At 39.1% G+C, this 144,179-nt stretch overlaps 1 protein-coding gene and 1 pseudogene across 1 annotated transcript; one reads left to right on the top strand and one right to left on the bottom strand.

Moving 5' to 3' along the window:
* The first annotated feature begins 28,902 nt into the window (after window positions 1-28,902).
* HNMT (histamine N-methyltransferase) lies at window positions 28,903-122,739 on the top strand. Its single transcript, XM_019973366.2, has 7 exons — window positions 28,903-28,988; window positions 81,662-81,808; window positions 91,259-91,311; window positions 107,311-107,418; window positions 108,943-109,073; window positions 114,153-114,246; window positions 121,392-122,739. Exons 2-7 carry the CDS (start codon window positions 81,672-81,674, stop codon window positions 121,745-121,747), a joined length of 879 nt encoding a protein of 292 aa, XP_019828925.1. The 5' UTR covers window positions 28,903-28,988; window positions 81,662-81,671; the 3' UTR covers window positions 121,748-122,739.
* Window positions 72,878-78,603, bottom strand: LOC139176412 (histone H3-like centromeric protein A pseudogene; annotated as a pseudogene).
* Window positions 122,740-144,179: the final 21,440 nt, after the last annotated feature.

The following is a 144,179-nucleotide window of genomic DNA, read 5'->3' as shown; positions in this document are numbered from 1 at the left end:
AATTTTCCTAATCTTTTCTTTGTGCTGCTGCTGCTGCTAAGTCACTTCAGTCGTGTCCGATTCTGTGCAACCCCATAGATGGCAGCCCGCCAGGCTACCCTGTCCCTGGGATTCTCCAGGCAAGAACACTGGAGTGGGTTGCCATTTCCTTCTCCAATGCATGAAAGTGAAAAGTGAAAGTGAAGTTGCTCAGTCGTGTCTGACTCTTAGCGACCCCACGGACTGCAGCCTACCAGGCTCCTCTGTCTATGGGATTTTCTAGGCAACAGTACTGGAGTGGAGTGCCATTGCCTTCTCCATTTCTTTGTGCTAGGTCTTCCTAAATCATAAATCCTGTGGGCACACAATAAATGTAAATTTTAATAGCTCTTTGGAGTAGTTAGTCTTCACCTTGACTAGAATGTCAGAATCATTTGGAGAATTTTTTTAAATTTCTAGGCATAGTACCCACGTATCAGCAACTCTTAAATTTCCCAGGTGGTTCCAATGAGTAGTGAAGGTTGAGAACCACTGTTTTCAATTTCCTAGTTAAGGACTGTTAACAATTGGGTATCTTTGTTTCTCAATATTCTTGATTTTACAGTCAACTCCTCAAGGTCAGACCACAATTGGATCAAGAACCACACACAAAGGGAAACTGAGAGATACCTCAATAGCTCTAGGATCAAAATAAGACAATGATTACAAGATCAATAAGCTTTGATGCTGTCTATTTCCCTTTGTTTACAATGCTTTTTTTTTTGTTCTATACAGGATCCCTATGCTGCCTTAGTGACAAAGTACCCACTACTGTTGAGAAAACTATGGGACAAATCTGCTAATATTGAAGCTTCAGTGACCCGAAAGGAGACTGTTTTCTTTGGTGGATGTTTGTATTTCTGAAAGTTATCTGAAGAGGAAAACATCTAACTCAATGAGCTGAAATGACAATGACCATAATTCAGGCTAAAGTGATTTCTTTTATCCAAGAGATATTCCCATGATGCTTTGTGTGCTGGCTCTGGGAAAGATAGTTTGCAGATTTCCAGACCCAGCATCTCATGAAAAGATATAAAGGATTGATTATATTCTTTGCAGCCAAAGATGGAGAAGCTCTATACAGTCAACAAAAACAAGGCCAGGAGCTGACTGTGGCTCAGATCATGACTCCTTATTGCCAAATTCAGACTGAAATTGAAGAAAGTAGGGAAAACCACTAGACCATTCAGGTATGACCTAAATCAAATCCCTTATGATTATACAGTGGAAATGAGAAACAGATTTAAGGGCCTAGATCTGATAGATAGAGTGCCTGATGAACTATGGACATCCCCATGGAAAAAAAAAGCAAAAAAGCAAAATGACTGTCTGGGGAGGCCTTAAAAATAGCTGTGAAAAGAAGAGAAGTGAAAAACAAAGGAGAAAAGGAAAGATATAAACATCTGAATGAAGAGTTCCAAAGAATAGCAAGGAGCGATAAGAAAGTCTTCCTCAGTGATCAATGCAAAGAAATAGAGGAAAACAACAGAATGAGAAAGACTAGAGATCTCTTCAAGAAAATGAGAGATAACCAAGGGAACATTTCATGCAAAGATGGGCTCGATAAAGGACAGAAATTGTATGGACCTAACAGAAGCAGACGATATTAAGAAGAGGTGGCAAGAATACACAGAAGAACTGTACAAAAAAGATCTTCACGACCCAGATAATCACGATGGTGTGATCACTCACCTAGAACCAGACATCATGGAATGTGAAGTCAAGTGGGCCTTAGAAAGCATCACTATAAACAAAGCTAGTGGAGGTGATGGAATTCCAGTTGAGCTATTTCAAATCCTGAAAGATGATGCTGTGAAAGTGCTGCACTCAATATGCCAGCAAATTTGGAAAACTCAGCAGTGGCCACAGGACTGGAAAAGGTCCGTTTTCATTCCAATCGCAAAGAAAGACAATGCCATAGAATGCTCAGACTACTGCACAACTGTACCATCTCACATGGTAGTAAAGTAATGCTCAAAATTCTCCAAGCCAGGCTTCAGCAGTACATGAACCGTGAACTTCCAGATGTTCAAGCTGGTTTTAGAAAAGGTAGAGGAACCAGAGATCAAATTCCCAACATCCACTGAATCATCGAAAAAGCAAGAGAGTTCCAGAAAAACATCTATTTTTGCCTTATTGACTATGCCAAAGCTTTTGACTGTGTGGATCACAATAAACTGTGGAAACTTTTTCAAGAGATGGGAATACCAGACCATCTGATCTGCCTCTTGAGAAACCTATATGCAGGTCAGGAAGCAACAGTTAGAACTGGACATGGAACAGACTGGTTCCAAATAGGAAAAGGAGTACGTCAAGACTGTATATTGTCACCCTGCTTATTTAACTTCTATGCAGTGTACATCATGAGAAACGCTGGGCTGGAAGAAGCACAAGCTGGAATCAAGATTGTCGGGAGAAATATCAATAACCTCAGATATGCAGATGACACCACCCTTATGGTAGAAAGTGAAGAGGAACTAAAAAGCCTCTTGATGAAGGTAAAAGAGGAGAATGAAAAAGTTGGCTTAAAACTCAACATTCAGAAAATGAAGATCATGGCATCTGGTCACATCACTTCATGGGAAATAGATGGGGAAACAGTGGAAACAGTGTCAGACTTTATTTTTGGGGGCTCCAAAATCACCGCAGATGGTGACTACAGCCATGAAATTAAAAGACGCTTACTCCTTGGAAGGAAAGTTATGACCAACCTGGACAGCATATTGAACAGCAGAGACATTACTTTGCCAACAAAGATTCGTCTAGTCAAGGCTATGGTTTTCCCAGTGGTCATGTATGGATGTGAGAAGTGGACTGTGAAAAAAGCTGAGTGCTGAAGAATTGATGCTTTTGAACTGTGGTGTTGGAGAAGACTCTTGAGAGTCCCTTGGACTGCAAGGAGATCCAACCAGTCCATTCTGAAGGAGATCAGCCCTGGGATTTCTTCGGAAGGAATGATGCTAAAGCTGAAACTCCAGTTCCAAGGCCCACCTCATGTGAAGAGTTGACTCATTGGAAAAGACTCTGATGCTGGGAGGGATTGGGGGCAGGAGGAGAAGGGGATGACAGAGGATGAGATGGCTGGATGGCATCACTGACTCGATGGACGTGAGTCTGAGTGAACTCCAGGAGTTGGTCATGGACAGGGAGGCCTGGGCTTGCTGTGATTCATGGGGTTGCAAAGAGTCAGACACGACTGAACGACTGAACTGAACTGAAGGGCTTGGAGCTGATTGATGATACATTAAAAACTGACAAATATAGACATGATGCAAAAGAATATGTAGCTCATGGCTGGGGACAGAATAGACATTCAACAAACATCCTTTCATTACTGTTTTCCTCCTTTCCCAATTACTAACTTTTTAGAATCCTTGAAAACATTTTACCAATTTTTCAACTATTCAAAAACTTAAAGCAATGTCTGATTCAGAGGATAAATACTGACTTTAATTTTTGGAATTAGATGTAGTTTTGTGTATGTCAGGGCTTCTCTGGTGGCTCAGACAGTAAATAATCTGCCTACAATGCAAGAGACTCAGGTTCAATCCCTGGGTCAGGAAGATCTCCTGGAGAAGGAAATGGCAACCCACTCTAGTATTCTTGCCTGAAGAATCCTATGGACAGAGGAGCCTGGTGAGCTAAAATCAATGGGGTCCCAAAGAGTCAGACACGACTGAGCAACTAACACTTTCACTTTGTATATGAGATGGGAATCTCTTCTATTTCTGAGCAACATTGATGCACATCAGTTAGAATACTTACTAAATCACCACCTGCACTACTTATGGCACTAAAATTCACTGTCTTGGTTAGTTTGAGGACTTTTCTAACCCATAAATACTAACAGCAAAGTGTGGCTTTCACATACTTGTATGTATAACTTAAAGACAATTTGCAATGTCATACTAAATAAATTGGGAGTAAAAAATTCAAAGCTCAGTAACTTTTCATACATGTCCATCATTTTGATTATCAACTGACTTTTAAAGAGTATCTGAATAGAAAAGTTACTAAGTACAATGGAATAAAAAGGGATCTTTCACAATTTGCCAAGTTATGCACCACTTATTTTTCAATAAGCATCTTGTTTTATTTTAAATAAGAATAAAGGCAAGAAGCTTCTTCATGCATGCTGTTTCTAATCACTGTTTAAAGACAGACATGAAGAGATGATTATAGAATCACTGCAAAAACGCTGTTCACCGAGGTCACTTCCTCCAGGGGTAAGGTCCAACCTTGTGGTCAATTGTGGTGGGTCAGTAGATCAAGATGGAGGTGTGGTGGGCAATTTAAGTATGAAATTAGATTTCCAGTATAATCAGTCATCTAATTGCACAGCCAAATGTATTCTGCATTTGCACATTTAATTAATTATGTCTTAATTGAAAGCATTCTACTCATAATGATTTGTTCTAATTTTCTTTTAAATCAAATTACCAAGGGAAAAATTTAGTTTGGGAATTCATTTATAGAAGAGTTTATATATGCATATATTGTAAAAATAATGAATTTTCAAAATGTTTCTTAAAAGGAAAAGTCTTTCAGTTTCTTCATAGGTGCAAAGGAAAACATTAAAGACAATCCAGATAAATAGATTTCATTTGAAGGAGCATCTAACCTTGAAGATGGAAAGAATATTCCTTTTACTGTTTTAGATGTGCCCATTATAATATTGGTCTAATTAGTCTTTTAGCTACAACTAAGATTCCTGGGTCAGTGCAAATGGCCTTGTTTATTTAGAAGGGAAATCCTCTGAAAAAGTGTCTCATTAGTCTGGGGTTTCAGGCACACACAGTCTAGTCTACAAATTAAAACAGTCATTTAAATGGCCTTTATGAAAATTGTGCCTCATAGGGCACTTCCACATGAAATGAGGTCTTTACTTCCACATCTAAGCAGTTCCAAAAAACCAGAAAAGGTTGATTTTGTATATTTAGACATGCTACAGTTGATAAATCCTAATATTCAGATATTAACAGTTGGATAGGTTCTTGCACTTACTGTGATTTTAGTTTTAAAGCCATCTATTAACAGTATTACAGAAGAAATGTCAGAAAATGCAGAAAAAAAGTGTTTCCAGTTATGTTTTTTGGCATATAATTGGAAAGAAGTCAGACTAAGCTTTTAAAATTAATTCCATATAATGTCACACAAACTACGTCCTACAGGATGCTCAAAGAGGTCAGTTTGTGATTCATTTGAGAGACATAGGTCTGAAATTACAGACTTGTACATAAAACAGTTTAGCTTAGGCATTTAATTTAGCATCCATTAAAGCTTCTCTTCCATACTGATCCTTGCCCTGAACAAGATGTCATTTCATAAACCTAATTAAACATGGTACTTACTGTGGCTTAAATGCCAAGACAGATTTAATGTATTGTCTAATTTCACAGATCAGCAGTGTTTCTCTCCCTGCATCACTTGTCCATGACAGTAACATAAGTGAACAGTCTGTGTCAGTGGATGTGCCAGAATGAAAATAATAAAAATATGGCTGTCTTGAAGGTAAGACCAGTTGGGAGTTTCTCCTTCAATGTGTCACAGAGTTGTTGGATATAATATGAAATAAATACTCAAAATACATAGATTTCAGCCTTTTTGAAATAAGGCAGAATGGCTCCTGGAAGACAGAAAGTCTCTCTCCAAATTGTTGAATTAAAATGCTTAATCAATAAATAAACTGGTGATATTTTCATCTACATCTGAGTTACTTTTCCAATGTGGTACATTTTCCTGATTAGAAGAGGCTTCCATTTTATTTGCTTAAATAGAGAGAAGTCAACACAGAACTGTTTCATTTTTGTCTCACACTGTCTCACCCCTTCTCTTCTCCATCCAGGTCTTACCCATCATAATGTTGATATGAACTATGTCAGGTAATGTTGATTGTCTAGTTAATAACCACAATCTCTTATTCGCTTAGTTTATAATAATCATATTTTGTGCACATTGCAACAAGTTTACAGAACTTGGACTCCTCTCCCAATCTGAGGGGATGAACCATGATTGGTCTAAGCCATGACTGTTGTGGTAGATTGTCTTATCGGTTCATAATTATTTGTTTCCTCTTTACATTGGTCATAGACATTGCAGAGTTTGGGCTGTACGGGGATGGAACTCATGACCTTGGCATTACTAGCACCATGCTCTAACCAACTGAGCTAACGGCCAGGTACTTGGGCTTCCCAGGTATGGGTGTCCCAGGTGGTGCTAGTCGTAAAGAATCCACCAGTCAATGCAGGAGACCTAAGAGACATAGATTTGATCCCTGAGTTAGGAAGATCCCCTGGAGAAGGGCATGACCACCCATTTCAGTTCTTGCCTGGAGAATCCCCATGGACAGAGGAGCCTGGAGGGCTGCACTCCACGGATTGTAAAGAATTGGACACGACTGAACACACATGGTCATCTAGAAGTGAGATAGCGCCTGTTCTAAGCAAAACTTTTAAGAAGCATCATGTATTTCCTTGCACTGAATTATAAAAATCGTATGTCCTAAGTAGTCTCTGTACATTAACCCAGGTCCAAGATAGAAAGACTTATGAAACACACTTAAACCTCACCCACAGTCTGATGTAGAACTGCTTCAACCAATCCATAAACTCAAAATCAAGAAATAGAAAATATGTTTCTTGACATATTAGTGTGTTCCTTTAGTTGCGTTATTGGAGCACAAACGAATATAAATGTTGATTTAATTCCTCCTTTTCTTTTGTGAAGGAATGAAAAGCAAGCATACTAAAGATAGCAGTGTAGAAAGACAGAGAAAACCCTGGGTGTTTGATAACGTTGTTGAAATGTTGCAGAAAATGTGGTATTTGCCATTTCAGAGGTCTTGTTACATAGAAAAATGGGAGGACTTGATTTCATATTGCCACTATTAAGAAATTCTCTTTTACTCTTCTATTACTTGCAAACAAATCACCAACTTCTATTACTGGCAACCAAATCACCCAAATAATATTATACATTTCTAACAATACACTAAGAAATACAGACCACATGCACACAGAAATTTTTGACTAAAGTAACATACTACATATATTGTGCTATATTTCATTTAAAAGTGCAAAATTATATTCCTATTACCATGGTACCTATACACTGTAAGACTAACATCTTTCATTTTTTTTTAAGTAGCTGCCTAGTATTTTCTATGCATGAATATTCTATACCTTTGTATTGAATTAGTAAGATAGAAGATCAACCTCAGTGAATCATCTGAAAATAAGTTTTTAAATGTATAAAAAGATTTTAAAACTTAAGAAAAAATTAAATGACATGGAAATTAAACCCATAAATCACATATCCACCTAAAGGAGTCACCAAGGGATAGAACAGGAAAAATAAGGAGAAGGAAACACTCAAAAAAATAATAGAAAAAACTTTAATAGGTATAACAATAAAGAAACACATCCTACAATAATAAAGAAACACTGAAACACTACCCACTCAGTGCTAAGTTAAATGACCCTAAAGGCAGGTATGCCTTTTGAGTACATGTATGTGCACATACCTGTGTATGTATACACATAACATTTTAAAAGTTACTTTTATCAACATATCATATATGTACATATAATGATAAAGTTTAAGCTTGATTAATTTTTACAAAGTGAGTAAAGCCATTTAACTATCTGTCAAGTCAAGAAATAACATTTAACCTGCAACTCTTACCCTATGGCATGCTTCATGTTCACTCTGTTATCAGTCCTTTTTTCTTTTCCAAAGGCAACTATTATTTTGATTTCTTACACAAAAGATTAATTTTGCCTGGATACTGAACTTTATATAAATGAAATTATCTATCTATCCATGTATGTATGTGTGTGTATATATATATTATATACATCAAGATGTGTCTATATATTATATTATATGCAATACATATATATTTTATATAATATATATATTATATTATATACATCAAGGTGTGTCTATATAATACATATAATATAATATATAGACACACCGAGGCCTTACAAATAGCTGTGAAAAGAAGAGAAGCGAAAAGCAAAGGAGAAAAGGAAACATATAAGCATCTGAATGCAGAGTTCCAAAGAATAGCAACAAGGAATAAGAAAGCCTTCCTCAGCAATCACTGAAAAGAAATAGAGGAAAACAACAGAATGGGAAAGACTAGAGATCTCTTCAAGAAAATTAGAGATACCAAGGGAACATTTCATGCAAAGATGGGCTTGATAAAGGACAGAAATGGTATGGACCTAACAGAAGCAGAAGATATTAAGAAGAGGTGGCAAGAATACACGGAAGAACTGTACACAAAAGATCTTCATGACCCAGATAATCATGATGGTGTGATCACTCACCTAGAGCCAGATATCCTGGAATGTGAAGTCAAGTGGGCCTTAGAAAGCATCACTATGAGCAAAGCTAGTGGAGGTGATGGAATTCCAGTTGAGCTATTTCAAATCCTGGAAGATGATGCTGTGAAAGTGCTGCACTCAATATGCCAGCAAATTTGGAAAACTCAGCAGTGGCCACAGGACTGGAAAAGGTCCGTTTTCATTCCAATCCCAAAGAAAGGAAATGCCAAAGAATGCTTAAACTACTGTACAATTGTACTCATCTCACAAGCTAGTAAAGTAATGCTCAAAATTCTCCAAGCCAGGCTTCAGCAATACATGAACCGTGAACTTCCAGATGTTCAAGCTGGTTTTAGAAAAGGCAGAGGAACCAGAGATCAAATTGCCAACATCCTCTGGATCATGGAAAAAGCAAGAGAGTTCCAGAAAAACATCTATTTCTGCTTTATTGACTATGCCAGAGCCTTTGACTGTGTGGATCACAATAAACTGGAAAATTCTGAAAGAGATGGGAATACCAGACCATCTGATCTGCCTCTTTAGAAATTTGTATGCAGGTCAGGAAGCAACAGTTAGAACTGGACATGGAACAACAGACTGGTGCCAAATAGGTAAAGGAGTACGTCAAGGCTGTATATTGTCACCCTGCTTATTTAACTTATATACAGAGTACATCATGAGAAACGCTGGACTGGAAGAAGCACAAGCTGGAATCAAGATTTCCGGGAGAAATATCAATAACCTCAGATATGCAGATGACATCACCCTTATGGCAGAAAGTGAAGAGGAACTCAAAAGCCTCTTGATGAAAGTGAAAGTGGAGAGTGAAAAAGTTGGCTTAAAGCTCAATATTCAGAAAACGAAGATCATGGCATTTGGTCCCATCACTTCATGGGAAATAGATGGGGAAACAGTGGAAACAGTGTCAGATTTTATTTTCCTGGGCTCCAAAATCACTGCAGATGGTGACTGCAGCCATGAAATTAAAAGACACTTACTCCTTGGAAGGAAAGTTATGACCAACCTAGATAGCATATTCAAAAGCAGAGACATTACTTTGCCAGCAAAGGTTCGTCTAGTCAAGGCTATGGTTTTTCCTGTGGTATGGATGTGAGAGTTGGACTGTGAAGAAAGCTGAGCGCCAAAGAATTGATGCTTTTGAACTGTGGTGTTGGAGATGACTCTTGAGAGTCCCTTGGACTGCAAGGAGATCCAACCAGTCCATTCTGAAGGAGATCAGCCCTGGGATTTCTTTGGAAGGAATGATGCTAAAGCTGAAACTCCAGTACTTTGGCCACCTCATGTGAAGAGTTGACTCATTGGAAAAGACTCTGATGCTGGGAGGGATTGGGGGCAGGAGGAGAAGGGGACGACAGAGGATGAGATGGCTGGATGGCATCACTGACTCGATGGACGTGAGTCTGAGTGAACTCCTGGAGTTGGTGATGGACAGGGAGGCCTGGTGTTCTATGCTTCATGAGGTAGCAAGTAGTCGGACACGACTGAATGACTAAACTGAACTGAACTGACTGATGTATACAATATTATATATATATATATATATATATATATATATATATACACACACACACACCTTGATGTGTATACACACACACACACACACACCTTGAAGATGGTTTGGCAACTCATTCCAGTATTCTTGCCTTGAGAATTTCATGGATAGAGAAGCCTAGCAGGCTATACAGTCCATGGGGTCACAAAGAGCTGGACATGACTGAAGTGACTTAGCATGCATGCATACATCTATTTTTTTCTTTCAGATATCTTCACTTAGTAGATTATTTTTGATATTCATCTATGCTATTTTACATAACAGTAGTGCATATTTATTCATTGTTCTGCAGTATTCCATGTACAAGCCAACAATTTATTGTTTTTGTTTCCAATGGCTATTTGTATTGCTTTCAGTTTTTGGTTATTATAAATATTATGCTTTAAATATTCCAATCTATTTTTATGTGAAAATATGAATGGATTTCCAGCTAAACAGCAGAAACTCTGTCTTTATCTCTGGGGAAACTGGATATCTGGATTTTCAACTCTTGGCCAAGATAACAGCAGTGAGATTTAAAATGTGCAATTTAAAGTCAATAAGCATCTTCTAGTGACCTTCAGGGTGAGGTATTTTTGTTTATTTGCTTTTGGTTTGGTTTCACTGCTGGTTTATAATTAGTCTAATTGGTCTGACAACCTACCTTGATTACACAGTCAAGGGGTTATAAAAGGCTGGCTCAATGTTTCTCCTGTGAGTTCTCCAGAAAGCAGGATTCCTAGGACAGATCTTGGTGGTTCAAGCTGGAGACAGAGTGCAATCTGTGTGAGTGAATAAGGTCAGCCCTGTAAAGCTTGCTTGCAGGATGTCTTTCAGGCCCTCTGTATATTACATCCTTTGCATTTAAATGAACATCTTATATGAGTAGGTTCTGTGGAATGTGATGGTTCCTAATGTACACATATACTGAGTTTTAGAAGATAAAGCTTAGGTTTCCAAATGTTGTGCGAGCTTATGCTCCTATCAATGTGTTAATGTTCCAATTTCTCCACATTCTTATTACTCAGTACAGTCTCTTTCTCGCTATCTCTCTCTCCCTTTTTCATTATCCAGTTGTAGCTCTTTAAAAATTTTTTAACTTAGAAATGATTTCAAACCTAGACAAAAGTGGAAAGTAAAATACAAGAAAACTTTTCTTCAACCATTTGACAACACAGTGCTGACCTGAAGCACAATACTCCTCAACATTTACTTTGGGGTATATTTCCTATAGGGTAGGGAAGCCTGGCGTGCTGCCATCCATAGGGTCACAAAGAGTTGGACACAACTTAGTAACTGAACAACAACAATATTTCCTACAAAAAAGATTTCTCCTATGCACAACGAATTATCCGCATTGGTGTATTGTCACTGCTGCTGCTGCTGCTCAGTCGCGTCAGTCGTGTCCGACTCTGTGCGACCCCATAGACAGCAGCCCACCAGGCTCCCCTGTCCCTGGGATTCTCCAGGCAGGAACACCGGAGTGGGCTGCCATTTCCTTCTCCAACGCATGAAAGTGAAAAGTGAAAGTGAAGTCACTCAGTTGTGTCCGACTCTTCGAGACCCCATGGACTGCAGCCCACCAGGCTCCTCTGTCCATGGGATTCTCCAGGCAAGAGTACTGGAGTGGGGTGCCATTGCCTAATACCCCGCTATTACCTAATCCTCAGTCCCCGGCATTCTACACTAAGCTACCCCTGTATACAAGGACTTCCCTGGTGGCTCATCGGTGAAGAATACACCTGCCAATGCAGGAGATGTGGGTTCTATCCCTGAGTTGGGAAGATCCTCTGGAGAAGGAAATGGCAACCTACTACTGCCTGGGAAATCCCATGGACAGAGGAGTCTGGTGGACCACAGTGCATGGGGTCACAGAAGAACCAACACGACTTGGTGACTAAACATTGAAGGGAAACCCCTTTACATTCACCCTTCTCGCTCTACTGTGACTCCACCATCCCTCGGCTGTCACACTCAGGCTGTGGTCTGGAGGTTGTAGTGTCATGTTATAATACTCTTTTCTTCCTTCCTGAGCTAACCTCATGTGGGTGCCTGCTCCAGCCTGTTCCAACTCTGACACTCCCCACCAAGCCACACCTCTGGTAATGCCTTTTTCATCTTGCCGGATTCTAGCATCCCTCACTGGCTTGCCTCCATTTCTCCACTGACCCCTTCTTTCTCCCCTTCCTTGGCTCCAATAGCTAACGTTAGGTATAGCCCTGCAATACAGATGCCCTCCTCACTCTGCTTGAACTCTAAAACCCCACATTGAACTTCTTCCACAGGGACACTTTTTTATTCCCCTTTTTCTTCTGAACCTCCACTCTGTGCCACTGCCCTGACTGGGGCTCTTCTCTCACTGGCCCCTTGAACAGAAAAAACAAATGCTAGAAAATACTTCTATCTGGATGGGCTCCTTCCCTGTTTGGACTGACACTGCATAGAGGGTCACCTACATGCACTGAAGCCCTTACTTAGCTCTGGCTTCAACCCACACAGGCATCCTGCATGTGTAGACACCATGCATTCCTTATTCTGTCCCACCTAATGATTTTAGGACTGAATTATACAAGAAAGGAAGAAAAAAAAAAAAAAAAAAAAGGGAAGGAAAGAGAAGGCAATGGGGAAGTGGAAGAGGAAGACAGAAAGTTCCTTTTGGTTTTACTTTACGACTTCCTCATTAGTCATTAGGTCAAGCACATACCCTGAGTTTATTGACCAGCTGGTATCCCATTCAGTGCAGTGCCTATTAAAGGTCTCTTGCCCAACTGTCAAACTTTTTTTTATTGATCTGTAGGAATTCTTTATCAGAGAAGGTGATGGCACCCCATTCCAGTACTCTTGCCTGGAAAATCCCATGGATGGGGGGAGCCTGGTGGGCTACAGTCCACGGGGTCGCTAAGAATTGGACACAACTGAGCGACTTCACTTTCACTTTTCACTTTCATGCATTGGAGAAGGAAATGGCAACCCACTCCAGTGTTCTTGCCTGGAGAATCCCAGGGACAGCGGAGCCTGGTGGGCTGCCATCTATGGGGTCGCACAGAGTCGGACACGACTGAATCGACAGCAGCAGCAGGAATTCTTTATATATTCTGGATATGAGACTTTTATAGTTACATGTATTGTATATATCTTCTTCCAATATGTGACTTGACTTTTCAGGCACCAAATTGAATATATTTTTGAATAGAAGCACTGAATTTTAATGTAGTCCAAATTATAACTTTACATTTGCTGTGTAACAGTGCTTTCCTTTGTCGTTTTTATTTTATTTGTTTTGTTTTAAAAATCTTATATCAACATCACAAGGGTATTCTCACATATTACATTCTAAAATACTATTTCCCGTTTCATATTTAGATCTAGAATTCACCTCAAATTAACTATTGCATATGAGACACCAGTCAATTTTCTTTTTTTCTCCACATACGATTATTTCACCCAACGCTACTTTTTAATAAACATACCTTCATTTTCCACTGCTTTACAATGTCGTCTTTGTTATAAGTCACATATCTATGTTTGTGTTGATTTCTTTCTGTCTCTTAATTCTGTTCCTTTGGATTGTTTATCTCTGGAGCTTTTTATGAGGGAAGGATGGATTAAAATTTAATTTTGAACTAATTTAGACTTATAGAACAATTGTGGGAAATTCCATATACCCTAAAGTTTATGTATATCCCACACTAAGCTTTCCTGAATGTTTTTTTTTTTTTTTTATTTTTTATCTTATATAACCATAGGACAATCATTAAAACTAGGAAACCAGCACTGGTAAAATATTATTGACCTTAGTCAAATTTCATGTGTTTCTCCAGACACAGAGAACAGACTTACGGACGTGGGGTGGGGGGTGGGGTGGATGGGATGAGGGAGAGGGTGAGGGAGAGAGTAAAATGGAGATTTACAGTACCATATGCAAAATAAACAGCCAATGGGAATTTGCTCTATGACTCAGGGAACTCAAAGAGGTGCTCTGTGACAATCTAGAAAGGTAGTGGGTGGGAGAGAAGTTGGGGAGGGAGGGGACATGAGTGTACTTATGGCTGATTCTTGTTGATGTATGACAGAAAACTACACAATTGTGTAATTAACCTTCGACAAAAAATAAATAAACAAAATGGAAAAAAATTCCATCTATTTTTCTAATAACATCCTTTCTACATTCCAGGATTCCACAGAGGATCCCACTTTGCAATTAGTTGTCATGTCTTCTTAGTCTCCTCTAATCTATGACCTCCTCCATTTTTCTTCATTTTTTTAGAATCTTGCCAACTTGAAGACTACTAGTTAGTTGTTTTGTAGGCTGTGCCTCAGATTTTGGTTTGTCTAATGTTTCCTCATGATTGGATTGAGGATATGAATTTTGAGCAAGAATAATCAAAAGTGATGTTCCTTTCTCAGTACATCACAGTAGGTATAAAGTGATAGTGACGGTTTGTCTTTTTACTGATGGCATTTACCTTCATCACTTCCTTGGCTAAGGATGTATCTGCTAGATTTCTCTATGTTTAAAGAGGCTATCTTCCCCATTAATATACTGAGATACTTCGATATGGTGCAAAAGTCCTTTTACCTCAAACTTTTCCCACTAATTTGTATATTAATTGGTAGATCTTATCACTAATGATTATTTTGTACAGGTTGCCTAATGGGGATTTTTCCATCTTCCTCTTTATCTCTACATATATTTAGAATTTTTCTTAAGCAAGAGCTATCTTACTACTCTCTCCATTTATGTATTTATTCAATTATTTGTATGATTAGAGACTCAAATATTTATTCTATCAATAACCTCAGATATGCAGATGACACCACCCTTATGGCAGAAAGTGAAGAGGAACTCAAAAGCCTCTTGATGAAAGTGAAAGTGGAGAGTGAAAAAGTTGGCTTAAAGCTCAACATTCAGAAAACGAAGATCATGGCATCTGGTCCCATCACTTCATGGGAAATAGATGGGGAAACAGTGGAAACAGTGTCAGACTTTATTTTCCTGGGCTCCAAAATCACTGCAGATGGTGACTGCAGCCATGAAATTAAAAGATGCTTACTCCTTGGAAGGAAAGTTATGACCAACCTAGATAGCATATTCAAAAGCAGAGACATTACTTTGCCAACAAAGGTCCGTCTAGTCAAGGCTATGGTTTTTCCTGTGGTATGGATGTGAGGGTTGGACTGTGAAGAAAGCTGAGTGCCAAAGAATTGATGCTTTTGAACTGTGGTGTTGGAGATGACTCTTGAGAGTCCCTTGGACTGCAAGGAGATCCAACCAGTCCATTCTGAAGGAGATCAGCCCTGGGAGTTCTTTGGAAGGAATGATGCTAAAGCTGAAACTCCAGTACTTTGGCCACCTCATGCGAAGAGTTGACTCATTGGAAAAGACTCTGATGCTGGGAGGGATTGGGTGCAGGAGGAGAAGGGGACGACAGAGGATGAGACAGCTGGATGGCATCACTGACTCGATGGACGTGAGTCTGAGTGAACTCTGGGAGTTGGTGATGGACAGGGAGGCCTGGCGTGCTGCAATTCATGGGGTCACAAAGAGTTGGACATGACTGAGCTACTGATCTGATCTGATGGAACAAAATCCAATAATATCGTTATTTATTGTATTGCTCAAATTGCTTGAGCTTTAGCCTTTAGGTGCCCCTTCAGGATGTCTGCTATGTTCTTTCAACAAGTGCCCATCTTTTTCTTGTATTTTTTAAATACTGTAGAGCTTCCTCATTTTCTAGGACCATGAGATGTTCTGGGCTCATCTTACGTTTTCCCTACCTGGTCCAGGAATTACCATTTTTCATATAAGCACTGATACCCTTCATTGAAAAATGGCGTTTAGATACCAAGGTCTACTGCTAGGTGTTCTACTGAAATGCCATTGCTTTTAGTCCTCTCGCTGGAAATATCTACACACATACACTTTCCAAGGCATACTGTAAGGCTAAAATGATGAAACTTTCTCTGCAGAGGAGCTGGCCATCTCCTCACACTCTCCTCCTTGAAATCCTAACAGGATTTCAGGCCCAATAAAAGATCCAACTTTTACAATGTAAATTTGGGGACCTTCTCATACTTGGAACTATAAATATATGCCTCCAAAATTAACTCAGGAAACTTTTACAAGGAGACCATCATCATGTGTAGTCCCTTCTTCCTTGAGGAGATAAGTTATTCTTGCTTCAACTTTGTTAAATAAATTATATATAACTCTGTCCAGACTATTTAGTCACTTTTTATGCTACCTTACATTCATGGAAATCTGATAATGCTTACTTAGTGACATGTTCTCTCTTTTATACTGGTTCAGAGGGATCTTTTGTTGGCAGAGCTGTTTATCTCCTTCAATCACATACATACACCTGTGTTTCTGAATCTTCGCTTTAAAGAGATGGACAATGACTCTAGAAAGTTAAACACTGGCTGAAAGGCACTAGGAAAAGAAGAATACAGAAGAAAACAGATTTATAGATTTGGCGGCAAAAATGGAGGAGTTTTTCATGTGAGGCACCAATTATTTCTAAAAAGTGGAAGATAAGTCATTTATGGAAAGTAACAATAAAACTGGAAGAAGTGAAGGTTTACAAAGTTATAATAGTTATTATACATAACGTGAAATAGAGTTTACTTTTAAAAAACAGAGTATACATGGTTGGTGAGCAGTCTTTTGAATGAGTTCACATTGATAACACAGCATAACCTATTTCTTGTTACATAACAAATCACCCCAAAGCAGGCTGTGCTCTGATGCTTGTCAGCTCTCTCCTATACACCGTGGCCCATGGTTCACTACTCTGGCTGCACCTTACATTCACCCAGGCATCTTTGAAGGAATGCCAACAGCTGGGCCCCACTGCCAGAGATTCTGCTGTATAGTAAGTCCCCTACATACGAATGAGTTCCATTCCAAGAGTGCACTCAAGTCTAATTTGTTCATAACTCCAACAAAATTAGCCTTGGTACACAACTAACACAATCAGCAATGCAGTAATAGGTTTATAATACTTTTCACACAAATAATACATAAAAAACAAACTCAAAAAAATGAAGAAAGCAGTTTTAATCTTACAGTACAGTATCTTGAAAAGTATAGTAGTGCAGTACAACAACTGGCCTACAGGGGGTGGCATTGAGTGAACAGGCAAGAAGCATCTGGGCTGGAAGAGGGAGACGAGGTAGGAGATAGAAGAACTGCAAGATTGTCAGCAATAGGAAATGGAGGACAAGCTGCAGTTTCACTCACGCCTGACCTTGATGGAACTCACATTCACATCTTTGAAATTTCACAACTTGAAGAGCTGTATGTAGGAGACTTAGTATAATTGTCCTGGAGTATGATATCAGTCTCCAGAGTTTCAACGCTCTCTAAGTGATTCTAAAGCACTCTGAAGTTTCCCCCATAACAATGCAATGTCCTCTCATTTTTGTCCAGCATGGACTATAGCTATTCATCACCTGTGAGAGTTTTTGAAAGGCAACACCCCTGCATATTATCTGGTTTGTACAATCAGGACAAAAAGTTATATGACTACACAGCTTCCAGGGTCCAGAAGCTTCTAAGGGATACATGGCAGATACAGACTTGCAGGATGAAGAAATTTATTCTTTTTTTCATTCACTCAATAGATAGTAACAGTCTGCCACATGTTAGGCCAATGAAGGAAAAAAGAAGTTACAAGACTGTATAACCAGTACAATGGTTTAGTGACCATAAGAGTATACTGTAGAAACATCTAGACAAACTTGAGAGGAGGAAGAGAAAGGGATGAGGAAGCACTGTAGGCAGTAAAGAACCCAAGGTTCTAAACTGGCTTCCTGAGTCCAGACTTCTTGAGTTGTAGAATTAGAGTATCACAGGGGATGTTAGTGATCCTAGTCTAATCACCCACTTTTACAAATTAAGAAACAGAAATCCAGCAGTCTTAGAGCTGAAGTGAGTTGTATAGGCCTCATAGCAAGTCAGTGGCAGTGCCAGGATTAAATTAGAATCTAGTTCATTGGCTACAAGCCCAGTGATACTCCTCCGATAAGTGTGGTTCTAGGATCCTGTGAGCACAGGAGAAGGTAAGGCAGCAATAGAGCTGCTGGTGGCCACTGAGGCCTGAACCTGCATCGTGTATCCCAGGCACATGGTACAGCTTTTGGAAAAGTACAGAAGGAAGAAAAGTAAATAAGATCAGAAAAGGAGGACTTTGGAACCTTGTGTCAGAGACAAATGGAGAGGTATTTGGGGGCATAGCAGGCAATGAAGACCCAGAGAAGACATCTACCATCTGAGGTCACACCTAGATAAATTCACAACAGGTCTTAAAAATAAAATCCAGTTCATACAGAGTCAAGTGAAGAGAGCATTTCTCAATTTTCTGTGTTTACAGTTGCTTAAAACCTGACCATATCAGGCAAAAACATCATCTAATGGGGCCATTCTAGAGTTTCTAGTTCTTTTTACTTACCGACCACAGAGGGCTAATACAGAGGAACTCTGTCCATTCAGTTAGTTAGCTTTGGATTCCCCAGTTTCCACATTTGTAATTATAACTCAGGAAACTTCTTTGGTTGGACAAAGATGAAGAAACATTAAAACATAAAACATTTCCCAAGTGTCCACTAGTTCACCCAGTAAGTAATTTCTTCACTACACACCAGGGGTCAGTATTGGCTTATTAATTTACATGAACTATTAATTTTTATTTTCTCAGTTTAATAACAATAAGAAACAAAATTTTAATGATCATTGTTAAGTTGGAACTTTGGTATTAAAAAAAGTCCTTTAAGCAAGCATCGTCTGGGTGGATATGCACAGATCATGAATGACTTAAGAAAAAGAAAAAAAGGACAAGACAAAGCATGCAATGAAAGTGGCTTTTGTTCTTTAGAAAAGCATTCATAACTCATTCCAGGCATAATAATTAAGAATCTTTCACATGATAGTTACCCTTATGTGTGAGAAATGTTCATAACGAATAATATTAACTTGCATGTTTAAAAGCTATTGGAAAGATAACCATAATGTCTAAACACTTAACCCTCTGGTGTTTAGGGCCCAGGGAGTAAGAATCTTATTAAACTCGACATATGTACAATTCATTCTACCCCTTGAATAATATATCAGTTTTAGATGGCAAAAGTTATAGATAATTTGGACAAATAAGACAGGGGTCCAGCAGTATACTAATGATTGTGGTACTCAAAGAATTTAAAAGATTTAATGGAGAGAAGAAAAGACAAATCTGATAGTGGTCTACAGATATATTAAAGGCTTTCTACAGGAAGTGAAGATAGATCTGTGTTATGTTGCTTCAGTCAGCAAGGGGTGGAATGATAGAGATTACAACTCCACATGAGCTAGAATTTTTTAAAAACTATAGCCGTTCCAACACTTTTGCCCAGGGTGCCATAGGAACAGTTCCGGCATGGTCTATCAGAATAAACTAGATGCTAAAATCTTTGCATTTTTAAGGTTATATGAGTATATGATTGTATATGATTGCAATGCCAAAGAGTAAACATTCTTGCAGATTCCACAAATTCTAAGCCTCCTTCCAGGCATATATATTCCTACTATTATGTGCCACCTGCTTTAAAACGTCTCCCTTAATCCTCCAGAACACAGTAAATACTCCTCCAGGACACCATACTTACTTCTAATATTTTAACCATATATTGCTTTTTGTCATCTTTTGGAACCTATTATACATTTCTTTATTATTCAGCTTTAGGTTTCTATATCTTAGGTACAAAATAGGTTCCTCTGTGTGAGTTTATCCTCTATAATACTTACTAGAATACAGTGGAGTTGGTAGAATCTCAGATAATATTTGTGGAGTGAATAGATTTCTTTATCTACGAAGTAACAAGTAAACACACCCACTTTCTCTGCCTCTCCATGTGGTTTCGAGGGTCAAATGAGATAAAGTGTCTAAAAGCACTTTGAAAAGTATAAACTGTTACACAAATGTAAGGGATTATTATTTCAGAGGGGGTTCTCTCAGTTAAAACCTTCCATGTCAGGTTGAAAATAATGGCAATGGAGGAATGGTTTTTGAAAAACTCAATCTGAAAAGGAACTTGTCCCTTCTGGGTGCAAATTATAAGACTCCTGCAAAAAACTGTTTGTGCATATTTTTTGTTTGTTTCTAAATAGCATAATGAGCTATGGTCTTTCAGGGAGAATGTTGCTCTGATAGAAGTAATTCACAATGTAGAAAATTGCCCTTGTGTACTTTCAGAAAGGAATTGCAAACAAATGAGCTATTTTGTTTTCTCAAGCAAAGGGACTTACTGGGCATGGGTGGCAGCTGTTCAAGTCCATCTGGTCAAGAATTCACTAAGATCATAATGTGAAAGTAGCTCAAATAGAGATTTGCACGACAGTCTGCAAATGTTCCTTTAGAGACAAAATTGTTTCTCAGGCCAATAATCTGCATTTTTTTTAAGTCTCTAAATATGGGTTTCTGGAATAATTCATAACAGCTTTAAGGGACAATTATGGTACACTGGGAAAGTCACCCACATTGCATGACCTACTTGTTCTCTTGGCTTGTGAGCATTTGTTTAGACTCAGCCTTGATTATATCAGAATTTTAAAAACAAATCCTTATTTTTTTTTAAGGACAACTTTTCTAGACAAAATATTGTAATCAAATAAAGGATGTGGTTAAATTTTTGAAGACCCTTATTAACTCTGAAATGATATTTTAAAACTTAAATAAGACATGTATGCTCATAAACAAGGGGGAAGGAAAATAATTAATTGAAAATTCATAAAAACTTATTAGGAAATATGCAAATGAGAAAGAGAAAAATGACAGAAGTATGGCCTATAATATAATCGATTTTATTTATATAACCCCTTCAAATATTTCTAGCACTTTAACATGCTTTTTCTTTTTTAAACATTTTATTGATGATAGTTGATTTATAATGTATTAATTTCTACCATATAGCAAGTGAATCAGTTACATATGTGTGTATTTTCATATTCTTTTCCATCATGGTTTACCATAGGATATTGAATATAGCCCCCTGTGCTATACAGTAGGACCTTTTTTGTTTTACTTTCTGGCCATGCCCCACAGCGTGTGGGAATCTTAGTTCCCTGGCCAGGGATCAAACTCATGCCCCCTGCATTGGCAAGGGAAAGCATAGAGTCTTAACCACTGGATGACTAAGGAAGTCCAAGGACCCTTTTCCTTATAAGATTATATGAAGAATGTTGTAAGGTAGAGGGTATATGTTTTACAGATGAGCAAACAGATGCAAAACGGGTTGAATTACTGATCTTGTATTTCCACAGCTGAAGTACAAACATACTCTGGGTTGTCCTTTATGTCTGGGGCCACTGCTTTAGTCCTATTTGCTACAATTCTCCAGAGTACTTGACACTGATCCCACCACCTCTGAGCCCTCTCCTTATCCCCACCGTCCTACCTTCTCTAAGCCAAAAACCTGTCTCTTTTCTTCAGAATCCTCATGAAACTTCAGGAACATAGATAGGCAGGGAGCTTATTTCCAGGCTTGTTTCAGAATTATCCTCCAGTGGACTAGGGCTGCTTTAGAACTGGGAAGAGGAGCCAAAGTGCACGGGAAAGTGGATATTAGTTCTAGAGTTTGAGTGAGAGGCACTGGGGCAATCTCATCTCTCCCTAGGATGTCCTAAAATCCCTGATATATCCATCTCAAGCTCAAATACCAATCCATCAGCCAAAGGCCATGGCCTGTCTTTGCAACTCAGATTACAGAATACCTCATAAATTCTTGGACAGGCACTCTTCACTCAGGGAATTCCAGGGATTTCTCACTTGTCTCCTCAATAAATTAGGAGGTACAGTATAGGGACATCTGGCAGGCATTTCCACTGGAAACCCAACCTCAGCCCACTAGTGCTTAGGGGTTAATGCTGACTTTTGAAAGTTATGGTAGGTTTATCATCAGGGTCTCTTACTGCCTGTTCCAATAAGCACTGCAATCAGATCAGAAAACTTTCATCCCTTCAAGATATCCAGCTCCAGCTAATCCAGAATGGTGAAATGAAATAAGCTGACGATAGATTCAGATGTTTGTGGGGAAACATAGATTTGGTAGCAAAGTGACTGAATTTGCAATTCCCCATTCTATAGTCAATAGGGTTCAAGTAGATCACCTGTGGATTGAGGGAGCAGAAGTCAGGTTCAGAGGTTATCTATTATAAAAGGCTCCTATTGACTTCTTAGGGCCAGGAGATGCATAATACTCATCTCTGGGAGGGGGAAGGTCTGGGCTTTTGAAGCAAGGGTGAATGTCTAGGTGTGACTCACAGTTCTCAGAAGGGACCCCTGGATCCAGGCCCAGTGTGTTAACAAAAACCTGGCATAGCATAGGATTTTGCTGCTGCTGCTAAGTCGCTTCAGTCGTGTCCAACTCTGTGCGACCCCACAGACAGCAGCCCACTAGGCTCCTCCTTCCCTGTGATTCTCCAGGCAAGAATAATGGAGTGGGTTGCCATTTCCTTCTCCAACGCATGCATTCATGCTAAGTTGCTTCAATCGTGCCTGACTCTATGAGACCCTGTGGACAGCAGCCCACCAGGCTCCTCTGTCCACAGTATTCTCTAAGCAAGAATACTGGAGTAGGTTGCCATTTCCTTCTCCTATCGGATTTTGAGCAATATTAATAGAATGAATGTTTATGGAGGAACAACTATCTGACCTATATCTTGGTAAGCAAGATACTTAGAATTCTTCAAACATATTTCAGTTGTTCGCCTATTTATTCTGTCATCCAGAATGAGCTCTTCAAAAAGGAAACTATGTCTTGCTCATGTCCATCTCCCAGTGGCCAATATAATTCCAGACATCCAATAAGCAATCAATGTTTTCAGAAGGAACAAACCAGGTAAATCTACTTACTCATTGTCCTATATCTCAGGTGAAGAAGGGCCAGGATTTGGAAAAAGACTCAAGCACTACATTGGATCTGGGTGAATGGATCCCATAACAGAGGTAAATGGAGACCAAAGCAGCATGTCCAATACAATAGCATGATAGCAGGCAATATTCCAGGTAAGTAAATATCAACAAAGGTTTACAAATGAAATGTTGGCCTATCCACACAGATGAGTGGCTTATGAATTACAGGAAGTATAAGCAAATTGGAATGAGGGGTATCTGTCATTACAGAGTAGGGTCCAAGCCAAAGGTCTAGGATCTAGGACTGCATTTCCCCTTCCAGAGATGGGTGATGGCAGATGACAAAAGAGGACCTTGGGAAGAGGGATAAAGCTGAAGCTTAGTCACCAAACTTAAATGTTTAGAGAACAGGGAAATAAGACAGTGTGAGACAGATCTATTTAGCAAGACTAAGATATGACATTAGAGTAGAGGCAAAGAAAGCAGGATCGAACCACAGCTTCCAGACATGTCGCCATGTACATCTCCCAGCAACGTTTCAGGGTTAGTGTGGAAAGTCAAGTGAAGTGAAGTGAAAATCTCTCAGTCTTGTCCAACTCTTTGCGATCCCATGGACTGTAGCCTGCCAGGTTCCTCTGTCCATGGAATTCTCCAGCCTAGAATACTTGAGTGTGTAGCCGTTTCTTTCTCCAGTGGATCTTCCCGACCCAGGGATCAAACTGGAGTCTCCTGCATTTCTGTGGAAAGTCGAGGCAGTAGTAAAACTGCAGAAGGGCTTTACATGGCCACAGCTCAGGTAAGATAAGAGACTAGAAACCATCCCTGAACCAACATTTGCAGTACTGGATTTGATTTGGGATGTTTGTTCTAACAAACACCAATTTAATTTCCTGACATTTTCCAGGATGTTTACAAAACCTAATTTCCTTGGAAAGGATTTTTAAACATTAATTATATTATAGAAACTTATTTCACTGTGCACACTTTAGAAAAAGGTGTATTTATAGAGTTGGAGCTTTCTCTACGAGAGAAAGCAGGAGGAAATGTCTTTACAAAGTGTCTACTCCAGCTACTCCTTACATATGTATTCTTAAAATAATTACTTGACATATTTATATGTACATCTTTAGTTTAATATCTTACCTAATTGCCCAACAAGCTAATTCAATGTTGTTGGTGATGCATTAAATGAACAAAAGATAAACTGGGTAATAGAGAATGCAGGGAGCCTAGTGGCCCATGAAATCATTGGATTTGCAAAGTGATTTTCTTCTCAGTGCTGTGCACTATCTGAGAATAAAATCTGTTGGCAAAGCACTTTAGTAGCATCCAATGGATTAGAATATACAAACATTAGGAATGCTGCACGGGGTCAAACCAATGTTCCATCCAGGCCAGACTATTACAGAAGTAACATAAGATGTTTTTGGAGATCAAAGCTTTCTGGTGCAATACCAGTTTATAATGATAGGAGTATTTAATGTATCTTCCTAAAATCCCTTTGTGAACCAACATGTAACCAATTTACCATTTTATACAAACACCTGAATTTTACTTCTATTTTCCCCCTTCATGTTGTAAGTTTCATTCCCCTTTTTCTACTTTCAGACTTCTAGACATTTATACTGTTTCCTTAAAATACAAATTCTTCCTGGTATTTCAAACTGTCCCCATCCCACTTAACTCTGCAGCAATAGTTCTCAATATAATATCTCAATATTCCAGCAGCAGAACTAGCTGGAAAATTATTATTAGAAATGCAGGTTCTCAGGCCCCACTCTGGGCCCCAGAAAATTGGGGCTGGGGTCCTGGAACCTGCATTTTATCAAGCCCTCCAGGTGATTCTGTAGTATGCTCACAGGTAAGAGCTACTGCTATACAGCAAATTTATTCATCAATGTTCTGGCAAAAACATATGCATTTACTCTTCATATGTACCTTGGTAACTTTTGATCTTTCAGTTGTCAACAAAAACATTTAAAACTTCATATATTGAAATACAAAATGAAATTGGAGGAGACAATATTGGTAGTAAACAACTATAAAGCAGTTAGAGTCATTAAGTTCAGGGAAAGCAGGCATTACACCTTAAGAACACAATTAGCATCACATTTTAAAAACATACCCACAAAATTGATAATATAGAGTGAAGATCCTTAATCACAAAGACAGGACGTTCATTATATTATAGTATATGCTATGCTATGCTATGCTAAGTCACTTCAGTCATGTCCGACTCTGTGTGACCCCAGAGACGGCAGCCCACCAGGCTCCCCCGTCCCTGAGATTCTCCAGGCAAGAACACTGGAGTGGCTTGCCATTTCCTTCTCCAATGCATGAAAGTGAAAAGTGAAAGTGAAGTCACTCAGTCGTGTCAGACTCTTCACGACCCCGTGGACTGCAGCCTACCAGGCTCCTCCGTCCATGGGATTTTCCAGGCAAGAGTACTGGAGTGGGGTGCCATTGCCTTCTCTGATTAGTATATAATATAATATAAAATATAGTATCATTATATAAAGTCACATTCATTATATCCAAATTCCTTTGATCAAAGAATAAATTATTAAATCATTTTGGAGATATTTTCATAAAAATGAAAATCATAAATGTGTTTCAAAAATAATGAAGCAAACTGAGATACATATTAAATAATTATCATTTGAATATCTGAAGTTGCCAGAAACATGTGTCCTTATTAATCTATTTGTCCTATTTGAAACATAATGTCCATTATTTTTTTTCAATAATTTTATTGTGATAAATATATACAACATAAAATTTACCATCTTAACCCTTCTTAAGTGCATAGTTCAGTAGTATTAAACATTTTCATCATGCTGTATAACCATCACCACCATATTATCTCCATACATTTTATCTCATAAAATTCAAACTCTATATTCATTAAACAATAACTCCACATCCTCCCAAACTCCATCCCCTGGCAACTGGCATTCTACTTTCTGTCTCCATGATTTTGACTACTCTAAGTAGAATCATACAGTATCTGTCTTTCTGTGAATGGATTATTTCCCTTAATATAATGTCCTGTATGTTCATCCACTGCATAGCAATTGAAGAATTTCCTTCCTTTTTAAGGCTGAATAATATTCCACTATACATATAAATATTTTGTTTATTCATTCACGCATCAATTAATACTTATTTTGCTTCCACATTTAGCTACTGTGAATCAGGCTACTATGAACACGGGTGTACAAATATGTCCCAGAGACCCTGCTTTTAATCTGGAGGGTATGCATCCAGAAATAGAATAGCGGGATCATATGGTAATTCTATTTTTAGTTATTTGAGAAACTGCCATACTGTTTTCCACAAGGGCTCTACCATTTTAGATTTCCACTCATAGTGTACAAGGGTTCCTCTTCTACATCCTTACCAATGCTTGTTGTTATCTAGTTTTTTTTATAGTTGCTGTCGTTCAATCGCCAAGTTGTGTCTAACTTGATAGTAGCCATGCTAATAGGGGTGAGGTAATATATCATTGCAGTTTTGATTTGCAGCTGCCGTCCATGGGGTCGCACAGAGTCGGACATGACTGAAGTGACTTAGCAGTAGCAGTAATTATGTACTAATTATTGAAATCAGGAAGTGTGAGTTCCAGTTTGTTTTGTTCAAAATCGTTTTGACTAAGGTCCACTAATTTTTTAAATTAATTTTAATTAATCTTTAATTAATTTCCATGTTAATTTTAGGGTCATATTTTCTAATTCTGCAGAAAAAAGTCATTAGGATTTTGAAGATGTTTACATTGAATCTGTAGATTGCTTTGGACAGTACTGGCATTTTAACAGTAATAAGTCTACTACTTGATAAACATGAGATGTATTTCCATTTATTTATGTCTTCTTTAATTTTGTTCAGCAATGTTTTATAGTTTCCAGACTAATTATTTTTTTTACTGTACAGATCCCTTAAATCATGTAGAAAACAAACAGTCCAGTTACAAACCAATGTTACAATAATAAAACTTTTTATTATAAAGTTTTTACATTATTATTATATGTGTAATATAAAGCATTATATGACAAAGCTTTTATAATCACTCATGTAGTTACCATTGCTGAAATTTTTATTTCTTGCAACTTTGCTGCTGCTGCTAAGTCACTTCAGTTGTGTCCGACTCTGTGCAACCCCATAGATGGCAGCCCATCATGCTCCCCTGTCCCTGGGATTCTCCAGGCAAGAACACTGGAGTGGGTTGCCATTTCCTTCTCCAATGCATGAAAGTGAAAGGTGAAAGTGAAGTCACTCAGTCATGTCAGACTCTTCCCGACCCCATGGACTGCAGCCCACCAGGCTCCATGGGATTTTCCAGGCAAGAGTACTGGAGTGGGGTGCCATTGCCTTCTCCCTTGCAACTTTGAGTTTCTGTCAAATGTCCTTTCATTATTTCACTTTGCAGGAGTCTTGAGCATTTCTTGCAGGGCCAGTCAAGTTAAGGAACTCCTTCAACTTTTGATTATCTGTGAGTTTCTTAATTTCTTCCTCACTTTTGAAGGACGGTTTTGCTGGAAATCTTGCTTAACAGGTTTTTGTTTCCTTTTATATTGGCCCACTGCCTTCTGGTCTCCAAAGTTTCTGATGAGAAATCTGCTGATAATCTTATTGAGAATCCCATACATGTGATGATTTGCTTCTCTCTTCCTATTTTCAAGATTTTCTCTTTATCTTGGTCTTTCAAAGGTTTGATTATAATATGTCTCCATATGAGTCTCTTTGAGTTCATTTTGTTTGGATTTCACTGATTATCTTGGATGTTTATATTCAGGTTTTTCATCAAACTTGGGAAGTTTTTAGGCATTATTTCTTCACGTATTCTGTTTTCCTTTTTTCTCTCTCTTTTCTTCTGGAGCTCCCATGATGCATACATTAGGCTCTGTTTACTTTTCTTCAATCTTCTTTCTTTATGTTTCTCAGACTAATTAATTTTCATTGTCCTAGCTTCAAACTCATTGAGTCTTTCTTTTGTATGCTCAAATCTGCCTTTGAATTCCTCTAGTCACATTTTCAGTTCAGTCATTGCGCTTTTCAGTTCGGAATTTCTTTTTGGCTTGTTTTAGATTTTCTATCTATTTCTTGATATTTCCATTTTACTCGTACACTTTGCTTGTTTGTTTTTTGTTTCTTTGTTTTTTTCTTTCTCCATATTGTCCTTTAGTTCTTAGACTGTTTTAGAGAAGTTATTTTAAAGTATTTGTCTAGTATATATGTCGTTAGATCTTTCTCAGGGACAGTTTCTGTTTATTTTTTCATTGAAAGGACCATACTTTCCTACTTCTTTGTATACCATGCAATTTTTTTGTTGTTGTTGAAAACTGACAATTTGAATCTAACAACACAGTAACTGCGGAAATCAGGTTCTCCCCCTTCCAGACTTTGTCGTTTTATGTTGTTTCTTTGTGTTTTTTTTTTTTGATTGTCTGATTGTTTGGTCTGTCTTTGTGCTGAGGGTCAGGTATGAACTTAAGGTCTTTTCTGAGCCTTTTCCTAGGCATATATGGCACTTCCTAGTTTTCCCAGGATATCAGTTCAGTTCAGTTGCTCGGTCATGTCTAACTCTTTGCAACCCCATGGACTGCAGCACGCCAGGCCTTCCTGTCCATCACCAACTCCCAGAATTTACTCAAACTCATGTCCATTGAGTCTGTGATGCCATCCAACCATCTCATCCTCTGTCATCCCCTTCTCCTCCCGCCTTTAACCTTTCCCAGCATCAGAATCTTTTCAAATGAGTCAGTTCTTCACATCAGGTGGCCAAAGTATTGGAGTTTCAGCTTCAACATCAGTCCTTCCAATGACTATTCAGGACTGATTTCCTTTAGGATTGACTGGATCTCCTTGCAGTCCAAGGGACTCTCAAGAGTCTTCTCCAACTTCCCAGGATATAGGGTTGTTTTTGAATGTCATTGTCTTTAATGTCTGTCTCCCAAAAGCAAGGAAAAGAAAATGAAGGACAGACTAAAACAGCATTAGCCCTTTAAATGCCCTGGAAGTCACTTCAACAGAGAGGGAGGGACTTGTAACAAAGGAGTAGGTGGGTAAGCAAATGCTGCTTGCCTCTTTGTATGCACTTCTGTGGTCAGAAACAGCTAGCAGTGATCAGAGCACAGATCCTCAATATTTGGAAGACAGGATCACCTTTGTCTGCCTAGTCTCCAACTAGCTGTGTTCAAGGTACTGTGCACTGTTGTCAGCCACGTGATTGTGGTGGGGATGGGTAGGTACTACTGTCCTATGTGCTGATAATTGTAATTAACTGCAATTTACCATCTGGGTAGTCCCCTAGAAGTTGTCTTCAACAGACTCCAGAGTTCCAAAATTGTTAGACAGATTCTGCCAGTACAACTGCTGTCTAGGTAGAGAGATAGATTCCTGGTGTTTCTCATTCTGCCATCTTCCTGTTTGTTAGCTTTTAAACATGCTCCAGAAGCTGATGATTTTGGATCAGATTTCACAATGACATTATCTCATGTGATCATCAAGGTGGCAATTTTTACACATAATGCTTTTATTTTTTAGACTGAAATGAAAACTTCATAATCATTGTCTTATTCTGAATTATACTCTCATTACACAAGAGAACTCTGTTTTCATGTTCAGTTGATTGTTGAAAGAGAGAATGTGTGCTGGTGTTCTAATGAGCATTTCTGGGGTCACCCTGACAAGAACAGTGTGCCAATCCCAGACCAGCTACATCACAGATTAAAATAATGGCGGAAAAAAATATCTTCCTGAGTCAATGTCCTTGCAGAACCAAGTACTCAGTCAGCAAGTGAAGAAACTGGTGCAAAACATTGTTAAATTTAGTGGGGAAAAAGAGTTGTAATTTTCTCATATTCTTTGTCACCCACTGTCTGACATGTTTTTATCCACTCAGTTGTTCTCCAGATTTCAAAAAAGATTTCTAATAATAATATAATATTCACATAATAAATGTGAATAATTCTATCATCAAATTGTTCATGTTCTTTAAATGTCTGTTCTTAATAATTATATGCTAGACTTTGAATGTGAAGATAATACCTCTGATGCAGCATTCATAATGGATATATGCCTTGAGTTATTGTGTTTTGCTAGAGGAGTAGTTTGTATCGATCCCTATCACCACAATTTAAGTTATCATGTGACCAATAGTACCACCTGCACAATGCAAGTGTGGCTTGAAACTTATACCAAATATAGGACTGATCAAACAAGCTGATGTGAGAATTCAGCAAAGGGCCTTTGGCCTCACTAACTACAGGAACTGGCAAAAGGCAGTGGTTCATCCATCACCCATTAAATAGATACTTTATTTTCAGAAAAATTCAAAGGACAAAAATAAAGACTATGTGCTACCATAAGTCTGCTGCTCTGGATACTTGAATGACAAAAGATAAAATCAACAGGCTGGGAGCTTTGCAATGGTCAGGAAGAATTAACAATGTGTTCAGGCAATAAAAGAATAGGAGAAAAGAATGTCCTGGTGACACAAGAACTTAGAATACCATGGAGCATTCTGAAGAAAACAGATGAAACTACAGGATTAGAACAAAGGGAGGTCTTTCTGAGCAAACTGGAGGTACTGGACTTGAAATCCAAGTTTAAGATTAATTCAACATTCTTCTCACACATACTTTTTAGGTATGAAAATTTTAGTAGTAGTAGTAGTGTATGTTTACAAATGTAAACAAATGTGGCTCAGCTGGTAAAGGATCTGCCTGCAATGTGGGAGACCTGGGTTCAGTCCCTGGGTTGGGAAGATCCCCTGGAGAAGGAGAAAGCTACCCACTCCAGTATCCCGGCCTGGAGAATTCCATGGACTGTACAGTTACAAAGACTACAAAGGGTTACAAAGAGTCAGACACAGCTGAGGGACTTTCACTTTCCCAAAGATGTATAATCAAGAATATCAATCCCTGAAATTAAGGTGGTTATAAACCCTGCCTCCTCTAGATACTCCTGTATCATGCTGGTGCCTCATGTGTAAATATTAACAGTTCCCCCATTAGTTCACAAAAGTGAACGGTGTCTTGGTGTGCGTGTGTGTGCGCACGTGCACGTGTGCATAAAGCTTTGGTTTTTGTTCTTTTTTGTTTCTTTGCAAAGTTGGAATGATAGTATACATGTGGTCCTAAAACTTTATTCAATGAATATGAATCTTAGAATCTCTATTTTTTAGTTATTCAAGATAATCCATTTTAACCTACTACTTACTCTCCATTAAATATAGTTATTTAATCCTCTATTAAAAACATTTGCATTGTTTCAAATTTTGCATGACTACAAATAATTTTGCCATGCATAATTTTTTGCCATAACTTCATGCACATCTTAATATTTCTGTGGGATAAATTTTTGGAAATGGTATTATTAGACTAAAAGCCTAAATTATAATTAATATTCATCCAGTACTCTTGCCTGGAAAAGCCCATGGATGGAGGAGCCTGGTGGGCTACAGTCTATGGAGTCACAAAGAGTTGGACAGGACTGAGCAACTTCACTTTCTTTTCACTTCTCAATATTCTCAAGTATTAATTTGGAATCTTCAGTTAAATAACTCACAAACTACAACTGTTTCCCTTTAATAATATTTCTATTTTAAACTTAAGAGTTTCATTCTTTAAGTCCACAAAGATTGCTAGGCTTCTTTATATATAAAACTACAATAACCTATCAAACTAAGCTGTTTCATGTACCATAAAATTCATGAATCCTTGGCTTTTATGACTCTGTGAAGTCAGTTAAATAGTCTTCCTTGTTAAACTAGGAGGAATGGTAGGAAGAAGTAGAATATTCTGGAATCAGTTTGCTGGAATCAGTGCAGTGTGGCTGCACTGTTGTGTGTGAAGCATGTGCTGGCTCTGACTCAGAGATACCCACACGGTCATCTTCCTGTTGCTCTGGTGCCTGAGTCTGTTCCAGTCCATTAAGACATGCGTAAAAGGCACACAGGCTGAAACTCCATCCCTTTGTTCCTTTATTTCAGCCTTGCTAATTTGCTTCCTTTCTTTTCCCTTTATGTATTCCTCCTTCCTTCTACTTTTATTCCACCCCCAGCTTTTTCCTAAATCATCAAATATATACCAATAAAATGACAAGTATGGGTATTGAAGAAGACACAAGTGACTAAGATGGAGCTCTTGCCCTTGAAAAGCCCACGGTTTAGTCAGGGAGACAGACACGTAAATAAAGAATTAGACAGCCTGATGAGTGCTATAATTATGTATCTAATATCATTAACAAGATAAAGAAAACTGAGCAACTAATTTAGCTAGGAGGAATCAAGACAGCCGTACAGAGGAGACAGTACTTCTGATGTGTCTGGAAGGTCACTCCTTTCAAGCATGGGAGAGGGCTATTTGGGGACATGGACAGATGGGCCCTAGGCTCAGGACTTCATCAAACACAGGCTGCAACTGGAGGGCAGGTGATGTCATTCTGCCCTCAGTCTCTAACCCACTTAACACAGACAGTAGTAATCAAGTTGTAATACAGAAGTTTTTCTTGTACCTGAGTATGTCACTGCTACCTGAGGGGGAAAATGCTCCTGAAACAATGGAATTTAAAAAAATGAAGTAAAAGAAGAGGAAGAGGATGAGATATGTGGAGACAGTAGCATGGATGCGTATACACTATGCCCCATAGTGTATTACACTATGTAAATAGACAGCCAATGGGAACTTGCTATAAAACTCAGGGAACTCAAACTGAGACTCTGTAATAACCTAGAGGGGTGGGAATGGGTGGGAGGGAGACTCAAGAGGAAGGGGATATATGTACACCTATGGTTAATTCATGTTGGTGTATGACAGAAATCAAACTGATATTGTAAACCAATCATCAATCGATTAAAAATAAATAATTTTTTAAGACAACCTTGGAAAAAAAAGAATGAAGTAATGCCACGCATAGCAACATGGATGGACCTAGAGACTGTTATATTAAGTGAAGTCGGACAGAGAAAGATGAATACCATATGGTATCATTTACATGTAGAATCTAAAATAAGACACAAATGAACTTACCTACAAAACAGAAACAGACTCACAGTCATAGAGAAGAGACTTGTGGTTGCCAAGGGGCAGAGGTGTAGGGGAGGGATGGATTGGGAGATTGGGATTAGCAGATGCAAACTATATAGAATGGATATACGTATCCATGTATAGAACAGATAAACAACAAGGTCCTGCTGTGTATCCCAGGCAACTATATCAATGTTGTCTAATAAACAATAATGGAAAAGAATATAAAAAAGAAAAAATATATAAAAGTACATATTTATGTGTATATATATATATATAACTGAATCAGTTTGCTATATAGCAGATTTTAACATAATATTGTAAACCAACTATACTTCAATAAAATAAGTTTTACAAAAAGGAACAATGCATCTAGCTTCTATTGGTTTCCTGTCTTTGTAAAAATAATCTCAGAATCTTGATTTCCTCTCTTTAGAAGTATAATGTTTAAATATATAAAATTTTTTAATCCATCATTTTTGACATTTGTAAGGATTTCTTCATAAATTAGACCAAATGCTTGCATATTCCCATTTTATACACACTGTTCTTCATTCTGGCTTATTCCCAAAGGTCAATACATGGTGAATAGATAGGTGCCAATCATGTTGCCAAGAAGGAACATGGTGAGGCTCATACAGGTAGATGTAGTAGCTACACACATCATTAGAATTGCTAAGCAAAATCACCAGACTATATCCTACCTCTAGAATGAAGCTTCTGAGACCTACCTTCCGTCTGTGTGCATGAGTGTGTGTGCATGAGTGTGTGTGCATGAGTGTGTGTGCATGAGTGTGTGTGCATTTCCTTCTAAGGAACTGAAAGTGTTTCTCAAACTTTGGGTATTTCACAATAAGTTTAGATATCATTTTTATTACTGATTCAATTTTATATAATTTGTTATTTAATCATACTGCCTTCATACTAGAGGTAACCTAGTTATATTAATCTGGACAGATTATGCTATGGTAACAAATCATCAAATATCAGTGGCTTTAAAGCCTGAAGATTTGTTTGTAGATCACACTGCAGGGAAATTGCATGTCTGTAGGGGCTTTGCTCTGTATTATCCTTATTGAAGGGCTAAGGCTAATGGAGGTTCTACCATCTGGAACATTTCCAAGTGTGGCAGTAGGGGAAGAAGGTTCTAGATCATCTCAGCTGACAATTGTGTGGCCAGAAATGGCACACATCATATCTAGCAGTAATCCATTGTCTAGAATTAGTTGCACAGCCATGCCTAATTTCAAAGGGAGGAGAAGCAAATGCCTGGAAGAAAGCGTGTCAGAAATAGTTTTCTAGGGAGCAGGTGAGGTGCTCATGGCCTGTGACCAGGGCCTGATCCAACTGGGTGAAGTGTGGAGTTTCCAAGGAAATCAAATGGTGCAGTTGGAGTGCATAGCATACCCTGTGTGACTCTGGGTATATGGGGAAGTCAGTGCAGGTCCTGATGGAGGGGTAGGGAGAGGATGGGATGGGATGTACTGAACATGGGGACGGGGAGTGGTTCAGAGAATGGTGGAATCAGCCCTGAGGAACTGCAGCTGAGACCACTCTTCTCAGAGAAAGTTCAATTTCTAGGGATCTCAGGACTTGCAGGGGAGGCCTGGGGTTGATCTGGGTTGCCCTGGTTCTAGAGCTCTTAATTTCAGACTTGTGGGTAAGGAGTCTGGCTCATACCACCTAGCATGCAAACCCCAATACTGGTGGATACCTCACCCATGCCCTACTTGTCTCAGAGGCTCAGCCAGCTGCAAGGAGGGCTGGGGCTGTGACCCAAAGACTGTGCAGGGAAGAGACTGCCCAATGCCAGAACAGGGGAAGGAACTGCACACATGTGGGTGGTAAATCTGTACCTTTCAGGACCCATAGGACCTGCAGGTGGCACACAGAATTCTAGTGCAGAAACCTGGGGGTCCAATCCTCCATCTGCCAAGGCCCGAGGCCACAGCAACCTGAACACACTTTTCTGTTGCACACTCTTGGGGCCAGCAACTGCAAGATGTCTAAAATTCATTCTGGGAGACCAACACTGCCTGTTCCTTAAGCCTTTCCCCTGAAGTGCAGACTTAGGGCATTGCTGTCTCTTTCTGATGGTAAAACCAACAGGATTTCCTCACAGTTGGGACGAGGATGTCAGAGAAACAGAGGTATACAGGATGATGCCAAGGGTTTGGGCTTCAGTAGGTGAAAGTGGGGTGGGACTAGGGTGAGGGGAGTGAGGTGCTGAAGACATAGATTTTAAGGAGGCACTCATTTTCAGGGTCATGCAAAAGCACTGTTGGCAGTTGCACAATGCTCTGAAAATCTTCAATTTCATATCTAAGCAACTCACTTGCTTCACCCTGGCTCCAGTCCTGGCCCCAGTAGAATGGTGTCACCAAGAACTGAGTTGGGGTACGCTGTAAAGAAGCAGGTTTTGTGAGAGTGCAGTAAATAGAAGAATTCTGGTTCTAGACATGTTGACTGTGAGATGGCTCTTGAAAATCCAACTGGAGGTAGCAAATGGCCAGTGCAATCACTGATTCTGTATCTCAGGAGAGAGGTCTAGACTAAAGTTATACATCAGGAAGGTATTATAGGGTTAGATAAATGCATGAAAGCAATGAGTATAGACAGATGGATAAGAGGTTCAAGGAGTGATCCAGGAAATATTTTCACTTGTTCTAAGAGAGGAGAGGATCCACCAAAGGACCTAGAAGTAGAGGAGTCAGTGAGAGAAGGAAAACTAGGAGTGCAGAGTCCTATAGACAAGTGAAGAAAATGCTTCGAGGAGTAGGGAATAATCAATCATGTTTCATGTTGCTATATCAAGTTAGATGAGGATTGAGGCTAGAACACTGGCATCCCTAACATGGAGGTCATTGATGATGCTGACTAAAAACATTCAGAGCTGGGAACAAAAGCATGAACAGAGGACATTGATCAGAGAGAGAAGAAGGAGAAGGGGAGTTCAAATTAGCAAGTATTGACAACTCTTTGAATGAACAGAGACATGGAGAGTCTGGAGAAGGAAGAGAACGTAGTTGGAGAAGGCAATGGCAACCCACTCCAGTACTCTTGCCTGGAAAATCCCATGGATGGAGGAGCCTGGTAGGCTGCAGTCCATGGGGTCGAGAAGAGTTGGACATGACTAAGCGACTTCACTCTCACTTTTCACTTTCATGTATTGGAGAAGGAAATGGCAACCCACTCCAGTGTTCTTGCCTGGAGAATCCCAGGGATGGGGGAGCCTGGTGGGCTGCTGTCTATGGGGTCGCACAGAGTTGGACACGACTGAAGCGACTTAGCAGCAGCAGCAGCAGCAGCAGCAGCAGTTTCTCCAGCTTTCCAATCTCTCAAGTCCAGGTTTTGCAATGGGTCTTCTGAAATCCTGAGTTTTCAGCAGGTAGGGATTTGAAATTAAAAACACATTATTCTAATGGGTGAGAAAACTTCTACAAGAGAGTTTTTTCCACCAGGACATGTGTAACAGGAAGTGGTAACATGTGGCAATTCAACAAGGATCAGCAACTTTTTCTCTGAATTTGTTTGATTTGGCAATCATTTGGCTCTGCAACTGAATCATCATTTACCATTTTTTTTTAAAGTCTCACATGCTGATGCTAGTTAAGACCAATACATTTTACCCTGCCAACTTCTGCTTATGACTGAGGATCTAAAAGTGTGTTCAGAGGTACTTTGAACAGACTCTTTGAAGATAGTGCATCTTTCAGTAGATCCACAGAATGGTAAATATAACTTGATAATCATGCCAAACATTTCTTTGCATTGTAAAATTGAATCAGCAGCTTTGCATAATAAAGGGCTAAAATTATGAATCACATAAGATTTGCCTGAAAGTTGATTGTTCAGGCTCAGAATTCTCTGCTGAATACTCTTATGCTTGCTTTTGTATTTATCCATTTTCATATGACTGCTTACAGCAGACGTTTCGTTTGCTATTGATTCCATAAAAAATAAACTGCAATAAATACGCCAAAGCCACTCCAATTGCATCTATCATATCACATGTATTATATAGATACATATTTTACCATCATAATTGACATACCAGCAGTTATAAACTTGGTTCTTTGTGGACGCATTAGGAGAAATACTCCTTTATAGAATGTAACATTTTATAATTTTATTCCTTTATTTTTTGCAGTGCTTTACAAAGCAGTTATAAAATTAGGTTCTTTGTGCTGCAAAATGGGCTATCACCAGGGTCGAGGCATAAGAGAAAAGAAAGGAGAGTTAGGATTATGTAGTATTTTTACTTAAAGTGTAGGTAAATTATAGCCCCATGGAAACTCCTGAGAAAGAATCTAGAAAGAGCAAGATCATGGAAAGTTAGTTTTCCTCAAGTAAAAATTCTGGAACAGAATTATGAAATTGCTACTTACAAATTTAATCATCTACCTTCTTATTGAATGAGGGAATTATGGAAGAACCAGGAGCGATCTCTGAATTCATCTTATCTGATCTCATTGTGCAGATGAGAAAGTTGAGCACAGTTATTCTGCAGATCACCATCAGGTGACCTAAAAAATAGTGGAATCCAGGTTTCTGATACTGTTCCAATGTCCATTCGGATGGATATGATCCATCCGACAACTGTTCTGCACGTCCACCTACTACCACATACATTTATCAAGTACCTAGTAGGTACAAGAGCCATTCAATCCCTCTCTGAAGGGTACATACTTGAGGAAAAATACTCTTTGCCCTTAGGAAAACGTCCATTATCAAAGGAGAAGATAAAAATTTCAGTATCAAAAACACAAGATTCATTTTGTTAAGTACTATGGAAGTGATATAATGGTTTTAAAATGGAAAGATAAAATGAAGTTTGGGAAAACCAGTGTAAGTTCCTTCAAGGAGCAGCACTTAACTTACGATGTAAAGGTAAGTTTTCATTAAAGAAAGATGGGGCGGGGGGCACTTTCCTCGTGGTCCAGTGGTTAAGACTTTGCCTTCCAACATAAGGGGTGTGGGTTCAATCCCTGGTCAGGGAGCTAAGATCCCAGATGCCTCACAGCTAAGAAACCAAAACATGAAACAGAAGCAATATTGTAACAAATTCAATAAAGACTTTTAAAATAGTCCACATAATTTTTTTTTCTTAAAAAGAGAGAGATGGAAGAGAGATGGGGAAGAGGGTGGTGAGCCTGGCAGATGGATTATCATTAGCTTGGATGGGAAAGCACACAGTGATAAAGAAGAGAAAGTCACCGACTATGACTGGATTATCACTTACCTTTACATTTTCCTATTAGTTTACTTCATGCTCATAATTTATGGCCATTTGAGGGGGAGGCATGCTGCGTGGCTTGCAGGATCTTAGTTCCCCCACCAGGAATTGAACCCATGCCCTTGGCAGTGGAAGCATTGAGTCCTAATCACTGGACTGCCAGGAATTCCCAAATTAAGGCAATATTTTCAAGGAGCTTAAATATTAGACTAAAGATCCTTGTCTTAAACAGTAACTTATCAAAGTCTCTAAGCTGAAAATAACCTGATCACCATCCTCTGGACTTGGAGAACAAAAACAAGGTGTGCATGCTTTATTAAAAACTTAGAACGCACTCTGAAAGGAAACAGGAAGAGAACCTATGTGCCCAACCACTTGTGTTGGTCATTCATTTGCTCCAGGAGATGGTGACGAACAGGGAAGCCTGGAGTTCTGCAGTCCCTGGGGTCATGGAAAGTCGGACATGACTGAGCGACTGAATAACAACAAAGGCGGTAGCTTGGTAGTGGTCACATTTCCCCTCGGGTTTCAATTTTTGTGCCATCTCTGCTGGAACATGTATCTGCCATTATATTATAATACAGAGTATTTTCACTACTCTAAAGGGCCTTCCCAGGTGGCGCTATGGGAATTCTCAGTGCTTTCTCTATTCATCCTTCTCTCCATCTCCCGCCCCTGGAAATAGCTGATCTTTTTACTATCTAAATAGTCTGCCTTTTCTAGAATGTCATATAATAGAATCATACGATATGTATTCTATTCATATTAGCTTATTTAACTAAAGAATAGGCATTTAAGTTTATTCCATGTCTTTTCATAGCTTGATAGTTTATTTCTTTTTAGCACTGAACAGTACTCCTTTTTTGTGATATACCACAGTCTATTTATCCATTCACCTACTGAAGGGCATCTTGGTTGCTTCCAACTTTGGGTAACTACGAATAAGTTTCTATAAACATCCATTGTAGGGTTTTATGCAGACATACATCTTCAGCTCCATTGAGTTAATACCAGGAAATGTGATTTTCACGGATCATATGGTAAGCATGTGTCTAGTTTTTTAAGAAACTGCCAAAATGTCTTCCAAAGTGGCTGTACCATTTTTCATTTCCACCAGCAATGGATGAGAGTTCTGTCACTCTGCATTCTCATCAGCATTTGGTGTTGCCAGTATTCTAGTGTCTAATAAGTTATTAATAGTTATACCTTCTTATTGTATCAATTTGCATCTCCCTGATAACATATGAGTAGAATATCATTTCATATGCTTATATGCTATCTGTATATCTTCTTTTTGGAGAAGAAACTCTTTTTCAACACACTCCAGTATTCTTGCCTGAAAAATCCCAAGGACAGAGGAGCCTGGTGGGATACAGTCCATGGGGTCACAAAGAGTCAGACACGACTGAGCAACTAAATACATGTTTTCTTTGGTGAGATGTCTGTTAAGGTCTTTGACCTATATTTTAATCAGGCTTTGTTTTCTTACTGTTGAAAGGTAATCAGTTACTCTTTCTAGCATGCCAACTGTCCCCAGCAGGGATCTGGTACTTGCTGGTGAAATTATTATTCCTACTTCACAGCTGAAGAAACCGAAACTCCAATATTTTCATAAACTTGCTGAAGATCACATAGATAGGAGGGGCAGAGATTAAAAATTGAAATTCCATTTTGTCTATCTTCAAAGTCTGGATTCTGTGATGGATTCATTTTGATATTTGGCAAAACTAATACAATTATGTAAAGTTTAAAAATAAAATAAAATTAAAAAAAAAACAAAACAAAGTCTGGATTCTAAAGTAACAATTTCTCTCTTTTTGGTAGACACACAAACCCTAGGGTATGTACCACATTGCCATTTCTCTTCTTTTTTTTCCTTTTTATTTTATTTATTTATTTTTTAGCTTTACAATATTGTATTGGTTTAGCCATACATCAACATGAATCAATGCCATTCTCCCAAATCATCCCACCCTCTCCCTCTCCCACAGAGTCCAAAAGACTGTTCTATACATCTGTGTCTCTTTTGCTGTCTCACATACAGGGTTATCGTTACCCTGTTTCTAAATTCCATATATATGCGTTAGTATACTGAATTGGTGTTTTTCTTTCTGGCTTTCTTCACTCTGTATAATAGGCTCCAGTTTCATCCACCTCATTAGAACTGATTCAAATGTATTCTTTTTAATGGTGTAGTAATACTCCATTGTGTATATGTACCACAGCTTTCCTATCCATTCATCTGCTGATGGACATCTAGGTTGCTTCCATGTCCTGGCTATTATAAACAGTGCTGCGATACAGTGGGCCAGGCAGACAGTGCTTTTGGCTCCTAAAGTCAAAATGGCTCTTATGTCAAAGGACAAAGGGAGTAAGATGGGGGCTTGCACCCCACCTGTCACTTATGTTGGTTGATGAATCCAGTTTGGCTGTTATATTTGCTCAATTTCTCATAGTCTGTGAAGCAATGGGACCTTTATAAGTCTGTACAAAGAGTAAGTTTTGTGGGACTTCTGTAGTGATCCAGTGGCTAAGACTCTGCACTCCCAATGCAGGGGGCCTGTTTCTATCCCTGGTCAGGAAACTAGATCCCACGTGCTGAAACTAAACACTCACATGCCACAATTAAAGATCCTACATGTCACAACTAAGATCTGGCACAACCAGGAAAATAAGTAAATACTTTTAAAAATGAGTTAAGTTTTGCAGTTGTAATTTCCCCTCCTTCTCCTTGTACATTTCTTAAATTACTAATTAATGCATCAAAGAGTAAAATTCTTGGTCCTATTTTTGGGTAAATATGTAGTGTTGAGTGGAGGAAAATAAGGGCCCAGTAGAAACTTGGTCTCAGTGAACTTTAGTCTTTTCAGGAATGTCAGCCACAGGAACAGGAATTGTGAGAGGCACTCTCAGGGATCCTCAACTATAACAGCTGTTTTTAAGTGACATGATTACTACTGTAAACAGCTGTTTTTAAGTGATATGATTACTTTTAATTCTACCATAAAACTTCCTCCAGCACCAGATTCATCAAGAATAATTCAGCAATATAAGTGCACAAGCCCTGGTTTGTTGTCCAGGGCTCACAGACATATAATTTTTGGAAAGCACAAAGACAAACGTGTTAAGGTAGACAAGCTCACCTGATGCAGGATGCTAAAGCTCATTCCCTTCTCACTTCAATTCCATGGTATCTCTTTACCCACATGATGTACAAAAATGCATTATGAAATTAAAAAACCTAAGAAATTAAAGGACTTCCCAGGTGGTGTGGCAAAGAATCTGCCTACCAATTCAGGTGATGCAAGAAGCAAGGGTTTTGATCCTTGCTTCAGAAAGATCCCCTGGAGAAGGAAATAGCAACCCACTCCAGTATTCTTGCCTGGAAAATTACACAGACAGAGGAGCTTGGTGGGTCACAGTTCATGAGGTCTCAAAGAGTCAGATATGACTGAGCACACATACAACAACAAGAAATTAAATGGAAAATCATAGTAGGAGTAAGGAACAGTAAGGCAGGAAAGACAAATGCTCTGATGCTTCTGAGATTTGACATCCTGGGATCCATCTGAGCAAGTTCAGTTCAATTCATTCAGTCATGTCTGACTCTTTGTGATCCCATGGACTGCAGCACGCCAGGCTTCCCGGTCCATCTCTAGCTCCTGGAGCTTGCTCAAACTCAAGTCTATTAAGTCAATGATGCCATCTAACCATCTCATCCTCTGTTGTCCCCATCTCCTTCTGCCTTCAATCTTTCCCAGCATCAGGGTCTTTTCCAAGGAGTCAGTTCTTTACATCAGGTGGCCAAAGAATTGAAATTTCAGCTTCAGCATCAGTCCTTCCAATGAATATTCAGGGCTGATTTCCTTGAGGATTGACTGGTTTGATCTCCTTGCAGTCTAAGGGACTCTCCAAGAGTCTTCTCCTACACCAAAGTTCAAAAGCCATCAATTCTTTTGCTCTCAACTTTCTTTATAGTCCAACTCTCACATCCCTACATGACTCTTGGAAAAACCATAGCTTTGACTAGACAGACCTTTGCTGGCAAAGTAATGTCTCTGCTTTTTAATATCCTAAGTTGGTCATAACTTTGGAGAGACTTTATTTTGGGGGGCTCCAAAATCACTGCAGATGGTGACTGCAGCCATAAAATTAAAAGATGTTTGCTCTTGGAAGAAAAGCAATGACAAATCTGAGCAAAGCAAGAGGGAAAACTGGACTAGCCAAGTGCTGCTGAGAGAGAGAGCAGTTCTCAGTTCTGCACTGTCCTTTTCTGTGAAGAATCACAGAAGACCTGATATGGAGGAGAAATGAGCAGTGTGGTTTGTAGGAAGAATCTAACACAATCCAGCACTTGCAAGCAGGCTAAGCACTGACTTGGAAAGGCCAAGGAAGACAGAGCTTTATAACAAAGGTAACAAAAAGGAAAATTCTGAAAGAGATGGGAATACCAGACCACCTGATCTGCCTCTTGAGAAACTTGTATGCAGGTCAGGAAGCAACAGTTAGAACTGAACATGGAACAACAGACTGGTTCCAAATAGGAAAAGGAGTATGTCAAGACTGTATACTGTCACCCTGCTTATTTAACTTATATGCAGAGTACATCATGAGAAACACTGGGCTGGAAGAAGCACAAGCTGGAATCAAGATTGCTGGGAGAAATATCAATAACCTCAGATATGCAGATGACACCACCCTTATGGCAGGGAGCAAAGAAGAACTAAAGAGCCTCTTGAAGAAAGTGAAAGAGGAGAGTGGAAAAGTTGGCTTAAAGCTCAACATTCAGAAAATGAACATCATGGCATCTGGTCCCATCACTGCATGGCAAAAAGATGGGGAAACAGTGGAAACAGTGTCAGACTTTATTTTGGGGGGCTCCAAAATCACTGCAGATGGTGATTGCAGCCATGAAATTAAAATACACTTACTCCTTGGAAGGAAAATTATGACCAACCTAGACAGCGTATTTTCTGTTGGCTGCTGAGGACCATATTTCCTTTTCTAATCAGAAATTCAACAATTGACCATAGATGCTCTTGTCACTAAATAAAACTTGGGCATCATTAATCAAATATAAATTAGTTAAAAAAAGAAAAAGGTGTAGTGGGATAGATAGTGTCTTCCCAAAATGTATGTGTATCCTGAACATCAGAATGTGACCTTATTTAAAAATAGTCTTTGTAGATGCAATTAGGAAGTAACAAAGAATCTTGAGATGAAATCACCCCAGATTAACCCTAAATCTAAGACAGGTTTTCTTTAAAAAATGAGGGAAGGACACAGAGACACAGGAGAGAAGGCAGAGACTAGGTTTATCTCTATATAAATACCTTCTGGGGCTTCCCCCATGGCTCAGTGGTAAAGAATCCACCTGCCAATGCAGGAGACATGGATTTGATCCCTGGGTTGGGAAGATCCCTTGGAGGAGGAAATGACAACCACTGCAATATACTTGCCTGGAGAATCCTATGGACAGAGGAGCCTCGCAGGCTAGAGTCCATGGGGTCACAAACACAGTCAGGCACAACTTAGAGACTAAAAACAAAGACAAAACAAAACACCTCTTATCCCAGAAACTCTCCATCATCCGCCCCTACTGCCACCAAGATCTTTCAGTGTTCATTCAGACTTTTCAATCCTTCAGAAGTATGAGATGAAACTCCAGAGTATGTTGCTGCTTTGAATTGAGTTATGTTCTAGGCAGTATCAGTCTCTTAGGCAGGGAAAAAAAATCTGAAGTAAATGTACACTTCCAGATATGTATCACCCAGAAAATATCATTCTGGATTTTTCTCACATGCCTCTCAAGAGTGATGATGCTACATATCCCTCACGGTGTCATTTCTTGTTTCTAAATTAACCTGCTTTATTATGTCTCAGGAATTCAATTTTCTGATTAAGTCTTCACTTTGCTCTTGTTGAACTGTAATGACTTTAGGATGACTGCCCTTCTTGGGGATGATTTGATGATCTAATTCCCACAGTGGTGGTGGAGGCTTTAGTTTGGGAGGTCTAGATATGCGTGTTGCATCTTACTCCTCCAGGAGATAAATTTAATGTTTAGAAAATGTGGTCTTTCATGGGACATGGCTGTCAACTACAGTTAATCTTAAGAGCTGATTCTTTTCTTTTTAATTACAAGGTAAATACAAAAAGTGTTTCTAGTTAAGTACTGTTATTTTTGAGATATAAGATCTAGGCTTTGGAAACTGGAGACAAATTGCCCTAAGGCCTGCATGACCTGATGAGATGTGTTAGTTATCATGAAAATAAAATATCAGTTTCTTAGTTTTATCATATTTATACCACAACTGAGAAACCTTAACATTTGTAAATACATGTTCACATTGCTCATAAACCCACATACACATGTCTTACATATAACTATTTCAATATAGCTTCATTTAACAGATGAGCACACTGAGGCTCAGGTGGGTTATGGGACTTACCCAAGGCTACAAAGGCATACATTAATGCCTTTAGCATCAATGACAGCTTAACAGAATACCTTGAGCTCTTGTTTCTCAAGCTTTTTAAACAAATATTCACTTCTGAAAAACATAAATGCTTTGTGAATTTGCATGGAGTTTCTTATAAACAAATCCTCTCACTTCCCCCATAGTTCAGCTCCTTTAAAAATCACTGGTATACTTAGAAGATGGCTTATTTTCTCTGTACATTAATCAGACTGAGCTTTTATTTTCTGGGGATGAGAAATAGATTTATTTTAAAATTTATATATTCTACCCTGATCCTTCCTCCATTACCCTCAAAATACCACTTAATGGGGCTTCCCCGGAGGTCCAGTAATTAAGAATCCACCTGCTAATGCAGGGAACAAGGGTTCAATCCCTGATCCAGGAAGATCCCACATGCTGTGGAGCAACTAACCCCATGAGCCACAACTACTGAAGCCTGAGCACTGCAACTACCGAAGCCCATGCACCTAGAGCCCATGCTTTGCAACAACAGAAGTCACCACAATGAGAAGCCCATCACCCCAAGGAAGAGTCGCCCCCACTTGCCATAACTAGAGGATGCACACACACAGCAATGAAGACCCAGCACAGCTAAAAGTAAGTAAATAATAACTAATTAACTTTCTAAAAGTTTAACTCTTCTCTCTTTAAAAATCTTAAAAAAAAAAAACACCAGTTAAGAATGGTACCATTTTAATTACAAAGTTCTTTAGTTATACTTACAGCATATTTTTTATTTATAAATGTTGAGGTGATGGGTCCAACTTATATAGACAACTGCTGATGATTGTTACAAACACATGTAAACTTTTAAATACCCTAGCTCCAATTTTTGGTTCTTCAGTTATATATGTCCCAATTCAGCCCTGTGCTGGAAGTCTGTTCAGACTAAGCCAAGTTAACATTAGGCCTTTAAATAAGATATGCTGTTCAGGAGTATGTTGTTTAACTTTGACTTCTTTTTTAATTTTCTAATTTTCCTCCTGTTATTGCTTTCTACTTTATGCCATTTGGTGGTAAAGAATACTTGATATGATTTCAGTCTTGTGTTTGATAAGACTTGTTTTGTGACTATCAAATGATCTATCTATCCTGGAGAAGGTTCCATGTGCACTTGAGAAGAATATGTATTTTGCTTCTGTTGAATGGAACCTCTGTATGTCTGTTAGGCCTATTTGGTATATATTGTAATCAAATACCAACATTTCCTTATTCTTTTTGTCAGGATGAGTTATCTATTGTTGAAAGTGTGGTGTTAAAACCCTTTACTATTATTTTACAGCTATCTATGACTCCCTACAGTTCTGTTAATATTTTCTTTGTATATTTAGGTGATTCAATGTTGGATGCATATATATTTTCTATTTTATATCCTCTTGATGAATTGACCCCTTTATCATTATATACTTACTTTGTTGACTTTCTGTTTCTATATTATATTATAAAACTATAATGATCAAAACAGTACAATACTAGCATAAAGCAGACATACAGACCAGCTGCAATGTCCTCTTCTTATTAGGATCAGTCCTACTGAATTAGAGCCCTACCATAAGACTTCATTTGACCTTAATTACTCCCTTAAAGGCCCTACATCCAAGTAAAGTCACATTGAGGGTTAAACCTTCAAAAGATAATTTTTTTCATGGGAAAAGGCCACAACTCAGTCCATAACAATGATGTACACAGTCTTTCAGAGATCCAGAGTAAAAGAGAATCCAATATCTTCACTGTGCAGCTTCCATGGTCTCCCTGAGTGTCAATACCAATAGTAATAACAGACAAAAAAGGACTGAGGACAGGAGGACAGTCATCACTTTTGCTCATATCCTACAAGCCAGATGCAGTCATATGTCACCTAACTGCAGGGGAGGTTGAGAAATGTTGTCTAGAATGTGCCCAGGATAAAAGAAATCTCTAGTACAGCCCTTAGGTACTCTTCAGTTCAGTTCAGTCGCTCAGTCATGTCCGACTCTTTGCAACCCCATGAATCACAGCACGCCAGGCCTCCCTGTCCATCACCAACTCTGGGAGTTCACTCAAACTCACGTCCATCGAGTCGATGATGCCATCCAGCCATCTCATCCTCTGTCATCCCCTTCTCCTCCTGCCCCCAATCCCTCCCAGCATCAGAGTCGTTTCCAATGAGTCAACTCTTCGCATGAGGTGGCCAAAGTACTGGAGTTTCAGCTTTAGCATCATTCCTTCCAAAGAAATCCCAGGGCTGATCTCCTTCAGAATGGACTGGTTGGATCTCCTTGCAGTCCAAGGGACTCTAAAGAGTTCAGATGTGGTTAAAAAAAATAATAAAAAGAGTATTTTTTTATTAGCTCTTCCAGAGCTCTAGCTCACATTGCTTTCAAGTTCTTTTCCCAAAATTTTCCACCTGCTTTTGTCTACAGAGTTTTGTGACTCAGGATATGCATTAGCAATGTGTTCATATGGGGGAAAGGATATGTAAGACCACATAGATTTTATGTTTCAGATCTAGAGAATAATAGATGTCAGCTTGAGTATGTATGTACAATTCTGGTAAAGAACATCCAGCTCCTTTTTTTCTTTTATTAAATTGAAGTATAGTTAATTTATAATGTTCTGTTCATTTCTGCTGTACAGCAAAGTGATTTTCACACACATATGTATGTGTGTGTGTATACATATATATGTGTGTATATATATACATTTTTAATATTCTTTTCCAATATAGTTTATCACAAGATATTGAATACAGTTCCCTGTACTACACAGTAGGACCTGTTGTGCTTCATCTGCTTTCATCCAAGTCATGAAACCCTCACACTGCATATGCAGAGTTACCAGATTTGTGTACAGTATCTCTGTGTACACAAGAAAAGCGAAGCAAGCCCATGTGTGTGCTCCACATTTTCTGTCCTGGTGGAAAGGGGTGGGAGAGAGCTAGAATAAGACCATGGAAAGGGGCAGTGAAAAACCAGAGATAACTTCTGTCATCCCCTCTACTATTTTTCCAAGAAATTCCATGAAAAGCTTAAGAACCCTACAAAGCCCTGGCTTAGACACCTTTGACACCTTTGATACACCTCAGTATCAAAGCCCCAAGCCATTCTCCAATGCCACTGGGGTCCTTTCAGGGCACCACTCTCAGTATAAGCTACTGGATGGGTCAAGTATGCAGGGGATGGCCTAGTGTCACTAAGATAATGTGATAATCCTGGTGTCCCAGCCTCACTGGTCCATCTGAGGCAGAGAGGGCTAGGTGTGCCATTCATTCCATGATGAGAAATTCAAAAGAACAGACTCCCCGTTCTAGTTAATTCTCCTGATTGAATTATACTCAGTGTTTTTTGCTCTTCTCTAAAGGGTACATTGGTGTTTGAGTGAACTCCGGGAGGTGGTGATGGACAGGGAGGCCTGGCATGCTGCGATTCATGGGGTTGCAGAGAGTTGGACATGACTGAGCGACTGACTGAATTGAAAGGGTACATTAATGAAGGCCCATTTTTCCCCCAACACTCTACAATAGTGTTGTACAATAGTCTAAACATTTCAATTTTTGGTTTCCTGAATACAGTAAAATTCCATGACCATGAGGTCTTTTTCCCCCCACCACACAATCCCCTTTAACTGTGCTTTCAAAATAAGCCTTTTTAATCACTCTGAAGTGATTCTGTCTTTAGGCTGTCGGTAAAAACAAGCTGGCCTCTTTGACTCAGTTTGCTGAGATATGAGTGTACCAAAATGTATTGCCAAAGAAATATTGGCAATATTTCTTTTGTTCTATTGGCAACAGAAACATTGCCAAAGTTGCTCTTTTTTGATTTATGTTTGAGCCAGAAGAGTCCAAGGAGAATTCCACTTGTGTAGGTTGCGTAAGAGCTGACAGACAAAGCTGAACTGGATAATAGTGTAAGGAAAATGAGAGAAGCATGAAGTGCAATAGAGGCCACAGATACTGCAGGAGAGTGAGGTTGTGACAAGGTGAAACAAGAGGCTGCAAATTTATTAAGTGGCTCAATCCTTACTGAGAGCTCTCTGCCCTATCTCCTTCACACAGATGCAGATTTTGCCTTTAGTTTTACAAAGATTAGAGCAAGAAAGAAGCTGCTTTAAAACAGATGGAAAACATCATTTTCAGTGAACTTGCTGTAGTATATCCTGACGTACCCCATTATGGACCATGCAGCATTTTATTCACACATGATGCCAAGTATTTGCATGCATGAATGCGTGCTAAGTCGCTTCAGTCATGTCTGACTCTTTGCGACCCTATGGACCGTAGCCCTCTAGGCTCCTCTGTCCATAGGATTCTCCAGGCAAGAATACAGGAGTGGATTTCCATGCCCTGCTCCTCAGGATCTTCTTGACCCAGGGATCAAACCAGCATCTCTCATGTCTCCTGCATTGGCAGGTGGGTTCTTTACCACTAGTGCCACCTAGAAAGCTCTGCCATGTATAGTATAATACAGTAGGAGCTATACTATAGTATGGTAGGAGCTTAATAAATGTCTGCTGCATTGCCCAATTTCCTATGAATTCATTATGGGGAAATAACCCATACTATACGTCATTTCTTTTTTTTTTTAATTTTATTTTTTAAATTTACAATATTTTATTGGTTTTGCCATATATCAAAATGAATCCACCACAGGTATACATGTGTTCCCTATTCTGAACTCTTCTCCCTCCTCCCTCCCCATACCATCCCTCTGGGTCGTCCCAGTGCACCAGCCCTAAGCATCAAGTATCGTGCATCGAACCTGGACTGGCAACTCGTTTCATATATGATATTATACATGTTTCAATGCCATTCTCCCACATCATCCCACCCTCTCCCTCTCCCACGGAGTCCAAAAGACTGTTCTATACATCAGTGTCTCTTTTGCTGTCTCGTATGTCATTTCTGTGCATAATTTAAGTTTTATACTTTGAACTGATAAACCCAAAACATTTTATAAGCCAATCACCAGACTCATTTTGTCCACTCTACCATCTCTAGGCAGAGCTCTGCTAAACCTATCTTGATTAAATAGAAACATTTATATTGGGTTGGCCAAATAGTCATTCAGGTTTTTATAACATCTGATGGAAAAATCCGAATGAACTTGTTGGCCAACCTGATAAATGACTTTATGATGGTTGTAGCACAAATTGCTCTAAGTAACGGAAAGCGGTATCAATCAGCAGTTACTTTTAGGAAAGTTCTCCAAGTTAACTTGGATTCCAAACATCTAATGCAGAAGAGTGTGTGCTTCTCTCTTCCTGTGTACTTAGCTTTTAATGATTAGGAAAAGAACTAAGCTGTGCATGAAGCTTGCCGACCACACAATGTGCCTTTTCAACTTCGGGCTGATCAAGACATGAAAAGATAATAATTTGACAGCTTTTCTATATAAGTGCTTATTTTCACAGCTTTGCTTCAAGACTTAAGCTCCTCCACTGATTATTAATTGCCAGGAAATGTCTGCCCAGTCTATCATAGTGTCTTAATTAAGCAAAAGCACAGAAATTACATGGGGCCAGAGGCCCATGGCATTCACCAGGTGTAATGAATTCTTAAGAAGCAGTAGCTATAGATTTCCCAGGGTGTGCTAATTATACACATGAGGTAGAGGACAACAGCATTAAGGATTCTTTTTTTCCCCTCCTTTCTACCAATCTCTTCTAAAACATACTAACTCTTCAATCTTTAACTCTCAGTTTACATGTCTGCTTTCCAAAGAACTTTCCAGTTTTCATTTTCTGCCTTCCATTAGGGCCACATTCAGTGACCCTCCTCTGTGTTCTGCCAGTAAACAGCATTGCCATTGTTCTAACCACATGCTCTGTTCTTAGGATCTTGTAATCTGTTTGTCACCCCCCAGTAAGTCAATGGCCCTGTCCATCCCTTACATTAAAATATTACAAGAATTATATAAAATGCCCAGTCCACAGTTATCTCTCTGAAAACTGACTAGTGAAATGAAATGTACAAAATCACCATTGTGAGCTCCCCAGAGCACTTTAGAAACAAGAGGAGCAGGAGTTGTTTATTTTTAACTTTGAAAAATTATGCTTATGAACAGAACCTGCACTGGGCAAACCTTCAGCTAACTGCCTATTTTTGCCAAGCTGGGAACTAAAACACTGTGGATGACGTTTCCCAGTGGGCTGTTGCGTTTTTCCATAACTCACTCCTCATAGAACTTTACCAACAGGTGGGGGGCAGAGACGGACCCACTGGTGAAGAGCAGATGCCCAGAAGGCCTAAGGCATGTCTGACACATGCATGTTGGAGAAGAGGGAGAAAGGGAGCAGCAGTTCCTGCCATGACATATTTAAGAGCCTCAGGAGGTGTATGGCTTAAAAATGACTGATCCTAAGAAATCGTTGCTGTAAATGGTGTGTGGGATGTGCCCTTCTGTCCACATCAATGCAGTTGGTAAACACAGAGAAATAGCGTCTTCCCTGAGTACTTGAAGTTCAGAGAAATGTCAGGAGTAAGAAAGTGCAGATGGGATCCCTGCACAACCTGGAGCTCTCGCTTGAAGCCAAGAGAGGAAGCAGCAGTTAAAAGTGAATAGGCTGGGGCATCAAGCAGCAATGATATGTGACTTGGTGCTTGTCTCAAGGAAGGAGATGAAATGTTCACTGCTTTTGAGAAAGTCAAGTGCTTACTTTCTGAGGACCTGGCCTTCCAAGAAGAAATAATTGAGCTGCACTAGATGAACAACTTCTTTCTCCAAGAAGCTGAGGGTATGGCTTCCTGAATCTTGAAAAAGAAAAAGGAAGTGTAGCCACTAATGTTCAAAGAGAAGGAAAGCCAGAAATGACCACATCGGTGACTTGCAGAGCTATTCCCGGGATGTGCATGTGTATGCGGGATATGCACCCTGAGGAAAGGCACTGACGCTATTCAGGGAATATTAATTTGGGTAATACTGGGTGAATTTCCACTCCCTTTGGCATTTGAAACAACAAAAGCTATTGGGTTGACCAAAAAGTTCATTCGGGTTTTTCCATAAGCTATTATAGAAAAGCCTGAATGAACTTTTTGGCCAACCCAATATTAATCATGTATTTTAAGCAAGGTAGTTAGGGATTACAAGAAGCGAGAGACATTCTCTGTCCTAAAGGACCTTAAGAACTTTTGTTAAGATTGTATAAATAGATTAAAACTAACTATGGATGTGAGTTGGACTGTGAAGAAAGCTGAGTGCCGAAGAATTCATGCTTTTAAACTGTGGTATTGGAGAAGACTCTTGAGAGTCCATTGGACTGCAAGGAGATCTAACCAGTCCATTCTGAAGGAGATCAGCCCTGGGATTTCTTTGGAAGGAATGATGCTAAAGCTGAAACTCCAGTACTTTGGCCACCTCATGTGAAGAGTTGACTCATTGGAAAAAGACTCTGATGCTGGGAGGGATTGGAGGCAGGAGGAAAAGGGGATGACAGAGGATGAGATGGCTGGATGGCATCACTGACTTGATGGACGTGAGTCTGAGTGAACTCTGGGAGATGATGATAGACAGGGAGGCCTGGTGTGCTGTAGTTCATGGGGTTGCAAAGAGTCGGACACAACTGAGTGAATGAAATGAACTGAACTGAACTGAACTGAACTGAACAAACCATGGTGCATATGCTTGGCATAGAATGGGTGGTAGGTTAATACTTACATGGATTTATGCTTAGTGATAAATGGTAAAGTCTAACTGCTAGATATTACTAGATGTTAAGTACAAAGTATCACCTACATTTTGCTCAGTCCAGCAAAGGGTGAGGCCTGTTTTTGGCACTGCCTCCTCCTTAGATCTGTACACAGAGTCCCTGTGGTTCACTGTTTTCAGGGACCTCTGCCCTTTGGTCTCATGAGGCCTATTTTAGAACCTGACCCCTTGGCTCCATCCTGCTCCCTTAGTCTGGCAGCCCATTGCTGCTATTCCAGTTTACCCACCAAAAGAAACTAATCTGTGTGATTGTGAAAGTCTGTACTAATAGATAGATAAGACTGGGATCATGAGTGATGATTATGTTTAGACAGAGATTGATTAGATCTAATGCAGAAAGAAGATACCATGCTTGGAGTCAAAGTACTATCAAAGTACTTTGTCAAAGTACAGAAGTGCAAAGTACTATCTGGGTCAGTCTCTTAGGAGTGCATGCCCTTGGGTAACTCACTGACTCAGAGAGTCCAGATTTCCTCATCTTTGTAGAACAGGGATCCCAAAAATAGTGTAGGCTTTGCCAGGCCAGTGGTGTGAGTAGACAGCCTTGAGTTCATACTGCATGAACACCAGTTTGACTCAAAACACACATGTTCCTGGAATTCCTTCACTGGTGAATGTTGACAAAGTCAAGTAAAATACAGGTTATAGCCAATGATTTGACTTCATTTGGGCCAGTTTCACGGAAACTTGGGAAATGCAGGTTACATATAATGGGAAAATATATAATTTTTCCCATAAGGTAAATATTATGACCATCTAATAGAATCTCATTGATTGCCCAAACATTTCTTTTTTTTTTTCACTCTTGGCAGATTTATTGAGATACAACTAACAATAAGGTATACATGTTTAAAATGTGCAGTCCCCAAACATTTCCTGAATCTATTTTATTAAAATCATTACAGAAAACTTTTTGTTGATAGTAAAAAAGAAGGCTTAGGGTATAGGGAGTAATCTGAGCTTTGTATTCTTAACCTCAAGGCAGTGGCCACACATTCTATGTTTCCTCTGGAGGTCACCCCAGCCATCAGCTTTCAGCACCTTGACACATTGATTCCATTCTATTTATTTATATGCCCTCCACAACAGCTCATAAAGTGACTTATGCAGTTCTCTACAGATGTGCCAAGTGAAAAATGAATAAAATTATAATTAGAAGTCCATAACAGCAAGAAACAGTCATACTAAGGCAGGCAACATGGTGTTTGCTGAGGAATTGCTTAGGAGCCCAGTTTGGAAATGCTATACTCATGGGTGTGCCATTAATTAATGAACAGCCAAATGCTGAGTTCAGGAACAAGAGAAGACAATTATTCCTCAGCTGCTGGTGAGGCAGTTCTTTCATCAACACGTAAGCCCTGCGTTTAGTCTTGGTTATTTCCATTTTAATAAAAACAACCTTGGAGAATCAAAGAGAAGAGAAGAATATGTTCTTTATCCCTGACAGTTTGGTTGTCTCTTAATATGAGGTTCTGCCACCTTGATGCAAAATCCTAGTTGCCAGTTTTGTTTACATTTGCAGGTACCTTCTTCTTAGCCCTCTAAGTGATGGGAGAGAGGTTGTGGGTACTCCCACCAGGCCTCTTTCCACACTATGTATAATTAGATTTTAGTCTGAGATCAGAGGGAAATGGGTAACTGGGGCAAAATATGACCAAGCCAGCCACTTTGGCATATGACTCAGATTCTTAACTCAAATGAACTCAGCCTCTCTTGCAGAGAATCCTGCCTCTGCGGAACTTCGTCTGCCCCTCCCACTGGTTCCCCCACTACTAATGGCCCTTTGCACTCAGCAGTCTTCTTTGTCACTATGTTCTTGGTAGACCCACTGACTCTTTTCCCTTTAGATCTCTGACTAAGGATTCTGGTTTCCAGCAGTCTTTGCAAGATTTTGCAACTCTAAAAGAAATGCTCTTAAGTTAATAGTTATCTGTGGATTGGCAAGAACTGAACCATAGTGGGATAGTTTTGCTGACCCACATCAAGGATTCAGTCAGAGATAAGCTGGAAAATTAAAGGCATTTGTTTGTTTGTTTGTTTATTTAAACACCATGCATGGAGAGTTCAATCAAGATAATTGAGATGCATCTGTATGCTGAAAGCAGTCCTGTAAGTGCATTTGAGCCCTGAGAGGGGAAAAGATGACACAGGATGGAACCTTCTTTGTCCAAGTGATGATGCTAAAGAACCTCAAGGGATTTGTTATCCTTGTCAATGCTGTTTTCACCAGGGGCTTAGGGTGGACATGAGGGAGGTCAGCCAGAGTCTGAGTTAACTCAGTGACCCTCCGCAGTACTGACACAAAGCCAAAGAGGAGTTAAGACTGGTCCAAGTTCAGTGAGTAGAGAAGGCTGGGTATTCTTGAAAAGCAGAGACCATATCCTGTGGGAAGGAGAGACTTCTGGGGATCAAGGGTTATGGACAAGGACAGCAGGGGTAGGGTAAATGCCCTAAAGCAATCAAGGGAAGGAATAAATAACAAATACAATATGGCCTTTTTTAGTTTTCTCTTGTTGCCGTAACAAATTACTACACGCTTGGCTTAAACAACATGGATTTTTGATCTTACAGCTGAGTCATCCAGAAGTTCAAAATGCATCTCACTGGGCTAAAATCAGGTGTTGACCAGGCTGCCTTCCTTTCTGGAGGATTTAGGAGAGAGTCCATCTTCTTGCCTTTTCCAGCTTCTAGAGGTGTCTGCATGCCTTGGTGCATGGCCCCCTCCATCAAATTCTTCTCATGATGTCATTTCTCTGTTTCTACCTCTTCCACTTTTTGGTTTTTTACCTTTTTGCTCTGCTTTTGAGGACACATCCTTCATTTTATTTTCTGACATTTCTATTGCATTTATGTTGGCTATCATATTTTTAATTTCCTTTGTCGTAGCACCCTAGTCCTATGGATATAATAACTTCTCTTATCCATTGGAGATTGCTAATAATTGTATTATTTTGCTTTGTAATCTTTCTTCCTTTTTTGGATGATCTCTATTTCCTCCATGTTCTGCATATTTAACCTTAGGTTCCTGGGCATCCTTTCTTGCCTTGCTTCCAGAGCAGTGACTGGCAGTCAGGAGCTATAACCCTGGGTAAAGGTGGAGGGGTACTCTCTAGAGAAATAGAAGAACCCCAGAAATTATTTCTGCATATCATCAGTACAGGGATCCTTGATTAAAAAAGAAAGTAAAAATTTGGTAAACCTCCCTGATAAAATCTACTAGCAGGCAAACTCTCCCTATGCACCCTGAGTGAGACTCTAAGACAATATTTAGAAGCTCAGGATTTATGGGTACAGGCATGTTGATATCTACATAAACTCTGTCTTCATTCTCTAACTTCATAAGAAAGTTATGTCTAGGTCTATCACACACTTATGCAATTTCTTCCCAGAATTATCCTTCTGAGATGTGATAGCTGCTATCTATTCAAGCAGCTATCAACTAAAAGAATATCTAGAACACAGAACTGAAAGACAAAGTGTTTGATCTGAAGAAGCCCAAGCTGCAGTGACACTGATATGCATTTAAACTGATATAATATACATTGTTTTGATAGAAGTATAATGAGGAGTTGATAAGAACCTAGCAAGATGAAAACAAAATGCAATCACTGGTGTCACAGAGGGAAGAAATGTCATCTCTGTTTGGGGAAAATTTCAGAAGGCTTTCCCGCATGAGGAACCTTGGAACAAGGAGTTTCTGAAAGAACAGTGTAGATAGTAGGGTGAAATTTTCAAGCAGCAGGTAGCATTAAAAAAGGTACCAAGAAATCTGAAAATGGCCTGTTATTCTTGGAAAATGATAAGAAGTTATGGGTGATGGAATATTGGCCTTGAGGGTAAACAGTCACTCTCAGAATCAAGATCATCAGCAGTTATGTACTTATATCATAATGTTATTATACTTCAGAAAAAATCAATTGTGAACTTATTCCTTGAAAGATTTTGGGCTGCTCATTTTCATTTTCTCTCTCACTGTGCCTCTGTCTGCCCACTTATTATTTCTTTCCTTAACTACTCTGGTTCTTAATGTCTTCCACTACTCAATAATTCAGGATAGATATGAGGCTTATTGAATCAAAAGGAAAGAGAAAGGGGATTTCCCTGGTGGTCGGGTGGTTGGGACTTTGCCTTCCAATGTTGGGGGTGCAGGTTCAATTCCTGGTCGAGGAACTGGGATCCTACATGCCTCATAGCCAAGAAACCAAAACATGAAGCAGAAGCAATATTGGAAGAAATTCAATTAAGACCAAAAAAAAAAAAAGGAAACAGAAATGAGTAATTCAAATATATGTGATGGGATCTGTGGATTTAATTCACGTCTACTGCTATCAGAAATCTTGTTGGATTCCAGCTTTGGCTATGAATTTCATAAGAAATCATTAAAGTATAGATATTTACGGCTAGCATAAATTTTTGCCATTATGGATGGCATCACCGACTCAATGGACGTGAACTTGGGTGAACCCAGAGACGGTGAGGGATGGAGAGGCCAGGTGCCCTGCAGTCCATGGGGTCGCCAAGAGTCAGATATGACTGGGCGACTGAACAATGACAACATTTATGGCTAGACAGTCTTTACAGACTCAGTTCAGTTCAGTCACTCAGTCATGTCCGACTCTTTGTGACTCCATGAACCGCAGCATGCCAGGCCTCCCTGCCCATCACCAACTCCCAGGGTTCACCCAAACCCATGTCCATTGTGTTGGTGATGCAATCCAACCATCTCATCCTCTGTTGTCCCCTTCTCCTCCTGCCCTCAATCTTTCCCAGCATCAGGGTCTTTTCAAATGAGTCAGCTCTCCGCATCAGGTAGCCAAAGTATTGGAGTTTCAGCTTCAACATCAGTCATTCCAATGAACACCCAGGACTGATCTCTTTTAGGATGGACTGGCTGGATCTCCTTGCAGTCCAAGGGACTCTCAAGAGTCTTCTCCAACACCACAGTTCAAAAGCATCAGTTCTTCAGTACTCAGCTTTCTTTATAGTCCAACTCTCACATCCATGCATGACCACTGGAAAAATACTAAGTATGTTATAATGTCGCACAAGGTGACCTGACTCTTAATCCTTGTGCTCCAAAAACTTAGATCTCTTTGTATATCAGCTCAGCGTTCTTTCTATTCTGTTTCAACCCTGCTTAGGTTTATAGGATCCAGAATCAATAAGATTTCTTCCTTCAACGTAAACAATGTCACAAGCTACTAGGTGGCAGTGATTGTTTAAAGTGGATGAAAGTCAAGAATATTCTGTACTCATTGTACCTCTTTTCAGTTTGGTCACATTTGAAGACTCTTACATGTTTTAAAGCTTCATCTGAAAATCTAGCCAGATCTTTGTTTTCTATATGCCATTGTCTCAATTTCTCAGGTAAGGAAATCTGAATGATATTTCACCCTTCTAATTCTTTTATTATTATCGAATTAATCTTTACTTCTCACTAAAACAGTGCTGTTATATGAATCTTCTCAAATACTTCCAACGACTTAACTACCGCTCAGCATTAAAGCACTTCAGACTAATAACCAGTGCTCTAACAACCCTGGCCTTTATATATAACTATAGAAAAACCCAGTGTTGCACTTTGAAGGTGCTTAATAAAATCTGTCCTTTCAGTGATACTCATATATAATTACAAATAAAGAAATTTATATAAATGAAAATGTAAAGGATAATATCTTTCAACTATATTATTACTGTTGGATCTCTCTGTAAATAATATACCAAAAGCAAATGTCATTCAGAGCCTATAGGCCCTTTAAGTATAAAGATTATATATTGTAAAATTTCAGTATCATCTCAGAATTTAACCACAGACCCAGGAACACTATACATCTTCCTGTGATACTGCTGCTGCTGCTGCTAAGTCACTTTAGTTGTGTCCGACCCTGTGCGACCCCATAGACAGCAGCCCACCAGGCTCCGCCGTCCTTGGGATTCACCAGGCAAGAACACTGGAGTGGGTGGCCATTTCTTTCTCCAATGCATGAAAGTGAAAAGTGAAAGTGAAGTCGCTCAGTCGTGTCCAATTCCTAGCAACCTCATGGACTGCAGCCTACCAGGCTCCTCCATCCATGGGATTTTCCAAGCAAGAGGACTGGAGTGGGGTGCCATTGCCTTCTCCGCCTGTGATACTAACCAGCTTTTTTTCCATTGGGTTAACTAGTTTAGTTCATTCATTTCCAGGAAATAAATTCACCAACTGATCCGAGATTTCATGCTGACAGTAACTGTAATAATAATTTCATCTTGCATGCATATAATAGTTTATAAGTGCATAAGACACCTTTACTTACTATATCATTTAAATTTATTATGTCACTGGAGCCTGCAGGTCTCATATGAGGTTAATGGAAGAGTATTAGTTGTTCTGTTTTACAGAAAGGTGAATATAATTTTAGTGGGAATAAGGAATTTGCCTGTGGGGACATTGCTAAGAAATGGCAGAAATATGACCTACACTTCATCTCCAGATTCCTGGTTAAAATATAAACTGGATGAACTTTGAATGTCAGAAAAGAATAGGTGGTCACCTTGGCTCACTTCACTACTAGAATATTTTACCCAAGTCTGGAAGAATAGCTTTGTATCTGGGGAAAATGTAGGAAAAAAATTAATGGAATTTGGTAGAAACCAAATAACTTCTTCCCTGAAACCCAAATGAGGTTTGCATACTTTTTCTTTGGCAGCAGAAACCCTTTTTCATAAGAAAACATTAACTGGAACTGCTCTGATTGAAGTGGGTAGAGAATCCAGAGAAATGCAGGCTTGCATTACTTTGTCTTCTCTACATGGCTCCTGGGGTACCCACAGAACCACAAGATTCCAAGAAATACAGTCATTAAAAAAAAATAAAAAGCACTTGCAGCATTCAAGATCTCCCTCCCTTTACAAGCAAAAGAACCTGATTCTAGCTGATCTAGGCAAAAAAGGCATGTGTTATTCACTTGAATCTTCTGAAGGAATTTGATTCTCTCACAGGAGGCCTGGAAAAGTGAATTTGAGTGCAGCTTGCCAGAAACAAGCCATGACTAATGCAATAAGGATACCACTGCTGCTGTTAAAACTGATAATGTGATGGACTTACTTCCACTGCTACACCAGAAGATTATTCTTGGTGTCAAAGCTACTGTCAGCAGAGAGACCTGCTGAGACCTTAGAGTCCTGGGGTCTCCAGTTTCCATTCAAAATCCAAGGCTGGTGTGTCCGTTTGGAAGAGCTTCACTACAGGTCCTCATGACCTTCTAGCTACAAGGGAGGCTGTGGAACCTGGGAAAAGGTGCTGCCTCCACCACAATTCACAAGGTGAGGAATTCCCCGAACACAGAGCCCAAGATCTGATTCTACTGGGCAGGCAAAGCAGGTGACCAGAGTTTGTCATACATTTGGTTCACAGGCATCATTCTGAAATGGCTGCACAGACAAATCACATGAGATTGCTCTGAAAGCAAATTAAATGACAGCATACCAAGGAAACCAACTGAATCTGAATCCCTGCACATGGGACCCAGGCTTCCATACATTTATTTCTGTCTCTACTGGGAAATCTAACACAGAGAGAGGGTTGAAAACCAACAGCTGAGATGGATTCTAAAGTAGTTCTGGCTCTATTTTTAGGATTCCATTATAAATCCAGTGCTCCTTCCACAACTTTTCGCATTTTACTTCTTAAGAAACTGAGTTTCTCACAACAAAAATGGAACAAAATCAGGAATAATCTGGGGAGAAGGGATAGTTAGCGAGTTTGGGATGGACATGTACACACTGTTATATTTGAAAAGGATAACCAACAAGGACCTACTGTATAGCACAGGGAACTCTGTTCAATGTTATGTGGCAGCTTGGATGGGAGAGGAGTTTGGGGGAGAATGGATACACGTGTACATGTGGCTGAGTCCTTTTGTTGTCCACCTGAAACTTTCACAACAATGTTAGTATGCTGTTAATCAGCTATACCCCAATACGAAATAAAAAGTTAAGGGAAAAAAAAAACAGGAATAATCTTCCTAATTTCTGCCTTTGAGCTGATTCAACCTCCTTAAGAGAAGACATTGAAGATAGAACAGTGGCTTTATATTCTCCCATGGTTGCATACACCCCTGGGTGGCTACCTATGTACCCACAATTGTCTGACATGAGACACATTTTTCTTATCATATAAAGGGAGGAATGAAAGTGAAGGAAGAAAAGTCTTCTGCTTATAAAGGGAAGGCAGCCCGGCAGTCCATTCAACTGATTAACCTATCTCATGTGCCAGGGACTGTGAGAGACACTAGGAATACACAGAGATCTACACGCAGCTCAAACACACAGTTCCTGGCCCTTGTGGTATTTCAAGCTAATGAAGATTTTTATAGATGCTTTGAAGGGAAAGATCTGTTATATTGGAGAATAACAGGTTGGAGGATGCCAAGAAAAGGACTGGATTAGAAGGGGCAGGGTGGGGCAGGGTAAGGGATTGTCCCTCTGATAAAATGACTTTCGGGTATTAGTGAATGTGACCAGATCAGATTTGAAACAGAGCCACTAATTCTCTTCCAAGTTTTTAAGTCAAAAGCAATTTCTTTATCTCTATTTAAAAAGAGGAGATCAGACAACCAGATGGGCATTTGCTCAACTGATTTGCTATTTATACTTTGAAACATATTGAGAAATACTGAATCCATTACAGACAGCAAAACACACCACATTTGGCCAAGGCTCTTGAGGAAATTTCTCAATAAGTGCTGGGGCCCATCTTCTGTGAACTATGTTTGTTTAATAGGACTAGATCTGGGTTCGCCTAGCTGGCCTTCTCAAATTATTTGTGTAACAAGGAACAGAATAAACACATATATTTATCTCTATTTAATTACTTCCTGCCTCCTGAGGGAAAACCTGCCTGACATGTTCATCTTTAAGTTGGTCAAATCCTTCTCCTTCACCATATAGGAGGAAAGATCTCACGCACTCTTTTTTGGATTTTCAAATTGATGCTGCCTATTGTGGAGGTAGCCTCTGACTGAGAGAATGCTGTCCTAACCCAAGCTACCTATATTGATGGCTTTTCTAGACCAAATTAAAATAGTAAGAACAAACCCATCAATACAGCACTGGCTGAAATGTCATTGCTAAAAGACACACCCAGAGTGGAAACTGCTGACTCATTGCCACCCACACCCCTTGGGCCACCGCCCACAAGGATTTCACTGGGGGTACATCACTGTCAGTAGCTCTGGACTCACAGCATGTTGGCAGAGGCTACCTGGGGTTCTAGACTGAAGTCATTGCTAAGAACCAGGTGTAAAACAAAAAATGGTGCCCAGTGTCCAGTCCTACATGAATCAAGTCATTAACCACTCAGTTGCTGACCTACAAAACACCCTGAAAGGAATTCAGAGTGAAAATCAGGATTAGGCACTCTGTGCTCTGGGAGAGCAGGCAAAATGGGCCCCTAGATAGTTAGAAATCTTTTAGGAAAAGATTTTTATGAACCTGGATTCTTCCCTCTTTTCATACTTAGAAAAGCACTAAAATCCCTTACTGAGATATCTGTTCCTTGTGACTAGCAGTAATCTAACTAGTTGTTTCCTCGATTGCATACACGCCTTCTTCAGCATCACATATATGTTAGTCTCTTCCCCCATCTCTTCAGAGGGGTTCCTCAGAATGACCAGAGAAGTTGTCTCCTGGGAGTACAGTCTTCAAATGAAACTGAAGTTCACAAGTCTCATGTTACATGTTTTCATTTCATTCAACACAAGAATCCTAGTTCACATACAAGCTTTTTCACATACTAGCCCTATGACCACAGGAAAACCACTATTTGGGGCCACAGTTTCTTTATCTATAAAATGGGGAAGCAGATGGATGGAACATTAAAGGAGTTAGTTTGAGATTAGTATATTAATAAAACATAACACACTTTAAAAATGTAAGGCAGGATTATTAAATCCTTCTCTTCATTTCTTCCCTGCTTCCCCTCTTTCAGGGGTCTTCCAGGAAAAGGAGACCCCTCCCCACCACCCTTCTGTGTGAAGCTTTTCCATCAGCACAATTTCTCCACCTGATGCTCTATCCCAGGTCTGAATTTTTTTCATCATTTATTTGAGGCCTTGGTTAGCAAAGGCTTTTGTTTTTTTACAAAAGAAGAGAAATCAGGAAATCATAGCAAGCCCTGAGGAAGAGGGGAAACTGAGGAGAGGAAGGAGAGAGGGGGCCTTTGAAATCATAATTAGGGAGGTGGAGGAGTACCAGCAAGATGTCAAGTCTATTGATGGACTCATTTAACAAAATGCTAAACTGATGCACTTTTTTTTAAAAGTCAAAGTAAAAATGTTTGCTTGTTCATTTATTTTAAAATTTACATACAGTAAAGAGCACTTATTTTTTCATACAATTTTAGAAGTCCTGACACATACCACAAATATGCTTAGACTACAGAATGTTCCTATAACAGGAGGGAAGTGGGGAGGGCACTACCTTTAAAAGAATGACATAGTCATAGGACATGACAAAAACTGGGTAGAACCAGCTAGGTCCAAGATGGCAGATGAGTTGACTTCCACTAGACCTTGAGGCTCATTAAACACACACTGTAACACATCAGCAAGCTAAATAACACACCTACCAATGCCATGAGAGTTCTGAGGCTAACTATAAAAGGCCAAAACGTGGGTGGTGACCCAACTCCTGGAAATGTCCACCTTTTCCTTGAAATAGTTTGAATAATCCTCCCCCGCATTAGCCTATGAAATCAAACAGCCTATAAAAATGAACCATGACATATTTCGGGGTCTCTCACCTTCTGAGAAGGCCAATATTGTCTGTGGAGTATATTTCTCTCTAAATAAGTCTACTTCTTACTTATCACTTTGTCTCACAGAATCCTTTCTCCAAAAAGACATCAAGAACTTGAGCTTCATTAAGTCCTGAGACCAGGTATGTGATATCAATTAACAGACTGTGGATTCAAGTCCCAGTCTGGCTCCTGACTGAGTTGGAGTCCCAGCCCAGGGGTTCAAGTCCCAATCTGAGGTGCACGGTTTCAGTCTCATTACCCTCAAAATACTCCCTCTTGTTGTTCATTTATAGTCTAACCCTCCCATCAACTTTTAACCCCTGGCCACCACTGATTTTTGGGGGGGCTCCAAAATCATTGCAGATGGTGACTGCAGCCATGAAATTAAAAGATACTTGCTTCTTGGAAGAAAAGCTGTGACAAACCTAGATAGCATATTAAAAAGCAGAAACATTTCTTTGTCAACAAAGGTCTGTCTAGTCAAGGCTATGGTTTTTCCAGTGGTCATGTGTGGATGTGAGAGTTGGACTGTGAACAAAGCTGAGTGCCAAAGAATTGATGCTGCTTTTGAACTGTGGTGTTGGAGAAGACTCTTGAAAGTCCCTTGAACTGCAAGGAGATCCAACCAGTCCATCCTAAAGGAGACCAGTCCTGGGTGTTCATTGGAAGGACTGATGCTGAGACTGAAACTCCAATACTTTGGCCACCTCATGCAAAGAGTTGATTCATTGGAAAAGACCCTGATGCTGGGAGGGATTGAGGACAGGAGGAGAAGGGGACGACAGAGGATGAGATGCTGGATGGCATCACCGACTTGATGACTTGATGGACATGAGTTTGGGTAAACTCCGGGAGTTGGTGATGGACAGGGAGGCCTGGTGTGCTGCAATTCATGGGGTCGCAAAGAGTCAGACACAACTGAGCGACTGAACTGAACTTGAATTTTATGCTAAGAAAACAGCCTGTTTTTAGCCTATCAAACTTACAAAGTACATCTGTTTTAATTATTATTACTTTTTTTTTTTAAGCAAAAGGCATACTGAGCAAAATTGACTGAATGACTGAACTGAGCTGAACACCACTGATCTGTTCTCTGACTCTACCAGATTTTAAATGCAGAAATGAAAATTTCCCACCTGGATGGTAAATGTAGTTTCCTTCTTTTCTCAGCATTGCATTACCCTTGGTCTGGATTTTGGCTTGTACTCTAGCTCAAAGTAATAAAGTTCAAAGAAGAAGGATTGCCTTCTAAGCATCCCTATCATTGTTTTGGCAAATGCTCTTCTGTCTGCCTGCCAGAGGAAGGTTCTAGGGGTGGTGATACATTGTTTTTGGCAAAAATGAACATGATCTCATAGAAAGGCCATTTTCAGCACAGAATCGCAAACCTGGTATAAAATTAGAATTGCTTCTCAATGAGAAACAGCCTTTGTTAAAGAAAGTACAAATTCTTTCAGGAGAACCCTAGGTTTGATATAACTTTTAATTAAGTTTCTCAAAAGCTGGAGCTCATTTATTCTTCCCTCTGTCTGCCATCTACCTGCAGCGAGACAGCCCCATTTTCACTGAGACCTTGCTTTGAATTCTAATTCCAATTTGAGTTCTTATACATAATTTTGGTTCATTCCATGGGTTTTCTAAAATTATTTGCTTGACTATCAGCAATATTTATCTCTCCTTCTCCCTCCATTTTCTCTATGAAAATCATTCTGGATAAGGCTATTAAGGAGTGTGAGCTATCTCTTCTCAATACTGGATTACAGTTAGTATTTTAAAACCAAATTAAACAAAATGAATTCCCTACACAAATGAAATTTCAACATGCATTCATTTCTTTTCCTGACTGGAGATAAAAAGCTGATAACATGAGACTTAAGAAAATGATTCTAGCAGTAATATTATGAAAAACCCATGAACTTTTCAGTGTTTATCTGACTAGAGAAAGGCTAAATACTGTGAAAAGTTTTAATCAACTTTGGAATTCCAACCAGTGTTTCCTTTGGCATCCAAAAAATTAAAGGCAGACTATGAAACAGAGCAGGCATTTGTGGAACGTAAATATCACTCTGTGATCATTTTTTAGGGGCGTGGGGTGGGGGGGAGTGGTATGATGTTTCAGAGGCAATATAGCCCACACATGTATTCCGAATTCTCCAAAGCAAATTTCCAAAGGAACTAAATTAATACCATATACTTTAACCATCTTTGATCTAGTCTACATTTTGCTGCTGCTAGAACTGTCCCAATTTGAAGTATTTCTTTGGACTAACAGAACAGAGAGGTTTCTTATGTACTTTGTATACACGATGCCTCCTCCGTAAATCATGTGTTTACTGATTGCAAATTTCACTTCACTGCACAAAATGCATTCAGAACTGGCAACTCGGAAATGTAACAGCAGTTGTGTTTATGGGAGGCTGTCTTCTAGCTACTGAAACTGGCTGAAACTCTGTGTATAAAGTCTGATTACAAAACTTCCTGGGAAAAGAGCTAGTTCCTCAGGTTCTGTAGGTAACTACAACTCTTAGAGGCCTATATAAGAAATAATAAAAATAGACTTTGATGCTTTTTGGTTTTAAGCAGCCATCTTGATAAACAGATCTTAATTATTTTCTACTGCCTGAGAGCATATGGGTAATTACTATAATCTCCTTATGTTTTCTAAATAATTAGTGCATTATGATGGTATCATTTATGCTTAAAAATGGAAAATAGCTTGAATTTAGTGAAAGAGGAGCACCAAAGAGTCAGAGAAGGAGGCATACAGAGGGCTAAATTTCTGAGAAGTGGCACCCTGCTTTCCCACCTGAAATCTTAGCCACAACCTGAAATCTTAGCCACATCTCTGAATGACAGGTTTAAAACCCAAGTGATCTTAAGAATTTTATAACCAGAAGTGGAAGATGGGTCAAGCCCAAATGATTTAAGTACTTGCACAAAGTCATACATGCAGTTAGTAAGCAGAGTTGCAAGAAGTAGAACCAGAAGTCACATGCTGCTCTACTTACTAACTCTGGGTGCCAGAGAAGAAAGGGACTTCTTTTCTTTCTTCTCTGGAACCTGCTGAACTTACTGAACCCTGACAGATTTCCAAGAAATACCAACCAAATATCCTCCTCCTAAAACAAAGACAATCTTCCTTATGACTGGAGGGAATTAATAATCACATCTCAGCTCCTTTGTTTTAAAATTTTATAATTACCAGTCTTCTTTTGACCCTGTAAGCTATAAAAACTATAATAGTATCATATAATATATAACATATGTAATAATGCCACAATAGTTACAATAATATATAATACAATGAAAATAGATTTTATTTTCAAGATTTTACTGTGATTATCTGGCATTCATTGAGCATTTTAAAAAATATTTTCTTGAAGTATCCTTGATTTTAATTGAACATTTAATATGTTCTAGGTGTTTTGCTTTATACCATTAAAAAAAAAATTTAACTCTCACAATAAATTGACCTAGTAGGCACTTGTGCTAATTATTATTGCCTGTTTGCTGTCAGATTTACTTCTGGTTTTTCCCCTGCTCTGTGCAATACTGAAAGGGGCTGAGTCCTGCAGGTTACATCACCTAAGCTTTCCTACCAACTGGTTTTCAGTTAGTTTTAGTAAAGAAGTAAAGTGATAAAGATGAGAAAGTAGAAAAAGGAGAGATGCTGGGCATTTCTGCCCATTTGTTTCATCTTCAGGCAGCATCTTCAAGAGCACCTGTGTCCCCTCCATTGTTCTGGCTTTTACTACACAGGCTGGGCTTCAGGGCTTTGGTAACATGCATTCTCCCTTCATCCCTCCAACCCTACAGGTGGTAGGAGCTCCTGGTGGGGTATCTCAGCATCTCAGTTGACCATTTCAGCTCTCCTAGTACCTTTACAATTAGCTCCCAATATTGAAAATTTCCTCTTTCCTGCTGGCTCAGATGGTAATGAATCTACCTGCAATGCAGGAGATGGGGGTTTGATCCCTGGGTTGGGAAGATCCCCTGGAGAAGGTAATGGCAACCCACTCCAGTGTTCTTGCCTAAAGAATCCCATGGACAGAGGAACCTGGTGGGCTACAGTCAATGGGGTCGCAAAAAAGTTGCAACTTTCACTTCACTTCACTTCACTTCACTGGACCTCTTGACGTGGATTCTGTTATTTGGACTCGAATCTCATGATTGTCTTCATCCTATAACTGAAGGCCATGAAGGTTGGAGAAGCCTGTCTCACACCAGAGGTTGTACCACGTGTTAGACACTGTGCCAAGCACTTTTATACAGTATATCTCATTTTCACAAAATACAATGAGGTAGATATTATTTCTATTTTACAGACAAGAAAATAAGGCTCAGAGAACATAAATAATCTAACGAACATCTTACTATTTATAAGCAGACCTGAAGCTATGCTTGTAACAGAGCAGGATCCTACAAGGTCTGACCAGGGCAGACCCCTCCCCCATATCCTCTGTCTTAGCTCCTCTCTAAAATACCAAGATAATAGTATCTCATGCATAGTTACTGAGTTTTTCAGATGCTAAAAACCGAAAGGAAGAAATCAACTACTTGATGATCATAAACATATAGCCCCCAGATCTACTGGCACTCACCTAGAGACTGATAATGCTAACCCTATGACACCACCTTGTTACCTCATCAATCAGAGAACTGTGCACAAGCTGGTCACGTACCCTGTGGACCCCACCCCCACCCCCCCCCGCCCCGCCACACACACACACACCTGGCCTTTGAAAAGGCTTTGCAGAAACACTTCAAGGAATCTGGGGTTTGGGGAGCCTGAGGCACGAGTTTCCTCACCTGGCTTTGCTCCAAACTCTGATGTTTCAGTTTATTTGACCTCACTGTGCATCGGGCACATGCACTTACATTTGATAACATACTAAGATCAGCCTCTAGATCATGGTGAGCATACAGCCAATTAATTAAGATACGCCTGAAGATGGTACTACTTTTTCCAGAGTCTGATTGATCAAACTCTTCAGTAAGTTCACGCTGCAGGCTGGAAAGGGAGGTCTTTGCCGCATTAGCCAAATCAGCCAGTTTACCAAAAGGCTGTCCATATCACAGGTCTAAAAGCAGCTATGTGCTGCTAATTGTTTCACAATCCACCCTCCAGGAGAAAAAGTATTGATTCCTTTTGTTTGCCAATTTTCATAGTGTAAATATTCCCAATACGGCTGATTTTAAGCAACAAATGTGATATCAATCAGCTCTTGAGATTCCTGAAACTCCAACAATAAACTCCACTACTCCAATGGCTAAAGGAATAAAAGGTACATGGCTAGTTTTTGTTGACTTCATTCTATTAAGCACATGTATTTTCAGATTAAGTCAGGAACTAAAAGGATAAATTGATGAATTTCTATTCTTCAAAAGACATCATCAAAAAATGAACAGCACACCACAGACTGGGAGAAGATAGTTCATGTATACACATACATTTATAAACATATGATAAGATGTCTAGAATATAAAAACAAATATTGCATAAATCAATAAGAAAAGGGGCAAATAACACAGTTTTAAAAAATGAACAAAAGACTTTAACAGGCTCTTCATTAAAGACTATATCCAACTCTTATGGTTCACAAGTATTTGAAAACACTCAGAATCATTACTCTGAGGGAAATGCAAATTCAACCACTATGCAATATTGCTATGATATATTCCCAGAGGGTCAAAGCAATAGTGATGGGTAATACCAGGATGTGGAGATGAGAATACCAGGATGAGGATGTGGAGAAACTAATATCCTCATACTTTGGCAGTGATTGTGGACATTTGCAAAACCTTGTTGCAATGCCTCCTACAAATAAACACGTGCTTACCCTATGACATTTTAGTCATGGTAACAAAAAAACATGCCTATCTCCATCAAAGACATGTACAAGAATGTTTCTATCAGCTCTATTCATAATAGCCCAAGCCAGAATAGCCTATATATCTATTAAGAGAAAAAAGGTTTAAAAGTTATGAAATAGTTATACACTATAATGTCTAGCATTAAAAAAAGAATGACCCACCTCCCAGAATATTGGAAATAAAAGCAAAAATAAACAAATGGGACCTAATTAAACTTAAAAGCTTCTGCACATCAAAGGAAACTATTAGCAAGGTGAAAAGACAGCCTTCAGAATGGGAGAAAATAATAGCAAATGAAGCAACCGACAAACAACTAATCTCAAAAATATACAAGCAACTCCTACAGCTCAACTCCAGAAAAATAAATGACCCAATCAAAAAATGGGCCAAAGATCTAAATAGACATTTCTCCAAAGAAGACATACAGATGGCTAACAAACACATGAAAAGATGCTCAACATCACTCATTATCAGAGAAATGCAAATCAAAACCACTGTGAGGTACCATTTCACACCAGTCAGAATGGCTGCGATCCAAAAGTCTACAAATAATAAATGCTGGAGAGGGTGTGGAGAAAAGGGAACCCTCTTACACTGTTGGTGGGAATGCAAACTAGTACAGCCACTATGGAGAACAGTGTGGAGATTCCTTAAAAAACTGGAAATAGAACTGCCTTATGATCCAGCAATCCCACTGCTGGGCATACACACTGAGGAAACCAGAAGGGAAAGAGACACGTGTACCCCAATGTTCATCGCAGCACTGTTTATAATAGCCAGGACATGGAAGCAACCTAGATGTCCATCAGCAGATGAATGGATAAGAAAGCAGTGGTACATATACACAATGGAGTATTACTCAGCCATTAAAAAGAATACATTTGAATCAGTTCTAATGAGGTGGATGAAACTGGAGCCTATTATACAGAGTGAAGTAAGCCAGAAGGAAAAACACCAATACAGTATACTAACGCATATATATGGAATTTAGAAAGATGGTAACGATAACCCTGTATACGAGATAGCAAAAGAGACACTGATGTATAGAACAGTCTTATGGACTCTGTGGGAGAGGGAGAGGGTGGGAAGATTTGGGAGAATGGCATTGAAACATGTGAAATATCATGTATGAAACGAGATGCCAGTCCAGGTTCAATGCACGATGCTGGATGCTTGGGGCTGGTGCACTGGGACGACCCAGAGGGATGGTATGGGGAGGGAGGAGGGAGGAGGGTTCAGGATGGGGAACACATGTATACCTGTGGTGGATTCATTTTGATATTTGGCAAAACTAATACAATTATGTAAGGTTTAAAAATAAAATAAAATTAATTAAAAAAAAAAAAAAAGAATGAATAGCTGAAGCCCCATCCCTACAAAAATATGGGTGAATTTTAAAAATATGATGATGGGCCAAAGATGCCAGACATAAAAGAATACATTCTGTGTGGAGCTTTCAAATGAAGTTCAAGAACAGAAAAAACTAATCTATGGGGATAAAAGTCAGAATGGTGGTTATCTAGAGTAGGGGGATAGGCAGTATTATTGATTATAGGCAGTAGTTAGAGACCTGGGTTCGATCCCTGCGTTGGGAAGATCCTCTGGAGAATGGAAAGGCTACCTATTCCAGTATTCTGGCCTGGAGAATTCCATGGACTATACAGTCCATGGGCTTGCAAAGAGTTGGACATGACTGAGCAACTTTCACTTTCAATCTTCTAGGATGTATACATCCATAAGATTTCTTCAACCTGTACACTTGAGATTTAAGTATTTCATTGCATGTAAATTATAACTTTGATTTTTTAATGAAAGTAATTTTGGGACCCCTTGGGCAAGTGCATCTTTTTAGTCTTCGAATCATTCACAGCCAAGGTCCCAGGTGGAGGGATGTTTTAGCTGAGAATATTCTTGAGCACGTGCCCCTGCATCAAATGCCAGAGAAGTTTGCTTACCACGACTGCTCTCTTTATAAAAATTTCTCTTACATGAACCCTTAACCTTCACTAGATCCCTAATTCAACATGAGACCTAAAGCTTAGGGTCACTGAGTCAGTAACTGAGATGATCTGTATTACAGACTCAGGGAAAGCATGTTGGATGAGTTGTATTATTTTATGTTTTTCTTTCTTTCTTTTTTTGTCAATTATCTAGTTCCTGATAATTTACCAGGTTCTAAATACTTACCAACCTCTGTCTTTGCAAGGAGATCTAGACTTTTTCAGGTAACTTTTAAAATTGTTGGTTTATTAAATAGGAACTAAGTTATTAGACTATTTCTTCTTTGTCTTATCTGATTATCACCCTTGAACATTTTGTACAAGCTTTATGTCTCTAGAACATCACTCTTTACTCATCCACAGATTTTAACATTATTTGTCTGCACAAAAAACCCTCTTCCTATTAAGTAATAATTCCCCAAATATTTCTTCTGCATTATTTTGTTTGGTTTGTTTCATCTCTAGGTATTGTGGAACTTTTTTTTTTTTTTTCTGTTATAATTTAATTAAAACAAGACCATGTTAACAAAGTGTGGTTGAAACAACTGTGCCATTAAAAACAAGACATATGACATATCATCGCTTGTGTGAGCTTCAGCAATTTACATTAATAAAATATGGCCAATTGTTACCTAGTCCAGTTCGGTCAATAACTGGGACTATGCCAAAGCCTTTGACTGTGTGGATCACTATAAACTGTGGAAAATTCTGAAAGAGATGGGAATACCAGACCACCTGACCTGCCTCTTGAGAAATCTGTATGCAGGTCAGGAGGCAACAGTTAGAACTGGACATGGAACAACAGACTGGTTCCAAATAGGAAAAGGAGTACGTCAAGACTGTATATTGTCACCCTGCTTATTTAACTTATATGCAGAGTACATCATGTGAAATGCTGGACTGGAAGAAGCACAAGCTGGAATCAAGATTGCTGGGAGAAATATCAATAACCTCAGATATGCAGATGACACCACCCTTATGGCAGAAAGTGAAGAGGAACTCAAAAGCCTCTTGATGAAAGTGAAAGTGGAGAGTGAAAAAGTTGGCTTAAAGCTCAACATTCAGAAAACGAAGATCATGACATCTGGTCCCATCACTTCATGGGAAATAGATGGGGAAACAGTGGAAACAGTGTCAGACTTTATTTGGGGGGGCTCCAAAATCACTGCAGATGGTGATTGCAGCCATGAAATTAAAAGACGATTACTCCTTGGAAGGAAAGTTATGACCAACCTAGACAGCATATTCAAAAGCAGAGACATTACTTTGCCAACAAAGGTCCATCTAGTCAAGGCTATGGTTTTTCCTGTGGTCATGTATGGATGTGAGAGTTGGACTGTGAAGAAGGCTGAGCACTGAAGAATTGATGCTTTTGAACTGTGGTGTTGGAGAAGACACTTGAGAGTCCCTTGGACTGCAAGGAGATCCAACCAGTCCATTTTGAAGGAGATCAGCCCTGGGATTTCTTTGGAAGGAATGATGCTAAAGCTGAAACTCCAGTACTTTGGCCACCTCATGTGAAGAGTTGACTCATTGGAAAAGACTCTGATGCTGGGAGGGATTGAGGGCAGGAGGAGAAGGGGATGACAGAGGATGAGATGGCTGGATGGCATCACTGACTTGATGGACCTGAGTCTGAGTGAACTCCGGGAGTTGGTGATGGACAGGGAGGCCTGGCGTGCTGCGATTCACGGGGTCGCAAAGAGTCGGACACGACTGAGCGACTGAACTGAACTAAAGTTGCTTTTTTCAGAAAGTCGAGTATCTGAGAAGATGGCAGCCTAGGGTCCTAGAGTGTCATCTTACGTGGGTCTGGGTGCTAGTTTCTTTTATAGAGCAAAGAGGAGGTGAGGAAGTAAAGAAAAGCCTGGGGGAGGGGATGTGTTAATTTCTTCTTTCCTGTAGCCTTTCACAGACAGGCAAGGTCAGAAAGTCTCCCTGTGAGCTGAACAAAGGGACTTTAACATTCAGGTAGAGGAGCAGGGTTCCCCAAGGTCATCATGTAGGCTTATAGCTATAGACAGCATCTTTTTTTTTTTTTGTATTCATAGATAAGATTTATTCCAATGCTTACATAAAAATGAGTTGATGTCGAACAGGAAAAGGTTTTTACAAAGGGTTAAAATTTATCAAACAACAGAACTTGGTCCTTCCCTTTAGTTTGAATTCAGTTGGCTGACGCATCGTTATTAGTACCCGCCCTCACTAATCATTTTCATCACACACAGTATCTAAACGTCTTCGGGTGGCACTTCCTATTTCCCTGGAAGTCTCTTAAACTGCTTTCAGTTACAAGAGAAGGGCAAGGATTTTATCGGCTCATACTCTACTCCACTGGAGGCAAAGATACATCCCTCAATTCTCTTGTTTAAGTTGTGGTTGTTGGCAAAGTGTCCAAATGAAGAATTTAATGCTAACACACAAAGAACACAGTATAATCTATGTATAACAGTACCTTTGCTTCAATTTTTTTTCATTAAGAATTATTTTTATTATCTCTCCACAAGGAAGTTATAAAAATACCTGTAAAATCATTGAAAAGGCTCTTTAAAATCCTGGAATGAAAAATTCTGAAGTATAAATTATGATGCATTGTCTATGATTTGCAAATAAAGAATAAAATAAATTCTACAAGTTGGAATTTCTGAATGATTTTTGGCAGGAATTTACCAGAAGGAGCCAGAATATCAAACCTTAACAATTTTCTATTTTCATCCCAACTGAGTTTTTGAAAAGCTGTATAATCTGATGACAGGTACAGTCCACAGACAAACTTGCTTCTGCCATTAATGATGAAGTCAATCTGAAGGACAGAGATTTGTAAGCTGGATGCACCAGGCTGTTCCATGCAATTGACTGGTCTTATTTTTTTCCATCATGTTTTAAATAAAAGTAAATATATATATATATGGTAAAAAATTTAAATGGTACAAGAAGATGTAAAATACCCAGTAAATATCCTTTTTGCCCATAACCTAGAAAATCTGATGTCTTCCAAATCATCAGTCACATGAATAACTTGCAAAGTGAAGTCAACCTTAGAGTCTCTTCATCTGAAAATTATTCTCAGGATTTCTGGAATGTTGATTCTCTCATATATTACCTCTGTTACAGCGGAAAGCCATGCAGTCTTCTTCTGAAAAACAACTAACTACGCAACTCGCACGCTCTGCTTCGAGAGAGCAAGTCCAGGCAACACCTTGTATTCCGTGGATCTGGTCCTGGCTACAGGCAGACGCTCTGGTATCAACCAGAGACTCGGGCGGGTGGCCAGAGCTCAGCCAAGCCTTCCTGAATGCCTCGGATCCTCTGGGCCAGCTGCACATCCTTCGGGAAGAGCGTGACGCGGCCGGCCTGTAAGGAGAGGAGATAGGCATCCTCGAAGAGATGAACTAGAAACGCTTCTGCCGCCTCTTGTAGGGCCAACAGGGCCTGGGCTTGCCAACTGAAGTCCACACAACGAGTGAATTGAACACATATTTCTCTTGCCAGGCGGCAGAAGGGGGTCTTTCTTAACAGCAGGTGTGTGGTCTTCTGAAGAGTTCAGATCTCTGTCTCTGGCGAGCAAGTGGACAGGAGGATGTGCCTAAGGACAGGGGGGCTGGCGGGCAGTGGGACCCGGGCTCACGGGGTGCCTCCTTGGTGTTTTGGGCTTTCGTCTCCGGCGGCGCAGGCCCATGGTGGGTGCGCAGGGCTGCGGCCCCACAGCTCCTTCTAGATCTTCTGGGTACCGGGGCAGAGGCTGGGAGGGCCGGGGGTCCCCGGCCGCGTGCCCTGGCTGGGTGCTGTTCGAATTGCCCGCACCGTAGACAGCATCTTTTTACTGATTATAGCAACAAAAGTAACAAAAAGTGAAAGTCCTCAGTGTCCGACTCTTTGCGACCCCATGGACTATGCAGTCCATGGAATTCTCCAGGCCAAAATACTGGAGTGTGTACCCGTTCCTTCTCCTGGAGATCTTCCCAACCCAGGGATCGAACCCAGGTCTCCCATATTGCAGGTAGATTCTTAACCAGCTGAGCAACAGGTAATGGAAAGCAAAGGTTAAAGTAAAAGTAACAGATCTAACAGGGAGTCAGATTTTGTGCTTACCTGTTTCACAATGACATCTTATATAAAGTCAAGGGCTGCCTATCCAGAGACTATCTTTAGGTTATCAATTATTGACAGTCTTTTGATACAGTGGCTGTACTAGCTATGAATCTACTTTTAATTTCACGAGCCCACAATAATTTTTTTTTTAAGATGAAGACTAATCAGGACTTCAAGGAATATTAAAGTTCATCTAGTTCATCTTCTTTCTCCACATTTACATATAACACAGAAAGTAGGGGAGGAAGCTTACATCATTTATCCAGTGTTGTTTAGTTAGTAAGGGGTTAAGCTTGTATAGCACTGAGTCTCTTGCTTTTTGGCTTGTTTCTATACTCATGAGAAATTTAGCCAACTGTCCTGCTGAAACTAAGATTCCTGATACCCATTATTTTTGCCTGAAAATGCCAATCAAATAGAACTCTAAATTTTTGTGTACTATGATTTCCTGATTTCAAACCTCCATTCAAGGCCACTATTGGCAACTTACTTGCTAAACTTCAAAGAAACAAACACATCAAGTGAGCCAATCAATCTGTATAAAATACCTTCTTCCTCCTTTCTTGCCAAGAGAAAACAAAATGGAACTCTTCTATTTGATTATGATAATTTAACAATATTACCATTGTCATATACATATATGCTAGGCTATGTAGCATATTACTAAGGATAGGATAAGAAGCCAGTCCAATAATAACAGTGTTCAGAAGACTATATATCAGGGTGAATGGAGAACCAAAGAATTCTATGTACAATAAAAATGGATCAATTTAGGATTTTGCTAATGTTTATTCTTCTCTTTTGTTCCTTTTTCTGTTTTTTGGTATAGAAAATACAGACTGATAAGAATAAACAAGGGAAACCCTTTGCTTTTTGACCTAGCACAGAGAGTATTATATTAAGAGATAACTGGAACAATACAGAATTACTCCACTTTTTCTTTGTTCTAACTGTCTCTAACATGGAACATAATCTTCATGTTGGAAAGGTACAAAAACAGTGAGAAGTAATATGATGTAATTTTTAAAAAATGATACATGGAGTTCAACAACATAAATTTGGATCCAGACTCTTCTTTCATGAATTATATGATCTCATACAACTTATTTGCTCTGAGTCTTGCTTGATGATATCAATAGTTCCATCCCCAGAGGGTTAGGAGTATTAAGTAAGATAATGCATGGAAGGCACTTTGACACAGTAACAGTCCAAGGAGTGGTAGGTAATAGGGGACAGAAGCCCAAAGTAGGTTAAAAAATATCTAAGAATTCTAAACTTAACAATCTTTCAAGGCCTTGAAGAATCAGATCCCGATGTACTGAAATAATTTCTAACAGCAATAATGATGCTATTGCCACCGATCTTTGAGACGTCATAGCAAATGACAGATGTGCTAAACTGCTTGCCCACATTTTCAAAAAAGAGGGGAAAAGAGGGTTCTCAAAACTTAGTAATTCCAATCAGCAACTAGATGTTTTAATCTCCACCACATTCCAGATGAGTTACAGATTATGAAATGGATATTCTAAATGCAATTTTAAAAGGAAGTTGTGATTGCTAAAACCAGCATTTAGTCAAGTGCAAGTCATGTTGAAAGCAACAAGGTTTCCTCTTTCTTTCTTGGAGGGGCTAAATGCCTAATCAGAGAAATGCCACAATGTATCTGCATTTCAACACAGTATGTAAGAAAGGTTTCAGAAACCTTTAATATACACTTATTAATATCCAGAGGGAGCTATTAAAATACAGTACTTTCTAGATTATTTGTCATAGTGCGTCCCCCGCCCCCCGCCCCTTCCCCGCCATCTGTAGAGCAGCTGAAAGAAATTAGGTTATGCATAACATTGTAGAGAAACACAAGTCTAGTCTATCAAAGCCTGGACAGTAATACTTGCACTGGTCAGGTAGTCTTTGAGATACTGTTTATCTCCAAACATCATTTTTTAAAGAAACTCTGATAAACTAGAGTATGTCCAAAGAGGAGACCAGTGTAATGCATTATATAAAGCTATATATTTTTTAAAATGCAATATATTATAAAGAAAATAATTAGGACGTGTTATGGACTCAATAACACTTATTAAAGCTCAACATTCAGAAAACTAAGATGATGGCATCTGGTCCCATCACTTCATGGCAAATAGATGGGGAAACAGTGGAAATAGTGTCAGACTTTATTTGGGGGGGCTCCAAAATCACTGCAGATGGTGATTGCAGCCATGAAATCAAAAGACGCTTACTCCTTGGAAGGAAAGTTATGACCAACCTAGATAGCATATTCAAAAGCAGAGACATTACTTTGCCAACAAAGGTCCGTCTAGTCAAGGCTATGGTTTTTCCAGTGGTTAGGTATGGATGTGAGAGTTGGACTGTGAAGAAGGCTGAGCACTGATGAATTGATGCTTTTTGAACTGTGGTGTTGGAGAAGACTCTTGAGAGTCCCTTGGACTGCAAGGAGATCCAACCAGTCCATTCTGAAGGAGATCAGCCCTGGGATTTCTTTGGAAGGAATGATGCTAAAGCTGAAACTCCAGTACTTTGGCCACCTCATGCGAAGAGTTGACTCATTGGAAAAGACTTTGATGCTGGGAGGGATTGAGGGCAGGAGGAGAAGGGGACGACAGAGGATGAGATGGCTAGATAGCATCACCGACTCCATGGACGTGAGTTTGAGTGAACTCCCAGAGTTGGTGATGGACAGGGAAGCCTGGCGTGCTGCGATTCATGGGGTCACAAAGAGTTGGACATGAGTGAGAGACTGAACTGAACTGATGGATTCAATATTTGTGTACCTTCCCCACCCAAACCATACACTGAAATCTTAATTCTTAAAATGATTGTACTTGGATGTGGGGGGTTCTTTGGAAGGTGTTAGGTCATGAGGGTAGAACCCTCACAAATGGGATTCATACTCTTAGAGAAATTTCAGACAGCTTGCTTATTCCTTCTTATGGGTAAAGATGTAACAAGAAGATGGCTGTCTAAGAACTAGGAAATGAGTCCTCACCTTACATGTATCTGCTAGGTCTTGATCTTGGACTTTCCAGTCCCTATTTCATGAGAAATAGGGGCTTCCTTGGCAGTCTAGTGGTTATGAATCTGCCTTGCAATGCAGGGGACATAGGTTTGATCCCTGGTTGGGGAACTAAGATTCCATGTGCTGTAGGGCAACTAAGCCCTCAAACCACAACCCCTGAGCCCAAGAGCTACAACAGAGAGAAGACTATGAGCTGCAACGAAAGATCCCAGGTGCCAACTACGACTCAACATAGCCAAAAATAAATATTTTAAAAATGAATTATGAGAAATAAATGCTGTTGTTTAAGTCACTCATTCTGTAGTATTTTTGTTAGAGCAGTCCAAATGGACTAAGAATTACTATGGAAGAGACACCTTTGGGAGTAGGGCTATTCCATAAGTCAATTTCAAAATTTTTAATGGGTTAGTTATACGGACAAGGAATTAGAATCATTCTGTTTAAATAACCAGAGATAATAGTGTTATGTAGAAATTATAGGGAGGTAATATGTGCAGATTTTGGCTGAATATAAAGACTTTTAAGAGCATTGGTCTTGGGATTTGACAGACGAGTTACATGCCTAGCCTACAACACCCTAGATACACTGAGTAAAGGACCCAACCCCTCAGAATCTGTTTTCTTATCTGCCATGTAGGAACATTCACAGAAGGACTACAAAGTAAAAATCTTATACTGAATTTGAAAAGTTCAGGCACATTAGCAGTCAATAAATGGAACTCTGATTGTGTTAATAACAGTTAGTGTCGTCCAACAAGAAAAAGGTTGAAGAACCTGATTATGGAAAGCATCTTCAGAGTGAAAATGATCAAGCACATTTTTAATCATTTAAAATAACTGAAAGCCTACTGTGAGCAGCACATGTCAGACAGAGTAGTTGTGACACAGTTTCTATCTCTCTGAACTAGCAATCACATGGGGAGCAGCCAGGGAAACGAGGCAAATACATTAATAAACCATGACACAAAGACAAATGCTATCAAAGTTACAAGAGGCTCAGAAATTAAGTACATGAGTGCTAATCCTTTGGAGGGAAATATGGAAGGCTTCATGAAAGTGGTAGCTTCAGGAGAATGGGAAAAATTTTCGTGGGTGGGGCAGCAGAAGCAGCAGCACTTTATATACAGGGAGGATCTATTATGAAGAGAGGTCCAGGCAGGCAAACACAGGGACATATTCAGATAAGCAGCAGAGTTTGCAGGGATCCAATGCAAGTCTCAATAAAACTGAAACATAAATCTACATGATTTGGAGGTGGGGGTGGGTCACAGAATGAGTCTTGGACTTGGAGATCAGTGAGGAGACAGACAGTAGATATCTGGGGGGAGAGGAGTGACTTTATCAAAACTGTGCTTTCAAAAACTGAATCTGGCAGTGACAATAAACTTCGCTAGGATCTGTGTGACTCCTCGTGCAGGAAAGCCAGTAAGAAAAATAGCACAATAGGTTAAAAAAAAGGGTGGGGGGCGGGAAATCTCAAACATCATGGAAGCAATGAGAATGGAGAGGAAATCCTTAGTGAGTCACATCTGTAAAGCAGGTTGTTGAGGAAGACGTGACAGTAAGTTAGACGGTGATGGCCTCAAGTGAAGTTTTAGTTAAAGGTAGTTTTCTGTAGGAAGATCAAGATTAAGGTTAATTTTTCTCAGCAGAATAGCACACAGTAAACCCTTATTAAATATTTGTTCAGTAGATAAATTACTGAATGATCTGGATTGAGGTCTAAATAGAAGAGTGAAAAATGGTAATAGATGAATTAAAGCTTGTGGGAGTCAGTATGAAGAGGGTGAGGCTGGCTGCATAGAGATGGGAGTTAAGCAGTTACGTGTATTGAGGGAGGCCTAGGAGCTAGATTAAGGGTCTGCTTACCGATGCAAGAGATGCAGAGACAGGGGTTCATTCCCTGGGTGGGGAAGAGCCCCTGGAGGAGGAAATGACAACCCACTCCTGGGTTGTCTAATACTTCTGTATTTTTGTCTGGAAAATTCCATGGACAGAGCAGCCTGGAGGGTACAGTTCACAGTGTCACAAAGAGTCAGACATGACTGAGCACAAGCACACAAGGACAACCAGAGCCCATGGATCAAATCCAGGCCAGCACCTGATTTTGTGCAGCCCACGAGCTAAGAATAACTTTTGCATTGTTAACTGATCAGAAAAACATCTGAAGAAAAGTAATATTTGGTGACAAGGGAAAATAAATATTAAACTCAATTTTCAGTGTCCATAAATAAAATAACTGCTTTTTGGTTGTTTTGTTATTGCAGAAAGGACCAGCCTGCCCCTTAAGCAGTACTAACATGCTAAAAGGACTTTATAAATATTATCTATATAAATCTCACTACAACCTATGAAACATAACTCATTCCCATTTTACTGATGAGCAAACTGAAGCTCGTATTTCAGTAAAGTTCCCACAGTTCATTCCAGACTTCCCATTCCCCTTGGATAAAAGCCATGGCTCTAAGTAGTGAGACCATGAGGTGCTTATAAAAGAGGGTTGAGGAGCGTGCTGAATGCTTACAGGACAGCTTTGGAAGAGAATCAGAAGAGGAGAATGGTTTAGGCAGACACATTTCTAAGACTGGTGTATGAATTAATTTAATTCTCATAACTGCTCCGTGATTTGGATTCTATTATAATTAATATCCCATGCTGGTATAGGGGTGGCCTTCTTAAAGACCATTTCCTAGATAAAAGGCTCAAACACTTTGAATCTTTTGACAGGGGACACCATATGGCCTCCAAAGACTCATCCAATCCTGGAAGTCTAGAATCCCTTGTTCAGAAGTACTTAGGGAAGGCTTCCAATGGATTGAAGGGTTCCAGTGTCCTGCATTCTTCCCCTGCGACTGGGCTCTCATATTCCTCATTCCCAACTCCACCCTCATCCCCCAAACAGGCTTCTCAGACCTTTCAGTTAATTTGACGTTGGCTGAAACATTCACTTAGGGTTTTGGTATAACATTTTATGGAAAAACCCGAATGACCTTTATGGCCAACCCAAAAGCTCCGTTCCTGAATCACAGCAACTAAGCAGCACCTGAAGAAATGCAGCAGAGTTTAAAGTTTAAATGTGCTGGGGTGTGAAGGCAGGAAACTCTCCTACAGAAAGCCTGGAGGCAGATGACAATCTTTTGTCAAAGATTCAGCAGCTGCCTCTAGAAAAGAAGGAAAGCCTTGAACTGGCCTGTTTCTTCTGTCATTGTTGTTACCGCTTTGGTGGCCACTTTCCCACTGGGAACTGCTGCCAGAACAGGAAGTGATTTGAATGTTGTCTGCTTTTACAACATTCTGAACTTGAGTTTTAAAGCAAGTTTCAGCAATGGATTTACTGCTCTGTGTTACCACCTCCTTTTCTTCTAAGATAACTGTGGCCTAAAATAAATAAATTTATCTTTTAAAAAATTAAAAAAAGAAAAGATAACTGTGGCTGGGTGAAGTCTCAGGGGCAAAGTCCTGTGCAAATACTGATTTAGTATCAGCTTTTGCACACCCAGCCTTGGCAGCACTTTCAATTCAAAGCAGGCCTGTTGTGGGGTTTGGTTTGTTTGTGTTTTTTTTTTTTTTGGATAGAACCCAGTGAGGGGGGTGAGGAGAGAAAGAAGGAACTAGGAAGGGAAAGGAAGGAAGTAAAACGTCCCTTCCCTCCCTGTCTTTCAGAAAACCAAAAATGGCATCTTCCATGAGGAGCCTGTTTACTGACCACAGCAGATACGTTGAGTCTTTCCGGAGGTTTCTCAGCAATTCCACGGAGCACCAGTGTATGCAGGAATTCATGGACAAGAAGCTGCCGGGCATAATAGCAAGGTAACAGCAGCAGAAAACACAGGCCGTCTTTTGTGCAAGGGACAAGCCTGGGCGCGCTCTGTGCAGTGATAGATGGGTCATGCCCGGCCGGCAGGCTGGGCTGCGGGATAAGGGGAACTGATAGCAGCTTGGCTTGTCCCCGAGCGGCCCTGCGCCCCTGCTGCCGCGTTTCAGTGAGCCGATCACTAGAAACATTCAAAAGCTCTGATTTGTGCGGATTTCAAGCTGCTCAGAGATAAGCGTTAACCCTTTGAAGGCACAAATTCACGTTCTTATGGGAAAAGATAAGATCCAAATCTTTGAGATGAGATTTTTTCGGCTCTCCTCCAAATTTTATGTTTCAAAAAATCCCAGAGTCTAGTGTTCTTTGAATTAGAATCAAATAATTACGAAATACTGTTTACCCCTGGGGATTGAGTGGACGCCTCTCAATTCTTCTAACACCCATTTAAATTCATTTTCCATATCCATTATCATAGTTACCACTCTCCAAAAGAAAAATTGTCTTTTTACTTTCAAGTTAATATTAACAATGTGGCCCTACCTAAGCATTTTTCCATTATCAATGAAACTCACTAGTTCTTATCCTTCTGGCAGACTGCTTTTGGTTTGTTTGTTTTTTTGGTGATTAATGTGTTCAATTTGTGCCAGAGCTGATAAGCATTATGAGAGTAACAGATTCCACATGGTAAAGATAATCAAATCACCTATCTGGGGGCGGACTGCTGTAACCTGACTCTGCTTCAGGAAATAATGATGGAAAACTGGAAAAAATGACTGTGGATCCAATTTGCAATAGCAAAAAAAAAAAACACACACACACACACACACACAACAACTGATATTTTAGTCTTTGTGTTGGATTTTTCTGTTACAGGCCTGAAATTCTTTAACCAGGGCAGTTAAATCTGCCTGACTAGAGAAGGCATTGTTGGATGTATAATTTATGGAATTTTGTTTCCTTTTCTATCCTTTATCTGTCATGGTTCAGTTTTCAATTTTTTTTAACTGAGTGTTATATATTAATAAATAATAGGGTAATAGGACTTCCCAGGTGGCGCAGTGGTGAAAAATCCACCTGCCAATTCAGGAGATGCAGAAGACACAGGTTTGATCCCCGTGTGGGGAAGATCCCCTAGAAGAGGCAATGGCTACCGACTCTAGTATTCTGGAAAAATTCCATGGACAGAGGAGCCTGGTAGGCTACAGTCCATGGAACTGTAAAACGTTGGACAGGATTGAGTGACTGAGCACACATACAATAGGAAAATAAAGCAAAAATCAAAGCAGACAGCAAATAAACAATTTTCTATCCAAAAACAAATTATAGTTTCTTTGGGTCTTTTTGCTCATTTCCAAAATTAAAGGTAATGAGTTGATTTCTGAGTTCTTTTGCAGTACTAAGCATCTGTGTTCTAGTCTGTGGTTATGCAAATCCTTAGTTTACTTCAGCCATCAGTTTGGTTTGAAGACATATGACGGATGCACAGAACATAATGAATGATGACCCCCTGTCCTGTCTTCAAGCGTATACAGTCTAACTGGAAATACTGAATGTGAAATCTGTGAACTACTGAAGAATTTTCAAAGGCGTAACTAAGTTTGCCTTATAGTGGTAAGATCCAATTAGAAATCATCTGAATCATATTTTTTTTAAAGCAATTTTTTTCTGAAGGTGATGTGAAATGAGATTTAGCTAAAGGACTTTCAAAACTGCTACTTAAAGTTGTTTATCAATTATCAATAGGCAACATGTCTGCTTAATTTTTCATTTTTATTAAAGCAAGATGTGCTCATATTTTTAAAAGTCAAATGATTCTGAAAAGCTTACAATAACAACAACAACAAAAACAGTGGTTTCCTGCCTTAACCACTCTCATTCCTGATTCATGCTCTCTATAGAGACAATGACTTTCAACATTCTGAAATCATTTACTTATTTCTTATGGAATTTTCTTTCCTAATTCTAAATAACATGTTATTCTCTTCCTTAATTTTAATGTATTAAAAGTGCTAAACATGCACATCTGTCTCCCCACCATGTCAATACAATATATATATGTACATATATAGCATGTATATATATGTGTGTGTTTATACATGCATATATACCTTACATGTGTCTAAATTTTTATTAGTTTATATCATTTTGTCTGTACATATTATTCATAACTGAACAATGCATTTATACTATCATTACATTTCATTTCAGGTATAACTTTTTGTTTTTCCTAGAGTTACCTATTGATTTTAGTTTATATTCTTAGTTTTCTATGTACCTACCACTATTTATACCCTAAACAGAAATATTAATCTCTCAATATATTCCAACAGATCAAGTAATCTGTTCGTTTTTCCTCATGGGAACACTGTTTCTGGACTTCTCTGTTCTTTTTTTTCCAGTTTGGCTTGATTTGGTTTTGGCCTGATAAGGGAAGTTATTTCACCTTATAGAAATTCTCTTCTCCTCTCTCTAGTACTAAATTCTCTGATTCTGAATTCCATGTTGTGTTTTTCTTGGTTTCTTTAATCTTTCTCCCCCTCCCCCCTGCTAATCCTTTAAGGGCTTTCTAAGAAAGAGTGCATGGGAAGTAATGCCTTCTCTCTGCTCATCTTTGTTAGAGTTAAACAGTTAGGGTATAAAACTCTGCACTGAAAATGATTTTATACCAGAAATTTAAAGATATTTTTCCATGGTCTTATAACCACTAGAGGGCTTCTCTCATAGCTTAGTCAGTAAAGAATCTGCCTGCAATGCAGGAGACCCAGGTTCAATTCCTGGGTTGGGAAGATCCTCTGGAGAAAGAAATGGCAATCCACTTCAGTATTCTAGCCTGGAAAATCCCATGGACAAAGGAGCCTGGCAGGCTACAGTCCACGGGATTGCAAGAATCGGACACGACTTAGCAACTAAACCACCACCATAGCCACTAGAGTTACTACTGAGAAACCTAATGCCATTCAAATTCTTCATCTTTAGCTTGTGACCTTTTGCTACTGTGTTTTGTTTTTGGTTCCTTTCTAGGATCTTTTCTTGTATCTAGTATTCGGAAATTTTAAGATAATAATTTATGGTATGGGTGTTTTTCACCCATTTTTGTGGGTAGTCCCTGGGCCATTTCAATTAAGATTCAGATCCTTCAGTTCAGGGAAGCTTTGGTATTATTTAATCATTCCTCCCCTCTTTTTTGTCTTTCTGGGACTTTTATTCATCAAACAGAGGACCTCCTAAATCAATTCTCTAATTTCCTTATGTTTCCAGTTTCTCCCAATTTTATCTTTCAGCCCTCTATTGTTCAGTATTGTGTTTTTAATTTCCAAGAATATTCCTTTTTTATAGCATCCTGTTCATCTTTCATAGATAGTCTACCTTCCTTTATCTATTATAAAATTTTCCTTGGCTTTCTGAATGTTTCTTCTGAATTTGCCTTTTCTGTTTCTTTTGGTCTCTCTGTCATTGCTTTCCTGGTAGCTCAGTCAGTAAAGGATCAGTCTGCAATGCTTGAGACCACCTGCAAAGCAGGAGACGCTGGTTCAATCCCTCTGTTGGGAAGATCCCATGGAGAAGGAAATGGCAACTCACTCCAGTATTCTTAGTTGGGAAACCCCATGGACAGAGGAGTCTTGTGGACTACAGTCCATGGGGTTGTAATGAGTTAGACATGACTTAATGACTAATTAGGGGAGCTCCCCAACTACCTGATAAGCCCTGGTTGTCCATCCAGTTAAATATGAGGCACTAAAAATTGGTTCAGAACCTCTTTGTGTACGTACTGAAATAGTCTGTTGAGTTGCTGACTCGTAGTAATGAGATGTGGACTTAGCTCTTGATGGAGGATTCTCAGGTACCAATATAGATAAGTTTATCGGTAAGATGGGTTATTTCCTCAGGGAGGAATTATTCAATCACCTGTCAGGAGGTAGAGAGCAGAGTGGGGAGGGCTATAGTATATAGCTATAAATAGTAGCTTATTGTTGTTGTCATCATGAGTACATCATGAGAAACGCTGGGCTGGAAGAAGCACAAGCTGGAATCAACATTGCCGGGAAAAATATCAATAACCTCAGATATGTACATTATACCACCTTATGGCAGAAAGTGATGAGAAACTAAAAAGCCTCTTGATGAAAGTGAAAGAGGAGAGTGGAAATGTTGGCTTAAAGCTCAACATTCAGAAAACGAAGATCATGGCATCTGGTCCCATCACTTCATGGGAAATAGATGGGGAAACAGTGGAAACACTGTCAGACTTTTTTGGGGGGGCTCCAAAATCACTGCAGATGGTGACTGCAGTCATGAAATTAAAAGACACTTACTCCTTGGAAGGAAAGTTATGACCAACCTAGATAGCATATTGAAAAGCAGAGACATTTCTTTGCCAACAAAGGTCCATTTAGTCAAGGCTATGGTTTTTCCAGTCGTCATGTATGGATGTGAGATTTGGACTGTGAAGAAAGCTGAGTGCCGAAGAATTGATGCTCTTGAACTGTGGTGTTGGAGAAGACTCTTGAGAGTCTCTTGGACTGCAAGGAGATCCAACCAGTCCATCCTAAAGGAGATCAGTCCTGGGTGTTCATTGGAAGGACTGATGCTGAGACTGAAACTCCAATACTTTGTCCACCTCACGCAAAGAGTTGACTCATTGGAAAAGACTCTGATGCTGGGAGGGATTGGGAGCAGGAGGAGAAGGGGACGACAGAGGATGAGATGGCTGGATAGCATCACCGACTCGATGGACATGAGTTTGAGTGAACTCCGGGAGTTGGTGATGGACAGGGAGGCCTGGTGTGCTGCAATTCATGGGGTCGCAAAGACTCGGACATGACTGAGTGACTGCACTGAACTGAACTGATTGTTGTTGTTACATGTAATGCATTTAGATCCTTGCCTGGAAAAATAGCAACTTTTCAATAATTCTTAGGTATCATCATACTATATAAGATGGAATAATAATAGTATCTAACTCACAGAGGTGTTGTAAGAATTCAAAGGGTTAATTCATTACAGATGGCCAATGAAAAGGGTGAAAGTGTTAGTTGCTCAGTCTTGTCTGACTCTCTGCACCCCCATGGACTGTAGCCCACCAGGCTCCTCTGTCTATGGGATTCTCCAGGCAATAAAACTGAAGTGGGTTGCCATTTCCTTTTCCAGAGGATCCTCCAACCCAGGGATAGAACCTGGTCTCCCACCCACAGGGAGATTCTTAACCTTCTGAGTTACTAGAGATAGCCAATCAGTTCAGTTCAGTTAGTTCAGTTGCTCAATCATGTCTGACTCTTTGCGACCCCATGGACTGTAGCATGAACGCCAGGCCTCCCTGTCCATCACCAACTCCGGGAGTCCACCCAAACCCATGTCCATTGAGTTGGTGATGCCATCCAACCATCTCATCCTTTGTCATCCCCTTCTCCTCCCACCTTCAATCTTTCCCAGCATCAGGGTCTTTTCAAATAACTCAGTTCTTCGCATCAGGTGGCCAAAGTGTTGGAGTTTCAGCTTCAGCATCAATCCTTCCAATGAATATCCCGGATTGATTTCTTTTAGGATGGACTGGTTGGATCTCCTTGCTGTCCAAGGGACTCTCAAGGGTCTTCTCCGACACCACAGTTCAAAAGCATCAATTCCTCAGTGCTCAGCTTTCTTTATAGTCCAACACTCACATCCATATATAACTGCTCGAAAAACCATAACTTTGACTAGATGGACCTTTGTTGGCAAAGTAATGTCTCTGCTTTTTAATAAACTGTCCAGTTTTGTCATAGCTTTTCTTCCAAGGAGCAAGTGTCTTTTAATTTCATGGCTGCAGTCCCCATCTGCAGTGATTTTGGAGCCCCCAAATATAAAGTCTGTCACTGTTTGCATTGTTTCCCCATCTATGTGCCATGAAGTGATGGGACCAGATGCCATGACTTTAGTTTTCTGAATGCTGAATTTTAAGCCAACTTTTTCACTCTCCTCTTTTACTTCCATCAAGAGGCTCTTTGGTTCTTTGCTTTCTGCCATAAGGGTGGTGTCATCTGCAAATCTGAGGTTATTGATATTTCTCCCAGCAATCTTAATTCCAGCTTGTGCTTCATCCAGTCCAGCATTCTCATGATGTACTCTGCATATAAGTTAAATAAGCAGGATGACAATATACAGCCTTGACATACTCCTTTCCCAATTTGGAGCCAGTCTGTTGTTCCATATTCACTTCTAACTGCTGCTTCTTGACCTGCATACAGGTTTCCCCACAAAGCCTGAGACAGAACTTTGGGTATCTTCTGAGGAGGTATGGGTCAGCAGAGGACTGCTGTGGGGGCAGGGGCTTTGGGTGCAGTAGACCTGGTTATGGCATAAGCCCTTTTGGAGGAGGTCACCATACACCCATCATAGAGCCGCCAGAACTTACACGGGACTGGGGAAACAGACTCTGCAAGGGCACAAACAGAACCTTGTGTGCACTAGGACCCAGGAGAAAGGAGCAGTGACCCCACAAGAGATGGCCAATAGGCACATGTTAAGATGCCCAACATTACTAATTCTTAGAGAAATACAAATCAAAACTAAAATAACGTACCACCTCACACTGATCAGAATGACCATCACTAAAAAGTCAACAAATAACAATTGCTGGAGAAGATGTGGAGAAAAGAGAATCCTGCTACACTGTTGATAGGAATGTAAGCCTGTGCCCTCACTATAGAAAATAGTATGGAGGTTCCTCAGAAAGCTAGAAACAGAATTATCATATGATTCCAGCAATCCCACCCCTGGGCATATATCCAGACGAAACTGTAATTCTAAATGATATGTGCACTTCTATGTTCAGAGAAGCACTAGTCACAATAGCCAAGACATGGAAACAACCTAAATGTCCATCAACAGATGAATGACTAAAGAAGATGTGGTGTATATACACAATAGAATACTACTCAGTCATAAAAATGAACAAAATAATGCCATTTGTAGTAACATGGGTACAACCAGAGATTATATTAAGTGAAGTGAATCAGAAAGAGAAAGACAAATACCATATGAGATCTCTTATATGTGGAATTTAAAAAATGGCACAAGTGAATCTATCTGTGAAACAGAATCATGGCCATAGAGAACAGACTGCTGGTTGCCAAGGGGGAAGGGATTGGGGAGGGATGGAGCAGAAGGTTGGGGTTAGCAGATGTAAGCTTTTATAAATAGAATTCATAAACAACAAGGTCATATAGCACAGAGAACTATATTTGATATCCTGTGATAAACAATAATGGACAAGAATATAAAAAAGAATGTATATATCAACATATAATTGAATCACTTTGCTCTATAATGGTAATTAACACAACACTGTAAGTCAACTGTATTTCAATAATAAAAATTTTTCATATATGAAAAAGATTCATATAAATGATTCAGAAAAATGATTCATATAAATTACTTAGCTGTGCTTAGAACAATAATAAGTTGGGTACTTGTCATATGCAGACACATTTCTAAAGGATTCACATAAATTATGTCACTTAATCCTCACAGCTCTTTCAAAAAGCAGATACTATAATTATAGCCCTATATGGTAGGAGGTATTATTATCCTATTTCTTAGTAATAAAGGTACAGAGAATAATTCATTCATGGTAACATAATAGTAAGCTACGATTCCAACCTATGTGCCTAGGTGCTCTGCTCTGTAACCTCACTATTCTATCCACAGATAGAAGCATATTCAAGAATTAATCAAGTGCACAGACAGCGATGGATATATTAAGACTCATGATCATGAGCTGGAAGATAATTAGAGGAAGGCAACTCATTCACAGATGTCGTTGACTCTATGCTTTCTAGTATTTTTAAGAACCCTGGTTGAATCTGTGTTCTTCTATCTCTCTGGGCAGGCTCCTCACTTTAGCCAAAAACCAAGCTTGTTTAGCATCCCAAAACACAAACAAGCACCATTCTTTCAGTTCATGTTTCCCCTCCAATCTCCTCTTTTTCCTTTTCACTCTTTCATCCTTTTTCAAAAATCTCTGTATCTTCTTTCTCTTTATCGATTTCACTTTTAATCCCACTGCCATCTGACTCCAGCTCTCAACCTCCTTTAAAGCTGCTGTTATCAGATATTCATATTGCCAAATTCAACGAAGAGTTGTCTTCTTTTTTTATGACTTAGTTGTACACTCTTATGCCTCTGACACTATCGTTGGCTTTTTTCCTTCTCTAATTCTCTGATCACCTCTCTGAGTTTTGCTGTTTCCCTCTGTGTCTTCTTTGTGTGTTCCCCCATTATCCCATTACTTTTAAAACCTGGCACTGTGTCATAATCCCACTACTCTTCTCTTTGCAATATACTTGGGTGATAGAATCTATTCTCTTAGTTTTGACCATTACTCTATGATAATTCTCCAGAATACATCGTTGATCCCAATCTCTCTTCTACCCAGCTTCAATATTGCATATTCAAATATCTGCTGAATTCAGATTTATCAAAATCCTAAAAACACAAAACAAACAAAAAACTGACAAAACATAAACTTGTCATAAAATTACATCCCCCAGCATCTTTTTTGATACCGCACTTCACCTGGTCATCCAAACTGGAAACATGTGGCAGTCACTGTGCATCTCCTACTTTTTTCTGACCCATTATTTTTTTAAAAAAATATTTTACATCATTCTAAAGAAAGTCCTACTATCACATCCCAGTCCATCAAGTCCACTCTATTCCTATACAGAGTCATAAACTTGGCTTTTCTTATCTCACAATTCAACTTGAGAGAAAAGTAGTATCTTCCTCATTTTTATATATCAGTGCCTAGGACAAGCACATAATAAATGTTTAATTAACATCTGTTTATTGAAAGGAAGTTAGCAAGAGGAAGGAAAGAAGGCAACTATCATAGAGATAGTATGAATCACCTCAGCTTTTCTCCCATCTACAATGAAAGAAGTGTGTGTCACTCAGTCATGTCTAACTCTCTGCGATCCCATGGACTGTAGACCACCAGGATCCTCTGTCCATGGAGTTCCCCAGGCAAGAATATTGGAGTGGGTAGCCATTCCCTTCTCCAGAAGATCTTCCCAACCCAGGGACTGAACCCAGCAGGTGGAGTCTTTATCATCTGAGCCACCGGGGAAGCCCATTTACAATGAATGGCTTATTATAATGACCAGACTCAAAAGTCACTTTTTCTGCTTTTATTCTCCAAACAGTCTTTAAACAAATGCCATTTCCTACCTCTGAGATGTTTATAGTGCTATTTCTAAAAGTATCCCAGTTTAAGACTGTTAATGAGTGGAATCTTTACTTCCAAAGATTTGTAAAGACAGCAATATAACCACTGAAATGATCAACACCTTTCATGTTGGCCTAATTTTTGTTCACTGTAATTTCATCTGTTCTCTTTAATTAGACTTGATAATCAGATTTTATAAACTGCCTGGCACATTTTTCTTAAACTACATAATTTTTTTTTTCAGGATTGGAGACATAAAATCTGAAATTAAGATTCTAAGCATTGGCGGTGGTGCAGGTATGAACAATGCATTTTAAAATTTGTATTTCACTCCAGACATCATGAGCTTCCCTCATAGCTTAGTTGGTAAAGAATCTGCCTACAAATGCAGGAGACCTGAGTTCGATTCCTGGGTTGGGAAGATCCCCTGGAGAAGTAAATGGCAACCCACTCCAGTATTCTTGCCTGGGTAGCAGGTTACAGTCCATGGGTTCACAAGAGTCAGACGTGACTTAGCGACTAAACCACCAGACTTCATACTGCTTGATGGCAATTTTGTCCATTCTTTAGAAAAGCCATTTTCCTTTACTTTTGGAAGATATTAGTTTATTAAAACTGCTGCTGCTAAGTTGCTTCAGTTGTGTCTGACTCTGTGCGACCCCATAGACGGCCGCCCACCAGGCTCCCCCATCCCTGGGATTCTCCAGTCAAGAACACTGGAGTGGGTTGCCATTTCCTTCTCCAATGCATGGAACTGAAAAGTGAAAGTGAAGTCACCCAGTCGTGTCCGACTCTTAGCGACCCCATGGACTATAGCCTACCAGGCTCCTCCGTCCATGGGGTTTTCCACGCAAGAGTACTGAGTGGGATGCCATTGTCTATTAAAACTAGTAAGAGCCATATCACTTCAACTAAGATTAATGTCCCCATATATTTATGGGGTCTAGGACATCAGATTTCATTATTATCTGTAATAGAGATAAGTATGATTTTATTTTTTTAAACATATAAAAAGCATGGGAAAACATAGAATAATTTTGAAGATGACATTGAACCAGATGATTTAACTGTTCATAGTAAAGGAAAATTTCAAAAGACATTCCTTAAGCTTGTGCCACTTAAACGAGATCCATAGACTGGTTGGTGGTTTGCGAACTATTGCTGGTGCATGAGGAGATAAGCATGCCCTGGAATGTAAATCAATGCACAGCTTCTTTCATTGAGAAAGTATCCTATGCAGAAAAGTATGCTTAATGACATAGTGAATTTACCCTCTCGTGGCCCCATTCTTTGAGTTGCCGTGGCCTAAGCCATTCCTTTCCTCTGACTCAGGTTCACAGCTGCCCTCTAAGCATTCTGCACACTCCCCACCTCCCTTTCATAAGCAGTTCATGGTCTCACTACTTAGAACCGGTACTTTTACCCAAGGGGAAATGTGAAGTTTGGATAGGCAGATTAATGAGGGTGTAATCTCTAACTCTGCCACTAATGAACTGTGTGAACCTGGCTAAAACGTAAGCTTCAGTTTGCCCATCAGTAAAATGGGGGCAACGAATTATGTCTCATAGGTTGTAGTGAGATTTATACAGGTAAATTTATAAACTGCTTTTATAAGGTGCAGGTAGGTCATTTCTACAAAATAAAATAAGAAAATTTATCTCCAGACTTTGCCACATATCAAACTCCTGAGTAGTGTTTGATTTAAAGTTGCTAGTCGTCTGAAAGTCTGAGTTAATATAATGATAATATATATAGTATATATAAAAAAATATATATAACATAATATATAGTCACATTATTTATGTTATATAATGTATTAATATATAATAATATAGTCATATATATTATTTATGTGTTGATATCCTTATTATTGTTTTCTTTTAAAACAACCATGGAGTGATGGTTAGTAAAGGTTACCACTTGGTAACAAGTGATCACTACATTACCACTTGTCACACAGTATTAAATACTGATTTCTTGAGTCTCTTAAGTGTAATTGTTCTAACCCTACATGAATGAGTTCAATTGTGGCAACACAACACATCTTAACACAAAGATAACCAAGAGCCCTCTAATGGAATAGGATAGTTTTTTATGTCATCTAGTGCTCATTTTTCATAAAACACACTGTGATATAATGTAATAAGGACTGACTGTTAAAGTAGTTCTACTTTATTATCATCTTTCAGCAAGAAAACAGAAACCAACAAGGACAGGTAATGAAAGATACTGTCATGAATGATCTAATACATTGTGTTTAAGCTAAAATACTCTATTATTGCTTGTGATATTTTATGTCCTAAGGATTATAAGATTGATGAATTGCTCAAAGAGTGTCCTATTAATTCATTTAACCAAGACAGTCATTTCCAGTGTGTTTTGCATATGAATTTAAGGCAGCCACAGGCAATGAGACTTATCATTTGATAGTGCCACTTGTGCTTGGACAAGAAGAGAAGCCCTACAAGGAAAAGTAATTAAAAACAGTCTCTACCATGGCCAAGTTAATTGACCTTTTAATATAAAGTTAATTGAATTTCTAATGTAAATTTATCCAGATGCTTATAAGCTATCTAGAGAAAGGAACATTTGCCCTAAACAGTGATTCCTTACATAAAGGTGCAAATAGGGGCTAATATAGAGAACTTTTCAGAACAGAGGGAGTAATGCTTGGTGTTCTTCTGACTGAACCTTAACATTGTATTAATAACAAGCTCTGCCTGAGGGGAATATGGGTGCCCTTTCAGGTCACTCTTCATAAGACACTGGTCAAAAACATAAGAACTGCAAGAGAAATTCAAGCTGTAAATACTTAGCCCTCACTGCTCAAGTAAGATATGAAATCAAAAGTAATACACTTAAAATTCCTAGGTCTAAAGGCCCTTGTCATGAAAGAGCAGAAAGGTGTTTGAAGGGAAAGGACACCCCACTCAGTTAGTTTGAGTGTTTATGTACCAACTGGGAGATACTTATCTAATAGTTTGTCATTGACTAAATGCAACTACTGGGTGTGCAGAAGAAACACACTTTATTATATAGTGAGGAACACTCTGTCCTTGCCTTAGAGAAATGGTCTCCCTGCATGTTTCACGATCTACAGTGTTCCTGAGATTTTGCATTATCCTGTGGCTTATGTATCCTTAAAAATCCACTGCTGAACTCCAGTCCCCAGTAGATAAGGCCATTGGCCTTGTCTTATACCTTGTGTTCTGCTCCCATAATGCATCTTACAGGGTTCTGCTGCAGTCTTAGCTTATGAGCCTCTCTGTTTTCTCTTCCTAGATGTTTTCTTCTTGGATGCCTACGCACCTCTAGGTCATATTCTGCATATATTTAATGCAAATATTCTCTCTGCATTAATAATGGTGCTACCACTTCTTACCACCACAATGAGAAAAAAAAATCTACCAAAAGAAACAAACTAAAAACTTCCCTAAATCAGATTCGGCATTTATATTGCTTAATGTTCATGCTCTTTGGGGACCTATTTGATTTTCTTCTCAGAACCATGAGTAGGGCTGCTATGCACCCTTTCTGTCTTCTGTCTCTTCTATTTGTTGTTGCTGAGTTGCTTCAGTTGTGTCTGATTCTTTGTGACCCTATGGATTGTAGCCCACCAGGCTCCGCTGTCCATAGGATTCTCCAGGCAAGAATACTGCCATGCCCTTCTGCAGGGTATCTTCCTGACTCAGGGATTAAACTCATGTCTCTTACATCTTCTGCATTGGCAAGCAAGTTCTTTACCACTAACTCGATTGGTATTTGGGTGGAGAGGAATTTCATAATCTGAGGGAGAATGTAAGAATTTTGAAAAAGGCATTTGGCAATTCAATTCAGAAACCAACCAATTATTAAGGCTCTGTGCAGTTCAAAAGAAAGGGAACTGATGGAAAATTTCCCGATGTTACCCATAACTGATCTACCACATCAATAAAATACAATTAATAAGCAACATTATTATTCATAGATTACATGTGTACTGTTAGGAGAATGTTTGAAATAAATACTATGGGTATTCAAAGAAAGAAAGAGAGGAAATCATGAGGAAAAAATCATGTACAGAAATACAGACCATGTAGTTTTTACAGAGGCCAAATGGTGGAGGCGGTGGGTAGTCACTAAGTCGTGCCCGACTCTGGCGACCCCATGGCCTGTAGCCTGCCAGGCTCCTCTGTCCATGGGATTCTCCAGGCAAGAATACTGGAGTGGGTTGCCATTTTCTGCTCGAGGGATCTTCCCAACCCAGGAATAGAACCTGGGTCTCCCACATTGCAGGCATATTCTTACTAATTGAGCTATGAGGGAAGCCCAGAGGCAAAATAAGGAAGTGTAAAGTTGTATATGTGCATGAATTTGTGTGCTTTAATGAAATAAAGTGAGCAATGGGAATGCTTTACTTGAGGTATCACAGCATTTGTATTGTGCTGATTTCAGCAACTGTTTTTAGATATTGAGAGCAACCACATTGTATTCTAAACCTTACAGAATATGCTTTTTGGTCCATTGTCAACATTGATGCATCCTAAAATTAAACTACCCAATGGAGCTTCTTTACTGTTCAACTTTTAATGAGTATTGTCTTTATGTTTGATGGTACATAGAGAAAAAGAAACCCATATTCTTTTTGCTATTAATTTGCAGTGCACACCCTTATACATGGAAAAATGTTCCAGAAAGCAGTAATAGGCAATGTGTTCTCCTTGCTCTGGGCTCTGCTAAAGGAGAATCATTTTATCTGTTTCATTGTTCCATTCTTATGTTCAAATGCCAGAAAATTTTATTAGGTTTAAACAGGACTATAACTTAAATAATCTCATTGTATCCAGCTTTCTACTTCTTTTTATTAACCTATTATGTACCAAATCAGCTGTCATACCTTATATAATAGTGTTTATATTTATACAAAATTTCAATCCACTGAAGCAACTCACATATGAAATACAGGTGGTATGGACCCTCTTATATAATTTTTCCGATAATAATTATGCTGACATGTTGAGAGGGGTTAGGTGGTTTTCTTCTATGACATATAAACATCAACATTAAGACAGAGATTAAAATATAGAAGAGAATTTAGAGATCATCAACACCCTCATTCTACAAACTAAAAACCTGAGAACAATCAAGAAAGAATAAAACCTAGGTCTGTTAACTAAAAAAGCAGTCCAACAAACTGTACTATACAGATATAAAAGTTAATTATTGACTTGGCAAAAGGGAGACTGGGTATTTAGTAAGGACCAGCCATTTGGAAATCTAATGTTATCAGATTTTTAATCTTGTTTTCTTTCGTAAATGACATGTTAAGGTGACCCTGAAGTTTAATTTTCTAAGTGAGGTGAATAGAAGTAGAAATGAATGTAATTAAGGCAAGAACTGGAAAAGTTGGTCTATCCAGTTTAGAAGCAGAAGCTGGTAGGAAGCAAAGGTTAATGTTTCCAGTGTCCAGGTAAGATGCCAGTCTACATCAGCAACTAAGGAATGATTGAGGAAATACAAGGAAATGGAGGATTTTTTTGCCTGAAAAAAAAAAAAAAAAAGAATTTGAATGTGCTTATTGCCATCTTCAGATATTTCCTATTAAGCAAACCACAGAATATTTGGCCCTAAACAGCCAGTGGTTGAAAGAGAAAGTCTTTTGTTGAGTTTCAGTATTAGAGTTTATAAATGATCAAGATATGTACTTTCACTTCTGAAAGCACGTATCTTTGGACATAAAGAGCTACCTGTCATGTTAGGAGTATTAGCTTAGACTGGAAAAATACTTTTCACATATGCTATTCAAGGGACTCAGGCACTGACATCTTGGGTATTTGGGCTTTCAGTCCAGTAAACCCGTGATCTTATGAGTAACCTTCTAGAAAGAGTGGTGTGGCACCACTTTTGGTTATACTGCTGCTGCTAAGCCGCTTCAGTCGTGTCCGACTCTGTGCGACCCCATAGACGGCAGCCCACCAGGCTCCCCCGTCCCTGGGATTCTCCAGGCAAGAACACTGGAGTGGGTTGCCATTTCCTTCTCCAATGCATGAAAGTGAAAAGTGGAAGTGAAGTTGTTCAGTCGTGTCCAACTCTTCGTGACCCCATGGACTGCAGCCCACCAGGCTCCTCTGTCCATGGGATTTTCCAGGCAAGAGTACTGGAGTGGGGTGCCATTGCCTTCTAAAGAAGTGAAATTCAAATAGAACTTCTAGACACGCAGATTATTTTTAGTCTGGATTTGAACTGCTTTATAACTTGACCTGAGTAAAACTGGTTCACTTATGTACAGCACTTCCTTCACAAACAGAAGGATATGGACCTGGGCTCAAGTTAATCGTTAGCATGTAGGATTTAGGGCTATCTACTTCAGATAATTTGGGGCCTCAGATGTAAAGTATTCTTAAAGGTATTCATAACTGTGCTATTTTAAAATAAACTATTCTCCATATGTAAATTTACCAAAAAGGTCTACCTCATTGTATTGTATTTAAAACTTTGAGTGAAGTATTGTTAAAGACAGGTATACTACAGAACTGAGAGGCATGAGCATAATACTATAGTATCGGCACCACTGTCATTAAAACCAAAGTAAACAAGATTGTTTTGGCTAATTCAATAAGGCCTAAAGCAGGAAAACAGGGATTAATGAGCAGAGTGAAGACAAAAGTATCATTATCTGCAGATTAAATGACTGTATACTTAGAAAAGCAAATAAACTCAGTTGTGCAGCCTTACAATTAATAAGAATGCACAATAAGAATGTAGTAATGGCCTGATACAGGTAAAATAGGAAGAAAGCAATATGGCAGATCCGCATTTGTTTCTGCCAGCATTTTAATGTTTTTCATTTACAGGTTGGCTATTTACAATGTACTTAGAAAGTTCATGGCATGTGGCTATCTGTAATTTTGCTGAGGGACAGATTTGTATCTTCCCAGTTCTTATGCCAGTTTAGGACCCATTCTCTTAGTGGGTGAATGTTCTTCTACCTGACATGCACTATTGAATAAAATTTTGTGATTTAATACACACAGTCATATAACCCTGGTATAGGTTGACTATTTCCACCCTCATTTCCATCCTAATCATACATGCCACAAGGAGGGTGGGGTGGGGAGCAGTCCTAGAGATTGGGGGTCAAGACCCAGGGTCTTCTGAGGCTTTGTCTCTATTAACAATAGCAAACTGATAGAAATGGGGAAAAATATTGGATGAGTAAGCTACTAACATACAAAATATAAGAAACCTATTTGGAAAAAAATTTTTACTGAGAACAAGTTGACAAGATTTAAAAAGCAAATATGCCATAATGAGGTTACAGTGGCATGAAAGCTTTCATGTACAAAAGCTAAGAGCAGGAAATGAAATTTTCCTGAAAGTAGCATGGCCTTATGTATTAAGAACAGTAGAACAGTTCTCATATTCATCTAATGCACAAGGAGCTTGTGACACTAGTTGTTACAATACTGGCATAACTTCGTGAACAGCCAATCCCTGCGGTCCCAACAAGGCCCCTGCTGCTCTTCAGTCCCTCCTTGTAGAGTCTGTACATCCTCCCCATTCTATGGATCTCAGCCCCCGACCTCTAAGGTACCCAGCAATGGGACTGGTCTTGCCTGCCCAGGGGTCTTCTGAGAATCTGCTGTAGTTCTTCAGCCTGTATTCTTTGAAAGAGCTGGCATCTGAGACCTGTTGTTTTGGGTTTTGTTTTAATATCACCAAAGATCAAGGTTCTCATTTTAACCATTAATTCTGGTTCTTGGTATGCATATGCAAAAAGATTTTGCACAATAATTCATGGTTCATTGTCAGATGCCTCATAATAGCAAAATGTTTAAAACTAAGTGTAGCTAACTCTATACCTTTTAAACATCACAATATTGTAAGTATAGAGTTTACCTCTCTATGTAATGTACTGAAGCAGCAAATATCTTTGTATTTAAAAAGTCTAAATTGAAAGGTAAGGCAAAATTTAGTCTTTTTTTGAGTTGTTTGTTGAATATGACTACACCTCATTGTTCAGAACCCTTTGGGACATTTTCTTTAAGTTTGTGTCTCAGAGAATATTTTGGTAGTAAGGCTTTTCTTCTGCAGTTGCAAAGCATTCAGGCGATATTCTTCCTGGGCCAACAGCCAGAAGACACGAAAGCAAATGGCAATGCCCTTTTCCGCTCAGAATTTATATTTATAATCCCCTTCCTGAGACTCTCCAGCTATTTTAATATTCTACTCTCATCTTTCCATACCAACAGAACTGCCTCCATACTGAGGCTCCCAGTGTAGAGGTGGGTGGAGAAAAGAGAGAGAGAGTATGGGGGAGGGAGAGAGTTGTGTGGGGGGGCGGGGCACAAGAGAGAGAGACACAGAAAGGGAAAGGGAAAAGAAAAAGACAAGAAAAGGGATCTCATCAATAATCTTTTATCTTTTGCACTGCAGCTCAAAATCAAGTCTGATTTTGCCCTGGTTGCAAACTCATAGCTGAAATTATTTTTCATCACTAAGCAGAGAGTTATCTGGGCAATTTTTCTCCCTAGAGACAATTTTGTGTGTGTGTGTGCCTGATATTCTGGTAGAGGGAACAAGGAAGATCGTAATCTTAATGCAACATGTAATAGAATAAATTTTTTCCTGCTGATAATCTAAAGAACTCATATATATTTTGATGTGAGAAATGAAGCTAGAGTAGATGGAAATCAAATGGCTGGAGATACTGTGACTAGCCTTTAATCCTCCATTTTCTTGACCTGGAGGATGTTTTTATTTGGGGCATAGCCTCGGGGTTCTCCAGCTGGGCTTTGTGTTTCATTTAATGTAGCTCAGTCAGAAAGACAAGCCATCACGAATACATGATGAGTGCTCTTTCAAACTGTCTTTTTATTATGGAGCTGCCCATTTATAAAGGCACATCTTCATTTCCTTCTTTCCCAGCCTCCTTCAGACTTCTCTTAAATATCACCTTTTCCAGGAAGCTTACATGACCACCCAATTGAAAATCACGAACCCTCCCATCATGGCTTCACCTCGCTCTTTTTTCCCTTGGTTTTAGGACTTATCACCATCTGTAAAGGTTGAATGTTTTGGTCTATTTTATTCATTGCTGTATCTCCAGTGATTAGAACCTAGCATTTAGTAGGTGCTTAAAAGTATTTGTTGAATTAATGTATGGTAGCTTCAACTTATTGAATTATTACTATATATCATGAACTGTGGTAAATTATATCCATATAATGCCTTTAACATTTACAATGACCCTGCAGCATAGACCATATTATCCCTAATTTAGAGATATGTAAAGGGCAGAGATATTAACAAATTTGCATATTTCCATTGAATACTAAATTTGAGTCCAATTTTGTCTCTTTATAGCCTCTAACTTTTCCTTTTTTTTTTTTTTCCTTTTTAATCCAATGACCTTGGATTTTAAGCAAAAAGGCAACATTACTCTGCTATCTCATTAACTATATCCTTGAAATTCAGGAAATTAAGAAAAGTTGTCTGGACAATATGGACTCCACTCTTTCCATATTGAAATGGGAAACCAAGTTCTGTTCATGGACCTGGAGCTGAAGAATGAATTCTAAAAACTTGTAAACATACAGGCAAAGTTAATTTTAAAGGATAGAGATACAAAACTCTAAGCACAGACACTGAGAAGGGGTGAAGCACCCCAAAAGGTGCAGAGAACGGTAGTTTATATCTTTATTAGAATTGACCTGTTTGTTTTTGGTTGGTTCGGGGCCAGATGCATGTAATTTCTGACCAGTCAGTTTATATGTCGCAGTATCTAGTTTGTCATTTTTATGGCTTTCTTTTGGTTCCCAGTTTCTCAGTTTCCCCAGACATTGTGTTGCCATCCCTCGACCAGTTCTCAAGACTCCAGACCATCATTTAGGGACCAGATGTATGTTTATGAGTTAGTGGTCCACCTGGAGTTTTTTTCCCTTGATAAACTGAACAGCAGTTAATGATTGTCTTGTCCTGGGTCTGAATGTATTATGACCCTCCAGACCAGGGAAGCATTCTTCTGAATGCCTAGAAACTGGAACAAAGAGTTTAGCTTTAGGTTAAAGAAGTGAGATGCTTACTTGAGAAGACAAAAAATGAAATTAAAAAAAGGGAACTGAGGTCTCAAAGTCCTATACTGTCTAACAATTTCTGCCTCAGTATTTTTGAACTTTTTCTTTAAGTTCCACTATCAGAGGTTTCAATTATATATCCCTCTTCAAATATAGGCATGATGTGTTTAAAATATGGCCCATATGAAAGCAAGATATAATCACAAAAATATCTGACTGTAAAATTAAGTGAAACACTCAACGTAGGTCAGAAAGGAGACATGTGAAGTCATTCTAAAGTTGTGGCTGATTTGATGGACAGGGTAATACAAAGGAAAGAGATTTGCAAAAGACAATTTAAAAATTTTAGTTTTCATTTAACTTGCCAAATCAAAAAGCATATTCTATTTGATAGAAAGTAACACAGGAGTGAACAGAAGAGAAAAAACGAAAAACAAAAACCACAAACCAGGCTAATAGAAAATAATTTTTGATTCATGCCAACACATGTTAGGATTTCCTAACTTTGTTCAAGCTTCACTTATTGATAAACTGAGAAAATCAGTTAACCTCATCATAAAATGCCAAGACTCCAAAATCATTGATTTGCTTTGGTAGACACAAAACGAGGTGAGGGTGAGAGAGAAAGAAAAAGAAAACAAAGGAAGATTGTATATGGGAATAAAGTTGCTTAATCACTATAATTTTCCATTTGTCACAGGAAACTTTGCAGATTTTGTTCCAAAACTAGAAACCCACAGTAAGGTTTTATCTAACTAACTGAAACAGCTACTGGCCTAAAAGCTTAGGATGTCAACAATAAGTAGTCTACAATTGTCAGGATCATCATTAAGCAATAAGAGATCATATTAGAACAGAGATTGACCATAAAATGAACAATGAAATGTTCATTATTTTATTGTTCATCAACAATAAAATGAATAAAGTATTGCTTTATCCCCTTTAAACGTAGTCTTCTGGACCTGACAGTTAAGATTCCCAGAAGGCTTTGTTATACACAATAAAAGCAGCAGGCTGCTGGCTTCCACATTTCTTCTGTTTACCCCTGAATTTGCTGAGAATTTCTGAATTATTTGATTGAGTCACTTCTAGCTACCTTCCCTCATTCTTTCAGCATGTTAATTTGGCTTGTGTGCTCTTTTTTAAAAATTAATTAATTTATTTTTGCTGCACTGGGTCTTCATTGTGGTACACGGGCTTTCTCTAACTGCATTGTGTGGAGGCTTCTCTCTAGCTGTGGTGCATGGGCTTTTCATTGTGGTGGCTTCTCTTGTTGCGGAACTTGGGCTCCAGAGCGCATAGGTTTCTGTAGTTACAGCATGAGGGCTCAGCTGCCCCAGGACATGTGGAATCTTAGTTCTTGAACCAGGGATCAAACCCATGTCCCCTGCACTGGAAGACATATTTGTAACCACTGGACCACCAGGCAAGTCCAGCGTGTTGTGTGCTCTTTAAAAACATTTATAGGGTGCTTAATATCTAATATTGGAACACATTCATATTATTATGGCCCCTGCTCAGAAGGATTCAGTTGAGAAAGAACAAATGATCTTCTTCCTTTTTTTCCCCCATTGTTTGAATCTCTTACTGCTGGCTAATGGTACTTCCCTGATAGCTCAGTTGGTAAAATAATCAGCCTGCAATGCAGGAGACCCTAGTTTGATCCCTGTTGGGAAGATCTGCTGGAGAAGGGATAGGCTATCCACTCCAGTATTCTTGGGCTTCCGTTGTGGCTCAGCTGGTAAAAATCTGCCTCCAATGAGGGAGACCTGGGTTCAATTCCCAGGTTGGGAAGATCCCCTGGAGAAAGGAAAGGCTGCCCATTCCAGTATTCTGGCCTGGAGAATTCCAAGGACTGTATAGTCCATGGGGTCACAAAGAGTCAGACACAGCTGAGTGATTTTCACTTTCACTTTCATGGCACTATAGTCTGTTGACCCTTCATATGCCTTTCAGTGATTGATGATCAAAGTTGCTCAGTTGCTCAAACTAGCATTTGAGTCCTTGATACCCTTTAACAAACTCATTGGAATCAAGCCTTTGCTTGTTTTACTTAATTTTACAGTAAGATATTTTTTGTGATTATATCTTGCTTTCATATGGGCCATATTTTAAACACATCATGCCTATATTTGAAGAGGGACATACAATTGAAATCTCTGGCAGTGGAACTTAAGGAAGAATTAAAAGGTTTCAGATTGATCGGGCCAGCTTTGGAGAAAATTGTCGCATAGATTTCCTCATTCTCCACTTTAGTTTCCTTCCCCTACTTCCTCCCTACCCTCATCCCCACCCACTGCCATCACCAGCACCTGGGACATTCATTATACCATTAGACAACTCTCTTTTCCTAGTCAGGCATCTTTTGTTCCTGATTTATCTTCCTCATCTCCTTCTTCCAGCCTGCTCAGTCTTATGACCTATGCTTTTTTTTCATCTGCCATATCTAACCTTGGAAAGGTTCTGTTAATGCCATTTATGCCAAAATGTTAAAGACCAGTGTCATTTTCATATGCTAGTCTTGCCAGCACATAAGTATTTTAGTGAAGGTCAACATCATAACTAAGAGAATAAAAGTGCAAAACTTAATTTGAAGGCATTAGTAATAGGGAAAGAAGAGAGATTTTTAAAGACAGGGACTCAATGATAACAATAAAAATAATGAACAGCTAACATTTATTAGGTGCCAACTCTCTTTTGCAGTGTGCTTTATGTGCATTGCCTCATTTAATCCTCACACCCAATAAATTATGTACTATCATTATTGCTGTTTTTCCGATGAGGAAAATACAGTTTGGAGAGAGAAAGCAAACAGCTGAAGGTCGTAATATCAAGTCAGTGGATCAGACAGAGGTGGAATTCAAGTCTATCCAATTTACCACAGTCTCTCTCACATCGTCACCTATAGGCTAAAGTTTCATCAGGGCAGGTGTTTATTTGCTCCTCTTATCATTTGCCTAGTGTAGTGCCTGGCACACAGTAAAATAATCAATGAATCACTGGTACATGAGTGAATGAATAAATACCTATTTTGCCATAACCTCCTTTCCATTTACTTGTCCGGAATCACCTCTTTCTTGGAGACCCTGCCTTACCTACACATTCTAAAACCCTAAATTGCCAGCAGTCCTGTATATACAATTCCACTTCCTGTCCTCTGCCTGTAATTCCCATTTCCCCAAAAGTCCCCAGGCTAACTGTGTTACTTACCCTGTAACACAGAGCTCAAGAGTGGTCTGCCATGCAGCTTTCCATCTCTCTGGCCTCTTGTCTTATCCTCTCCATCACCATTTCCTTCCTTCTTCCCTCCATGGCCCAAACCAAGCCAGGGTTCTTTCCATGTCCGTCTCTTCTACGAGAACATGATGTTTTTGAGGGCACATGTCTCATACAATTTTTTATCCTTCTTTTATACCTGATATATTTTATATGATTCTAGCCTAATTTATCAATTCTACAGCATATTTTTTCATATTTTAATGTCACAGATTGGTATATATCTTCCAGTTGGTGAAATCTTACAATTATAATTGACAGAGTTGTTTTTACTTTATGACTTAGTGATATAAAAGAAGGGTTATTTTTATCCTATAATCAATAGCATCTTAGATTTTACTGTAATACAGTCAGTCAGTCAGTCCAGTCACTCAGTCGTGTCTGACTCTTTGGGACCCCATGAACCGCAGCTTGCCAGGCCTCCCTGTCCATCACTAGCTCCCAAGTTCACCCAAACCCATGTCCATTGATTTGGTGATGCCATCCAACCATCTCATCCTCTGTCATCCCTTCTCCTCCTGCCCTCAATCTTTCCCAGCATCAGGGTCTTTTCAAATGAGTCAGCTCTTTGCAACAGGTGGCCAAAGTACTGGAGTTTCAGCTTCAGCATCAGTCCTTCCAATGAACACCCAGGACTGATCTCCTTTAGGATGGACTGGTTGGATCTCCTTACAGTCCAAGGGACTCTCAAGAGTCTTCTCCAACACCACAGTTCAAAAGCATCAATTCTTTGGTGCTTAGCTTTCTTTATAGTCCAACTCTCACATCCATACATGACTAATGGAAAAACCATAGCCTTGACTAGATGGACATTTATTGACAAAGTAATGTCTCTGCATTTTAATATGCTGTCTAGGTTGGTCATAACTTTCCTTCCAAGGAGTAAGCATCTTTTAATTTCATGCCTACAATCACCATCTGCAGTGATTTTGAAGCCCAAAAAAATAAAGTCTCTGACTGTTTCCATTATTTCCCCATCTATTTGCAATGAACTAATGGGACCAGATGCCATCATCTTAGTTTTCTGAATGTTGAATTTTAAGCCAACTTTTTCACTCTCCTCTTTCACCTTCATCAAGAGGCCCTTTAGTTCTTTGCTTTCTGCCATAAGGGTGGTGTCATCTGCATATCTGAGGTTATTGATATTTCTCCCGGCAATCTTGATACCAGCTTGTGCTTCCTCCAGCCCAGCGTTTCTCATGATGTACTCTGCATATAAATTAAATTAGCAGGGTGACAATATACAGCCTTGATGTACTCCTTTTCCTATTTGGAACCAGTCTGTTGTTCCATGTCCAGTTCTAACTGTTGCTTCCTGACCTGCATATAGGTTTCTCAAGAGGCAGGTCAGGTGGTCTGGTATTCCCATCTCTTTCAGAATTTTCCACAGTTTACTGCAATCCACACAGTCAAAGGCTTTGGCATAGTCAATAAAGCAGAAATAGATGTTTTTCTGGAACTCTCTTGCTTTTTCCATGATCCAGCAGATGTTGGCAATTTGGTCTCTGATTCCTCTGCCTTTTCTAAAACCAGCTTGAGTATCTGGAAGTTCATGGTTCATCTATTGCTGAAGCCTGACTTGGAGAATTTTGAGCATTACTTTACTAGCGTGTGAGATAAGTGCAATTGTGTAGTACAATAAAAGGTATTAAATACAGTTTACCACTTCTGTTTCAATGACTACACTAAAGCCTTTGACTGTGTGGATCACAACAAACTGTGGAAAATTCTTAAGGATATGGGAATACCAGACCACCTGATCTGCTCTTGAGAAACCTATATGCAGGTCAGGAAGCAACAGTTAGAACTGGACATGGAACAATAGACTAGTTCCAAATAGGAAAAGGAGTACATCAAGGCTGTATATTGTCACCCTGCTTATTTAACTTATATGCAGAGTACATCATGTAAAATGCAGGACTGGATGAAGCACAAGCTGGAATCAAGATTGCCGGGAGAAATAACAATAACCTCAGATATGCACATAACACAACCCTAATGGCAGAAATGAAGAGGAACTAAAGAGCCTCTTGATGAAAATGAAAGAGGAGAGTGAAAAAGCTGGCTTAAAATGCAACATTCAAAAGACTAAGATCATGACATCTGGTCCCATCACTTCATGGCAAATAGATGGAGAAACAATGAAACAGTGTCAGACTTTATTTTTCTGGGCTCCAAAATCACTGCAGATGGTGACTGCAGTCATGAAATTAAAAGACACTTGCTCCTTGGAAGAAAAGCTATGACCAACCTAGACAGCATATTAAAAAACAGAGACATTACTTTGCCAGAAAACGTCTATATAGTTAAAGCTATTTTTTTCCCTCCAGTAGTCATGTATGGATGTGAGAGTTGCACCATAAAGAAAGCTGAGTGCTGAAGAATTGATGCTTTTGAACTGTGGTGTTGGAGAAGGCTCTTGAGAGTCCTTTGGACTGCAAGGAGATCCAACCAGTCCATTCTGAAGGAAATCAGTCCTGAATATTCTTTGGAAGGACTGATGCTGAAGGTGAAACTCCAATACTTTGCCCTGACTCATTTGAAAAGACCCTGATGCTGGGAAAGATTGAAGGTGGGAGGAGAACGGGACAACAGAGGATGAGATGGTTGGATGGCATCACTGACTCAATGGATATGAGTTTGATCAAGCTCCAGGAGATGGTGAAGGACAGGGAAGCCTGGTGTGCTGCCGACTGTGGGTTCACCAAGAGTTGGACATGACTGAGTGACTGAACAACAACAACAACATGAATGAATGAAAGGCAATCATAACCCTCCTCAAAACACATTTTTAACCTAGTTGTTCTTCATCATAGACACCGTGTCAGGGCAACAGCTGAGTATTCTTCTTTATTTATGCTGGACTTTCCTAGAGATAGTAAAGTAGTTGAAATTGTTCTTTTCTATTCTATTCTATTCTTTTCTTTCTGGGCCAAGGTGAACTGTTCTATATGCTTTTCTTCAGGTGAAATTGACCTTCAAATTCTCTCCAAAGTGCAAGCTCAGTACCCAGGAGTTCATATCATCAATGAAGTTGTTGAACCAAGTGCTGAACAAATCACCAAGTACAAAGGTACTTGTAACCCACGATGTGTGTGTGTGCACATTCAGTTGCTTATGGTGCTGTATATCAAATCCTATTCTGAAAGGCTTGTCATCCCACATGCATCCCTTCAGTCACTAACAACATGGTGACTGTGGTACATTCTTTGTAAGCTTATTGAGAGAAGAACCTAATTACTTTTTTGGCAGGCATGACTTAAACACCTCAGAATATAAATAGTAACTAGAATACTGTCTCTCCATCCATCCTCTGGTCATCAACCATTATTTTTGATGTTTATTTTAGAAACAGTCATTAATTCATTCAGAGATATTTAAACAGAAACCTTACCCTAAAAGCTTATGTGTAATTGGTAACAGCAAGAATCAGCAAACTTTTCTCTGAAAAGGGCCAAATAGTTAGTATTTTAGACTTAGGCCACCTATTCAGTCACTAAGTCGTGTCTGACTCTGTGATCCCATGGACTGCAGCACACCAGGCTCCTCTGTCCTCCACTGTCTCCCAGAGTTTGCTCAAATTTGTGTCCACTGAGTTGGTGATGCTATCTAACCATCTAATCCACATGATCCCTGTCACAACTAATTAGCTCTGCCACTGAACACATGTATACCTGTGGTGGATTCATTTTGATATTTGACAAAACTAATACAATTATGTAAAGTTAAAAAATAAAATAAAATTTAAAAAAAAAAAAAAACAAAGGCAGCCAGAGACAATCCATAAACTAATATGTGTGGTTATGTCACAATAAAATTTTACTTGTAAACATTCAATTTGAATTTTATATCATTTTTACCTATCATGAAGTATTATTCTTCTTTTGATTTTGTTCAACCATTTAACAGTTTAATGGCACAAAATATGAAGGACAGGAGCATGAAGTCGGGAAGAAGAGTAATGTATATTTTTAGCTTGCAGTCTATTTAAAAATAGGTAGTAAGACAGATATGGTCCATGCCACAGTTTACTGATTCCTGAGTTATAGAATCATATCACCTGTTTTATGTAAATTCTCCATTGATAAAATCCACCAGTTTTTTTCTCATTAACACTTGAGATAATGTGCCTATACACAGCTTTCTTGGTGACTCAGTGGTAAAGTATCCTCCTGCAGTGCAGGAGAAGCAGATTCAATCCCTGGGTCAGGAAGATCCCCTGGAGAAGGGAATGGCAACCTGCTCCAGTATTCTTGCCTGGGAAACCCCATGGACAGAGGAGGCTGGTGGGCTACAGTCCATGGTATCGCATAAGAGTTGGATGTGACTTAGCAACTAAACAACAACAATATTGCCTGTGTCTGATCAGTATTCTCATAATTATTTTTTTATTGGCTCTTTAGTTATCTCTAATTTCATTTAATGCTAGAGGAAAAACTAGGATGAACTCTCTGGTCTTCTGGAGCTGCATAAAAAAGAAAAATGTGCTTTATATCTGTTGTGTATATAATATTGATTGCATTAAAATTCTAAATGGAAATGGGTTCCAAATTTGAAATTAAAATTGATGGTGAGCTACCTTTTCTCCATATTTTAGAGCTTGTAGCAAAGACATCAAACCTTGAGAACATAAAGTTTGCTTGGCATAAAGAGACATCATCTGAATATCAAAATAGAATGATGGAGAAAAAAGAACTTCAGAGGTGGGACTTTATTCATATGATTCAGGTAGGAAATATTTATTGTTATATACTCTCAGAAAAAAAAGATTCTTCAGAAATATTTCAGAGTGCTTAATATTCTAACTTCTAAAAGATAAATGAAAATCTGATTTCTGATTTTATAAGTGAACATTATCTGTCCAAACTGAGAATGGACCAACATCCCAGAGTTTTTCTGAATCCACTTGCTTTTGCCTTCTGTTCATGACCTGGCTATTGTGTATGTGACAAAGGGGCAGGCTGGATGATTCCTCAGGTCAACAAAGTTTTACTGACATCAGTCTTTCTGCCAGAATTTATTTCCGTGGTCCAGCACTAATAGTGTATTTCTTAGAAATACAATAGTGTATTTCTTGTAAAGGGAGTGACTCTTCAGCAGATGATATGGGGACATATTTCCAGAGGTCACTGATGTATCTGAATAGCATATAGGTGTATAGGCTTTGGGTGTTGGCTACCATTAGAAGATGTACATGTTTTAGAAAAACCATGATGAACAAGATGCTTTTTGCTTTCTATAGTCTACAAATACAGTCATCCCAAAGGAATAAACTTTTTTGTAGACATTTTAAAAATTGAAATATAACTGATTTACAATGCTGTGCCAATCTCTGCTGTATAGCAAAGTGACTCACTTATACACCTATAGACATTCTTATTTTTATATTCTTTTCCATTGTGGTTTATCACAGGATATTGAATATAGTTCTGTGCTATATGTTTGGACCTTGTTGATTATCAGTTCTAAATGTATTAATAATAGCCTGTATCTACCACCCCCAAACTCCCAGTCCATCCCTGTCCCTCCCCACCTCCCCCTTGGCAACCACAAGTCTGGTGTCTATGTCTATGAGTCTCTTTCTGTTTTGTAGCCAGGTTTATTTGTACCGTATTTTAGATTCCACATGTAAGTGATGTTATATGGTATTTGTCTTTCTCTTTCTGACCTACTTCAGTTAGTATGATAATTTCTAGGTCCATCCATGTTGCTGTAAATGGCATTCAGTTCAGTTTAGTCACTCAGTCGTGTCCGACTCTTTGAGACCCCATGAATCGCAGCACGCCAGGCCTCCCTGTCCATCACCAACTCCTGGACTTCACTCAGACTCACGTCCATCGAGTCAGTGATGCCATCCAGCCGTCTCATCCTCTGTCATCCCCTTCTCCTCTTGCCCTCAATCCCTCCCAGCATCAGAGACTTTTCCAATGAGTCAACTTTTCACATGAGGTGGCCAAAGTACTGGAGTTTCAGCTTTAGCATCATTCCTTCCAAAGAAATCCCAGGGCTGATCTCCTTCAAAATGGACTGGTTGGATCTCCTTGCAGTCCAAGGGACTCTCAAGAGTCTTCTCCAACACCACAGTTCAAAAGCATCAATTCTCTGGTGCTCAGCCTTCTTCACAGTCCAACTCTCACATCCATACGTGACCACAGGAAAAACCATAGCCTTTGAGCAGCATTCCACAGTATATATGTACCACATCTTCTTTATCCATTTGTCTGTTGATAGACATTTACATTATTTCCATGTTTTAGCTGGTGTAAACAGTGCTACTGTGAATGTAGGGGTGCATGTATCTTTTTGAATTATGGCTTTGTCCAGGTATATTCCCAGGAATGGGACTGTTGGATCATATGGTAACTCTATCTTTAGTTTTCTAAGGAACCTACATATTTTTCATAGTGGTTGTATCAACAGTGTAGGGGGATCCCTTTTCTCCACACCCTCTCCATACTTGTTTTTTGCAGAATTTTTAATGATGGTCATTTTGACTAGTGTGAAGTGGTAACTCATTGTAGTTTTGATTTGCATTTCTCTAATAATTATTGATGCTGAGCATCTTTTCATGTACCTAGTGGTCATCTGTATGTCTTCTTTGGAGAAATATCTGTTAAAATATTCTGCCCAGTTTTTGATTGGGTTGTGCTTTCTGTTTTTGAGTTGTATGAACTGTTTGTATATATTTAGAGGTTAAGCCAAAAGGAATAGGCTTCTAAAAATTACAGGAAGAAATTACTTCAGGGTTGGCATATCTAGGCAATTCTACATCTTTGCTTTCTTAGCAGACACAATCCTTTAACTATAAGGGAGTGCTTTTAACATTGCCCAGCAAACCTAAGACGTTTCTCTACTAGACTTACTTTTCTATCTTCTCATATAGTTGGCCCTTGCACAACACAGATTTGAATTATGTGGGTTCATTTGTATGCTAATTTTTTCTATTTAATTTTTTTTTTTCTTTGACCACATCACAGGGCTTGTGAGAGCTTTGTTGCCCAACCAGGGATTGAACCCATGCTCCCTGTAATGGAAGCACTGAGTCCAAACCACTGGACCTTCCCTGGATTTTTTCAGCAGTAAATGCTGCATGACTGGATGTGGAACTCCAGAAACAGAGAAAATGCATATGTTATATGTGAATTTTTGACTACACAGAAAGTTGGTACCTAATCCCTGCCTTGTCCAAGACTCAACTGTATAACTATTTCATACCTTCATCTCTCTCCTTACAACTCCTGTAATCCCTTCTTTGCCACTGGTTTCCAACTGATAACTTCCCTTCCTATTCTATAGTGAAAAGAGAAATGATCAGGTAGAAAATCATCTTTTACCCACCACATTTATAGAGATGCACCTGTACCCACCATTTCTTTCTTTCTTCTTATTACAAAAGCCTCCCAGGAATCCTCTTGTACTGTCGGTGGGAATGTAAACTGATATAGCCACTATGGAGAACAGTATCGTGGTTCCTCAAAACAACTAAAAATAGAACTATCATGCTGTGCTTAGTTGCCTAGTCACATCCAACTCTGCGACCCTGTAGACTGTAGCCAGCCAGGCTCCTCTGTCCATGGGGAGAATATTCCATGTATTCTCCCCACAACCCACTCCAGTGTTCTCCAGGCAAGAATACTGGGGTAGGTTGCCATGCCCTCCTGCAGGGGATCTTCCCAACCCAGGGATTGAACTCAGGTCTCCCGCATTACAGGTGGATTCTTTACCATCTGAGCCACCAGGAAAGCCTGAGAATACTGGGATGGGTAGCTTATCCCTTCTCTAGAGGATCTTCTCAACCCAAGAATCAAACTGGGATTTCTTGCATTGCACGTGAATTCTTTACCAACTGAACTACCAGGGAAGCCCAGAACTACCATATGACTCAGCAATTGCACTACTGGGCATATACCCAGAGAAAACCATAATTCAGAAAAATACATGCACCCCTGCGTTCATAGCAGCACCATAGAGACAGAGGTGTTGAGAACAAATATATGAACACCAAGGGGAAAAGGGGTGGGTGGGATGAATTGGGAGATTGGGATTGACACATGTACACTACTGATACTATGTATAAAAGCTAACTAATGAAACCTACTGTATAGCGCAGGGAACTCTACTTAATATGCTGTGGTGACCTGAATAGGAAGGAAATCTGAAAGGGAGGGCATATATGTATATGTATGTCTGATTGATTTTGCTGTACAGTAGAAACTAACACAACACTGTAAAGCAACTATACTCCAAAAAAAGTTAATTCAAAAAACAACAAAAGCCTCCCTTTATCAAAAGCCAATCCCTTCACATATGCACTGAATCCCATTCCTCACTTGCTATAAAATGTTGCAGCTTCAGAGATCATTCTCGTTTCTCTCCAAACCTCCACATTTGTTCTTTCTTTCTTATCTCTGCTTCCTCTGCACTACTACTGTCTTCCTCTCTGTCTACTCTGCATTTTTGTTATGTCTCTGTCTCCTCATTTTTCCTTACAGTCCTAACATTCTCATGGCATCTTTCAACTTAATATTCATAGTCAACTGCAGAGAATCTGTGTCTATTAGATCAATTTTCAGAGCATCTGCTATGATCGGCCTCCTCTTTTTGAGCTAGGTCATGTCAAGGATTATTAGCGATCTTGTGGACTAGCTGCATCTGGGTGCCTGTCTATGTGGTCCCTGTGGTGAACAGCATGGAGTGACATGATACTAAATATGGCCTCTGAGACCACACAGACCATGTGCAGGTCCCTTGTATTTCATTAATTCATGTGAGGGAGGCAGAGCTCAGGTTATTTTTGCTTTATGCAATAAATTCTATCATGTGTGTGTACATGCTCAGTCATGCTCAACTCTTTGTGATCCCATAGAGCCTGCCATGCTCCTCTGTCCATGGAATTTTCCAGGGAAAAATACTGGAGAGGGTTGTCATTTCCTACTCCAGGGTATCTTCCCAACCCAGGGACTGAACCCATGTCCCTTGCATCTCCTCCATTGGCAGGTGGATTCTTTACCACTGCACCACCTGGGAAGCCCATAAAAAATTGAATAAAATATTGAATTTTTGTCTAAAAGAGTAGAAGATGAGACATAAAAAATAAGTGTCTATGTGGGGTAGATTCCAGGGCTATAAGCCCTCAGGGGAAAATTTCCATTGCCCATGTATAATTCCAGGCTCTATCTGTGTTAGGTGGAAAGACCTCTCCCTGCAATTCACCAGAGATCGTTCAGAGTTATTTAAAATGAGTGGACTGACACCTATCCCCTTGTGATGATGCTGCAACCTAAGGCTTTATCCAGTCCATTTTCCTAGAGAATCTGTCAACATCAAAGCTTGTCGCATTTTCTGTGATTTAAAAAAAAGCATTGGTGAGCATATGGTAAAGCTAGTGCAAAGGGCTTAATTTTGAAGCAACGTTCCATGAAATGGAATGTTTTTATGGTGCCAGCACCATTTTCTCCCAGAAGAACTACAATTCACAAAATATAGAGAAAGCACAGAATCAATGCCCCCATGTGGAGTAGAGACTGTCTGAAGCTATAAATGTTTGTGTTACTGAAGCCAGAAAGAGCAAATTTTAAACTATTTGATTCTTGTTGAGTAAATACCAGTTTCCCCTATCCCCAAATATTTTCTCTCATTATTATTCTATCTCTCCATATAACGTCTTTAACTTCTAAATTTCTTACGTGTTTTGTTGAGTAAAAACCCACTCAACTTGAAAATCAAATCTTCTAGTGAGTATCTAGTCTGAGCAACAAAGACATTGACATAGAAAAGTGCCTCAGTTCTCTTTTCCTTCATTTCTAGATGCTGTATTATGTTAAAGACATCCCAGCTACCCTGAAATTCTTCCATAGTCTCTTAGCTACCAATGCTAAGATTCTCATTATTATTGTGTCAGGTAAGTTATTTTCCTTCCACCTACATTTTAAAAAACCAATAGTTCATGTGTTTGAAGGCTGATGGTATATTTCATCTTCATTATGAAATTCTTGACCTGGCTTATGGTCATAGTCAATTAATTAACACAGTATTAGGAAAGTCCTTCAAACTTTCAATTTAGGACTTCCAGTGGAAATAAATATCTGTTTCTTCTTCCTCTTGAGAAAGTATATCTTTGTTGTCCATATATAAATTATTTTTTATATAACATAGAGAAAATACAACTGATAGGAATTCTTTAGAGGAGACTAAAAATAGAAAATATTTCTATGTACCTCCTTTTTGTCCCTTAAATGTCTCTTTCCCTTCTGTGATGTTTAAGTAAAGGTTGAAATATTTGTGACACTGTCATATTTGATTAATTTGCATTTCTAGAGTCACTGTCAATGTTGCTCATTATAGGTTTTCTCAAATAACTATCAAAAATAGCTAGTGATTCTCTTGTTTGGTTTTGTGTTGTTGTGTTATTTTCCAAAGACAGCATTTGATCATACTTTGTTTCCAGTGATACAATTATGACACAGAGAACCTAAATAAACAGATTAGCAAATAAAACACTGACACTGTTGAATTCATTAATTCACTCCTTCATTCAGCAGTCTTTATGGATTGTTCACACAGTGCTATTCTGGTTGACTCTAGATATACAGCAGCTTCTATCTTCCTAAATTTATATCAGACCCCATAATCAAAAACCACGTCATAAAATTCATTTATTCCTAAATATGAGGAATGGCTTTAAGGATCGCAAACACAGTTGTTGCCTATAATCCTAGCTTTGAATTTATGTGGGATTTTGGCAAATGAAAGTTCCTGTACACAACCTCTTCTGCAAGAACATTTGATATACTATTTTTATCTCAGGTTTGTTAAAAATACTCATTTATGTGAGAAAGTTCTAACTTCCCATTTAGGAGGGCTTATGTAAACTGGATTTTTCCCACTAACCTCTCTCCAAATGAGGACACTTGGATAAAGCACTTTGAACATTTAGGAATACAGAAGTGAATTTAGTTATCGACACTGAGTTGATAACTCAGTCTATTCTTGATAATCTGTATCAATAATACAGAAAGTGTTGCAGACAGAAATAACAGTTCATCCAGCAGTCATATATGTCTGATTTTAGAATATATTCCACATCAAATGAAGATCCACTTTATTTATATTTAGTTTATCCTTAAATATTTTCAGAAGTTATATATTTGAGTGTCAGAAGGCAGCTCTCTTGTGAATATATACCTACTAATAAGAAAAAACCAGCCTAAGGTTTACAAAGTAGCATGAGTAGTCTACAAGCAACTGAGAATTGACTTGGTGCTCTTATGGATACAGTATTTTGCTGGCTACATCATGAATACAGTTACTAGAAACGAAAACCATTTCAGTTCAGTTCAGTCTCTCAGTCCTGTCCGACTCTTTGCGACCCCATGGATCACAGCACACCAGGCCTCCCTGTCCATCACCAACTCCTGGACTTCACTCAGACTCACGTCCATCAAGTCAGTGATGCCATCCAGCCATCTCATCCTCTGTCGTCCCCTTCTCCTCCTGCCCCCAATCCCTCCCAGCATCAGAGTCTTTTCCAATGAGTCAGCTCTTCGCATGAGGTGGCCAAAGTACTGGAGTTTCAGCTTTAGCATCATTCCCTCCAAAGAAGTCCCAGGGCTGATCTCCTTCAGAATGGACTGGTTGGATCTCCTTGCAGTCCAAGGGACTCTCAAGAGTAATTCTTCGGCGCTCAGCCTTCTTCACAGTCCAACTCTCACATCCATACATGACCACAGGAAAAACCATAGCCTTGACTAGACCCTTTAGCTTTCATCAAAAAAGTATTCTGAGTCAAAAATTACTCACTCTGCATTTGATGGTAGAAATATTTTACTAACTTTTTCAGTATAGAGCTTACACTTCTTCATGACTGCACACAGTGTGGGAGGCAGGTGTCATAGAGAGGAAAACATTGTTAACAGATAATCCTTTTAGCTCAGTGCTTTTCCTAAGATACCAACTCTTCACTTTCCCCTTTCACCCCTTCTTACTCGTTACATAGGGCAGATTAACTCCCCTTTGCTCTTCCTCTCTGACCTAGATAAACCTGTTCACCTATAAACCTATCTTAACAATAATGTACTTCTCTGAGAAAAATTGTATCAGCCCCTTGGTGTAAGGAAGTAGCTGAAGTTTCCCTTTTTAAAAAGAGCAGTAATTGCCTTATTGCATTAAAAAAGCTGATACAAGTATATATGGGTCAGCTTTTAGAAAAAAAAATTATGGTCAATTTCCAACAGTGAAAACAAATTTAGTCACAAGAAGATTTGTCTTATATCACTGTCAATTAACATGTATAGAATTGATCCACATTGTCATTAGTAACTTTTTCATTTCACAGTATCACTACAAATCCCTATGAGCCAGACCAGTCTGCTAACCTGTGGATAGTAGACAGGTGTGACGAAACTCTCCAGGTCATCTGAGATGCCTGATCAACTTCCTATCTCACTCCTATTTAATGAAACCCATTATCCTAAACTGCCTTCTCAGCCCAAACTATAATTCTTGAAACCCCATTCTCCATACTTGCCCAATGAAAACATGCCTTAAACTTGACTATTACCTTAAAACTTGGAAGACCTACACCAAAATGGTTCACACAAGGCTCTGTTTTTACTCAGGTTGTTGAGGTCACTTTGTAAATGGAATTTGGTCATTATTACCTAGAAGTGGCTCTGGCTTGGTGGTAAAGAATCTGCCTGCCAATGCAGGAGACCCAGGTTCAATATTGGGTTGAGGAGATCCCTTGGAAAAGGAAATGACAACCCACTCCAGTATTCTTGCCAGGGAAATCCTATGGACAAGAGGAGCCTGAGGGCTACAGTTCATGGGGTGGCAAGAGAGTCAGACACGGCTTGGTGACTAAACAACAACAGCCTAGAAGTGAAAAAGCTTGTTTGCATATTTCCTTCGTTTCAGCAATATTGTCATCCATAGCCTCATGGCAATATAGCAACTGAGTGCTCCTTGCAAACAGACTCAGAGAAGCCTAGCACTAGTTACTCAATTAAATTTCCACGAGTACTCAGCGAGCTAGTATCTCAGCAAGGCACATAGTGGTATGTCTGGATTAACATGTTGCTCTAAAGGTCATCTTAAATATGCTCCATAGCTAAGGTTTCTTCCTGTCTATCCCAGTTGACAGTGACCTATGACTGAACTGATGTGTTGTCTCTCTGAGTAAACTGAATTACTCAGTTATTCGAGTACCATATGGAAACCCATTTTTTGCAATTTATTCGATTGTAAGATAATGAAATATGGGATCTGTTTCTAGATTTAATTATGCAGGGCACCTAGCTTGGTTAAGGTGACAGGTGCATTCAGCATATTCAAAATATGGCTTGTAGTCTTGGTCTCAGGCTGTCTGAACAGGATAGCTATTGTGCAGATTTGGTTCATTCAGCTTTTATGGAGCTCCTCTAATCCATCATTAGGTAGACATAAATTTGAGCCAACTCTAGGAGATAGTGGAGGACAGAGGAGCCTGGCATGCTACAGTCCATGAGGTCACATAAGAGTTGTCCATGACTTAATGACTGAACAATAACAGTTCATCACTGCTAGGCTCTGAGGTTGCAAAGATGACTATTACTCCTCCTCTGCCTTTGATAGACTCCTAATCCAATGGAAGATTGAGAGGTGTAAACACTTTCAGTAGTGTGCTAATTTCCTATCAGAGGCAACTGGGGAGTTTTTAAGGAGAGTTCCTGGAGAGCAGGAGTTCTGTTCTCTAGTCCCAGATCTTTGCAAAACCCTTGGCACATAGAAGAACACACCCAGTGAATGTATTTGAATTGAAAAATGAAAGTGTTAGTAGCTAAGTAGTGTCTGACTCATTTGTGACTCCATGGACTGTAGCCCACCAGGCTCCTCTGTCCATGGGATATCCCAAGCAAGAATACTGGAGTGGGTAGCCATTCCCTTCTCCAGGGGATCTTCCCAACCCAGAGGTCGAAATGAATAATTATTATTTCTTCTTTACAATATCCTAACTATAACCGATTCTGAATGTCCATCCAAAAAAAAGAGAGAGACCATGTTTTAGCTAAAATTTACTACATGATAGACATGGAATCAGGGAATATAGAGAGTGCTAGAGAATTGAAGATGGATTTAATAAAAAGGAATAAAAGGCTCAATGAAGAAGATACACATATTCACACACAAACAGTGCGTGCTGAAAGAGGCATACAAAAGGACAGAAGAGTAGGCAAGTGAAACTAATTAGGAACAGGAAGAGAAATTATATTCAGAATTAAATGACAGTGTTTTACTGGTCAGCCTATTTGAATATATGGTGCTTGAGGGAACAGAAGCTTTGCTCTGGTTCCAAAGAACCCACTGAAGAATTAGCCCATATGAGTAAACAGTCATTTATTTATAACAGAAGTTTCTGATTATAGAGATTAAAGATCTGATTTGGGGATGAAAAGAAGAGAAATAAGAAGAGGCAGACTCTTAAAATGAGTATCCCACACTAAAATAAAGTCAGTGGCACGTTTTTCGGCAAATACAGTAGCCAGACATTAGTTGAGAGAGTTGCTATTAATAATTAAAATGCAACTTATCTGGTTAAGGGAGATCAGTGACGTCTTCTTTCCTGACCTCTCCTTATTTGACTAAGGAAGGAGGCAAATTGTAGTGTGTTATTTTTAATACAGTGTGTGGGGGGGAAGGACCTGGTTTATATCATGTTGAATACAAAAGTAACACCATATGTTGTGCCCACTGAGAGCCATTATGATAATTTATCAGTCAGAAAGTGTCTAATTGCTCAGCTTAGAAATGGCACTGAGTCACCAAACACTGACACCAACAAATGCTCTGCAATTAGTGTTTGGTTCTTTTCTCTCTGCCAGGTTTAAAAAATAATAATGATAATGCTAACAGAGCTCCTCCTCAACCACTGAAATATTTATTTTCTTATAAAGTCTTATTTGTAGGCAAATTCTTATTTGGGCAGACAATCACTGTCTTTGGAATGAAAAATTTTTTTAATACATACTCATGACCCTGATTTTTTTTCATTGAACTGAGGTTTCTTATTTTTTAATTTTTCTGCTTCATTCCAATTCTACCTTCTCCTAAAGCTTACCCTGAAGTTATCACTCTCTTCTGGAATATTAGTGGAACATAAGACCACCCTTAATGCACTGTATTCACTGTATATTTAACAGCCCAGTATTACATGCTTATATTAGAAGGTCCATAAAATTCTCTTTTGTTTTAATTTTTATTATTATTATTATAGATTTTTGAATAGCAAGTTTGTTTTTTTCACAGTCTCAAGGCTACAACCAGTGGAAATATCAAATTAATTCCATTTAATGTTCATTTATTTTCTAAGTACATTTTACACATCTGCTATGTGCTTACCATTGTGCAATGATTTACTTCAATTATATTATTTAATATTCGCAGTTGCAACAAGTATAGTTATCTCTGTCTTATAGATAAGAAACCAGAGGTTCTGAAAGACTGAATAACAAACCTCATGTCATTCATGAAGAGTCAGAGGAACAATCCAACCTCTCTCTCCCTCAGATTCTGTATCTCTTAGCTGCTACTCTGGGCCAGATTTTCAATTAAATACATCATACACTGCTAATATACCCTCTAAAGCTGGGGACAAAATTTGTAAACTCAACTGAGGTGTTGCAGTCCAAGGCAGCATCTTGTAAGTGTACAGACCTGAGAGGCTATCTCATCTTTGGTTTGAGCAAACTATCATTGTATTTGCTGTGCTCTTTCTTCCATTTCAGTTTTTACTCAGACCCTCTCCTCTGAACCAGACTAACATAAACAATTGCCTTCCTCTTATCACAACCTGAATGGCCAAGAGATAGCTCAACTTTTATACTTCCAAAATAAGATGCCTGCTAACACATTGAAAAATGTTCCTCCCTCATTCTTCCCATTTCTAATGGCAGTTCTCTCTTTTCAGATGCTTGGGCCAAAATCACTGCGGTCATCATTGATTCTTTTCTTTCTTTCACTATCCAAATTGTTATTGCTAACAATATACAAGTCATTAGCAAATGGCATTGGCTCTAGGAGTGTAATATATAATGTGTGTGTGTGTGTGTGTGTGTGTGTGTGTGTGTATGAAGCAACCATTTCTCATTATTTCCAATCTTGCTGTTTCAATTTACCATCATCTATCACCCAGATTTTTGCAGTAGCTTTCTTACTGTTCTTCCTGCTTCTGTCCTTATGCCCTTGTTCTCATCTGTGTGGCCAGAGTGACCTTAAGAAAATGTAAATCAGGTCAAGTCACTCTAATGCTGTGTCATCTGATATGTAAGTCATAGTTGGCTATTGAAAGTGAAATGAATTAAAATGAAATAGCACTTAAAATTCATTTCCTTAGTCAGACTAGCCATAGTTCATGCATTTCAGAACCATAAAGTGGTTAGTGGCTACCATATTGGACAATGCAAATTTGGAACATGTCCAAGAGTCCATAACAATCTATTAGACAGCACTACAATGACTTCCTATCTTTTCCTATATGATTAAGCACCCAATCCACTCCTCACCATCACCCAACCTCATCTCTTTCCATTCTCCCCTTGGTTCAATTCCAATCTCACTAGCTCCCTGGCTAGTTCTTAATGTGCCAAGCATGTCCCTGCTTCAGGTCCTTTGCAGTTGCTCTTCTCTCTACCTGGAGTAACCTTCCCCCTGATAGATTACGACATATATATGTGCCTTGCTGTCATGTCTCTGCTCAAATGTTACATTATTAGACAGAATGTCTGTGACCATCCTATATAAAGCAGCAATCCATCCAGCTCTTTGATCCCCCTTATCTCTTGCTTAGATTTGTTTTTCATTAGCACTTTGCACCATGTGATGTATAACTTATTTATTTAACTTTCCCACCAACCCCTTGCACTCCTTGAACTGAGCTACAAAAGTCTTTTTAGCTTTTTGAATGGACTTTTTAAGTGGACTGCTCTATTCCAAGCATCTAATGTACTGCTTGCAGAGTAGGTAAGTGAAAAGAAGAATAACTGAAAGCATGAATGTTTTTCTGTTGCACAGGAGCCAGCAGCTGGCAAAAGCTATGGGAAAAGTATGGATCTCGCTTACCCCGGAATGACCTCTGCCAGTATGTCACATCATCTGACCTCACTCAGATGCTGGATAAGTTGGGGATTAAGTACGAGTATTATGACCTTCTGTCCACCATGGACATATCTGACTGTTTTATTGATGGCAATGAAAATGGAGACCTGCTTTGGGATTTTTTGACCGAAACCTGCAATTTTAATACAACAGCACCACCTGATCTCAAAGCAGAAATTATGAAAGATCTGCAAAAGCCTGAATTCAGTATAAAGAAAGAGGGAAAGGTTCTTTTCAATAACAGTCTGAGTTTCATAGTGGTTGAGGCATAAATACACATCATGAGAATGTTAAAAAACTATAATTTGAACGATGTTGGTCATTCATTTGTGTACTAAAATTATAAATATATCTCATAACGTATATCTTCTCTTCTACAGAAGATAGGATATATATATATATATAGATATATATCTATCTCTATATATAGAGATATAAATATATCTCTAACGTATATCTTCTACTTATCTTCTCTTATATGTAAAACCTAGAAAGTTTTAAGACATTCTTGGACTTTCATATAGAATCATATATGACACTGCTGGTCTTATCTCTCCTATAGGTAAAGAGAGGACATGGGCTACATACCAAGTAATCTGAAAAATGAGACAACTAGGTTTCAGGGGGCTTACTGACAATAAAATCGACTCCATTTATTAACTGTGATGGAATTTGCTAGAATACTAATAAAATATGTGCTATTCAACTGAAGCGACTTAGCAGCAGCAGCAGTAAAATATATGCCTACTGATACATTAGACATTAAGAAAGCATATGTTTATTGACTTTCCCCTTTTGTAAAGAAGTATTTGTCTCTATACATTTCTTTGCTATAGTTTCTATCCTTATCTTTAGTGATTACTAAAAGTAAAAGCACTTAGGATGTTACAAAACTAACTCTGTCATGTGCTGTCATTTCCTTCTATTTTGGTTTCTCTTTTAACTTTGTTTATGATGTTGTAGTGTTTTGTTTTTAGATATACTGAAGTTTTCTTTATTCATTCAAATTTAGTTGGTTTTTTTTTTAATTTCTGGATTTCTGAAAAATTTTAAAAGGCCTTCTAAATCCAAGGTCTTAAAATAGTAACATATTTTATCAAAATGATTGTATAATTTCACTGTATAAAAGTCTTTGATCTGTTTGAGGTTTACATAAAGAGTTGAGAACAAAGTGATTTTTCACAAAAATAAAACCATCTATATCAACACAGTTGACAAAAAACAACGCCACTTACTTAAAATAAATCTTTTATCATTTACTAAATTCCTAGAAAATATTTGAGTCTATTTCAATACTTCATAGTTCCTTCTATGACAAAGATCTCCTCTAAGAGCAAGAATCATCTTTAACAGTAAGATTTCAGAGAATTTTTGAAAAGTTTTTGATAACCTTTAGTTGGTTAATCCAGTGCTATTAGAATTTAACTTTGAAAGGATTCCTAAAGTAGCTGAATGTTACCAGCTCCCAGAGAAAATTAAAACCTTGGTAGTATGATGTGGTTTCATGGTATAAAATAGATTCTTTAATTTCATATGCAAATTTAGTCTAAAGATTAATTAATTATATTATTGAAGATCAGTAGTAGCCTGAATATTGCATGTAAACCTATTAGATATGGGCTCCATATCATGGCTCAGTGGTAAAGAATCTGCCTGCAATGTAGGAGACACTTGATCCTTGGGTCAGGAAGATTCCCTGGAGAAGGAAATGGCAACCCACATCAGTATTCTTGACGGGAGAATCCCATGGACAGAAGAACCTGGCAGGCTATAGTCCATGGGATTGCAAAAGATTTGGATACAACTTAGTGACTGAACAGCAACAACTAATTTAATAATAAACATCTGTCATTCTTTAAAAAAAAAAGCATACCTCTTAATTGAGTAATTTTATAATTAATAAATTATAAAAAACTTAGATATTTAAAGTAAGTTTCAAAGAATGCTCAAACTACCGCACAATTGCACCCATCTCACACTCTAGTAAAGTAATGCTCAAAATTCTCCAAGCCAGGCTTCAGCAGTACGTGAACTGTGAAATTCCTGCTGTTCAAGCTGGTTTTAGGAAAGGCAGAGGAACCAGAGATCAAATTGCCAACATCCACTGGATCATGGAAAAAGCAAGAGAGTTCCAGAAAAATATCTATTTCTGCTTTATTGACTATGCCAAAGCCTTTGACTGTGTGGATCACAATAAACTGTGGAAAATTCTTCAAGAGATGGGAATACCAGACCACCTGACCTGCCTCTTGAGAAATCTGTATGCAGGTCAGGAAGCAACAGTTAGAACTGGACATGGACCAACAGACTGGTTCCAAATAGGAAAAGGAGTTCATCAAGGCTGTATATTGTCACCCTGCTTATTTAACTTATATACAGAGTACATCATGAGAAATGCGGGACTGGAAGAAACACAAGCTGGAATCAAGATTGCCGGGAGAAATATCAATAACCTCAGATATTCAGATGACACCACCCTTATGGCAGAAAGTGAAGAGGAACTAAAAAGCCTCTTGATGAAGGTGAAAGAGGAGAGGGAAAAAGTTGGCTTAAAGCTCAACATTCAGAAAACAAAGATCATGGCATCTGGTCCCACCACTTCATGGGAAATAGATGGGGAAACAGTGGAAACAGTGTCAGATTTTATTTTTGGGGGCTCCAAAATCACTGCAGATGGTGATTGCAGCCATGAAATTAAAAGACACTTATTCCTTGGAAGGAAAGTTATGACGAACCTAGATAGCATATTCAAAAGCAGAGACATTACTTTGCCAACAAAGGTCCATCTAGTCAAGGCTATGGTTTTTCCTGTGGTCATGTATGGATGTGAGAGTTGGACTGTGAAGAAGGCTGAGCACCGAAGAATTGATGCTTTTGAACTGTGGTGTTGGAGAAGACTCTTGAGAGTCCCTGCAAGGATATCCAACCAGTCCATTCTGAAGGAGATCAGCCCTGGGATTCCTTTGGAGGGAATGATGCTAACACTGAAACTCCAGTACTTTGTCCACCTCATGTGAAGAGTTGACTCATTGGAAAAGACTCTGATGCTGGGAGGGATTGGGGGCAGGAGGAGAAGGGGACAACAGAGGATGAGATGGCTGGATGGCATCACTGACTCGATGGATGTGAGTCTGAGTGAACTCCGGGAGTTGGTGATGGACAGGGAGGCCCGGCGTGCTGCGATTCATGCGAAGAGTTGGACACGACTGAGCGACTGAACTGAACTGAACTGAAATAATTATCTCTGTTAAAAACAGAATAAAAGTAAGGTTTTACTAAAGAGCTCATAGACCCCAATTCTCCAGTGATGAAGCCTTCAACATGGTATGATAGTCACTCTTTCACATCACAGAGCCACCACTTAATGCTGCAGTATCGTCACTTAAAAGAGTTAATGCCCCTCCTTCAGGCCCAGAGAGTCACTGGAGTACAGAGTCTATTTACACCAGCAAAGTACCAAGCTTTACTGTTCATAATAAGTAAAATTGACTTGCAGGCTCTATTCTTGGACAACTTCATCAATGTTTTTTGAATTGCCAGTTCCAACAAATGAAACGACAGTTATCCAATCACATTCCTGAATACGAACCCTGAACCATTAATCATACTGATATGTACTACTGACAAAGGAAATCTGTGAAGCAGGCATGATTGATGGATATGGACCATGACGACCTTGAACGACTTCACCAAAAAGATAGAAATCAAAACTGCAGAGCAAATGATGGCTGTTTCTAAAAAGCACATGTGCAAAGTAAGAATAGAACTAATATGCGGTTTCAAGATGAAAAACAATAGCAGTATATAGACGGATGTTTGTAAATATAGTCGTTTTTCCTCATATAGTCTTTACTCTAAAATACAAGGAAAAATAAATTCTCATCTGCTTCAATCTAATACAATGGGAATAACCAAGTCTTTTTATAAAGAGAAAATCCTCAAGAGTTCAGTGCCAGTCAGTGATGGAAAGATACAAGCGTACAAGAAGGGCAAGGGGATGGAACTCTTGGCTTCTGCTTGTACTGCATATTACAAAGGGCTTGAGGCAGTCACATATTTAATTTTCTAGTCTGTTGTTGGGCTTCAGAAAAAGAAGCCTACAAGATGAATTTGGAATGTTGTTTTATATATCACTGTACATCTCCCAGTGTTTAATATGGGGACTTACCTGGTGGCTCAGATGGTAAAGACTCTGCCTGCAATGCAGGAGACCCAGGTTCAATCCCTGGGTTGGAAAGATCCCCTGGAGAAGGGAATGGCTACCCACTCCAGTATTCTTGCCTGGAAAATCCCATAGACAGAGGAGCGTGGTAAGCTAGAGTTCATGGGGTTGCAAAGAGTCAGACACGACTAAGGGACTTTCACAGTCATGCATATGGAAGATGCTAAGTAACAGAACACTCAGTGAATTCTTTTTCAAGCATTTATCTTATACCTATATGTTTATACTTTTATTATAACCAGAGCTTGAGAAAACCAGCAAAGTTGTCTGTTACACTCAGTATAAACCTTAACTTTCTTATAGTGTTTCTGAAAGCTTTCTGTATTTGCTAGAGAGTACTGCCAAATCCAAAGAGGAGATATTAAATGGAGAAAAATGTTTTAGGACCTTGACTTTGTTTACTATGAAAATTGGCAAATTTCTTAATTGAAAACTCTGCCAAAAATATATAATGGAGAAATGACTCTTCAGCAAGTCATTTTGGTAAAACTGGAGAGCCACATGTAAATCATTGAAGTTAGAACATCATCTCACACCATACACAAAAATAAACTCAAAATGGCTTAAAGACTTAAATTTAAAACATGACACTATACAACTCTTAGAAAAGAACATAGGCAAAACATTTTCCGACATAAGTAATAGATACCAATGTTTTCTTATGTCAGGCTCCCAAGGCAATATAAAAAAAAGTCAAAAACAAATGTTCTTTAGTCGCTCAGTCATGTCCACCTCTTTGGTGGACATGCAACATGGCATGCTTCCCTGTCCTTCACCATCTCCCAAAGCTTGCTCCAACACATGTCCTTTTAGTCAGTGATGCCATTCAACCATCTTGTCCTCTGTCATCCTCTTCTCCTCTTGTCTTCAATCTTTCCCAGAATCATGGTATTTTCCAATGAGTCAGTTCTTTGCATCAGGTGGCCAAAGTATTGGAGCTTCAGCTTTAGCATCAGTCCTTTCAATGAATATTCTATTGATTTCCTTTAGGATTGACTGGTTTGATCTCCTTGCAGTCCAAGGGACTCTCAAGAGTCTTCTCCAACATCACAGTTCAGAGACATCAGTTCTTTGGCATTCAGTCTTCTTTATGGTGCAACTCTCACATCCATACCTGACTACTGGAAAAACCATAGCTTTGACTAGATGGACCTTTTTCAGCAAAGTAATGCCTCAGCTTTTTAATACGCTGTCTAGGTTTATCACCAAGGAGCATGCATCTTTTAATTTCATGGCTGCAGTCACCATATGCAGTAATTCTGGAGCCCAAGAAAATCAAGTCTGTCACTGTTTTGATCATTTCTCCATTTGCCATGAAGTAATGGAATCAGATGCCATGATGTTAGTTTTTTGAGTGTTGAATTACCTAATACAGCTTATAAGCTTTGTATAGCAAAAGAAACCATAAACAAAATGAGAGGACAACCTACAGACTAGTAGAAAATATTTACAAATTCTGCAACCAACAAAGGTTTAATTTCCAAAATATACAACTCATACAACTGAACAAAACAATAAAAAATTGGTCCAGTACCTAAAGAGACATTTCTCCAAAGATGACAAACAGATGCCCAACAAGTACATGAAAAGATGCTCAACATCACTAATTTTTAGAGACGCAAATCAAAAATACAATGAGGTATCACCTCGCACCAATCAAAATGGTCATCATTAAAAGCTCTACAAATATCAAGTGCTGAAGAAGGTGTGGAGAAAAAGGAACCCTCCTATACTGTTAGTGGGAATGTTAATTGGTGCAGCCACTATGGAATACAGCACGGAGGTTCCTTAAAAAATGAAAAATAGAGTTACCATGTGGTCTAGCAATCCCACTCCTAGCATATATCTGGAGAAAACTAATTTGAAAAGATATACGAACCCCAATGTTCATAGCAGCAGTATTTACAAGAGCCAATACAGGGAGCAATCTCAATGTCCATTGCCAGGTAAATGGATAAAGATGTGATACATATACAATGGAATGTTACTCAGTCATAAAAGAGAATGAAATAATGCCGTTTGATATTTGCAGCAACACAGATGCACTTAGAGATGATCACACCAAGTGAAGTAATCAGGACGAGAAAGACAAATACCACCTATCACTTACATGTGGGACCATAGTATGACACAAATGAGTTTATCTATGAAACAGACTCACAGACATAAAGAACAGACTTGTGGTTGCCAAGGGAGAGAGAGGTGGGGGAGAGATAGGTTGGGAGTTTGGAAGTAGCAGATACAAAGTAATATATATATATATATATATATATATATATATATATATATACACACACACACACACACACACACACATACACATAATAGATAAACAACAAGGTCCTACTGTATATCACAGGGAACTATGTTCAATACCCTGTCATAATCATAATGGAGATGACTATGAAAAAGAAAAACAATATATATATAATTGAATCACTTTCCTGTATACCGGAAATTACTACAACACTGTAAATCAACTATACTTGAATAAAATATTTTTTAAAAGCCCAAAAAACAAAACAAAAGAAGAAAACTCTGCCAATCTGGACAAAAGAAAACCTTTAAATTTCTGGTGTGTATCTATAAAAACAGATGCAAAGGTCATAGAAAACACTAGGTCTTACATCTGTGAAATAGTACAGTCCCAAGTGAATATTTAATGTCTTTATAATATTTCTTTAATAAAAATAGCTTACACATAATATTTTTTTTCATTTTAAAAGCACATTTGCATGTATTTAACCCATCAGAATGTTATTTCTAAGAAAATAAGGACTTCTTGCTAAGCCCCACAGGGGACTGAATAAAACAGTTTTGTTAGATGGTAAGGTAGAACCAGATTTCCTGGGTTTAACTCCTGGTTCTGTTAATTACTCACTGAGAGATCTCAGGCAATTCATTTTCTCTGTATTCTTACATTTCTTCATCTTCAAAATGAAGATCATAATCCTAATAGCCACGTCAGAGGGCAGTCATGAGGATCCAGGAGTTAAGCTGCATAAATACGCTCCTAAAGTGGCAGGCTCATAGGGAATTCAAAAGTATTGACTATGATTATTATTAACAGCTCATAAAAATTCAACATAAAATGCATAATGAATTTTTAAAATTTAAAATTAAGGAAAATTATGACTGAGGCCAGAGAAAGAGCAAGGACCTGGCGGAATCAATCTAGTCCCTGACCATGACATTTCTAGCCAAAGGTAGATGGCCTCTCTGTTAGAGCTGAGCTGGTGCTTCACAAAGCCCAAGTGCCACCAGAGCTGGGCCACTCAAGCCCCACCTGAGGGCATCTGTCTTCCTGATGCTATAAGTACCAGTGCTCTGTACTATGAAAAGGGGCCCATCTCAGTCCTGAGAAGACCAAAGGTGGCCAGCTGCCCCAAGGATGGCGCTTCATAGGCTGGCCAGAAATTGACTGCAGTAGCTTCTCTTGAAAAAAACAAAAGTGATCCTTATAATTCTGTTAGAACTTTAGAATTCCAAATCTAGGGAAATTAAGCATTCCTTCTTGCACTCATTCATGAAATATACATTCCACCAATACTAATTGTATGAGACTCTGTTCTAGGCAAAGGTGTTAATGCAGTAAAGAGAGTTCCCAATGTCAGTGAACTGATTTCTAGCAGGAGGGTGAACTGAAATGTAAATATTTGTCAGATAATGACAGTCACGATTAAGAAAACAAAACTAGATAAACGGAAAAGCATACTGGTGGGGATAATACTAGTTGGAATGGTCAAGGAAGGCTTATTTGTTTTTAAAGGTAAGATTTGAACAGAGATTTAAATGAATTGAAGGAGTGGCCATGCAGACTTCGGAGATGAGCATATCAGGAACAAGGATGTAAAGTACAGAGTCCCTGATGTGGGAATGAGCTTGACACATCTTAAAGACAGTCAGAAGGCTAGGTGAGTTTCTACAAAAAGTGAGCTGAATCTAGTCCAGAGTAGCCACTGCTGTGGCCATATGTGGGAGGACCTTACTAGGATGCCACAGTTAGGGAGAAACAGAGCAGACCCACAGAGATAAGAAGACCCCATAGCCTTTGAACAGGAAATGCACATTGGCTGTCTTAAGTCATGCTCCTTACCATTTCCAATTCCTGTCTGAGTTCAGCCTGAAAACAAGCACCCCTTTCTCCAAGGTATCCATATGGGTGTATGACTCTTGCCCACCAAATGTCCTAGTTAGAAGAGCATGTAAGATCTCACTTGAGTTCAGTTGCTCAGTCATGTCCTACTCTTTGCAACTGGATGGACTGCAGCATGCCAGGCTTCACTGTCCATCACCAACTCCAAGAGCTTGCTCAAACTCATGTTCCTTGAGTCGGTGATGTCATGCAAACATCTCATCCTCTGCCATACCTTTCTCTTCCTGCCTTCAATCTTTCCCAGCATCAGGGTCTTTTCCAGAGTCAGTTCTTCCCATCAGGTTGCCAAAGTATTGGAGCTTCAGCTTTAGCATCAGTCCTTCCAATGAATATTTAGCACTGATTTCCTTTAGGATTGACTTGTTTGATCTCCTTGCAGTCCAAGGGACTCTCAAAAGTCTTCTCCAACGCAAAGGTGTAAAAGCATCAGTTCTTCGGTGCTCAACTTTCTTTATGGTGCAACTCTCTCATCCATACATGACTACTGGAAAAACCATAGCTTTCACTAGATGGACCTTTGTCAGCAAAGTAATGTCTCTGCTTTTTAAGCCGGTATCTAGGTTTGTCATAGCTTTTCTTCCAAGGAGCAAGTGTCTTTCAATTTCATGACTGCAGTCACCATCTGCAAGTGATTTTAGAGCCTGAGAAAATAAAGTTTGTCACTTTTTTCATTGATTCCCCATCTATTTGCCATGAAGTGATGGAACCGGATGCCATGATCTTAGTTTTTTGAATGTTGTGTTTTAAGCCAGCATTTTCACTCTCCTCTTTCACCTTCATCAAGAAGCTCTTTAGTTTCTCTTTGCTTTTTTCCATAAGGGTGGTGTGCATATCTGCATATCTGAGATGATTGATATTTTTCTCTGCAATCTTGATTCCAGCTTGTGCTTCATCCAGTCCAGCATTTCGCCTGATGTACTCTGCATAGAAGTTAAATAAGCAGGGTGACAATATACAGCCTTAATCTACTCCTTTCCCAATTTGAAACCAGTCTGTTGTTCCATGTCCGTTTCTAACTGTTGCTTCTTAACCTGCATACAGGTTTCTCAGGAGGTAGGCAAGATGGTCTGATATTCCCATCTCTTGAAGAATTTTCCACAGTTTGTTGTGATCCACATAGTTGAAGGCTTTAGCACAGTCAAAGAAGCATAAGTAGATGTTTTTCTGGAATTCTCTTGTTTTTCCTATGATCCCGTGGATGTCGGCAATTTGTTCTCTGGTTCCTCTGCCTTTTCTGAACAGAGCTTGAACATCTGGAATCTCTTGGTTCAAGTGCTGTTGAAGCCTAGCTTGGAGAATTTTGAGCATTACTTTGCTAGTGTGTGAGATGATGTAGCTCACTAGGTAAAGAATCTGCCTGCAGTGCAGGAGACCAGGGTTCAATCCCTGGATTGGGAAGATGCCCTGGAGAAGGAAATGGCTACCCACTCCAGTATCCTTGCCTGGAAAATCTCATGGACAGAGGAGCCTGGTGGGCTGCAGTCCACGGGGGTCGCAAAGAGTCTGGCACAACTGAGTGACTAACACTTACTTGCTAGTGTGTGAGATGAGTTCAATTATTTGGTAGTTTGAACATTCTCTAGCACTGCCTTTCTTTGGGATTGAAAACTGACTTTTTCCAGTCCTGTGGCCACTGCTGAGTTTTGTAAATTTGCTGGCATACTGAGTGCAGCACTTTCACAGCATCATCTTTTAGGATTTGAAATAGCTCCACTGGAATTCCATCACCTCCACTAGCTTTGTTCATAGTGATGCTTCCTAAGGCCCACTTGACTTCACATTTCAGGATGTCTAGCTACAGGTGAGTGATTACACCATCGTGATTATCTGGGTCATGAAGATCTTTTTTGTACAGTTCTTCTGTGTATTCTTCCCACTGCTTCTTAATATCTTCTGCTTCTGTTTGGTCCCTACCATTTCTGTCCTTTATTGAGCCCATCTTTGCAAGAAATGTTCCCTTAGTATCTCTAATTTTCTTGAAGAGATCTCTAGTCTTTCCCATTCTATTGTTTTCCTCTATTTCTTTGCATTGATCACTTAGGAAGAATCTCACTTAATTCTTACTTAATGAATTTGAAAGACTGATTATGATTATCCCATTTTTGAGGTGAGACTTCCCTGTTGGCTCAGACAGTAAAGAATCTGCCTGAAATGCAGGAAACCTGGGTCAAGAAGTTCCGCAGGAAAAGGGAATGGCTACCCACTCCAGTATTCTTGCCTGGGGAATCCCATGGACTGAGGAGTTTGGCAGGCTAGAATTCTGTGGGATTTCCCAGGCAAGAATACTAGAGTGGGTTGTCATTTCCTTCTCCAGGAGATCTTCCCAAACCAGGGATCGAACCTGCATCTCCTGCATTGCAGCCAGATTTTTTTACTGACTGAGCCATCAGGGAAGCCCTGGTCATCATAGATGCAGATTATTTTACAGAATTAAGACTCATCAGACTATATTGCCTTTGCCCAAATGTCCATCTGCAAATTGAATGGGATCTCATTGCAGAAAAGAAGAAACAGGATGGTGAAAGGGTAGTATAAAAAAAAAAAATCACTTCCTTGAATGGTGAATTAGCACTCTTCCTAAACACTATGCTTCACTAATAAGTTAGCTTTAATCCATTCCCAAATGCCTGGGTTCTCTCATCCATTTGCTTCAACTTTTCATTTTTTTCTCCATTCCTACCAGGGGGCTTCCCTGGTGGCTCAGTGGTAAAGAATCTGCCTGCCAATTCAGGAGACATGGGTTTGACCCCTGGGTAGGGAAGATCCCCTGGAGAAGGAAATGTTAACCCCCACTCCAGTATTCTTGCTTGGAGAATCCAGTAGACAGAGGGGCCTAACAGGCTACAGTCCATTGGATTGCAAAAGAGTCAGACACAACTTAGCAACTAAACAACAAAAACAGAATTCCTCAGGTCCCAGGCATCACCCATTTGTTTCGTGTTTAAATAACCTTTTCACCTATATCCTAGATTCCCTGTGATTCATATACTGTGCAGTATGCACTCATGGTATGCAATCAACTAATGCAGGGGGATTAAAGCTGTGGATTGCGTAATCCATTTCTCAATGCGATATACACTGTGAAAAGGCAACTGCAGTAAAAGGGAGGTTGATTTAAGAGGCTCCCTGGGCAACAAGAGCCACAATTTCCAAATTTGCCAAAAATTCATTAGGGCTCCATGTCAGATTGCTGCACTCTCTGTAGCAATGGTTTAATAAACACAGTGATGCACTGTTCTAGAGGCTGCAAAGACATGTTGTGGATATTTGATATGAGCAGTGTCTTCTTCCCATGATCATATTCTTCTCTTGTAGAATTATCCATGTTTCCTGATTTGTCTTAATGATACCTGAATGACTTTGCAAACAATCTGCCTATGGTAGAAATTGTTGAAATAAATCACAGAGGCTATCAACCACAGTCCAAGCTTGGTGAGTTCTCCAAAGACACTTAATACAGAAGATGCCAGAAAATGTCAGCACCTCTATTTATGTCCTACAGCTAACTAATTTTATGCTAATTTCATTTTGATACTGTGATTCCTTTTTCTACGTGTTGATGGATGGGTTTCATGAGTTAATTCTCTAGTCTCTGATGCAGGCGGACTGGACATAAATCCTAGGGTTTTGTAGAAGAGGCAGTTGCGCCATGCTACTTATTATCAGCACAAGCACATGGCAACCTTGGCTTATTTTTCAAGAGACTGCTACCATTCTGTACGTTTTCCAAATGCAGACTTCATCTACCCCACAATAGTTTTTAATGGGAGAAGTGTAACAGTCTTTGTGGTTTGTTTATTATTATTCTTATTAGGTTTTTCTTTTATTTCTCCAGGTGTGATTGGGAGAAGAGTTTGGATTTCTTTCTCAGTTTATAAAAGATAATGAGAAAATGGCACAAGGAAATTAGCTAGGGCTTGCTGCTTCAGAAGACACCTCATGGGAATGATTTGTCTGGACAAGGTTGGCAACCCATGGGTTTGCCATCTGTGTGTCCTAGGAATGGTGGAGTAAATATTGGCTTCCGGGCTTAGCTGCTTCACTGTATTTCCTTTGGTTTCTCTAGTTTATAGATTTCCAGCTTGAAAAAGAGTTGATTGTGGAGAAAGAGTCTTTGCTAAATAAAACAGATCTTAAAGAATTTTGAGGATTTCACATTAATAATAGTTAATATTTACTGAGAGATTATGTGTTAGGTATTGTGTTACATTATTTAATCTAATCCTTGTAATGAGCTTAGGCAATAGTTATTATTTTTATCACAATTTCACAAATAATGAAATTTTATAAAGTTGTTTATATAACTTACCCTACATTCTCACAGCTAATGCCAACCCATACAGATAAAAGCCCAGAGATCATTTTCTTAGTCTTCATAGCTTGGCTGTGTGTAATGGTGATCTTTGATTCTTCCTTGATTCCTTTCTCTCCTGACTCTCTAAGATTCCTTATAGGAATTATCTCCTAGCTTTGAATTTTCATTCTATCTCCTGGGGACTGATCTCATCTGGTGGCTCTGGTACAAAGAGATCACTTTTTTGACTTGATCAACTTTGATCCAACATTTTATTATTTTCAAAAGCAGCTCCTATGTGGCTGTGCCTACCTTCTTGTTCAGAGGACAATCCCAAAGGGCTGATTTATTATTTTAATCTGTGTACACATATTTTCACTTAGTATCCATAACACAAGAAACTTTGCAATGGAAAATCATAAGGCCTGTCCAGTTCCAGTTGGCAGAGAGTTGAATGTAATATGGCAGATATTGTTTCCTAACAGCAATTCTTCCTTCTTCTGTGATAATATAATATCTAATATTAAATGAGGTACATGGCTTCTTAGAGGAAGACTACATTTCCCATACTCCCTTTGTGCCACATATAGTCACATGACTGAGTTAAAGCCAATGGGATGTGAGAAGTAACATTGTGGTATATGCCAACAAAGGAAGATACATGTTATCTTCATCCACTTTTTTTTTTTTTTTTTTTGCTTCTGGATGACTGGAATGTGGATGTGATAGTGAGCTCCTTCAGACTATGCAGACAAGAGTAGCAATGCACTAGGAAATGCAGAGCAACAGGAGCTGGGTCCCTGGCACCTGATGGAGCAGAGTTACCACATTAGGGAGTGGACTGTTTGCCTTCAGACTCTTATGAGACAGAAATAACTCTCTGCCTCGTATATACAAGGCTAACTTATTTGAAATAACAGTGACTGACTCCATGCCCTATCATAACCAAGTCCTTCCCATCCTTTTCAGAATTTTTTTTAATCTATAAGGCACTCCAAAGATATATTGAAGATATAAGAAAAAAAAACTTTGAAAAATACAACACAGATTAGGTCTAGGAGACTATTTTTGCAAAAAAAAAAAAAAATCATTTTTCCCCAAGTAGAGCCAAAATATCAAGATAAGTGTACCTATTTTATCAATTACCTGAATTCTAGATGCTTAATCTTCATGATATCAAATATTCACCTAGCAGATTGCTTAGTTATTCATCACAGTATTGATATTTATTTCAACAAGTTACAGAGACATCAACATCAATAAATTCTGTCAATCATACTCGCTCCCTACTTTTAAAAATTTCAGTGGGCAGAAGAATCACCTGGGAGGCTTATCAGACATGCAAAATTCTTGGTTCCACCCTCGATCTGAACCATGTGTGAGGCCTAGGAATCTGTCTTTTTATGAACCAGCCAGGTGACTGTATGGCCCACCAGAGCCTCAAAACCTACAAGATATGGAAGTTTGTATGGAACATTGGCAATAAAAATATGTAATAGTAATTGGACTATTGTAATCAGTCCAATTGTAGTCATTGGACTCCCCAGATGGCACTAGTGTAAAGAACCTGCCAATGCAGGAGACTTAAGAGACGGAGGTTTGATCCCTGCGTTGGGAAGATCCTCTGGAGGAGGGTATGGCAACCCACTCCAGTATTCTTACCTGGAGAATCCCATGAACAGAGGAGCCTGGCAGGCTATGGTCTGTAGGGTTGCAAGGAGTCAGACATGACTGAAGCGACTTAGCACAATAGTAATAATTATAGAAATATTACATCATTCACTGATATATCTGGACCAGTATCCTCTAAAAATTGTAAACAACAACATATAAAATGGAGTGAGCACTGATTATGTATCAGGCACTATATAAAATTTTTGACATGTAGTTTCATTTAATTTTCAAAATAAAAAGGCATTTTTATTTTTTATTTTTTTTAACATTCTTAACACAATTTTTAATGATGGCATTAATATGTCATTGGTTGTAGGTATTATAATTTATCCTGCTGATGGACCTAAAGATTGTTTTCAGTTCTTAATATTATATATATCTAGTTTTATTTCTGATCAAAACAGTCTATTGGACTCTGTGGAAGAGGGAGAGGGTGGGATGATTTGGGAGAATGGCATTGAAATATGTATAATATCATATATGAAACAAGTCACCAGTCCAGGTTCGATGCACGATACTGGATGCTTGGGGCTGGTGCACTGGGATGACCCAGAGGGATGGTATGGGGAGGGAGGAAGGAGGAGGGTTCAGGATGGGGAACACATGTATACCTGTGGCAGATTCATTTTGATATATAGCAAAACAAATACAATATTGTAAAGTTAAATAAAATAAAATTTAAAAAGGCATTTTTAAAAAACAAACTGTTCTCATTTTATAGAGGAAGATAATGAGGTTTGACCAGTTGAAATGGACTTGAATACAATCGAAGACACGGCAGATCTGGGTCTCTGCTCCAAAGTCCAAGACCATAACTCTGAGATACTAAGGCCTCTTCACATTCTTAGCACTATCGTTGATCAGGGAGAAAAGCCATGTTTCAAAAGCTATTCAAGTAAGGACAGTAGTGAGTACATGTGTGTTCATTATTCTACACCTGCCATTTGCAAGATACCATATCAGTCTCAGGAAAAAAAATGAATTCAGGAATTAAAAGAAAGGGCATTAAAAATATATTTTTCTAAGTTTAAAACTCAAGCTTTCTATAAAACATGTTTGCCGTTAACATGTTCATACACACATTTGATAGATGGAAAAATGCTTTCAGTAATTCCCCAAGATTGTATCTGCTCTGTTTCATAGTTTTAAATACACTATCATTTAGCTCAAAATCCTTTAGTGAATTGTTTCATTTTTTGTAATTTAATTGTATTGATTTTTTTTTTTTTTTGGTTTATACTTGGCTAAGCTGTGGTAAGCATTATTCAATTTTGTCAGTTTTTGTCTAAGTGTATATATGTATATAAACCATATATGTGTGTGTGTGTGTCTGTGTGTGTGTGTATGCCAGCCTCCAACCTGCCCATTTACGCACAAACATAAATCATTTATATGTGCACTTCCACATATTACAGCTATCAATCTCTGTGGAAAGTAGAATCATGATGTGGATTACAAATTCATGTTAATTTCACATGTATACTTGTGGATTTTCTTAATTTAAAATAATACTTACATAAGCAAGACACCAGAAATAAATCAAATCTTAAGTGGGTCCCTAATTACAGCAGGAAGTTAAAAAAGAAATTAACATGCAAAAATGTTACATTTAACTCAAAGACATCAATATATCTCATGCTTCTGTTTTACAGCAAGAATTTTTAACCAACAGTGCTACTCAGGAGAGAAAAAGTCTCCATTTTCAATTTAAAAAATGCTAAAATTAAATAGATTAATATCTAATTTTATACCTTCATTTATATTATGCACAAAATTATCTTAAATATTTGTTATGGATGAAGAGGCTTTCTACCAAATGGGGCCTTTTCATAGTAGAAAATGTTAACATAAATTGTTGCATAAATCATTGCCTTGTAGAATACCAGAAGGCGCATATAAAAACCCATATCTTTACTGCACATATTTGCCATTAACCATAATCTATTAGTAATTGAAGTTCATTACAAATTCTTGTAGACTTTATTGCTATCGTGCTGCATGACATACCGAACCTGGCTTGCATAACAAGAAGTCCTTGCTGGGAAATATCCTATTAACAATGACAGTGCATTTGTCATTGTGATAATAAACCCAAGAGCTGCCTGTAGATTATAAATTATCAAGGCGCCATTTGTGCTGCCCTGGCTTGAAGGTTTGTCTGTGCTTCCATTTTAAAACCCTGATTTTCAGTGAGTTGTAACTCAACTATCAGAATCTGCAGTGAGCTGCAACTCTGCATCCAAGGACTCAGCTCAAGACTCTTTTTGGAACAATTCTTAAGTGTGATTTACATTTTCCAATCAAAAAGAACAGAAGCCTGCTGGCATGTTCACAACAGTTTTGAAGGGACCTGTGAGACATAATCATTTTCCACCAAAAAAAAAAAAAATACGTTTAGATCTGGCCCAGATACCTAAGTATTTAAAATCAGAGTTTATAACCCTCACAATTTTGTGCCTTAAAAAGACATTATTTAATTTTTGCCTAAACTCAAATGTCAGGCATTCAGGGTAATGACATATGCCAAGTGATTTCTCCTTCTGTGCAAAGAGCCCCCCATTTATACCCCTTTCATAAAATAACCTGATAAGTAAAAGAATTTACATGGTGTAGTGAGAAAACATTACTGAGAAGGGAAAGGATCATGGAGAAAGCAAATGTAATATTGAAACAGAAATAGCTACAACTGTGTAAATAGATATGCCTTTGGCTTACAGGCGAGATTTATCAGTCTGTAGTATTTCTCAGCCAAGGAGCTGGAAGCCTGCAGGGCCAAAAGGGGCTTTCTGCATTACAAGGGCAACTGGTTCCATAAACTTCGATCTTTCTTACTTTAAACTGGGGAATTAGATAACTACAGTTACCTGAACATGCATTTCTATGACTATGATCACTGTAACCAAGAAACTCAAGTCTTGGGGTTCTGCACAGAGGGAATGATTGACAGGGGCTGACTCTGGACACTTGTACACAAGACCAGAAATTAGATTTGATGGGAAAGTGCTGGTGAAGAAGCTCAATCTGTCTATGACAGCAGTTACTAACTGCTCAGGTGAACTGACAATTAAGAAAAATATAACACAAGATAAAGTAAGCCAGAAATGCAAAACTGAGCTGTAGAAACTACTTGGGGGAATGTAACACAATTAACTCTTACTAGAGAATGAAAGAAACAAATTTCAGAGACAGGACAGTTTTGTGCAGGATCTTGAAGAATTACATTGCTTTTTTTTTCTTTAGTGAGTCTGCTCCCACCCCATCACCTAGCACAAACCCCTTTTCTGGGATAAGTCATAAAAAAGAGGAGAATAATAGAACCCTGTTTCAAGAATGACCATTAACTTAGGGTTGGATGGACTAATTTCTGCTTGCCCAACTTGTAGCCAGAATGTAGCAATTGCTTAGAGGGAGCGAGGAGCAACTAAACTGTAGCCAGAAGGAATAAATCTGCTTTTTATTTCAGGGAAACTCTAATATTAGGTCCTTCCAGTCTCTTTCAATGGTACGTTGAGCCTTCAGTTTTATTCAATCATTAAGTGGAAAAAAGCAGAGCAAATGGACTCTTTTATTGAATTTATTCCCAAATGTCTTTGAAAGAAAAGGCAGATAGTTCAGGGGATATCAGGGCAATCTCTGCATAGCATCTTCACTAAGGACTGGATGCAAAAATCCTAAGCTCATGTCTTAGATAGTATGCTAGGCAATTTATGTATCTCACTGTGTTCCTGTAAATCATGAAGGTTTTAATATTTCCATTTTATAGAGGGAAAAACTGATACTTTGGCAAGCTGTAGAACCTAAAGTAGGTTAAGATTTGCCTACTATCATACAGCTATTAAGTGGCACAGTGCATCTATACCACACTATATACAGGCTGTGCCACACTCTATTCTCCCCAATTGCTATTTTTAAAATTAATCTCAAGAAATAAAGTTGAGCATTGAGAGAGCCAGCTTCCACCAGCCAAAATTTAGTTTATGTTATTAAGTACTGTGCTTTATTTTTCCTTCCTCTTCCCTCCCTTCCTTCCCCTCTCTATTTCTTTCTTTTCTCCCTCCCTCTTTTTCTCCCTCTTTCTTTCTCCAAGTAATTTGACTGATGCTTTCATTCATGTATCATTCTGCCCTCTTTATTCTCAAGAGCTCTTCCAAAAATACAGTGATTTTATATTTAACTACAGGCAAAAAATTAAATAAATGTTGTTTACTCAAACATTATTGGTTCTATCAAATTTACACAATATTCTGTTTGACTTGGGCTTCCCTTGTGGCTCAGCTGGTAAAGAATCGTTCTGCAATGCAGGAGACCCCAGTTCGATTCCTGGGTCGGGAAGATCCGCTGGAGAAGGGACAGGCTACCCACTCCAGTATTCTTGAGCTTCCCTTGTGGCTCAGCTGGTAAAGAATCCACCTGCAATGTGGGAGGCTTGGGTTTGATCGCTAGGTTGGGACGATCCCCTAAAGAAGGCAAACGCTATTCACTTCAGTATCCTGGCCTGGAGAATTCCATGGACTGTATAGTTCATGGGGTCGCAAAGAGTCAGACATGACTAAGCGACTTTCACTTCACTTCACTTCTATTTGACTTATTTAGAACAAAATCCATGGTTCCGGACATACTTTTCACTTGACAATGCTTTTGATCTCTGTAACAATGAAGCATGTAGAGTTTTCCCATACCTAGATAAAATATTCTGCCATCTTAACTTCAAATTTCACAATGTGCTCAGACTCTTCCTTTCCTCTGTTAGCCTCTTTGCCATCTGGTGATAGATCTCTGTTCTTTCAAATGCCATCTTAGTGCTCTAATAAATCACATTTTTTTCCTAGCAAGTTTTATGTCCTCTTTATAACGGTAAACATGACTTGCATAGTACACAGAGTACTGGAATATGCTGAACAAATGGAGTAGGGTCATTTTGATTCCAAATATTTGCCCAGGCAATAGTTTGCCATTTGGAACCAACCTGGAAGCCAATGAAAGCATGATGAACCATCTGTTCATTCTCTCTTTCCCATATTCAAGAATTTAAAACAATTATTCCCATTACCATAGCACCTTTCTTGCAAAAATTTTGCCAATTGCCAGGTACATTATTTCATTTATCAACCCAAGCATCTTATTAAAATAAAAAATATATATTTCAGGAGAATGTAAAAACCTACTATGTATCACATCCAATGGTATCGCCAGAGTTTTCTCATCATGGGAACCAAAGAATAAAGATAGCATATATCTTACCCAAGGATAAAGCATATGACTTCAGTAAATAATGATTTCCTCTCTGCCCAAACAAATTCCCATGTCTTCATGAGCTAAAGATGGTTTGAGTTCAGAATGGTCATCGGAAAAACAGGAATGTTAGACTTGAGAGAATTCTTGTTATTGGGGGATGGAAAAGAAACACATAAGCCCAACTCAATGTCAAATATGTAAAGTAACGCAAAAGATCCTTTTTAAATATGGAGATCTGAGAGTACAGTGTATCTGGGTCTTCCACCCTGGGTCAAAGCAGGGGAGACTGCAGTCCTCATAGACCAATCTTTCTATAACCATAGGCATCTATGCAAAGTAAAACTGTTGCTTCTAGCACAGCATGGCTCAACCTGTAAGAGCAAGAGGGAAATAGAAGACACCGCACTCCAGGATGTTCTCAAAAGCCCAAGAGTGGCACAGAAAAGCATTTCTAAGATCCCTATCCACTCTGCCCTCTAATACTCAGGGTGTGCAAGGGTCAAGAAATAGCCAGTAGTCTTCATCAGATATTTTATAGATACTGAGAAGAGGCACCCAGAGAGGGTTGCTTGGGGAGAGGGGCTGGAACACACTGAGAGCAGTGGATGCCAGAGATCAGGAAACATTGTTGACAGAAGCTGCAGCACTGTTTTGTCTACTTGACTCTTACTATGCAGATCAAATATCAGTGCTGATGCTCCCTTAGAGGGAAACCCAAACTCTCCCTACCTCCAAACTTACAGAGAGGGATGGGTAGAGAAAGACTTTCTGAATTTGAAATTTTCCTCCCATGGCTAAGTAATCCATTAGTTGTCTGAATTTGGACAAATCAATTATTTGTCCCACCCTTGTTAGTCGCTCAGTTGCATCCAACTCTTTGCAACACTTTGGACTGTAGCCCGCCAGGCTCCTCTGTCCAAGGAATTCTCCAGGCAAGAATACTGGAGTGGGCTGCCATTGCCTTCTCCAAGGGATCTACCTGACCTAGGGATCGAACCCAGGTCTCCTGCAATGCAGACAGATTCTTCACTGTCTGAGCCACCAGAGAAGCCCTTTTCACATTCCCATCCTTAGATGGAAATGAAATTGAAAGAGACAGGAACTAAGTCCAATTTGTGAAAAAATAAGTTAAAGTTCTCCTTTTGTGGTGGTGATGGTGGTTTAGTTGCTAAGTCGTGTCTGACTCTTTGTGACCCCATGGACTGTAACCCACCAGGCTCCTCTGTCCATGAGATTTTCCTTGTGAAAAAAATGAGTTAAAATTCTGCTTTTGTAACTTGCAAAATATCTGTCACTCATGGAAGAATTCAACTAACCCTTGAAATCTATCAATACCAGGCCATGACATGCTGTCCTTGATGGGAGAGTGGGAGTATTCCAATAACAATAAGACAGGCTTGATTTCAGATATGTTGTTTTACACTCTAATAAGCCCTTCTTCCCACTTTCATAAAAATTTCTTTTAATCTGTAGAGATCTTGCTATCCTGAGCCAAACTCTGCTTTCCACACAATTTCCATACATTATTTCTTAGGCACAGTGCATCACAGTGCAGAGATTATTGATAAACACAGCCCAGTACATATGTATTCAGGCCTATACATCTTGCCCCATGAGAAGAAATTAGTTCCTCCATAATTAGACAAAGCTATAAGAAAGCCTTCTTCAGCGATCAATGCAAAGGAATAGCGGAAAACAACAGAATGGGAAAGACTAGAGATCTCTTCAAGAAAATCAGAGATACCAAAGGAATATTTCATGCAAAGATGAGCTCGATAAAGGACAGAAATGGTATCAACCTAACAGAAGCGGAAGATATTAAGAAGAGATGGCAAGAATACACAGAAGAACTGTACAAAAAAGATCTTCACGACCCAGATAATCACAATGGTGTGATCACTGACCGAGAGACAGACATCCTAGAATGTGAAATCAAGGGGGCCTTAGAAAGCATCACTACGAACAAAGCTAGTGGAGGTGATGGAATTCCAGTTGAACTATTCCAAATCCTGAAAGATGATAATGTGAAAGTGCTGCACTCAATATGCCAGCAAATTTGGAAAACTCAGCAGTGGCCACAGGACTGGAAAAGGTCCATTTTCATTCCAATCCCAAAGAAAGGCAATGCCAAAGAATGCTCAAAGTACCACACAATTGCACTCATCTCACATGCTAGTAAAGTAATGCTCAAAATTCTCCAAGCCAGGCTTCAGCAATATGTAAACCGTGAACTTCCTGATGTTCAAGCTGGTTTTAGAAAAGGCAGAGGAACCAGAGACCAAATTGCCAACATCCGCTGGATCATAGAAAAAGCAAGAGAGTTCCAAAAAACATCTATTTCTGCTTTATTTACTATGCCAAAGCCTTTGACTGTGTGGATCACAATAAACTGTGGAAAATTCTGAAAGAGATGGGAATACCAGACCACCTGATCTGCCTCTAGAGAAATTTGTATGCAGGTCAGGAAGCAACATTTAGAACTGGACATGGAACAACAGACTGGTTCCAAATAGGAAAAGGAGTTCGTCAAGGCTGTATATTGTCACCCTGTTTATTTAACTTATATGCAGAGTACATCATGAGAAACGCTGGACTGGAAGAAGCACAAGCTGGAATCAAGATTGCCGGAAGAAATATCAATAACCTCAGATATGCAGATGACACCACTCTTACGGCAGAAATTGAAGAGGAACTCAAAAGCCTCTTGATGAAAGTGAAAGTGGAGAGTGGAAAAAGTTGACTTAAAGCTCAACATTCAGAAAACGAAGATCATGGCATCCAGTCCCACCACTTCATGGGAAATAGATGAGGAAACAGTGTCAGACTTTATTTTTCTGGGCTCCAAAATCACTACAGATGGTGACTGCAGCCATGAAATTAAAAGACACTTACTCCTTGGAAGGAAAGTTATGACCAACCTAGATAGCATATTCAAAAGCAGAGACATTACTTTGCCAACAAAGGTCCGTCTAGTCAAGGCTGTGGTTTTTCCAATGGTCATGTATGGATGTGAGAGTTGGACTGTGAAGAAGGCTGAGTGCTGAAGAATTGATGCTTTTGAACTGTGGTGTTGGAGAAGACTCTTGAGAGTCCCTTGGACTGCAAGGAGATCCAACCAGTCCA

Source organism: Bos indicus, chromosome 2, assembly GCF_029378745.1.
Source record: "Bos indicus isolate NIAB-ARS_2022 breed Sahiwal x Tharparkar chromosome 2, NIAB-ARS_B.indTharparkar_mat_pri_1.0, whole genome shotgun sequence".
In the NCBI taxonomy this organism is placed as follows: Eukaryota; Metazoa; Chordata; class Mammalia; order Artiodactyla; family Bovidae; genus Bos; species Bos indicus.
Note: the sequence above shows the minus strand (reverse complement) of the source record. Positions and strands in the feature narration are given on the sequence as shown.

Bases quoted from the DNA above. Each gene is read 5' to 3' on its own strand.
- HNMT (XM_019973366.2), top strand. From the start codon at position 81,672: ATGGCATCTTCCATGAGGAGCCTGTTTACTGACCACAGCAGATACGTT. The intron at 109,074-114,152 runs GTAGGAAATATT...CTTCATTTCTAG, and splicing joins ACTTTATTCATATGATTCAG to ATGCTGTATTATGTTAAAGA. The intron at 114,247-121,391 runs GTAAGTTATTTT...TCTGTTGCACAG, and splicing joins TCTCATTATTATTGTGTCAG to GAGCCAGCAGCTGGCAAAAG.